Raw genomic sequence first — 144,179 nt, forward strand, 5'->3', positions numbered from 1 at the left:
AAGTCCACAAATAATTAATAAATCAAGCCAACTTCAAATAGAATTGTTAAATAATAGTCTGTTTCACCAGGACTTAATTCTAGATAAGAAAAGCCACAGACAAACACCTATGTAGCCAACGCAACGAATATTGCAGTATAAGAAAAAAACAGTGATGTTAAAGACCAAGGAGGTCTCAAAAGGTCACCATAGGCCTCAAATGTGCAAACAGAAGGACTGGTGTAATACTCACTTGCAGCACATTGTCCCTTTTAAATCAGTTTTACCCAAACATGTTTAGCCACAAAGCAGTCACAGAAACATGGAGAACTCTGACATATTGAAACTTGTGCACAAATCTCACTGGCTTGAATTAAAATCACCCCAAAACTTGTAACCCTGAACCCCATGGGGTCCAGGGAAATACGCCATGTTGCCTCGTTCATGTTTAGATCAAAAGAAAATGGCAAAACGCTGCTATTTGGTAATTGACTTACACACATTCTCGCTTGCATTAAGTCACACAAATGCCTTAAAAACGTATTCATGTTTTGTTTTGTTTTTTACCTCGGGAAATGCTCAGACTTGCCAAAAAAATCGTGTAAATGAACTGGCAAAAGTCCATATCGGCCCGCGTGGCTCGTCGGAACAAACAACGTCACCTTCAGAGGAACTGATTTTATCAGCTGCCACTGCTGCAGGTGCGCGTGCAATCATAGACGGATCCCTCAACTTCCGTTAGCAAATATGAACAAATTATAAAAATGAAACCTGTTGTATGGAACACTTGATGCAATTGAATGTATTATTTCATTATTCAACCCGTTTATTTTAATTATATATTTATTTGTGTGTATATTTATTTATTAACATAGGCCTACGTCATTTCCAGGTTTCCTAAACACGCGTCTGTTTGGAAATGTGAATTAATTCATTTTCATTCATGTTATTTTATCAAGACGGCCTAGATCTGGTCAGGTTTGAGTGATGCTCATCACACACCTCAGATGTAGTTATTGTTGTCTTAGAAAGTTTATGATTTAGCGGGCGCGAACGCAGACCACAGTGTGTTTCATTTTACAGAGCGCGAGCTACAGAACGACGCTGCTGCCAAAGGGAGAGCAGACAGCAACATGTGTGCCTCTCCTCTTTACTGGTTTACCTCACTTACTGATGTTACATCCACTTTGATAGGTTGTGCGCTTTTACGCACGGAACAAATCGCAGTAAAAAAACAACCAAAGCGTTGTAGTTCTTTCTTTGGATGGTAAGTGTGCAGATTGACTTGAATGAATGAGCAACTGATCACGTGAAATGTCTGACGTCATAATGTCCACTTAATTCTGCTGTCATCTATCATAGATTATTGGTGTTTTCTGAAATATTTCGAGCTTTATTTAAACGTAGTTTCATGTTGCAACAATAAAGAACGTTCAGAGAACAAGACAAATTTAGTGCTAATGGCCTTTTTTGATTCCTTTCACACATCATACAAAAAGAATCAAAGCTTTGTAGTTGGCCATCAGCTCTTTCTTCTTTTTTTCTTTTGAGGTCAAGTGTGCAGTTTGAGTTATTAATGAGCAACCATTAACTGGCGTGAATGTCCCTTTCATGCTGTCAATTATCATGGCAGATTTTAGACCCTGTTGTTGTCTTAAATTGTTGATTTATACAACTCAACTTAATATATATATATATATATATATATATATATATATATATATATATATATATATATATATATATATATATATACACATAACGCGTTGTCATTAGCTCCATGAACATATTACGTTTTCCATGATTTATATCAAATTAAAAGTAAAAACTGCACATGGACTTGCGCAATGACCTCGTAGGTTATAGTACGTTTCTGTGTACCCATCAAAAAGACAAGATGGCAAAAATATGTGACAGTTATTGCCCTTAATTGGGTCCAATAGTTTAATTTCCTTCGCTCTGTCCCAACAGGGCCCCAACAGGTCAAGCCCCGCGCAACACAGAGTGATTTATGATTAACTGCGGTGTTACTTCCTCATTAATCACAGCGCAGTTGTGCAACTCTTAATCTCCTTAACTTATATTATTGTCATGGCTTCTTATCAAAGGGATCTTTAATATACAACACAACGAGAATCAGAGTGGTGCGCGTTTACAGTTATCACACCTCTGCTACTACAAAGCAAAGAAGTGGTTTCGATACCAAACGACCTTGTCACATTTAAGTCTTTGAGCGCACCCGTGGATCACACACACCCTTCGACCATGTGTGACTTGACAGATCTCTTCAAAGGACGTCAGGAGAGAGGGGTGTGACTATAAAGCCGAGTCGCAGCATCTCACCTGGAGCATTTGGATTCAACCTGAGGAAGGGACAACACCACACTTTGGAACAATGAAGCGACCAGCGGTGGATTTCTCTTTTGCACTCCTTCTTCTGGTGGATTTGGTTCTGGGTCTCGCCGCGATACACCCGGTCGCACTGCTCCGTGGGATGAGCGTCGGCTCCAGACGCACAGTGCGCAGGCAGCAGCAATCTAGCGGGCTGCCCCTCTACATGATGCAGCTCTACCGGACCATGCTGAACGAGGACCGGGATAGGACTCCGGCTGCCAGCGTGAGCCACATCAGGGCGGAGGACGACCCCGGTCTGCACGCCTCCGACTCTGTGGTCAGCCTTGTCGCAAAGAGTGAGTATTAAAACATAAATATTAAAGATGGAGGTTGCAATGTGTTGTTCTAAGGAGCACTTTGTGGTTTCCTTTGACACATACCACAAATATGTGTGTTGATTTATTTTACTCAACTTAATGTAATCATTTGTCTAATCAAACTTGATGATTGGGAATAAAAGCTGTGAAGTAATCACGTTATGAGAATGTGGTTTTGCTGATAAATATTATGCAAGACCAGAGCTAAATGTCGTGTCCTTTTCTTGTAAAAGTCATAACTAATAACCAATATTCTCTACTCTTATTTCTTTCAGGCTGCCGTCAGATTGGCGAGAGGTGGTCCGTCACCTTGGACATGTCCTCCATGTCTGCAAGTGACAACATCCAACTGGCTGAAGTTCGCATCCGCCTGCCCGCCTTCACCGAGTCTCCCAGAGCCTCGGTGGACATCTACCACTCCCACAGGGACCGATGCCCCGGCACGCACTGCCCAGAGAACAGGCAGTTCCTGGGCCACCTGGTGGTCCATCCCGGTTCCATGGTCTCCCCCTCCTCCTGGAAGGTGCTCAACATGACGGAAATGCTCCATCTCTGGCTGCAGCGGGGGCAATCCACGCACAGGGCGGAGGAGGATGAGGCTGAGGTGAGGGAAGAGCAGGGGGGAGTCGGACACCCTACGGCCGACCGAGTCATGATGGTGGTCTTCTCAAGGCAGCACTCGAACAGCCAGCGAATGCCGACGCTCATCCGCACAGCAGAGCAATCCAAGTACGTCAGCCTGGACCGCCAGAGTGGCTCTGGGTCCAGGCAGAGGAGCCGCAGGTCCAAGAGGCACCCCGACACCCAGCAGCAGCGCCAGAGAGTGGCCGGAGCAGCTCCTGCCAGCAGGCCCTCGGAGGAGAAGAAGGGTCCTCTCTGCAGGAAGGTGGACATGTTGGTGGACTTTGCCAAGCTCGGCTGGAGCGAGTGGATCGTCTATCCCAAACAGTACAACGCCTATCGCTGTGAAGGGAGCTGTCCCACACCAGTAGATGAGACCGTCACCCCAACCAACCATGCATACATGCAGGTAAGGCTGGATTTGAGACAGACACCGTTACTTTATCGTAGAGTGTTCGCTGCAAGGGGACATACGTATGAATGATACATTAATACCCTTTACAAGTGTTCTAATCAATCATTATTTGTCTCTTTCTCTATCCAGAGCCTTCTGAAACTTCACCACCCGGACAAGGTGCCGTGCCTTTCCTGCGTGCCAACGCGCCTGGCGCCGCTTTCCATGTTGTACTTCGAGAACGGGGAGATGGTCATGAGGCATCACGAGAACATGGTGGTGGAGGAGTGCAGCTGCCACTGAGCAAAAAGACCTGAAAACCTTTCGGTCAAAAGGTCAGATTAGACCGAAGCCACTCACAAAGTGTGCTACTCACAGAGTGGATGGATGTACAGAGATGTCCGGTTTGACACTGGGACAGAGGCTGCTGCTGAGGTGAAGGGACATTGAAGAAGGCGACGACTGTATATCCTGGACCCAGCTTTCTACATTATGGATTTTAAAAAATCAAGGGTTCTAAATTGCTGGGGAGAAGATTAGGTGATCTTAATTGTGACTTGGATTGCAAGTGGATGAGCTGCAATTCAAGTTTATAAAGATGGATTATGGTTATGGATTGATCCAGTCAAGATGGAACAAGGCAAAGGCAAAATGGTCGCTGACTGAAGCACTCACACAAAGTGAGATAAGCAACAGGTCTTGTGTAAAAACAGTGGACTGAAGACACATGCAAATGTCAGAATGGTGTAAGCGCTTTTATTAACTTTATTGAAATGTTTGGGTCACATTGACCCATTTGAATGTGTGCTATGTACAATAATACAATAAATTATTTTTTATCTTGACAAAGTGTTTTGGGTTTTTTATTACTCTGGTTATAAAAAATAAAATGGTGAACATGATGAGACCTTTTCCACAGCAGACATTTTTTACTTGTTTTAGCAGGAAACGCACAGGTGTAATTGCTCATTGGCGAGGCTTATACCTGAACGGAGCCATTGTTAATGTCATCAGTAGCCACGACGCGAAACCTGCTACAACATGTGCACCTGAGTTGAAAAATTGTGAACCGGTCCTTTAATATTTTTCGGTTTCAGAAAGGAAATACTGGTTGGTTTCCAGCTAAATAAAAACACCAAACAGCAGAGTGACAAAGTGAGCCAGCTGGTGAACATAGTGGAGCATTTAGCAGCTAAAGAGACAGATATAGTTTGCTATCAAATTGGAGACTCAAGACTCTATGCCCCCAAGTGGCAGCCAAAACAAATCAATTATAACTGATTTATCAACATCAGATTTCCCAAAATATCGGCAGTGCTAAGACTTTACACTGAGCTCCATACTTCAAGTAATGCATTCGTACATTGAATATTTTAAAGATGTGCTTAAAAGTCCTCAAATGAGTCAAATCACATAACATATTAATGGTTTAATCACAATAACTTTGACTTGCTTGTCAAATATGTCACAGGTCGTACAAAGCCAAGTGTATTCAAAGTAAACAAATCATTTCATGCATTAGTCACAGTAGTGTTGGTTTATAAAGAGAACATTTAAACACATTAAGAAAAAAAAAAAAATGACTTCATGTTTTCAGAACGAATCTGAAATTCGGATTATGCAGCTCAATAAGACTTGGCTTCTCATTTCAACTGAGGATTTCTTTTTTTCATCTCAGTAAACAAAAAAAAAGCAATAAAAAAATGTTGGGAATCACTTCTGTCCTTGCAGCTGACTCTCCTCAGATGTCCATTTCAAACTGGGCATCTTCAAGAAAAGGAAAAGACATCGTAGTTGAGTAGAGGGAACGAGACAATTAAAGATACACATGAAGGATCGCAGCTCATCTCTCTCTCGTTCACATTTGAAATATATACGTTTTTTTTTACCTGCGTTGTCCTCGGTGATATTGCTGGGTTCAGGCTGGTTTGTGTCGTTGGAGGAGTTGGGTTTGAGCGGACTGGTGACTCCGGGGATGTCGGGCAGATTGGGAGGCGTGCGAGCCAGAGGAGACGTCCGACACTGCAGGAGGAACTTCCTGTCGTAGATGATTCTGGTGCCTGCGGGCAGCAGCGAGAGGAAACCAAAGTTACTTACTGTCAACATTTCGTCACTACAGCATAGTAAAATGTGAGGGGAGCAATATGTGCAGCAGCGGTTTTCACATTTAGTTTTGTGGAAAAGTTTATACTGATACTGAACTTTTTATTTTGGCTGGTCTACCACAGCACCTGTGTAAATGATTCAAATTAAATAAAATATAGCCGCTAATATCAACATTAAATAATTGTAACTAGTTAAAAAGGACAAAATAAAACAGAAATCAATCAAACTAAATTCAGTCACTAATATCGACATTAAACACTTGCATCTAGTGGAAAAATCAAACTAATGAAAGAAAATTTAACAGCTAACTTCAACATAAAATATGTGTAACTAGTTCAAAAGGATAAAAAAATACATATTTTGTCTGTGCTGTATACACTTACATACATTCCCATGACCACCGACCTATTTGTATGTCACCACTGACCCAATTCTGTGTGTTTATCTGTGTAAATCTGTGCCCAGGACGCAGTATCAGCTAAAATGAACATGTGCACGCTAAGTCAACTTTCTCACAAGCGCGGAGGGAAAACATGTTTTACTTCCCAGGGTGTCAAGCTTATAGATGTTTTAATAAACTACTGAACATATGGTCCAAAACTCTGATTATGAGAGTGAGACTGGCTATGAGTCATAGTTGGTTGTTGTGGGTTGCCAAGCCAATAGTTATATCAATGTATATCTCTTAATATGTATACATATAAAATTAATGGTTGGAGGGAGAAAGTCTGATCACTTTTAGCAGCTTCCATGTGTTGCATTCATAACACATAAGGTCATTATTATAGCTCATTTCCTTGTGTCATCGTGGAGCCAACACCTAGTAAACATGTTGCTGCAGCTCAACAGCAGCCTGCTGTAAAACCAAGACTATAAATAGGATCTGGCCTATATTTGACCGTACAGTCGTTGATTGTGTAAGTATTCTACAGCTACAGGCTACTCAAACTGAATTCAGTCTGCTATTCAGAACTGACTGATGCCAAACCAATGAATGTTTATTTGCATAAAAAAAAATTAGGCCCTTAAATTAGTCAGAAGGCCGTCAGACACGCAATACATTTTATTGAAATGGTAAAATGTAAATCATGTCCATACGCTGACTTCCCTCATTAGCGTAAATTATGAAATAAATCAGCATAAAGCCACTGTGGAGAAGATGAAACGAATGCATGAAATATCGATTGGCAACAGTTTTAACGATGCAATCATTCCATTTGGCCTGTTAATAAGAGACAGAGAGATTAACAGAGAGTCTGGCATAACAACAGCCTTATGTACAGTGACAGGACTGTGCAATGTGCAGACTGCATGATTTGGGTGCAGAAGACCGCTCTAATAGGATTCCTTTAAGTCCGGTAACAGGTGGTCTTTAGCCTTCAGGAAGCACCGACACTGTGAAACATTAACAGGAGGACAGACCACAGACCTGTGGACGAGACCCACAGTCTGGCTCTTTAAAGCCTTTCCTTTACAATGACATGCTTACCATAAATAAATACTTGTTTTAACTAATGTGACTCTTCACTTTGTCTCAATAGTGTCACAAAATAATAAAAAAAAAAGGTGGAATCTATAAATTGCCATGGTTTTATTCAATGGTTGGCCTCGTGCAACACAGAGATGACAAAGCTGACTAATACACTGTGTGATGGGGTGAAAATAACTGGCTCATACCTTATCTACACTCTCCAGATCATGGTAACAATTAAAGAACTTCTAAAGTCAACTCAAGTGTCCCTTTGAATCTGTTTTTTTTTACTGACTCCTTTCTTAACCGTTTGTTTTGGACTTTCTGATAAGATTCAAACTGTGTCCAATCTTTTTGACCCAGGCCCAGCACATCGTTACCTCCCGGCGTCGTGCTGAACAGAGTCCCCCCGGGCGTCGTGGAGTAGTCCTGGGGCATGTGGGCAGCGTCGTGGATGGTGACCCGTCTGACGGCCGGGATATCCCGGCCCCCGGTGGTCTGACCTCCCGCTGACATCTCTCGCAACACCGGGTCGGTTCGTGGTCTACTCGCTAAACGCCACAAGCGGAGAGAGTCGCTCGAAGTGTGAAGGGCGTTACGAAGCTACGGTCAGGAAGCAGGAAACTCTACCATGTGCCTCCACGTGGTGTGAGCACGTCCAAAACAACTCACGGACCTCCTTCGAAAACAACACGTGGAGCGGAGAGCTGTGATTGGCTGAAAACAGGGGGCGTCACAACACGTGGAGGTTGTAGTTCCCCCCCCCGTTTCTTCCTGACCTGCAGGGAGCTCTATCACACCACACATGACGCGATGATAAGAACAAGAACAAATCTGTGGTGGACAGTTATATGAAAAAAAGTGTAGTCATAGTAAATATACAATATAATGACCTAATCAAATTTTGCATATATGCACTACTAATATTAATTAAAAACAAACAAGTATTATTACAAACAAATCAGCAAAATCAGAGGGCATCTAGAATTATTATTATGAAGATGGACCCATATTACATATGTAAATGTGAATTCATATGACATTTCTTGAATACACTAATTTCAAGGAAAAGTACAGTGTTCAGGTGAGACACTTCCAATTATTTGCAGGTGTACACTTGATTGTTTAGTCAGTACAGAGCAGCTGCAATGTTGTGTCATGCAAAAATGTCAACTATCAACATATATTGGAAATAGTTCCCAATATGAAATAATTAATTTATACTTTAGCTTTATATATTTAAGATCTTTCCTGAACACTTCTTAGGAAAATATGAGGTATTTTGGACCCATAAAATAAAGCATGACTGAAAAGAGAGACCACTTCAAACTTACTCTAAATATACAATTGTCCCCCTAGGAATATTATAGCAGAAATAAAGAAAACAGGCGCACTAATTTCACTTTTTTTACAAAAACAGGACACACCATTTATGTCACATCTTTGTTTATTAATTCTTGTAAATGGTTTGAGCTGGTGTACAGGGTAAGATGAACTATACATATCTTCATGTCAGAATGACTCTGATTGAAAGGCTTGTATACATATTCACGTTTGTTTATCCTCTCTCCAGGACAATACAAAAGAAAAGAAAACAAGTGGTCATAGCTACAAAGCCTCTACATTCCCCATGATGCGGGCGTTGGCCTACTCTAGATAATGCTTAAAGAACATCCATAACAACTCTATGAGGGTGCATAGCATTCTAATTAAATATATTTTGTCATATATTTATACATATATTTTCATAAAAACATCTTTTTTTTTGTGCATGTGCGCAGTTGCATTCCTTAGGATAGAGTAATATGATATTGCGTTTACATTGTCATGTATCCATTCTAAAGGAGTATAGGTGATCTCTATTCTTTCGCGACAGTTACAATTTTACAATACTCTTCTTTTTCTTTTTTTTTTAAATACACCGTCGAAGGTTACACGTCCTCTCAAGTCACAGGTCTGGTAAAATCTCTCTTCTTCCCACTGATCTAACCAGGTTTGGAACCAAGCACCATCTCACACTCACACACACACTCACTCACTCACACACACACACACATGGTGGAGTTTAATTTATTATAGAGCACAGTCTCATTGAATTGTTTGATTCAGAAGTTATTATTAACTGTAAATCAAACAAAAGGACGATGGCTCAGAGTTATAAACCTTATGATTTGAGTCCTTGTTGATTGGGCGCCATGACGTGTATCAACCATCGGGGGCAGAAAACAGGCTGTGAGAGGCTGCAAGGGGCCATCGTTAGCATTTTAGAAATACTGAGGTCATGAGTCCTGTCCTCCCTAACAAAACTCTCTTATGCATTTTTCATAATCCACCAAAGAAAAGGTTGATCCCACATGTAATTATTGGTTTAATGTCCAATAATAATCTAATGCACAACCAAAGAAGCTCTATGCTGATTGGGTTCATTCTAAAGACTAAGGAAGGCAGTCAACACTTTCATCTGACATTTTTTTTTGGTCCTCTGACTCACGTCGAGCTCACGCTTCGTCTCTTGTGAATCCTTCTTGCCTGGGTATGCAGTTAAAATCCCATGCGGGAAAGGCGGCCTCCGCCACTAACAAAGAACCGACTGCATATACTGTAGGTCGTTCTCCATGCAAATACCTTGATGCCTAAATCCAACCTCTTTTCTTGTGCTGATACAGTACAAGATGCAGAGACTAACTAGTCGCTTTGGAGACCGAGGGAGTCACCGCCCTCCCTCCTCGATCAGATCTATCATGTTCTCTCAACTGTACAGCTTCATCTGACGATGTAGGGAATTTTGTTTTGCATAAATTCAATGAAACTGTCTTGTTTAACTTGGTTTACTTCTTTGTAGAGGGAATAATGCTTTACCAAAACCTTTCTTTTGGTTCATTTTTTCGTCATCGTCACTTTGCCTTTCACGCTCAGCAGAGAGGATGGCTCTCCACGCAAAATTTTGCTGAGTGGTTACTGAAGCACAAGCTCTACTTTGTTTCCTCTTTGGTCTTATTTGAATCAATCAACCACCACACACACACACACACACACACACAATCACACACAGACCATCCTGCTCCATACGACCCCTCCCACCCCCCCCTCCTCCCCCTCCCAAGGCCACCCGTGTATCCCCATCCGGGCCCAACAACCAAAGTCTTATTCAGAAGCACTCGCTTTGTGTCCAACACTCGTCTTTGAGAGGAGGACTCAGAACTTAAAGAAGGAAAACACTTTGATTCTGACAGAGCAGAACTGAAAACCTGAGTGGAGTAACAGTGGAAAACATGTGATATGTAATAAACATGTGCTATATCAGGGCGAGGCTCTCATGTGTGCGGACCGGGCATGGAAAACAACGTGCATTTTGTGTGATGTGCAACAAACGTGTTAATTCATCCGTTCTGTCACTCATTCAGGCTACAGTAACATTTACAGTACTTAAATATCGTGTATTTGATATCCAGGAAAATGTGTGCTACTATGATGTGACCCCCTTCGTAGTACTGCCGTCAGCTTTCTGGCTTGAAGGAAGTGCTCCAGAGATGAGGAGGATATAGTGGGTGGTTTTACAGTGATGCCGCTATCAAGTGCAACTTAAATTACACGGAAAAAGAAAGTGGAGCTCGGTGGCGTCCACCTCGGTAGCTTCCACCTCATGGCGTCAGCGGACTCCTGGTTTATGTTTTGCTACGTTAGGTGCTGAAAAACAAACAATCCCTCCACAGTCCCGCACGGCTAAAGCTGAATCCTCGGCTCTTTTATCATCTTCTCTGACTCCTTCACATCGAGGTTGACAGAACCAGTCAGATACAAGCACAGCTGCCCGACGCCAGACTCCAACAATGTTTGTCTGGACGTTTGTCTTCACGGAGGGGCTTCCATTTCCAAAATCCTTCCCGAAGACCCACAGGACCCTGGCTTCCATCTTCTGTGTTCCTGTTCGGTATTATTGCTGTTGGCAAACTCCAAAACCTAACACTCGGACCAGGCAATAACTATTTCATTGTGATGCGATATGTTTCTGTTTACGTGTTGGTATATGCGTGAGTGTGTGGGTGTGCTTTTGCTTTTGTGTCTTCACAGTTCACGAGTCTGGGGTCAGTGTTGATAAGACAATCACAGTGCTACCTGTCTGTCCTCGCTGCACAGTTCAAATCACCATCCCGTGTTACTGCACTGTAGTAGCATAATGCAATTTGCTAGTTGCTACCATTGAAGCACAATACTCCAAATCACTACATCCTCAAACAAATCAGATCCTCCATGTTGTTCCCACATCATTCACTTGGTTTCAAATCGATGGACCTACATTTTGACGGTGAGGCGAGCGTAAAGAGGGAGCACACAAAAAACAAGTGTTTAGCATTAGATGGAGGAGCTATGGGTGCTGATGAAGAAGAGGCCTGTGATGTTACTGCATATTGACTGAGGCTACTGATAAAAGACTGTGAATAGAGGCGACGCGCGCTACTGGGAGAAATGACGGAGGAAGGTAGAAAAAAGGTCACAAGGGGGAAAAGCGTCAATCTTTGTGTTGTAGAGCTGCTGCACAATACAATCAAGCGACCGAACCCCTTTCCAAAGAAAACACGAGGGGTGAAATAAATTCAGTTCCACACTGTGGTTAGACGATACCAAATACTGATAATAACAAAAACAAAAAAAACAAGGTCGACAGGCTCCGGAAAAAAAAAAGTTCATCCACAAAAGGAAAAAGACGACATCGCACGCAGACAGGAACACTCACGAGCAGGGCAACACAGCGGCTTTTCTCACTCCGGCACTGAGCGTGCCATGACATCACAGGGCCACAGAGCCAATCATTAGGCAGGGCTCGGCGCCAAGCCAGAGGCAAGAGAAACACATGCGGTAGAGAAGAATACGCGCACACATACGCACACATACGCACACATACGCACACATACGCACACTGACACATGTCCACGTAGCATAGAGTGCATATATCACATTGAGAATAATAGGGGGAAGGGGTCCAGTGAAAGAAGCATCGGTAGGCTCAGCAGAAGCTTAGATGTGTACAGAACCATCCATAGAGGGACTTTTTTTTTTTTTTCGGGCTGTAGTGTTATTGGACTCAACTTGCTGACACAAAACCACTCCGGTTGGGGGGAGATAGGTCCTTGAAATGGCCTGTGGCCAAAGCACAGGCCAGCCCCGTACCTTGTACCCCTTCAGTTTGTAGATAATGACAGTTCAAAAGGTCAAAGGTCATGCACCAGCAGTCATCATGCGATTACAGTTCACAGGAAGCACTTTTTGTTGCTTTTTTTTTTTCTTGGTTGTTTTACTGACATTTATGTTTTTTTCTTTTGTAAAAAACAAACAAAAAAGAAGAAGAATCATGCCTTACTCTAGTTGATGTTTTTCTTTACAAATGTTATAAAACTACAAGTTGAACTCCTCTTTTTTTTTTTTTTTCTGTCTCTGTTTCTTTTGTGGTGTCCCATGGTCACACGTTGAGGATGATTCTGTGTTTGTCATTTTGTAGTTTGTACTTTCTTAAGTCTGTGTCTTACTCTTCCTCTCCTCCCTTGCTCATTTTCCTCTGCGGCCTGGTTGTGTTTTTGTGTAGGATGGTTTGGCAGTGGCTTTCCGGTCCTAGAAAACAGAGACGAGGATAGTATTTACACACAAAACACAGGCGAAAATTCACTTGGCCCTCCAAAAAAAAAGAAGAAGAAGTGTACTGAATGCCAAATCTATGCTTCTAATTTTGAACATAAATGGAAAAGAACAGCATGTGAGAGATAATTAAGCTCTAACAGAGTCCAATATGTTGCCATGCAGGCTTCTATCCAAGCACTGGGATGCACAAGTGCTTGTTGTGTGTCCCGTACCTGGAGGACTGGGTAGTGTGTGTATTTCAGTGTTTAACTCTCCGCAGACTGGTGCGCTGCGCTGACTGAGCGCCCTTTCTCACATCCACCCCCACCTGGAGCAAGGAGGGAGGGAGGAGGGAAGGAAACAACACTCGGACCAGTTAACTGCTTGAACCCCTTACATGTAACCAGAGCAGAAAACTAACTTGTGTGTTCGCCAGGCTCACTGCTGTCCCCAAAATACATAGAACAAATGTGCAAGCACTTCGCCAATGAAGACAATGATGATGGTAATGTAACACTCATTTTGTACAACTATGTATTGTGTTTTTTTAATATATAGACGTCTATTTTCTATTTTTAGATTACGAATTATCATGAATTCAGAATCAAAATGGGTTTGTTGTCAAATGTGGGGACAAAATACTTTTGACCAACATTTGGCCGGTGGCTACTGTTCATTTCTCGCCCTTTGTGCCAGGCTATGTGACTGATTCACAATAATCTGCTTGGGTCGACGATGTTTATGTGTGAATGTGCCTCAGTGTAAATGCTGAAAACGCGACTGACTCACCCTTCTGGTGAGCACGCGTCCGTGTTCATCCACAAACTGCGCCTCAGCAGCATAGTCCTCTTTCTCCTCTCTCTGTAGAAAAAAAAAAACACATGTTACATATAAACAGCAATTCAACGTACTCACATTTGTGCGACAATTAAATGTTTGCTATTAGAAATGTAAAACAAAACCAAAGCTATTGGACATGGCAGATATTCCCCATGTGTTGCACCGCACAACACATCATTCCAGTCAAGTTCTGTGACTTCATCAAAATAAACAATTTGGATGACTGTTGACTTCTTAAGTGAGTGAATTTATTGATGGATGTGTGCAAAAAAAAAGAGAATTCAATCGAATTGAATCATTGTCTTCCGATCTGATAATTCAAAAAAGATAACGGGATGGACAAAGATGTTCCCCCTCCGGGCGCAGGAAGCGGCTGGGTGGTCGGCAACCTGACCTGGCCCCGCCTCTGCTCCTGTTCCCAAGCACGTTGGCCCGCCTCCTGGTGAGAGAAGGCCAGCCCCTTGTCAAAGGGCTGCGTGCCCAGCAGGAGGCGCCCACGCAGCACATGAGAGTAACCCGTGTCACACACCGGAGTCAGCAGAGCCTCCTGGGCCACGCGCAAGCCTGGCACACCGCCGTCGCGTCCTGACAACACCGAGCTCCCCCAGCCCTGCAGGGAGTCCTTGTCTGGTAAGTAGGGTTGAAATGCTCCGCCTCCCACCACGCTGGAGAGCAAAAAGAGAGAGAAAGAGAGAGAGAGAGAGAGAGAGATGTAGCCATTGTGAGAACAGATCGTGAAAAAACATCACAAAATGTAGTTTGACTACAGTCATAGCCGACGTACCGGTTATCTCCATTGTGCTCCGAAGACCGACTCAGTCCTGACATCTCATACCGCTGGGCATACACCTGCTGCCCTGCAACAACAGAAATCCCTTCCACTGAACCCAACCCTACACCTCCACCTCCACCTCCTCCTTTTTCTCCTCCTCCTCCTCCTCCTGTTGCCAGGACCTCCCCTCTCCTCGCATCCAACCTCTGACCTCCTAGCTGGCCATTTAGGTTGACCTTGGGTACAGCACCACTGGCCCTCACCCTGTCCCATTCTGCCAGTGCAGTTGCTGGCTCCTGTGGCGCATCCTCCTCCTCAACCTCCCCTTCCTCATCCTCCTCCTCCTCCTCCTCCTCCAGCTCCATGATGGAGCCACTGGCCCCGCTGGCTCCACTGCTCGGGCGACCCAAGCTGTAGGGAAGGGAGAGCGTGGCGCCCTCCGAGTCGTCAGCCCGACTGCTGCCGTCCAGAGACGAGTCCTCCACCGTGACCAACGAGGGGCTGACCCCTGCCGGCCACACCTGAACGTCCGACATCTCCATTAATGTGTCTTCCTCGGTGGTGGCGATCGGGGCACACTCGAGGCTGGACACTTCCTGCCAGTAGGGCTCTGAGCCCAGAGGGGAGGGCAAGCTGTACAGCATGGAGGCCGGGGACAGCAGCTCCTCCTGCACCAGCCCATAACCTGAGGGAAGACAGGGGCGAGACAAGAGAAAGACTAACACCACGCAGGCATAGCCAGGGGGGAGGATGGGGAGGTGGTGGATCGACTGTTTCTCCAACCTATGAGGAAACAGTGGGGCTCAGCTCTGTCCCAATATACCAACAAAGAGTCTTAAAAGTCTTAATAAAGCCACAAATTTAGGATCGAGATATCCTTCAATCCATTTCACTTAGTGTGAAAAGAGAATGGTTTGTATCGCTTTCAGTTTGAAAAGGAAGAGCACAAGAACAATACTTCAAAATCAGCTACTTTGGTTTTTCTAATGGAATAATTTGTCTAATTGATGTATTTGATTCAAGCACTTCAGGTTATTGTCATTGGGACACAGCAATTAGAGTGAGGTGAGGGTCAAAAGGGGTTTTTTGGTGTATCGCACACTCTCTGTGAGGTGAATGGTGTCGGGCTCTATCGGATGCTGCCGTGTAAGAATCTGCAGAACATAAACTTGTGTTCCTCGAGAAGCGGGAAAAAAAAAGGTGATGCTAAAGTTATACAGCATATTGATTGTGGGGTTGGCACGATATAAATGTATCATTAGTAACCTCTGAGAAAAGGGTTCCAATTGGATTTTAGGATCCTGATTGCAACTGGAGTTCATTAAGCAAACATGCTCATAAAAGCTGTTGCAGCCGCTAATGAAATTGTTAAAGGAAGTACTGCACATTTGATGTCTGACCATCAAAGATATGTGTTCAGATAATAATAAAAAAAAAAACAGTTTGAATTTTATTCTTTAGATAACTGTTAGTGTTGACCAGCAGAGCGTGAGTGCGGCACTTTTTCCAAGTATGACAAAACATATTCTAGACAGCTGATTAAATTAATTAGTTTTTCTGAAACATCCCCAACAGCTGTGATGCAAATACCACAGCTGTAATAAAACATCTCTTTTATCGTTCCAACCCTGGACAACATATTCCTGATTGGGAGTCAGCAGCAACATGCTAGTTCCGCAGATGAAAATGCAAGTCACTGTTGCTCTAGAAATTATCCCAGCCATGCATCTGCCGTATGTGTCTGCATCCCAAGCATCCAAATAAAGGTCATTGTACACACTCACACATACACACGCATACGTACACGCACATTGGACAAACCTATTATAATTAAAGAGTTTCTTTTAATAATGCCTTTGTCTACATTGCACCATGTGTTATTTTGTGTTATTCTGTGGAGCCTCGTAAGAGTCACGGATGTTATAAATGGATAAATTACATTGTTGGGCTAACAAACGTTATTCAAACCCTTTCTTATTAAATCCAGACTGACACTTGAAAATAATAAGCAATGTATGAACAAAATACTTTTAACACTGACGTTAGATTTGTGTTCTACTTTGAGTCTATTGTCAAGACGCCATTCATTGCAACAACACTAGCAAAATAGGACTTACACAAACACACATTATATTTAGTGATATTTATTATTTTCAGAGCAAAAGAAATATGTAGTATATTAAAATATAATAATATAATTCACATTTGTTTCAAACGTTTCTTGATTTACTATACATACAGTATAGCAACAGGTTTGTTATCTGAGTTTAAATATACTTTAGGTTTAGTCTTTCGTTATTTACTCTGAATATCAATACATTTTTTGACAGTTTGTATTTTTTTCTTTTGCTCACTTTTAATACTTTTGATTCCGTGGCAATTTTTTTCATTATCTATTATGTTTAACAAGTTTAACATTAAGACATGGTTAAATGTCTAACTATTAAAAAAGAATCCATATACTTTAAACAAATACTTTGAAAATACTATGCGCATAAAGCTTACAATCTATGCGTTGTGAGCTTTATGGGTTGTGAGAATTGTTGTTGAAAGACAACAATTCTCTCACAGTTTTGTACATGTGACCGGTTTGGATTGGGGGATTGCCTGATTACTCTCAGTAAAATGTTTTTGATGAATAAGATGAATGAACTGAGGTGAAATTGAACAGTAAAGGAGTACTTCACCCAAAATCAAAGTAGCGTTCTGTACTAGTAGTGTTCTGCTTCAGAGTCCTAAACCACTTTGCAAAATTCTTAGAGAATCCCCGGGGTGTGATGTCACCCTGTATATAAAGCTGACAGGTTAAAACCACAACAATCTGAAAAGAGGCTGTAGTATAATGTGTCTGAGGCGGAGCTCTCAAGGAGCAACCCAAGGTGTAACGTGACATGACGATCCTTTCAGTTTAACTTTCCAGGCAGTTTTTACAAATTGTTAACATAATTAGTATTTCTTGGCCGTATCCTAACCACGCCCCGACAGAGAAAAGGCAAGCGAAAGGAATCAATTAATTACAGCTCACGTGTCTGAGGAATTGCAATGACTAATATGTCACTTTGAGGCAGTACATTGACTACAGCTGTAGTTCACAATCCCATTCAAATATACCAAAAAACACCTTTTCTGTATTGTGGTTGTGAAAGGATATGATTTGGCTGAACAACATAATCAAAAATAATGCTCACAAAGTAAACGCTACATTTATTGCATGAAAACTATCGTAATGTTAAGCTGTGGAAACAGAAAGTAAGAGGCATTGCTACTTATATACTGTCCATGATTAACCTCACCTGTCAATGAACTGTGTCATTCAAAACTAATCAAACAAAAAAAAGTCTGTATTTCTGGGTGAAATACTTCTTTATTGTGCAAGTAATTGTCTCTCAGACTTTCTGTGCTAATGGACTAAAATGTGAGTAAGCATGTGTGTGTGTGTGTGTGTGTGTGTTTCTGGGACGGTACAGGGCCAGGATGAGGAGATGTGGTGTCAGAATGAGGTGAACAGGGGAGGAATGAGTCAGATTTAGAACGAGAGTTAGAATGAGTTAGATGATACCGGGTTAGCCTTTCCCTTCACTCCTGCCATTTAAAAACAAACACACACACACACACACACACACACAGGTGTCAAAGGCACAGGATGTAGTGAACCACAAATAAACTCCACAGAGACTGTAATGACACAAGAAAAACAAACCAAAAACAGAGACAACACACTGCACATCACGCTACTTAATTTACCACTGTATACGCACACACATACACACACACACACACACACACACAAACAATACTGCACTCCTATTAACATATAGATGAGGTCACCCACTTTTGGTTCAGGTGAGCCTCAAAATGTACAGAAATAATCAGACACACACACACAAACCAATACACAAACACACCTCACAGCAACATACCTGCCGGCAGATAACGTTCAGACAATGTTAACAGTGAGTGCGTCATCAGACTTGGGCAAAACAGTTTATTTCTGACGTCATTGGGCAAAACCTTCATAATATTCTTGAAGCATATTGCAATTCAAGTGGTCTAAGACAAAACTAGACTTCTGCTCTGTTTTCAGGCATTAGAAAAGACGGGGTCACTGGCCAATCACAGGTCATTTCAGAGAGAGTGCGTTCTAATTGGCTGCTCTACAAATGTAGATGGCAAGCACGTCCCTTTTGGTGAAAGCCTGATTCAACCGGCTCAATATCCTGCAGGAAAAGTTGCTATTCAAGCATATAATATACAGGTATGTACAAAGCCGGAACACCAGCCAAACTTACTACATCGCAAAGCAAACCCAAAACAGGAAGACAGACTTGTCAAATAATAATAATGACAATATCGGCGAGGCGTTTCAGAGATGGAGAGAAATTGCTGCTAATAGTTTAGCCTTCTTAGCAGAAGTTAGCGGAAGGCAACATTTCCTCTCTATCTCTTCAATAGTTTAGCCTTCGCTAAAGGATTTCAATCACGATGGGGATGATGTTTGAAATGAATGTCTAGTCCTAAAACTGGTTACTGGATACATTGCATGCTGGTGCGGAGAGAGGGGACGGCTGCAGAATGAGGGCTGTAATTTCAAATTCTGGTGAGTTATTTTGCCTTTTCCAGAAAACTGCCTATCCTGGGGCACCACTTTAATTACAATATGCTGAAAGTTTGTCATGGAAGTTTTGCCCAATAACACCAAAAATAAACTTCCTATTCCATCTTTAGTGTTGACATTTCTGTAAATTCTTTTTTAAAAAAAGATTGTAAAAACTAGACCATACAGAGTCCCATTTATCGAACACTGAGAATAATAAGTAAGTAATAGTAAGTTTGCCCATGAATGAAAGACATCATGTCACAGCAACATTGTACATTGAACATTATGTACTACGCAGCTGACCATACAGTGTTAGCATTAAACAACACACCATCTAATTTTCAGGTAAAGAAAAAATAACACATTTGTTGGTTAATATTACATTAAAAACAATACTGAAATACACCCAATTGAACAGAGAAAACATTTGTACACTGCGAAGGAAACTTCATACATTGAAAGCATGCCATGCACATAAAGATGTCAGCGTCAAAAACAGCAAACAGCAAACTTTATTCTGTTCAGGAGAACTCCAAACTCACAAGTCACGGTACAGACAAAAAACATCTGGAGTAGACCTGGCTGAAAATGTAGATATATTTTATGTAACTAGATAAAGTATTGAACTGAGACTACTTTCTCTTGCAAGGCAATTCAAACACTTCTTGTGTAAAAACAAGATATAATATCCATTTACATATAACTCCTTGCAAACCGAACTAAACTAAAAGTGATTTTCGAGGACTTTCTTTTAGTGCTAACAAATTCAGCTCCTAATAACTAAAGCCCAGGTCTGAAAGACACTCGCACGCACAAACAGATACTGTGACAGCAAAGCATGCGGCATGCACATGCACAAACTAGTAGTACACACACAGAGCTGGACTGAGAGAGGAGGAGAGGGTCCCCGCTCGACTGAACGAGGGAGGAGCGCGGGAAATTAAGATGACAAGAGAAGGAGGAGGCCCAGAGGTCAACATGAGGTCATATATGAGGTCAGAGGTCGGACAGGAAGAGCTGTGAGGAAGAAGAGCAGGAGAGGGGGAGGAGGAGGAGGAGGAGGAGGAAGAGGAGGAGCTGGGCGACTGGGCAACAGATATGACATGTCATAGGTGGAGAGACAGACTGAAAAGAAGGACGGAGAGAGTCCTGAGCAAAAGACACAATGTTGAGACTGCCTGAACGTTGCAGTAACAATACAGTGTCTGCTGTCAATCAAGCTTCGTCAGAAGTGAAATTCAGTTTTGTTCTCAGGGAAAGAGCAGAAATAGAGAGTGAAGGATAGAAACAAAGAATGAAGGCCCAGAGCACACTATCATCTGTGTACTAGCACCACTTTTGAGTAGTGCATCCATCCCAGACACACGTGTGTGCACACACACAAACACACGCGTGTATGTGTGTGTACACACACACACACGGACACACGTACACACATGTAATCGAAACAACTTTAACATATTTAATTGATATTCAGAAATGACCCATGTGTTAAGTGTTGGCTCATTCGGCCTTGAGTTAATGTCTCTTCTAAAATCCGGTCAGTGAGAGCAAAAGGGAGTTATCCTCGTTTCTCATCGTAAGTAGGAAGAATAAGTACCGTCATGTTCAGGGCTCAAGTATGAGGTGTGAAAAACTGAAAAATAAATGAGTTGTGCCCCAGTGAGGAAATGCACAGAGGCGGTGTTAGTGCATGCTGCAAAAGGCCGGGTTCATGGTGGGAGGATGACGCCATTGCTCAGACCTCAAAACCATCATCTGAGATTCATTATCAATCATAATCATCATCATGTACATGTCATGAGCAAACCACCATGCAGCCCGAGTTCCCTTCAACTTACCCCTTCTGAAAAACGGGGGTCTAATAACTCGTGGCTTGTGCATTAGGCGCGCTGGCCTTTTGTCCGTGACCTCTTGTGGAACAACAGAAACAAGGTAAAATGGCTGTTACCCAGACTCAAGGGAAGCAGGGGGGGGGGGGGGTTCAGAGGTGGAAAGTAAATGAGAACAAAAGCTCACACATTACTGAGCTGAAGAAGTTTGTCTCTGATTTTTAGTAGTGCTGACTATGACTAATACATTTTTGTTAACAGAAAAAGGCGATTATTTAAATAAATCCTGGAGGCATAATGGTGAATTAACGGTAGAATCACAGTGATTTTTAGTCAATATGGAGTTTAACTTATTTGTTTTTTTCAGTGAATATTCTTGTGATATTCAGTATTTGTTTTAACTCACTTTGAATTATTTAATTCCTATTCCCTATATGTATATGTATATATATACAGTATATATACAACTGCAAATATTACCAAATACTCAAAATACTGTACTTGGCAATTAAAGTAACTTAACTTTCCTTCCAAATTCCGCTTAAGCAGGAAATCTTTTTAAACTTTCCATTTCTGATCGTTACAGATCATCATGGGACAATCAAACATAAGTCTCTTCCGTGTGTATATCATCGTATAATCACCCTCAAAGCTTTATTAACAGTAAATATGATTTCTTACATTTTAAATGGGGAATAATGTCTTTTCTTAAAACAAATGGATGCATAGCTTGCGATGCAAAACGTAATAAAGTGAAATGATCTAACCTCGGTGACAGATTAGCTTTAAGGTAACGAGCTGTTGCTTACAATACAACACAAGATCTAATCACTTGATTCAGAGCGTAGCACATTTTGCAGTCTAAATGTGGTGGGGGTGATTCGCTGTCCGTCGACAAGTACACTGGTTCGAATATTGACATGTCTTGTGTGATGTTTGACGCGTTTGTGCGTCTTACCATTGAGGACACTGGGGGACAGCAGGGTGGAGTCGCGGTCACCGAGTCGACAGGCACCCTCCTCTAAAAAACCGGGCGCTGGCTGTGGAGCCTGACCCTCCACAGACGTTACAATGTCTGCACGATCAATGTTCTTCAGAGCTGTGTACAGGCTCTCCACTGAGAGGGGAACAGGGTGGGGGGGGGCAGATAACAAAGAGACCAACACAGGAGCATGTGCATGAGGACAGGAAAGTCAAGAAATATTGTAAGCCAGAGAGCATTATTCTTCTTGTATATTTACTTTAGTGCTTCATATAAAACAATCCAGCATCAATCAACATCTGTGACAGTTTGTATGTACTGATGAAGTAGCTAACATTAGCTATGAACTAACGTCTAGGAGATATGCAGTAGTGTCGGACTTACTCTTGGCCCGTTTGCCTTCTCTGCTGGCCCACAGGTTGAGCAGGGCAGAGCTTTGGTCCAGCAGGGAGTTTGGATTCTCAACGCGAATCCTATTGATGTCGTCCACACCGAGCTGAAGCTCACGCGCCAACTCTGACGAGTGGACAAGTTCAAGTAGATGGAGAGATGAGCACAGAAACAGACGGACACGGTAGATATATATATATATAAGAAGCTCCTTTGATCTTTTATATGACTAACCTGCCCAGCTCAAACCGAGCTGTTCAGATATGATGTTAATCTTGGTCTCAGTCCTCTCCATGGCGTTCACTGTGGCTAAAATGAAGAAGAAAAAAAAGAGCCACATTAGAAACTAGCTGCCATGCCAGAGTCAACAAATATTTAGGAAGATTGTATCCCTGACACTAATTGAAATGAAATAAATATAGTTTGTCAAAGTCACAATATATTTGGAAAGTCCAGCTGATATTTAAGTGATATTTTGGGACTTAGTAGACAGATAGTATCAACTTTGGACAATCCAAATGTGTAATTTATACTTTCAGACAGCTGCTAATAGATTTCTTTTCTTCCTTTTTGGTTTAAATAAATCTTCTTTGTCCTAAAAGACTTGACACTGACTTGATAGCAATACTTACCTTGACAAAGCATTGCTCTGTTGAAGGAAATAAGCAATACCCACAACATTGTTTTTTTTGCCCAAATAACCTTCAGGGTTAACACACCATATGGGCCGGGGAGGTTAGAATTAGTGGTTCATTCAGGTGCTAGTCCCACCAATCAAAGTAGCATTCAGTAACTATTACAGAGGGACTGAGGTGCAATGTAGCAGCGCTGTGTGATAGACAGAAAAGGCCTTTCCTCTTCAACCCACTGCCGACAGCGACGTTTAAACCAACCAGAGCGGCCATCTTGACTCTGTTCATTTACCACAGGCCAATCAATATGAGGGCTCCTCTGTCTAGCTCCACTGCGAGGTCCTTGCCCATTCCCAGTGCTAAGCTACAGTGCTAATGCTAGCAGTATCTGCTGCCATGCCATTGGAAATCGCAGTGGAGACACTAGCGCCATGCAAACCAATCAAAGAAGTCATTCAACTGTTGTCACAGGACACTCGACACATTTAGAAAAGGCTATTTTGCCATGTGCCAAGGTGCCATTTTGGGTCGTGTTCGGGCCGGCTGCTCATCTTTTGGTCGCACATTCAATATGAATTCCTCTAACTGCACTGCAAAGATCTCTGGGGCATACTGTAGAGCAATGCATTGCATCCAAGCCTCGGTCTTTGTGCCATGCGTGCACGCGAGACAGATGGGAGGGGGGGAAATAGAGAGGGCAGAGTGGGAAGCAAAGGGTTGTGGGTAAAGGGGGCGGTGCAACATTCAGGGCCCGTCTCCACTGTTTATAAATCTGGAGAGGGCTGAAGGTCGGGCAGAGAAGGACTCACCCACACCAGGCTCGTTCAGTGCACTGTAGCGTTCCCTCAGGGCGAGGGGGGTTAAGGTTCGCCTGCGCTCCTCGCTTCCAACAACCTTAAAAATAGATTAAAAAAACAAAATTATAATAAAATTACACTTATTGTCTCAAATGACATTAATGTAGCACTTTTTAGCCTTTTAATGCCTACTGTTTGGCGGCCTGCTGGTAAAGTGAAAAGTAACATGAATATGAGCATTTGATGGTATCAATAGTTGGACTTTTATCTTTCTGGTCATTGTGGTGATTTTCAAAAAGATAACGATAATCCAGGTTTATTTAACAGCAGTACACAAGTGAAGTCCAACAATCTAATAAATCCTTAGGAACTAAATGTAATTTAAATGACCACCTCAATAAGGGGGGGGGGGGGGGGGGGGGGGGGGTAAATGGGCTAAGCAGTGCTGCATACTGTTTTGCTATCTATTTCTCTGAGCAGAATTTGAATTGCATGCATGCCGGTACATGTTGAATGACTGGAAATTGACTTCAACAAAAAAAAAAAATCCTTTCAGTTTATTTGAAATCTGAGATGAATAAATGGTAAATGGACTTCCATTAATATAACACCTTTCTAGTCTTCTGACCACTCAAAGCACTTTACAACATTCACCCATTCACACACACACACTTATACACTGAGAACACAGCCTTCACAGACGCATGTGCTGACTGGAGGAACCGGGGCTCGAACAGCCAATCCTCCGATTTGTGGGCGACCCACTCTTGGACAAGCCACAAATGATAAGAGGAGTTTCTCCATACAGTATGGTCTGACAGTATGGAAGTAATGGCTGACTCAATCCCACCTCAGACATCACACTTTGCAAGTAAGACATAGTAACTATAATGTTATACTATATGGAAAAACTGAGTTCTTAATCGGAGAATGTCACAAAGCGACACTTGTCTCATCAAGCAGATGAACGTCTAGGGAAATTCAAAAACAAAAGTTTCTGTATGTGTGCTTCTGGGGAGGTGTTTGCAAGCAAGTCCTTACCTTGACACAGGGTGGCATGGCTATGTTTAGGTTACATAGTACGTGCTGTGTGTCCTCGTACTTGGTGCACTTCCGCAGAAAGGACAAAAACCCGACGGCATCCTTGTTACTATCTCTGACCTGAGAGAGAGAAATGGCAGACCGAGAGGCAAAGAGAAAGAAAGAGAGAAGAAGGGGGAGAAACCCAGACAGAGAAGAGAGAAGAGTGAACATAAAGAGTAAGCAAAGAGAGATGGCGCAAGAAATGGAGTGAAAGAAAGAGTAAAGATAGGAGGCAGAGCACATAGGAAAAGAAGAGAATGATAGAGAGCAAGAGAGGAGGAGGAGGAGGAGGAAGAAAAAAACAGATCAGAACGGGTATTAGAGCCCTCCACAATGTCTGGAGCATGTGGCGCAGTAACATGGGACGAGAAGCAGGGGGAAACAGGGATGGAAGCAGTCCACAGGCAGGCGAGAGGGAGAGATTTACCTGCACATTTTACCTGGACGTCTGTCAGACCAGACAGTTACAGAGTGACCGTGAGAGAGAGAAAGAGAGACAGTGAGACAGACACGTACAGACAGGCAAGGCCGCAAGAAAGGAAGGCAGGCAAAGAAAGTGAGGGAGTCACAGGACATGCAAACAGTTACCCAAGAGAGTCGACAGGTAGATAGATTGGTAAGTTGTTCGTTTGCTCGGCTGCACCATAATGATATTTATCAAAGTAGTCATCTAGCTGATACTGAACGGTGGCGTGTCGTAAAGACACCGACAGATAAATAGATGGGTTGTCAAATAAAATGAACAAACACGATAAAGTATTAGATGAATATGATAACACATATGAAGAGACAAGACATGAAAAAAGCACACACACTATGAAAACAGACAGGTTATCTGTGCAAGAGAGGCGGTTTAAACAACATCAATAAAAGGCAGAAGGTAAAAGAAAGACAACATTTCTTTTAAAAGAAGGACTACTTTTACAGCGATGCATCTGTGACCAAAGGGCCACACTTTAAAAAACAGTGTTCCAATACATAGCAGGGAGGTTTTTGTTATTACATATTCAATTATAATAGAAAAAGAACCACAAAAACCAAGGACACAATGTTCAACTTGTCATTTGTTGAGAAAGAATGCTTGAGGAATGGACTGACGGACAGACAGACACAGATCAAGAAATGTTTCAATATGTTAAAAATCATCAATAATAATAATCCTTATTGAAATATCTTCATACTGAATGTTCATATGTTATCTTAACCTTAAGATTCGACTTAACGGTTTAGTAAAATGATTCTAACTTCACCGTTTTTCAGGAGTATTGTAGTTTCTTAGTGGGGTGTTGCAGAGTGAGTGCAGAGAGTACACAGCACTGGCCTGTTATCTAAACCTTTTTGTCAGAGACTGCCTGATAGTAATGCCAGTGAAAAGCACACAATAAAACACCGTATGAACAGGTTGTTTAGGTGGGTGATCAGCAGGTGGGTGATCAGGAGGGACACTGACTAACTGGCTGGGGACGGATCCTTGACACACTGAATCCAACAGCTGAACAAACAAAACCACAGTACTGTATGAATATGTAGCGAGTGAGGTAAAAGAAAGCAGGCGTGTGAACAGTGAGGTAGAGACAGACCTTGACAGAGACAGGCAGCCGGTTGTCTCTGAAGGCCTGGAAGCTGAAGCTGCGAGGCTGCTGGGTGGCCTTCCTGATGGGCACGAGGTTCCCAGAACACTCGAGGTGCAGCGGCATGCCCTCCATCAGCTGCAGGAAAGGTTCACAAAATGTTAGGGGTCAAAAGATCAGAGGTGAAGTGATTAGTCGATTCATCGATAAGTTCGACCGACGGGAACATGATTAGCAACTATTTTGTTAATCGCTTTGGTCGTTTTTTCAAGCAGAAATACTGAATCAATTCCAATATTCTCGGATTCCAGCCTCTCAAATGAGAGGACTTCCTGCTTTTCTTTGTCATATATCATTGTAGTTTTCTCAAATCAGTAATGGAGTCTGAGAAAGAGTTGACCCCTTGTGAAACAGCCAGAATGTGGATTGACATCATAAGACACAAACTCCTACACTCCTCTGGACTGTAGAAAACTATCTACTTGCAGGATCATGCCTCCCAAGATGAGGAGGTTCAGGGAGCAATGCTAGCGATGGCGTTACCTGTCTTTCTTTTCATCATGCAAAGACAAATAACTGCTTCGTTCAAGTGGCCGTTTGTGCTGTGAAATATTGAAATATGAATATATTAGGGGTTGTGTATTAACTATGAATTAGCCATGATTAAGTTCAAATTGTATGAATGTATTGCGCTGATTGTCACGCTGCAGGAAGTATGTTTGAGGTTTGCCGTAACAGCTACTAGCGTTCTGCAACACCTTGTCGTTTCTGCACCTCGGCAACATTTTGCATTGCCACTGTGCTGACCTCTATGTCTCGACTGCGGGCCACTTCGGTGAAGTTTTCATGCAGCTCCAGTGTTTTGTCCATCTTGTCATCTGTCATGCAGTAACAACGCAAGCGTCCCTCCCGTGCTTCATTCATCTTAGCAAAAATAACAAACTTGGCCATATATGGAACGGCCATCAGCTCCCGGTACAGCAAATTGGCAAAGGTCACTGCCTCTGCCGTGCGTGGGCAGTCTGCCAGCCAGAATCTGGATAAGGTAGGAGAGGAGAAATAAGAACCGTGCAAGAGAGCAGGGAACACAACCCGACCGATGACGCATTTGCCTTGATTACGGCTGAGGCGCTCACCTTGCAGAAACATTGGTGGTGAAGTTGGCACAGCTGTGGGCGTACATTAGCTTGGTGGTTCCGGTGATGTCCTCCCACTGAGCTGGTGCTGTGCCGCCTGAGACAAAACAAGCCCACAGTGTCATTTCACGGCCCACGACAAACGAAGGCAACGGATCCCTACATGCACGCTTTCTTTGCAGAATGGAAGTGAATCCTACCGATGACGCTGCAGAGGAGGCGCAAGCTGGTGGTGTCGCCCTCCCCGGCATCCCGAGGACTCTCCCGCCACGATGGCGGCAAAGGGATGCGCAACCCGATCGGGCGGTGAAATTTGCGTCGGCGCGGCTCGATGGTGACCACTGGGCTGAAGGTCGCCTGGTTGCCGAGATGCCGAGTCAGCATTTCGTCAGGGATCGGCTGCGCCTGCGGAAGGAAACGGTGGGGGTGAAAGCTTATTAAAAAGCAGGGTGCTAAAAAAAAAAAAAGTCAAGTTTAAAGGATATGGAGTTGAAGAAGGCTGGGTGCATAAAGGAAGATAAACTCAAGCACAAACACAATATATAAAAGTTGCGGTAAGTAGAGGTGATCCAAACGGATAGGAAATAGGCAGGAAATAGAAATAAGGGGAGGATACAAAAACAAAAACATACAGAGCAAAACATGTGCAATAGACTGAAACATCAAACTCACAGCCATACTCACACATGCAACCAATTCATATTTCACACCTGACCCAACTCAGATCAGTGCATCAGCTCGGTCAGTGTGGCTCACAACTTAAATCAGGCAACTGAGGAGTGATGAATGGCTGGATAAAAGGAAAACATAAACAGAGCAGCATAAGGCAAAGCAAAACTCAAGACCCATGCAGCTTCCTTAAATAACATCAGTGCTGTGACAAATCAGTGCTGTGACAGACAATGTAAACAATGCACGCCGAAGTGACCGAAAGAACTGAAATGTAGAACCCATAATCCGCCATAATCTCTCAGTCACGAAGAACAAAACCAAGCGGAGGTGTTGGGTGAAAAGAGACAGTCAGCGTGAGTTTTTGCCAAGTTCCCATGTGTGTGTCTGTGAAGGTCTGGAGATGAGTGACAGTCCGCCACACATTTGCCAAAAAAGCTCCTGTTTGGCAGGAAAGACACCACATGTTGCAAATGCTAATTTAGAAACGGTGCAGTATGATATGATTAGTTCTGGGCAGATGTATTATATCGTAGAACTTCACGTCATTGTAGTGCTTTAAAGGCCCTGGAAACCTATTTTTTTCAATCACTGTGAAATTATTAAAAAATTCAAACCTAGATATAACCTGGACTTAACAGGTAGAGGTTAATGTTTCTCAACATAAAGGACCATACCAGTGTTTTTGAATATTTTAGCCATTTACTACAACCGTGCATATATTCCAGTACCGCTAAAGTAAAGGCATGTCATAGTGCTTTGGATTTTTTACATTTTCCTCATATCTTCATGAGGTAGCTGTTGGTTTAAGTTCAGCTTCAGCAAGAGCAAATTTGGTGTTCTCCATGATGAATTAACTCAAGCAAATACATACTGTCATTAAATCAACAGAAACTAATGACTTTACCAAATTACAAAAAAAAGAAACAATCAAAAATGGACTTGCTGCTTGTCATAGATGCAACAACTGATACGACCGTTCCCTTCCTTCAAACATCAAGATTCTGCAATCTCAATGACTGCTACTACTCATATCTATGCTTCGTCATTTGTTTAACACACAGAACGTCGACTTCAGGATATAAAGTGTATGAAATCTCAACTCCGAGAGACTGAATGCAGCACAAACTGAAATGTCGCAGTTGGCATAGACGATTGAGTCACAGACTGAGAGTCATCTGTTTCGTAATTCAAACATCTGTCCTCAGTAATTTCTGAAAAAAAGCACCAGATTTTCTCTGTTGAACAAGCAAAAAGTGATAACGAAGGATGTAAAGGATCTGTCATGTCGTGTCTGCAACTCCCTCTCCTCTTCATCATTCCTGCTCAGACACAACGCTCTCTGTTTCCTCTTCTTACCTGCAGCCCCAGTCTCACTCTCTTGGTGACGGCCGTCTCAGGGAAGATGGCCTCGACGCGGGGCACCAGCTTACTGGTCAACTGGCCGCCCTCGGGACCGATCAGATCGCTCTCCTGCTGAACACGGGAGACCACAGCGAAGTAGAGGGGGAAGTCGGTGGAGATGATCCGACGGATTCTCTTCTTGTCCAGCTCGTCGTGACTCTCCAAGTCTGAATGCGGGAAGGAGAGCGGAGGAAGACGGGGAAGAAAAAAGGTCAGAAATAGCAGAAATAGATACAGAGGGAACAATAAAGAGAGGAGGGTCAATATTAGAATGCAAGTTAAACATGTCGAAGTGAGAAAAAGTGCACATTCCAATAAAAAAGCATCCCCTCCCGCAATCCTTGTTCCAGTGTCATACATCACGATTCAGACTGACTTATCTGCAACTGTGTCTTAAGGGAAGCCATTCATTCCCATCACACTGACCTTCATCCATGCCGTTCAGAATGGTTTCCAGCACTTCGTCACCGTAGCGATTGCGATGTTCCTTCCAGACTGAGCCATTTTCGCTGCGGAGGACCACAAGCTCTCGGTCCCCTCGTCCAAGTGAGGCAAAGTGAGGGATTTCTACTATCACCGGCCTGTGAAAGAAAAAACAGCATAATGTCTGGTTTTGATTCAGGTTTCAACAAACAAAAAATTACAAAATTAGGTTTGTGATCAAAGAATTCAATATATTTTGTAACCTTATTCCATAATATCCATATTTTGTTCTGTTTCAATATAGTTTCTATAGGATTATACCATCATTTACAGCATTGCCCTGAGATATACAGACCTATTGATGTCCAATAGGTGGCAACATAATCATCAGCTTGTAATTTATTTTCAAACGAGTAAATATAAGAAGTACAAAGTTGACTCACCCAAGGAACTGCATACTTGATGGCCCTAGGGAGATGATTCGGCTAGCGAGCCCCTCCCCCTCCACCAGCGGAGGAGGTGTGGTCAGCTTCTGAGGTTTGACCAGGCGGCAGGTGATGCGTGTTGGTGCAGTGCAGGTTCGAGGAGGAATGATGACTCGCAGGCCGTGGTGTCTGCTGCCTCGCATGGAGCCGCCTCGGGCATCCACCATGAAACTCACCAGGAAGCTGAGAGCCAAACAGTGAAACGATAATTAAATGAAAAGGGTTCAGATGATCAATTAATCGCCTTTAAACTTTATGTTATAATGAAGATGTATTTCACATTAAATAATATAAAATGTAGCAATCAATACTGGTCTTTCCTAAGGGACAGTCTTGCACAGAATGAGACGGAAGGATTATTCATTTGTGGTTTGGAATTGATCCGGTCTCTGTCTTCCATAAAGGAAACACCAATCCACTATGTGGGTGCCCTTTTCATTTGACTGTCTTAAGACAGGCCATCTGGAGTGGCCACTAAGTGCAGCAAGAATGATATAAAGAGACTTTAAAAGAGCCCTATACTGTTCCATCTTGCAGCAGACAGGCAGCTTCATACAGAAGTGTGTGTGCGTACGTGTGCGTACGTGTGTGAGTGTGTGTGTGTGTGGCAGGGTGACTTTCATCTCAGGAGTTCATCTTTTCTTACTCCCTTTAACTAACTTTATATTCTGCTTTTTATAATGCTGACTCATTGTGCTGTGCATGAATTATGACTAAGCATACTTAATAAATATTGTTAAGAATTTGTTGGACATTCCTTGTGTTTTGTGAGATAACGATATAAACAACGTGCAAACACAGTGTCAGTTGAAACAGTTTATGGTCATTTACGTATTATCCAGTTTACAGTACAAATTCTAGCCTCAATTTGGTAGAAAACAGCACGATATCTGTAACGTTGTTGGCATTTGCTAGCACTGTGGGAGGTGGGGTGGTGGGTGGAGAATCCGTGGTTCAGACTTGGCATTCATTGATGTTTTGATATCACCGATGTCACGACATCAGCAGTGAGCGGTGTTCATAGCAGACGAAGGATGATTCTGCAAAGTGCAGCACTCTCAGTTGTGAGTTTGTGAATATGCTTCCTCCCTTTAGAAATCTGTGGCTTGTCTCTCATAACAAAGCGATTATTATTTAATCTAATGCAATGATTTATTTTAGTGTTATATAATATGAGGATTAACATGCAGCAAACTGTTTTATTAGCTGACCCAGTGTGAATCGGGCTGGCCACGGGGCTGACGTTGTCCGAAGTCTCTGTAGCCGGGCTGCTCGGGATAAGAGAGTCTTCATCATACTCCTTTGGCAGGGGGATGGGGGTGTGCTGAGGTCAGAGAGAGGGGGGGAGACAGGCGGTTAAAAATTGAGAGGCTGTTAAATAACCATGACTGAAAAGATTAAGTCAGAGAAAAGCTGGAGGGAACGACGGAGAAAAGATAGGCAGAGAAAAAGGAGAGAGAGGAGAAAGTGCTAAAAAAAAATGACTGCACAATGAGCTGAGTGAGGAAAAAGAGAGGAAACCAGAAGAAGAGGAGACTAAAAGTAGAGCTAAACTAAAAGTAGAGCTAAAAATAAACGTCAGAATACTTTTTAACTTTCACAAATATCCGTCTTCAGTGGGATAAAGAAACACACGCTGACAAAATGCAATGCATCCTGGGAACATAAAGGGCTAAGCCTACCTGATCCAGCAGTACAGTCTCTGGGGACACGCAAGGGATCCTGGGAATAGCAGGAGAATACGGCCTGTAGGAGAGGAGGTGAGGATTATGTAAGGCAAGAAACAGCTGACTATTATCCTACAATAAAGATAATTTGGTCTCATTCTTCTCATAATTTAGAACAGAGATGCTGTAATTGAACTATGCCAGCCACTCAATGACTCACTCAATCCCATTTGACAACATTTGTTACATTAAATAGGCAACACAAATGCAGAAAAGTGAGTACACAATGACTTACGTGGTACCCATGCCACCCTCAAATTCTCTAAGGGTTTTCTTTGGAGAGAGGAAGTCATCGTCCTGGTCCTTGAAGTCATCAAGCTTCAAATAGCGTCCTCCATCCATCCCGAGCAACTCGTCTCCTGTGGGCAAAATACAGAGGTAAGAAAGGTGGAAGAGGATCAAAGAGGAAACAGCAAAAAAAAATGGCAAAGAACAGGTTGCACATCAAGAATTAAGAGAGAAAAGGACGAGACCGGGGAAATACAGGGCAAAATGATGCTGATCTCAGCTCTCAAGTTCTTCCACTCAGTTATACAATTTCTTAAATCAAGCAAGAAATCTGCCAATGGAATTCCCCATTTTGATTTCATTTGAATGAGTGACAGTTTCTTGAACTGTGGTTGGCCTCTCTGAATCAAAATAATGTCACTTGACTCAATTCTCAATCGACGTAAGTAGTCGTCGTGGTAGTAGTAGTTAACCACCGCCATCCTTCGCATCCCTTCACCTTCATGAGAACCACAGAAGAAGAAAAAAGTTCCACAAAGCAATCTCAAATATTTTAGTCTGAGCAATGGAGTCAAACCAACAACAACAACCAGAGCAAATGGAAACTAAAGGAGTGAAAGAAGAGGACTGGAAAGACAGTGAATTTGAACACAGTTTAAGACACTGCACGGACGGCAAACTGCAAGGCACCCGGTGACAGCGTTTTTAGTGAGCATGCCCATTAAAGATGAAATCACATGTGGTGATGGTTGTTTCTGTGTAGGAGAAAATACCTCAATTATTAAGGAGGAATGATATTGAAATAATAACCATAACCACAATATTAAACGATAAACCACTTCACGAGACAGAGTTGTTCACGAGACAGAGTTGTTCACGAGACAGAGTTGTTCACAGACATTTAAACGTTCATTAGTACAAGCTGTACAGGTAAACACAAAAATGTTAAAGAAGAAAAAGCAATACGATTAAACGACAAGTTTGTGTGAACAAATGCTTCAAAATGTGACGACTGCATGAGCAGCAACTGTGCGTGTGCAGCGTCACAGCTTGGGGACAGCATGTGTGTAATTTAGCTTGTTGATCAATTAGCCTGTAAAAGGTAGGAGCACTCATTTTCATAATGGCTCGATTGGAAGGGAGCCGCTCGTCTTTTAAATGCAGAGGGTACTGGAGTTCCGGCAATAATGAGTCCACGAACAGATGTGCATTGAACGCTGGTAAAAAAAAGGAAAATGTCGTGACTACATGCTGATGAAAAACTGACACATTTTTCAAAAATAAATCTCTGAGCAAGAGGGAGAGGGATAAAGATAGAGAAGATAAAGATAGAGAAGAGCAAACAGGGCTGGAGTTGAGAGGAGAGTCAGAGAAACCGATTAAAAAGACAATTAGTGACGCACAGAGAAAATGAGAATTGCAATGAAGGCACAAGTTCACTAGTCACTGGACCGGACAAGCCAGAGATACAGACACAATCCTACCTAAAGTGAGCTGGGCAACCCCTACAAAACAAACGGAAAAGGGCGTTATAAACAGTCACAAACATATTTAAATTCATGGTGGTGCTTTGATGTGTCAGTGTAGCTCCCATACAGCCTTCTTCTACCAAAAAAAAAAGCAAATCAGGGCTGAACATTAAGTATCAAAGCTGTACAGTTGATAACATAATTAAATGGGATAGCCTACCTTCATCCTCCGAAACATCCAAAATCTCATCTACTGTCTCAGGGAAACTCATCCGATGCTTCTCTGTAGTGATCTGTGTAGAGCAGGAGGAGGATGGACGAGAGAGATATGACAGAGACAGAGGAGGGAGAATGCAAAGGAGAGCGATAAGAATAAATGGAAAAATGCAGAATTATTTTGCAAGCTGGTGAGGGAGCTGAACCCGATCAAGACAGGACAATTGTTCGATTGAACATCTGAGTCATGGTGTGTCAAGGCTACTTCTTTGAGTTCTGGTGTAACCATGTGAACCATGCGTGATGTGTTGCTCACCGCGGAGACAGACTCCTCGGTAACCAGTTTGAGCACATCAATGACAGAGATGTAACCCAGACGCTTAGCAATACCCAGGGGAGACGTCCCATTCTGTACGGGGAAAGGTGAGAAACAGAAAGCACAGTATTTCCATCATTCTTTCTATGGAAAGTCTTAAAAAACTACATTTTCACAACATCTGTTATTTCGCGCAAATTAATGTAATAATATGATAAATCTCTTAGATGTAGGTATGGTGTACATAATTAGTTTATTTAGAGTTTATTAACATTCCTTTAGAAGAAATACTGAACTGATGTCTGCACATAAGGTGATTGCCATCCTACAGATTGCAAAAAACTACAAATCTATTACCTTATTAATTATGTGGGTCATATAAGATCCATCACAAAAATCCAAATCCCCAAAACATGTTATAATTATTGTTATTACAGCTTTGGCAAGGTGACTGCTTTCAATGTGGAATTAGAAATATGAAAGTCAAAAAATGTGTAATATCAACGGGGGAAAATAATACAAATTGCAAAAATATAAAACACTATCATCTGCATAAAGGGACGATCAATGGTGACACTCATATGCATCCCATTATAGAATCTCCCTGAGCGGTTCATACCATTTACAAATCTTAATCTTAAAACTAAAACTAAAACTAAATCCTATTGGCCCCACCATAGGTGATGCACTTGAAGGCAGCATTACAGTAGAGGGATATTTCAGTACAGTATATTGACTTTCTCCCTTACGAATATGATGTGGTCAACATTGTCTTATTGGTTTTTACTAAATTATGTCTGTCAAGCCATTTGAATCATGTTGCGCATCAGGTGTAAGGCATGCCTTCAAAAGAGTCATTTACTTATTTGTTTTTCACGCTCTCTATAGGAAGCATGTTTGCCCAGAGACATCAGTGTGCAGGCAAGAGGGAGTGACCAGTGTTGAGAGGAAGACTATAACAGGAGAAGGTAATTCCTAAAGGTGTCTCACCGTGGTAATCTCATTGGGCGGGGCTCCGTGTTTCAACAACAGGGTGACAATATCAGTATGGCCCTGCTGAGCGGCCTGGTGCAGAGGGGTGTAACCCAACTGGAGAATTAAAGAGGAACGACGGTCAGACAAAAATATAATAATAAACACACTTGTACTATCATACAAGTGAGACAGAAATCCTTTACCCTCGTCTTGCTATTCACATGAGCCTGCTGCTGCAGAAGGAACTTCACCATCTTGATGTTGCCATAGTGACAGGCCACATGAAGGGGTGTGTAGCCCATCTGAGACGAGGAGAGAGAGAGAGAGAAAGAGACTATTAGCTGCTGTTCAGTAGCTTCGTTTTTTAATGTCTATAAAGGGGCCTTATGCAAACACTCGTACAAAGTAAAGTGAGTGTGCAGAACTGAAGGCTCATCACCTACTAAGTCCATTTTGATGTTGTCTTCAAGATAACTGATAGATTTTATATACATTTGTAATGTCTTGAACACTAATGAGCTAGTGTGACAAACCCACACGCTGTAAATTAAATATTCATAGATCATATTTTATTTATTTAATGAAAACATTAGTTATATCAAACTGCTATCCACTTCTTCATTCCCGGATAGACAGAGAATTGTCGAGCTAGCCACATGGCAAACCATCTAACTCTGAAAAATAAATGAAAATTGTAAAATAACAGAAAAGCCCGATGACTATGACACCATACTGTAGGTGCGGCCCATTCAGGCTCATTTTTTTATGTCCTGAAGTCAGAGACTACATCATGACACTGCTTCCGTCTGTGCACCAGAGGAGACTGTGAAACGCACCCGTGAAGCAGAGTAAACGGAAGCTCCTTGTTTGACCAACGTGTCAGCGATTCCCACGTGACCTTCCTGAGCCACAAGATGCAGAGGGGTCAACCCACTCTAAAAGACAGAAGGGACGGCAAAGGAAAGGATCATTTTTGATGTTGAAAAGCTACATAAATGAGCTTTCACTCTCTGGGATTGACACGTTCTGATCCATTCTAATACCACACCTTGTTTCCCAGATTAACGTTGGCCTGTTTGGAGATGAGCAGGGCCACCATGTCCGGCCGCCCCTCCTGTGAAGCCAGGTGTAGGGGCGTGATGCCCTGGAGGGACTCTACATTGGGTGTTGCCCCATTCTGCAGCAGACAACTGGCCACCTCCATCTGGTTCTGCTTGGCCGCTATGTGCAGGGAAGTGTAGCCATTCTGTAAGGAGAAACAAACAAGGGCATACAGTAACACACAGGAGTGGGCATCGCTTTTATTAGCACTGTTCAGATCTAATTTTAGATTCAAACTCGAATGCTGTCGTGATGATAGAGTGCTTCGGAGTACAAAGGTTGTCATGTAAGTTACTGTATGTTTAGGTATCGCACACGCATTTGAGCTCGTTCAGTATGTGTGTCAGCGATGGGTTGGCATGCTGTGTTGGCCTGCCTGTGTGAGTACGTGCACACACATATGTGAGCATCTTACTCGGGCAGTGCTGTGTGCAGATCCTCCCTTGCTGACCAGGAGTCTAACAACATCCAGGTTGTTGTGATGGACGGCCACATGAAGGGGTGTCAGACCGTTCTGTTAAACACACACACACACATGTACACATATATAAAGCCACAAACATACACACACACACACACAAAAACATGTATATATGAAACACATACAGTAAAGCTGATATCCCCAAATCATCTCTATGGCGTCAACCTTTCAGGCTCAATTGCTCTTCACAGCGAGCTGAATTACAGAAAGCACAGATTGCCTCACCTTCCCAGCTGCGTTAGGGTTGGCCCCTCTCTCCAGAAGGAGCTCGGCCACGTCCACCTTCCCATATTTAGAGGCCACGTGGAGGGGAGTGAAGCCTTTCTGCTCAAAAGAAAATGCTTGTCATTATTGTGTGTCATGCTCACTGTCGCTGGACGGAAAACACAGACGGGGTTAGTTTTCTCTTTAATTCTCATGTTTCGCATTTATATTAATACCCAACTTTATTAAAACTCTTCAAGCTCAATACAAAACATGTTTGCCTTGACTCGAGCAGTGCCTAATTTCAGTTGAGGCTGGAATCGTCTTGCCGTAATAGAGCATTAATGCCTACGAAACTATTTTTTCTCTACCTTTGTCATCTTGGTCTGCTGTGCCCCAGCGTCCAACAAGATTCGGATAGTGTGGATATGTCCTTCACGTGCAGAGATGTGTAAGGGTGTGTGGCCTGCAGTGGTAGCCGAGTCGGGGCTGGCCTTGTGCTCAAGAAGCAACTTGACGAGCTCCTTGTGGCCCATGCGGGCCGCACAGTGTAGAGGTGTCTGGTCGTCCTGGGCACAAAGAGAAAGAAGTCCATTTAAGTTTTGAACAGGGAAATGGATATCATTAAGCAGTGGGGTAATGATTAACAATACTACCCGGCTTTATTAAACTTTTTATGCCGTTTTGTTGGGATGACAAAATCAAGACTACACGACTCGTACCTTAGCCTTAGCGTCCGCTTGTGCCGTGTTCTGCAGCAGGAACTGAGCAACTTCACAGTGTCCTGCTCTGGAGGCCATGTGGAGGGGAGTCTCCACTTTCTGGTGAAGATGAATAAAGGTCAACCAGGTCATTTAAATTACATAATCGTAACACCACTTGCATGTATGTATGTAACTGAGATTTTCAAGCCATTAGTCAACTACATATTGCTGAACAGCGACAGGTTCAGTTTGTAAACCAAGTAATAGAGTAGTAAAGTCAAAATGTGTTCAGTGTCGGGTTGGAAAAAGGGGTTCTCACCACATTGGAAGCATTAGGTGAAGCCCCTCTCTGGAGCAGGTTCTTTACTATGTTCAGATGGCCCATGAATGCTGCTACATGAAGAGGAGTGAGACCAGACTACACACACACACACAAAAAAACAACACAGACAGAGAAGGTCACCAAGGCTCATGAATGCCACTCGGGTGAAAACTTTCCTGCACTTCAAAGGAGTGGTTAACTGTTCATTTTCAGAGCCGGTCCCTGGTGGTCACATGGTCTCACCTCTGTGACAGCTTCTAGGGAAGCAGAGTGCTTAAGCAGCAGGTCCATGGACCGCATGTGGTTCTTCTTGCAGGCAATATGGAGAGGTGTGAAGCCATTCTGGAAACACAGAGGAAACAGTTCAAGTACTGAAGCCACAATCACTTTATACCTATTGAACCATAGATTGTTCAGATTTCTGTTTTCTTTACAGCATTACTTTAATATAGACTAGTTATAGTCTGCATTAAAGATTGCCTTTCCTTTTAAGTTTTTATCATGATAGATGAATACATTATACCTATCAAATCAAGAAATGAATCATTGCATTTATTTCCCCTCAACATGAAGATCACAATAGAGACACGACAATCACTACGACCATCTTGATTGATGGACAACTTCTTATATTACAAAGTCATCTAAATAAAACCTACCAGAGCTCGTGCATTGGCTTTGGCCCCCTTGTCCAGTAGGACTTTGGCCATCCGATGGTGACCACAGTGGGCTGCTACATGAAGAGGAGTTAAATGGTCCAGCGTGATATCATCGATCTCAGCGTTGTACTGCAGTAGCTGCCTGACACAGTCCATGTGATCCCCCTGAGCTGACATGTGGATGGGGGACAGACCGTTCTGTAGGAACGGAAAGAATGGGACACAGGCAGGTTTCTAGGAAGTTGGCTTAATATGCCGATTTTCTGTTGGCCGTGGGAACATTATTCGTCATAAAATATGGAATCTCACTCAGTAATGAGATAGCGATTCACAAAAAATCAGTATTGAACAGTACACCCTGATGATCATTGCTGATTATACAGCCTCTACCTTGGTTTTAGCCTGGATGGGAGCACCGTGTTCCAGCAGGAGCTCAATGATGCGAGCATGGCCATTCCTGGCTGCACAGTGGAGAGGAGTCAGCTCATCCTACAAAAGAGAGAGACCGAGGAGAGAAATTGGAAATGTGGTAAAAGACAAAAGAGACAGCAGGGAGGAAGACAGATGGAGGAAATAGATATTTGGAAGGCGTTGGTCATGCATAAGTGATAAAATGCCAGAGCAGAGTGGAGCTGAACAGTACGCTACCTTAGTTACGGCATCAATCTGTGCTCCTCTGTCCAGCAGTAGTCTGACCATCATCGTGTTGCCCCTCCTGCAGGCTATATGAAGGGGCGTGATGCCATTCTAGAGAAGTAGCAAGAAATAAGTTAGTCGTATTAATCAACGCATGTTTTTTTCAGAGGTCACTTTTGGTGCGACAGCGGAGAGAAACTGACCTTGGGGGTGAAGTTCACATTGGCTCCTCTGTTCAGCAGCAGCTGGGCTACGCTCATGTTCTCATAATGGGCTGCAATATGGAGGGGTGTGAAACCAGTCTGCAGAGAAAGAGAGACATAATGGGAAAGTGTGAGGTTGAAGTATAAATAAGAATAATTACAAGCTATTTATATCACTTTAGAAAAAACAAGTTTACATCAACGCGCATGACACAGATTAAAGTAAGAATAAAGTTAGATTAAATTTAGAGAGAACAGTCAGACAATTGCCCAAAGGATTGTATAACTGTCGGTTTTGAAGATTCTTTTCCATAATAAATGGTGTTTTTCTTTTGAACAGGGATTTGCAATAAAAAAGCTGTGGCACCTACCTGCCTCACTTTAGTATTCGCTTGGAGAGTTTTCTTTTCATTTATGGAAAATACATTGTGTAATGTATTTTCATTTTTCTTATCTTTTTAGCTGATATCTATAAACATATATCTGCATATAAATGCAGAATCTTTAGGCAACGGGACAAGATTTTTTGGGGATGAAAGCATTTTGGTTTCTATTTGTAGTTAAAATACTATTGACCAATCATGTTAGAGCGAGCTTTGGCAAATGAGGCAGAAAGCATTGGCCGAAACACAATCTCTGAACCCACCGACAATCTAGCTTCTACTCAGCTCTTTTAAGAAAAGTTGTCTTCGCTCATATGCAGATATCTGTTTATAGAGACTAGCCGTAGACGTCGTCTCTCAGCTGCAACTCCATACTCGCAACTCAAGTTGCCAATCGGACAGTAAACAATGACCGGCACACGGAAGAGGAAGTCTTGGGCAACTCAGCAACCCCCAAAATATTGTCCTTTGCCCCCAAGAACGATAGGTTTGGAGATTGCATTTTGGCTGATTGTATTATCACTGTACACTTAGTAAACCTTCCACGGTAGTACACACAATCTCAGCGGGCGTATACCTTGCTAAGAACATCAGCATTCGGATCATTCTGGAGGAGCACCGCGGCGGTGCGCGTGTCGTCGTTTCGTGCGGCGATGTGCAATGCAGGGAGGCGCACCTTGCCCTTGGTGCCATAGTTGATGAGCAGCGCCACAACATTTTCGTGGCCCTGCTGGAGGGCTACCGCCAGAGGGGTGAAGCCGTCCTGAGAGAGGGGACAGCGGGTGAGAGAGAGGAGAGATGACCGAAAAAGTAGGGAGGGTCAGGAAGGGGCAAGGAAGAGAAAAAGAATGGGGAAGAGGGAGGATGAATGAAGAGGGTGAATTGAACACCACGTGATATTCTATTCTATGAGCAGATAAAGTGAAAGATAAAATATCCAGTAGCCTGAAATACACACACACACACACACACACACACACACACACACACACACACACACACACATATCTCTTTTTCCATGACGTACCTCGGTTGGGAGACTCTGATTGGCACCGTTCTCGAGCAGGAACTTTACCACCTCTAAGTGATTCTCCTGTGCTGCCATGTAGAGAGGACTGAACCCTTTCTGTAAGGGCATGAATAGATTATGCATAGTTTCGTCTACACAAACGCACAATCATATGGGCCCATATTACAAGATGCAATATCAGAACAAGTTAAACAAAGAAAAACACACACATATAACCTCATGCATACATAAAGGGATGTATGTCTCAGTTGACCTGAGCAATAAAAAATTAATAAGTGTTTATCTTTACAAGAACACACTGTGCTTGTATGTAAATATACTCTTTCGCAGGTGTGTCACATATGCGAGCGCGGAAATACACACACACACTGTTCAGCGCAGGAATACAGATGCATACACACAGACTTGGCACACTCTTCTCTTGCTCAAAGCTCGCGGTGACTCACGTGCGACTGGGCATTAACGTTGGCACCATAGTTGACGAGCTCAGCCACCACTCTCTCCTGCCCTGCCAGCGCTGCGATATGGAGAGCCGTGTTCCCTTTCTGGAGGTCACACACACGCATCGACACACACACACACACACACACACACAAAACCACACCGAAAGAGAGAGAGAGAGAGAGGAAAATTAGAGTGAACCAGAAGAGAATGATTGCAACAGAATGGCCTAGATCTCTACACTCAGAACTCAACACTGAAATACATCTCGTGTTTTGTAATCGTCCGGTATATAACAAAAAAGATGTGACGATGAAAGAGGCAAACCCCAACCTTTTCTGTTCCTTATGACAAAGAAAACCAAACTATTATTAGTTATTAAATTCAGATGTTACAGTTCAGGTGGAAAAAAACATGATCTTAACACCTGGTCATTGCAGATAACCTATAGTTTATTTGCCTATATTGCATTTATTTTGTACAAATACATAGCTGTTCTTTGACACAGTTTATTTATGGATGTTTGCTATAGTTGCAGTGCAGCTGAATTAGCTCAGAGCTTAGTTTAAATTAAGAAAAGTGTCGGGAAGGTGTGACAGTGAAAGTGCTTTATTCATTTCAGTTGAGCTGCTTTAGATGAGTAAGCGCACAGAGGGAACACGGTACCTTGGTGGTGGCTTCCAGCTCAATGCCAGAGTGTAGTAGATTCAGGACCATTTTGACGTGACCTTCTTTAGAGGCCAGGTGTAACCCGTTGAGACCATTCTTAGGGAGAAGACAAAGAGATTTAGTCACATTAGACCTATAAGAAACATATTACGCAATATTCTCTGAAAAGGTTACAGTTTGATAGTCCCGTTCATAATCAGGATTATTATAATCCCAGTCCACAATTAATTGAAAAGTGATACCACATCTCTCAGGGCAAAGTAATGAGTTGCAGTAAGTTGTGTTCTTACTCAACACACATTCTACCTTCTACAGTGAAACGATCTCTCAGAAATCTCCACACATCCTTGCCCTTCTTTGGCCTTGTCTCCTTGGACTTGTCGTCTCCTTGGCCTCGTCGTCTCCTTGGCCTTTAATGATCACTGAGGTCTTAGCCCCAACCACTCACATAACGTATCTCAAGACCTTTCACAATTGCCAAACATGTTTAATTTGTGCGACTCAACATCTTCAAACTCCCAAGTTCACATTCAACCTGTGTTCAATGAAACCTCCCTATGGAGGGAAATTGAGGAGCAGAAAAAGAAACACTGCATTTCTTCGGTCTCACGCCCCTGTGAGCACTGCAACATATGCTCATCTTCTCCAGCTGTGCGGAACGTCGCTCGTCTTTCTCTGAACTTTACTGATAAACACACGACAGCAGGAGGACTCAGTCCTGGCGACATGAAAACCTGATGAGGCTGATGAGTAGGGAGAAGGCAGGGCAGCGATAGCAGACACCTGTTTTATCTCAACATTGTCCTTCTGTCTGTCTGATTGTCTCTCTGGATGGCTGGCTCCACATTGTACTGGTAGAGTCGAAAGCTGCGACCTGCCTGCTGTAACCAATCTGGCCACCAGGAGTCTCAGTTATCCACACTGCTCTCAGGCTTCCCGTCACACTGCGGTGTCACTAAATTCAGACGGGCACCAAAGTCTCTCTGCGAGCATGCGCACAGTGACGGGAAACACAGTGTGTGTCAGTGGCAGTTACACACACCGTTAAATGCAAAGTGCCTGAACATCTGCTGACTAAAAAGAAGACACTGTGGCATTCAGTTTGCTTTTTAACACAAAACAAACATCACTTTCAATGTCCAATAACAGCCGCACCACAGACATCTACATGTGAATGACGTGCATTTATGTACGCCACAGACACAGACAGTAGCACAACAAGGGTCGGTATTTAGACACCTCAATGACTACAGGTAAAGACGGGGGGAGAGAGAGAGGGAGGGAGAGAGAGAGAACCAACAAGAGCCGGCAGTAGGTATAGCAAGGACAGGTTGTTGGTGCAGAAACACATAAATCACTCATAAACAATCTCAAGCTCTCTGTATATCTCGATATAAAACAAAAAGAAAACATCAAAAGAAAGGCAAATAGGGTAGTGGGATATGGAGGGAAATATTTCCTTTAGAGGATCAAATTAAGGGTCTTTAGAAATATAATTGATCACATGGTTGGGGGCATGAAATTAAATTATTGTAGATCATATCAATATTAATTATCTGGTTGATTACATTCTCAATAGACGTATGTCAAGGACCCTTGAATGTCGCGCAAAACGTTTCCGTTTCCGTCAATAGTCGTCTTATCTTCTGCGTATCTCGTCTTCCGTGTCTCTCGTGCCGGTGCGTGAATGCACGCATCACACAGCACGCCACAGATTGCTGCGTTCAGTCTTGATGCCCAGACTTCCATCTCGCTGACAGCGTTTTGTCTGCGTATAAAAGCACTTGTCTCTTCATTTACCAAACATCACTCCCACTCCCCAGCCATCCCTAACACAACAACTTACTGGCAAGCTGGTGTGTGTGTGTGTGTGTGTGTCCAAAGCACACGTATTCACTTTCACACACATGTCTCATGATATCCAGTCGCCTGCAGTTGGAGTGTTTTATGGTCGTGATGCAACAAGGTGTAAGCGTGCAGACAGTAGGGCAGAAGATTGAGGGGACTATAATCTAATATACTTAATTATTCATGCACACCGCTTTACACAAAAGACAGAGAATCAGGAGGTCTAAGGAGCCGTGAATTTTAAAATTTTCTTTTTGAGTCTTATATTTTACATCCTGCAGAATGGCGTTCAATTGAGAGAACGGTGAGATTATGCGTCGCATTCAAATCCCAAGTTCCTTTGAAGACTAAAACAAATGATGTGCGGTGTGCTGTATCTCACTGAGGAGTAAAATGAAGTTCCTAAGTAACATTCTCATTTCATAATCATGACCTTGTTACTTCAGGGAAAGGCCTTTTACTTTCCCACAGTGGGGTGACAAAGACCTACACAGTCCCAGACATTAGAGCAAGAGGCAAAAAACAGTCTCTGCATTTTATCAAAGTAGAATTTGAACTGATGTCAAACTTTTACAGCACATATTCTACATTCATATGTTGAGAACAGAGTGTGGCAGGGTTATTTGTTTCTTGAAAATGTGTTATCAGTATATCTAGTATATCTTTGGCAGGAATATGAGACTTTTGGCTTATTGTGGCCCGAGCAAAAGGTGCGTCTTACTGGTCTGACAACAGGTGACCCCCACAGATATTATGATGCAATATTTTATGCTCAGAACAAAAAGGCAGCCAAAAGGCACTGAGCAATTTTTCCAATCGGCTGCCCTGGGCATGAATTAATAAACTTGCGGTTTGGTTTCAAGGAAAAGAGCTTATAAAGTGGCATTAACATCCCTGCTGTAGTATATCACAAAAAAAAAACACATCATCCAGACCTGCAACATTGGACATTTCTCCTGAGGAACATTAACAACTGCAAGCAATAAAGTCATCTTGCCTTGGTCTGCTGATAATGTGGCTCAGTAGTACTCTTTCATCCTAGACTGGCATGGAGGTTACTAGACTGCAGTAGCTTTGTTTTTCAGAATGGATTTCGACTCCCCAAGACGACATGCATGGAGCATCCAGCTCCTGGCTTTTTATGTGAATTAATCCACAAATGCATAAATACCGTAGCAATGTACCCGCAAAGATCCAAAGAAAAACAACAAAAAAAGTAATTTTTGGATTGAGTGCGATTCCTACAGCAGGTACTCTTGTGTAGGCTGCCATTTTTGTTAAACACTGTGAGCACTAAATGTTGAAATTGATTTTGATACCAGTCATCATTTCTTCAATTCAAATCGGTGGCTGGCTTTCTTTTCTACTCCCACTGACACAACACATGCGCGAAAACAGCTTTCTTGGATCGCCGTGCTGATGGGTTGAACGGAATGATCTTACTTGATTAGCTATGTTGATGTTGAGTCCATTCTTCAAGTGATCGTGAGCCTTGTCCAGGTTCCCCGAACGAGCTGCACGCAGGAAGCTGGTGGATGCGTCGGCCTGCAATGGAGAGGGAGAGAACTGTTCAAAACAAAACGGAGAGGAGAGCATGCACGTGAATACAGATCCAACACCATTTTACACAAAAAAAACGCAACACGTTGTACACAAATCCATTCCTCCCACACCAACAGCACACACATTGCACATCTATGCCAACATCAACAGGTCTGGAAATGTACACAAACACATCCACGGTTCCTCCAAGGTATACCGCAAGTCCTGGATATCAGGATGTGGTTTCACTAAAAGCCCCAGTCAGGTTACGTTTCTCAATCCATTACAATGATATAACAATCACTTTATGGCAAGGCTATATGCAGGAAATGTGATACTACGTTCCCGGGCTCCCCTGTCCTCCGTTAGAGGCTAAAAAGGCTTCGCCCACACTGTGAGTTTGGCAGGCGTTCATAGCCGAGCACAGTCCGCCACGAGCTCCGCTGTCTGCCTGTCTGATCTCAGAGGAAAGCTCCTGTGGTTTGTGTTTCTCGGTGTGTGTCGGTATTTGTACGCCCACCTCTGAATTCATTCATCAGCCGATAGCGTATTACGGCTGACCTGCACAATGAGATGTTTCCGATTCCCCGAGGAAGGAAATACAGCGCGCCGGCCCGTTCTCTTGACCCCCTGTCCTCCCCTGTCAACGGCAACAATATGTATCCGTTTGAGATGTTATTCTCAAGTGGTTAATTACACTGAATGGCTGAGAGATACGCCTGCCCTTTTCAAATGACTGTTTTTTTTCCCCTTCTTTTGTGCAGATGCATAAGGAGCCGAATGTTCTTTGTTTTTGTGCACCAATGCATTGCGTTAGGTTTATTCTAACAAGCAAATTATTATTTGGTCTTTCGACCGCCTCCTCCCCATCAACTTCCCTTTTCCTCAATCAACAGCCTGCTTCTCCTTCCAATTTGTTCCCATTATTTTCTGTTCACCTCTTTTCTCAAAACGTCTCAGTCGAACTCCTTTACATTCAAATTAATTAGTTTGTAATATTAATAAATAGTTCCTCTGACTTTTCATTTGACCACACTTTTTCTGTCTGACTGTCTTTATATGTATACATATATATATATATTTTTTAAAAAAAAGGTGGATAAATCTTTTAATATCCTCTTGGCTAACTCTGGCACATTTATAGGAATGTTGTATTAATGTGCACTGTCCCTAACCAAATAAACCAGTAAAGAAAATTCAAAAATACTTTGAATAAACATAAAAGCAACCCATACAAATTACTTCAATTTTATTAGAAAACAATTCTGTGAATTTTAAATAAAAGTAAATAAATACAATTTGGTCCACTAGTATCCTTTTATGTGTTTCCTTCCCTGCGTGCCTCTATTTTCTTCTCTTCCTGCAGCCCATAAATGTCTGAGAAGTGTATATTCACTATCTCATCTCTTTGCTTTGAACACGAGCGCTAGACATTACTCAGCCCGAGAGCGCTGAGAGGCAGCACTTCAAACAGTCAGTGACAGGAGCCTCTCCAACCTAACAACCCCTGGTGTTGGTACTGTGTGCTTTAGGTGTCTGTCACATTATGCAGAGATCCTTAGGAATATTCTATAATTAAAGAAACTGGTTTGTGAGAAGAAAACGTCTTCTGTACAACGTCTCGTTTGCTTCAATATACGTAGACATTTACATGATGCGTTTATTTGTTTTTCTGACTGTCAGTACCCTCACATGGCTTGTGTTAAAGCCAGTGTGACGTGTCATCCTCTTGAGTGTTCAGTTGTATATATTTCACAGTCGACTCCTTTTATATTTCTCTTCATCTGCGCTCATGATATGTGCTGTATTACTGATCACAGCCTCCACCTGCATCCCCATCACTCCTCCCCCACTGCTTCATGAACCAGTTCTCTATGTTCATTTATCATCATGAGTTTGTTAATGAGGGCTGGTCAATTTGAGTATGTGTGCCGGTGTATGTGTGTGTGTGTGTGTGTGTGTATGAGCTGGCCACCGTTTGCAGGAAAGTGAAAAATCTTGCAGCATCTTCCAGAAACTCATTCTTCACCAGCTCGTGTTCATGTTGCTGTCGGGCTGGAATCCATTCTGCTCCCTGCTCCACTACCGTCTCTGCAGTTCCATTTCCCCCTTCTTCTTTTTTTCTTCTCTTTTACCGTTCCCTCCATCCTTCCTTTCATTCTCCCCGCTGCAGAGATTAAAGCTGTGCATCCCATCCTGGACAGCTCACTGGATTTGTAATCATCGTGCCAGTTACACCAAATAATCAGATTACTGAAACACTTCATCCCGTACTTTGCCTGACCCTGAATCAGATTTTGCCTCTCCCATTCTGTCTCTGATTCACACAATCTACTTTAAATCCCCGTATTTATTAATACCATCACCCTTTTTGTTTGTAATATATAGATCAAATAACCCTGGGAAGAAAAATTAGGCAGGAGTGTTAAAATGAATCATTGCCAAGGTACATATCACTCTAATTTAGGGACGGTATACTTTCCAAATATACTTGAGGCTGGGGTAGGTCGTTTTTTTGGCAAAATTGGGCAAAAATTCCATAATAACCTTTCAGGACATTGTAATTCAAGTGGTAGCCATAGCCGTGAGCTAGCCGCAGCCGGCTACAGTTAGCAGAAGGCTTAACTATTGGCAACGTTCTCTCTCTATCTCTGAAATATTGGCTTGTATTGTCAGACTCCCTTTTTGATTAGATAAGAGTCAGGCTTTCACTGATGGGACGTGTCCGCGCATCTGCATTTGTAAAAACAGCCAATAGGAACACCCTCTCTCTGAAATGAACTGTGATTGGCCAAAGCCTCCAATCATGAGCTAGATTTCGTAAAGCCTGACTACAGAGCAGCGAGGAGGTTCAGACGTCTAGCTTTCTCTCAGAACACTGAACGTAAAATATGCTGAAATGTTATTCTGACATTTTTTGGGTGTATTTGTGACCTCAACGTGGAAATGTATGTATGTATGTCCCATTATATCCCATAGTCTTCTGCCTCGGGTGATTAAGATTTATTAATTAAGAGTTGTATAATGTGTGTAGGAGACACACTGATTGATTCTCAGCCGCTGAGCCAATATGTCTTGTCTTAGTGGACAATGTTTACCTCAGAAAACCTGTCTTTACATATATTTGAATCTCTTCACACTTCATATAATTACTCAAGAGGACCAGATGTTTTAAGTTTGATAATGTAGGGAAGTGTAAAACTAATAATGATTAGGTTTCAATTTTAAATAATAATAAAAAAAAGCTCATAAATTGTGAAAATAAGAGGCAGCAATGTGGGGACTATTGCCCTTTTATAAGCCATTATCCAATATGAAAAATAATCAAGGTCAGTATACAGGTTGTATTAAAAGTAAAGCAGAATTTGCCCTATCAAGAATAAGACATGGTCTCACAGATATCGACATTGAGTGAAATGGAAAGAAAACAGACATACATACCGTCAGAGTGAACACATGGCTAATCCAGGCAATCATACATATTAAATGTTAATGGTCTGAATTGTAAATCAGCGCACAGCACACTCTACAAGTCAAAACTACAATACACAGAGGGGAGGAGACACAACACCACTGGGGAAGCACAATTGAGCGGAACTAACTTGCCGGCAAGGTCACAACAACGTAGCAGTTTTCCTGAACACAACAACCACAAGGACACGAAAAGAAGCAACAGCAACACACGACTATCACCACAGTCAATCCAAGAAAAAATGTTATTGTGTACCAAGTATTTAAATCAGACTTTTATCAAGAACGAAAATCTGCCAGTGGGGTCAGTTACTCTAATTTACCAAATGTAAACTGAAATATTCAAGTATTCTACTGATTCTTGTCTCGAGGTAAATGTCCGTCTTCTAATATCAGGAGAAGTATTCATTGGTCGTGTAAATACAAGACTTGGAAAAGCTGACATTTTTTTGAAACCCCACTGCAGCTGATGACGAGACACAAACAAAGTGTTGAGGAAATAAGCAAAGTATACACAAGGATGTAAACAAACATCATATTTACTCTGTTATTAAAGAGCCACATTCCTCAGGCTTCCGCCTCTCAGAACCCACAATACTGACCTGATGGACAAGTCTGCGCTGAACCATATGAGCCTAGAAGACAACACACACCAGCCAAGACAACACCAAGACAAGACCAGACCGTTAATGGCAGACATATGAACTGAAAAGATCAACATGTGAACTGGTTGAAATAAGACAAAAGGTTATTTAGCATCACCCAGATATTGCTCTGTATCGGTGTTATATGTGTGTAGCTGAACCTTCAAGACTTGTGAGAATGAAATGATATCTTATAGACACATAGCCTATGTGACCCTTGGTTAATAAGTGATTAATGGTTTACATGATTCAATATACACATTCAATATACACACTGATCTAATGTTAATTGAAACCTTTTAGGCTAGTCAGTGATATCATTTTTTAACATGCACATAATACAATATCAGCATATATTCCATATATTCCATTTCATGACAGTAGAACTTCATCTTTCAATCTGCATGTGGTATAGATATCAAATCTGTAAGCTCACATGGAGGGAATATAGATATCATACTTTTTTAATCCCCACTTTGTCGAAGAGAATCACAATGAAATGCATACAGTCTATACTTGTCTTTGTGTTACGACCCTGTTCACCTTGTGCCTGGAGTGTGGCTAACCGACACAGATGTGAACATCCTCACAAAGAAACACACTCATAAGCTTTATGCTGAGCCAAAGATAATCACGTAGACATGAAAAAAACGCCAGAAGAGGGGAGATACTTCAGATGCTAATACCGAGGCAGGGAATATCGAGGCCAAACTACATCCCCATACACGTGTGGGAATTGAAAGGGAAAAAGGTTGAAGCCATCGATTTCAGGTTTGCTGTTTCATAAGTGGTATCCGTGCCCTGCGATATTCCGCATCCACATTTTGCACTCAAGCATACAGACGCACACAGTGTGAAACAGACCCATTTGTGCACACACACTTATGATGAAACACACACTAAATGGTCTGGCACAAAAGGACAGAAACACAGGTTGACCGAAAACAATTTCACACGATGACTAACGCCTCATTCCGTCTAAAGAAAAACATATGGCACAGAGGCGCACAGAACATTGGGTGATTATATCAAAATATAAGCTGTTAAATAAGCTGTTGTTGCTGTAAAAAAAAAAAATGACATTCGTTTGACTGATTTAATGATGTGAGCATGTGGAATAAGTGTTCATCAACATTAGAGTATTGAAGGACTCTTTTTATTGGCTAGTTGCACTGTACACTATACTGTCTTCTATGATAAGCAGTCGGGGAGACATTCAATCTCTGAGCATCACAAGCTCTCTGTCATTAAAGCGTTTTGGTTCTCTGTACTGTGGGTCTTCTCTGACCGACGTCATTTGCAGAACATTGGATACGTGTACTTATTGTAGCGACAGCTCCCGTCACCTCTGATTGTGAGATGAGTCCTTGTGTCCCTTCAAGTTGAGACTTCTTCTTCCGTTCGACATGCATCTCATCTCCTTCGCACTGTAACTTCGAAGGTGCTTGTAGAAATACATACTACTGCTACTACTACACTGTATTACTACTGTTGGCACAAACAGAGGATATGTTTAAGTCTATGTTTACTACGCGAGACCTTTAATTATTCATTTGAGCTAGTATCAAATTTGCAGAAAGAGAAGAGGCTCAGTATGTTTAAAAATATAGACAAGCGTTACACTATTTTATGCTTTCTGCTGACTTAGTGATATCGGTTTGTACCATTTTATCATAATAGCAGAAATAACTATCTTTTGTGAAAGTCTCTCGTTAATTTCTTCATAATTCTCATTGTTTATGTCAAGAACGGTTGAGGTTAGTAAGATGCAGAAGCGTTTTGACACATCTTCATCACAGCATCACTCTCATCCGCATTGTTGGAGTATTTGTAAAATGCACCCAAGACAATAGTCAATCCTCATATCTAACCAACAAATGATGAGGAATGATTTGCATGCCACACAAATGCAAATAAATGCATGTATTTACATCGTAATATTTGAGTACTTTAACTTAGCTAAGGGACCTTTGAATTACTATAAACAATAAATGTATAACTACTAAAGCCTATTCCTAAGTGTGTCTATGTCTGCCGTCTGTAGTGCTGAAAACACAACACATCGGTTTGTAAATGTGAGTGTGTGTAGGAAGTTCAACACTGATGTTTTCACAGTCTAACATCGTTAATTAGAAGGCAGAAAAGAGGAGCGAGATGCAGACAGGAGGGGAGAGGAAGAAAACCCCCAAAGAAACGATAGAGAGAAGTAAAAATATCTTTATTATCCTTAAAAACATCTTCCGATCCATCTCTACAGAGAGATCTAGCTGGTAGAGTAGGTATAGTCTGCATGGTGCACGAACTGACACATATTTTGGGTGTATCGTGACGCATCCTGGTGGACAGTCAAGTGTAGATGAAAAAAAAAATGGTGGTTGTTTCTCATTGTGAGCATTAACACAAAATCCATTCATATAATGCTAAATATGCACATGAAGAAAATCACCTTACAAACACACACGCGCGCACACCGAAACCAAAAATAGCTGCATGGACGCCACAGTATGTTCATGTTGGCACTAATAGGGACGGAGATGGATCACAATAATGAACCCTCATGGGTTTATACACTTCTACCACAAAGAGGGAGATTCTCCAGCGACCTCACACAAACACACATACGATGCAGAGTCCCACAGTAGAGGGTGGATTTACGCACAAAGCACAATGATTTGTAGGCTCTGACAGCAGGAAGCGGCGTAGCAGAAGCCTTGCAGGCCCCTGCTGTCAAGTCTATCACAAACAGAAAGCAAAAACAGATGCGTTTGTATTAACACACACCCATAACTCATCTAGCAAGCCATTTTGGGATTCTTCAGTACCTGCAGTGCTCATGTTTTTATCATAGGATGTTCTAGCGGGACATCAACCTCAAAGACTGGAAGTGTTAATGACATCATCCACCACAGATGCACAGAGAAAGGGACCTCGAAACCTGCTGAAACCCGCGCAGTGCAGCACAGGAACACAGAAACTATCACTTCTGATATCACTGGTACCGTCTCTTGTTTCCCACTTGGTTCCGCATCTCTTCAAGCCGTTCCCCAATTCCCTGTTAGGCCTCTAACTATAAATCATTGCCGTGGCAGGAAGGCCGGGAGTTAATGAAAAAAGGGCGTTCAGTATAATCACGATGAAACATCGGATCTGGACCATCGGTGATGCTCACCGTAGCTATTTTTCACACACGAAGTGGAAGGATGTCAACCTCCAGAAATAAATCCCACTACAGTCAGAAATAAATCATCTCATTCTGACCTGTGAACTTTATAACTTTCATCAGACACTGATCAGCGGCGGCAGAGAAACGACACAGAAAAAACTAAACAATAAGCATTGAACTTCCTGAGTTACTGTTGCCATTTTTACAAACGTAGTGTCATTCAAATCTGATAATTGGTATTTAACATAATACTTGTGACAAACATCGAACATCAAAGACTGCTTTGTTGAGTTCTTTGATCTGCCAGACATACAGTGATTGGTAATATATATGTCAATCTGAGGGATTTTAGAACGATGTCAAGTATGTAAACCATTTGTGCAAAAGATACTTAATTATGTTAAAGAGATGCAACATGGTAAATGATAGTATCCTCAATCCACAAATGAGGTAGTCGTGATTTCATATCACAGCCCAGGAAAGTGGAGATAATTTCAACAGTGAGTCTATGCCTGGCGAGATGAAGTTATAGCCCCGAGAATGAAAAATCAATCGAGTCCAGAAAGCTCCACAGAGTGGGAGTCGACCCAGTATTGATGGACGGATGGCAAGAGTGTACGAGCTGATGGTGCTCCACGAACACACAGGTAGGAGCACACCGCCAAGACAAATTACAAATTAAAAGAATGCATTTGATCGTCACGACCATTATTCTATCTTATTGTCGTGCAAATCTAAGCGTCAGACTCCCTTAAAAATAATTGGCTTGTTCAGAGAGGCATATTAAAGCAGTGTGGCTTTTCGAGGCTCTTCACATTGTTCAAAGAAAGATTTAATTTTTGTCTATCGAACAGTTAGACGTCACAGACGAGCTTCCATGCAAGTTAACCAACTGCACCAGATCTTTCTAATAGGAGAGGTTCATTAAGATGTGTGATGTCGTCTAGTGTGGTTGGATCCAAAAACTATCACACGTTTCCCACAGAGCCGCACAGCATAGACTGCACAATCATGTACTCATGTCAATACAAAACCACAATCACAAGCCAGATCAAATCAAGACTCCAGGTGATAATAACTAATAGCTGATGCTCAAATATTGGGAGTAGAGTTGACTGAGAGTGAAACTAACACCGGCCAGTAGACCAGTCTAACATATCATGGTCCATGTCCACCATGGGCTGCTCATCTAAAGCTTATATAGCTGCCCTTTAGCTTAAAAATAAAGACAAGCATTGAGGACTGAATAGATAATTAAATGATTTGATGAGATACATATATTTCGCAGCGCACCAGAACCCCTCTTCCCTCGTGAGACAATGATGAGACACATCAAAACGAGGATCTTCCTGTTGTCTTCTCTATCCCGGTGCTAAAACAGAACATCTGAAATATTTATAGCCTCTGTCAGGCCACTGCTTCTGCAACCCATTACAATCAAAGCCTGCTTTTCTATATATGGTTGGATGTTCCTTTTATATATATATATATAAAAGGAACATCCAACACACACACACACACACATGCTGATAATTGGGCAATTATATGATGTGCAGGTTTAGATTCCATTAAGTCTAGGACACAAATATAATGCAATACAATGCTAGCAACACACACACACAAATGTCTACACACTTACAATACTCCTGCTTTCTTCTTGATGACGGCATTCAGGGATAGAAATGTGACACACAATGCAGATTTATGGTCTCAATAATGGCTTTACGACGATAGGAGAGCAACTTGAAATGATTGCATGTGTCAGAAAGCTTACAAAGATGACTGGAATAATCACTATGGAAACAGAAGCAGGCATTGAAACTTCCAACAACCATCACCTCTTTCAGTGTCAAGCAGCCCATAAGAAACACTGTTACATCCTCCTCTAAAATACATAATTTATCGTTCTAGTCCAAACCCTAAATTCATAATCCACTATCTCTTGAGAATAATCCACCAGACTGCAGATGTTCTGTGTTTTTACCAAGAGATTCCTTTGAAGATTTGACCAGGTGACATGGGCATGGACACCCCCCCCCCCCACCCTCCATGATTTCAAGGTCCAGTTTTAGCCAACGACACATAAAAAAAAGGGAGACACGAGAGAGAGAGAGAGAGAGAGAGAGGGAGAGAGAGAGAGGGAGAGAGAGAGAGAGAGAGAGGGAGAGAGAGAGAGAGAGAGGGAGAGAGAGAGAGGGAGAGAGAGAGAGAGAGAGAGGAGAGAGAGAGAGGGAGAGAGAGAGAGAGAGAGGGAGAGAGAGAGAGAGGCACAATAAAGGAATGTGACACAGGGTGAGGCAGCCCTGAACTTCTCAATTCCCGAGAACGTCTTCATTTGCTCAGCTGCACATCACATCCACTCATTTCTCGTCATTACTCCTTCGACCTCTCTCTCACTCCTTCACCCTCGCGCACCTCTCGCAGCTTGGTGCAACCCCCCCTCTCTCTCTTTCTCTCCCTCTCTCCCTCAACCTGCCTCCTCTCTCTCCTTTCATAACCTTTCAATATGTATGAGCACTGCAGGAATACTACTGGCAAAGCATGCTGGGTAGAGCTGTCCCTCAGAGCCTGTTGCTGACGTCATCAGTCCGTGCTGACATTCTGGGCTCCCCGACCCCTCTCGGTATCCAAACTAAAAGTCCAGTGCCCTGCCAACTAATATCTGAATATGCATTTGAATAACACAGAGGAAGTGTTGTATCTCCAAATGTGACATAATGGCAACATTGCAGAGAAAATACATGAAGAGCTTTAGTTACTGTTTGTCAAAGTGTTCCATAATTCTTAAGGATTCACAATAATATTATCAAAAAAGCTAAGACAATAGACCCCGCTCGTGTCCGGTGCCAAACTAAAAGTAAACATTGACATATTGTCACGTCAGTCGTAAGTCATGTGACTCCTGTGAGTTTCTAGCCATGACACGTTAGTGAGTCAAGTTAACTTAAGCCGTCTCTGACATGACCAAAGCTGACGCTAGGTACCTAGAGCGTCATAGTTTGAAGCTTGGGGCCACTGACCAGGAGCGGGTATTTGACCAGTAGGGAGTGAGAATGTGTGGTTCTTAGTGATCCAGCAAGCACAACACCAGAGCCTGCAATTGGAACACCTAATTGGAATATATTCGTTGAGAATGTTGACTACACCGTAGCTTTTTCTGCTGTGACATTGGAAAATATCTGCTAGGAAAAATGTCTATAATCCTAATGAAGGAACATTCTATCATTAGAAAAATTGGCCATCAAACAAATGCCTTCATGCCTGGAGATAACACTATGACCTTTTTTTTTTGTAAAAACACTCACTCAGCACTGCTGCATCATCTTTTTGTTGAAGAAGCACATTTACATGAACCACAGCATGTAATCTGGAACATTTTTAGGCGAGGAATATATTTCCTCGGCGCTTGTGCGGCCCTCCTTATTTCCATTTCAAGCGATAAGAGGCTTGGGGCTGATTGGCTGAAGCCACATTAACTTTCCTTGGAGTGGAGCTGTCCTGTGATTGCCCAATCAATGCTAAGAGGTAAGCGCCATAAATTCAGCACCACAGTGTCTGATCATCCAGGACCTGATGTGACTGACCTCAAATGTGTGCTGGCACAGGGAAGGTGCAGTGCCTCTCACTTTTAATAGTTTTTAAGGTGCAAGATTAGGAGCATTTCCATTGCCTTTCAGCGGCTCTCAACATGTCGACTGCGTGCCAGCGGGTCGCTAACGGTGCTCAGAACGCTACCAGTGCAAACAATGGCAAAAATACTGACAGAGCTAACAGTGTTTACCTGAGGGTGAACCGAAGGATGGGTGTGACGCTTCCACGACAACGCTGTTGGTCAAGACGGGACGGGGACTCCTCTGGTTGCAGAAAGAAGTCAGATTGTATAGAAGTCTATGAGAAAATGACCCTTCTTCTCACTTAATTTATCACCTCAGTGAACACGGCACACATGAGCTTACGCTCTCAATCGCTAGTTTTAAGTCTTCTTCACCACAGCATGATGTTCATTTCATAAACTATGAGTCAAATAGACCATAAAGCGGAGTATGCTTAAGGACAGCTAAAAATATGGTCTCTTCCGTTCACTGGTTGCAAAAAGCCAAGATGGCGACGGACGAAATTCAAGATGGCGACGGCCAAATCGCCAAACTCAAGGCTTCAAAATGGCAGTCCACAAACACAATGGATGACATCACGATGACTACCTCCCCTTCTTATGTACAGTTTATGGTAGAGAGAGCAAGAAGTTAGCGGACTGCTGAGTGTTTGAATGCTCTCTCTCTGCTTCGCAAAATCCCCATGTGTGTGCAAAGCCCCGCTATCAGTGAAACACAGAGATCAAAGGAGAGGTGACAGTAAATGACACGGTAAAGACTCTCTCACTGAGCTTAAATGAAACGTTGCTTCTTTCTTACAGGAGGGGCGGTGGGTTCCCCCAAGGCAATGGTAGAGAAAAAACTGTGTAGCCTCAGTTGAAGTATTTTTAAGTTTTTTTGCCCAGTCAATGTGTTCATTTTAAAAATAATTATATTTTGCGTCTGCATAGCATCTGCCAATGGGCCATCACAAAAACGGAAGGCATAATAATATGTAAATTCCGTTCCAGGAGAGACCAGATTGAGGCTTCTCTGCAATTAGTTGGGAAAAAAAAAAGTGTGTTTTTCGGTATCAGCACCAGCCTAAATGAGTTGGGAAATATCTGCATAACAGATATCGGCACAAATCCAATAACCTGCATCCTTACAAACCGTGCACTTAAAAGAATACAATTAATATGTTCAGTTCAATGTGAGTAAAGTGGCATTTTTAATGGGTTAAAGTCGTTCATGAAAGGAGAAGATGGAAGCAAACTGGTAACTCATAAATGGTGCATTAAGACACTCAAATATTGCAAAGAAGGAAGAAGGGGATAGACACGGAAGCAGGGAGCCACTATGTCTGAAAGTCATGTGTGCATAACTAATGCAAAGCACTCAGCTGCACTTGGTCAATGAACGCTGCACTATCTCCCATATGGCCGATATGCAATCACTATGACAGGGGGAAGCAGTCAGCGGAGGGAGGAGCAAGCGTGATGGACAGAAAAGGAGAAGACAGACAGGAAGGGCATACAGGAGAGAGGGGGCGTCTGATAGCGTTCAACCAAATAAAGGAAGGTGTAGAGGACATAGAGGGTAATGATACAATGAATGAGTAAGAGGGAATAAAAGACAGAGGGGGTAGGGAGGAGTGTGGAGGAGCTACGAGGAGAAAAAGGAAATGGGAAGAACAGGCGAAAAGGACTGACTGTCTTTATATTGAAGCCGATCATTTTGAAAATGGAGTTTATTAGGTTGTTTTTGCAAGTCAAACCTGAAAACATAGCAGACACCTGAGATCACATAAGAATACCATGGCATGTGAGATCATAGCCCCAGACTATTTTCCAACTTCTCAGCTTCAGGAGTGTTCACAAAAGGTTACATTGTTAAAAATGCCGGCTTTAGTGTGGTTGAAAAGCAATAGCAGGACTAAATACGCTAGTGTGGACATGACTTTTACAGTGAAATAGAGAAGTGGAGGTCAGCTGTAAGTGAGAAGGATGGAGAGAGGAGGGGTGAAAGCCAACCGCGAGAGAAGGCATGTGTTAAAGCAACCTATCTGTGTATGTGTGTGTGTGATGGGAGAGATAGGTGTCTTAGAGCAAAGAATCTCCAACTGGGAGATTTTCTTTTTACTTGTAATTCCTCCACAGGAGGAGGTCAGTGGTCACGGTCGGTTACAGAGCAGCACCTCTGGGGCCTGTGGAGATGAGATGTCTTGAAGGAAGGTCAGTGATTCCTGATAAGAGGGGACGAAGGGAGGTTTGCGTAGTCACTGCACCTCTCTGCTACCCCAGATTAAACTCAACGAGCCAGCACGTTCCCCCCCTGATAAAATCTGTCAAAGCAATGATTCAGCCTTTTAATATGCATGGCCTGTGTATCAATCTATATGTCCACCCCATTGACCAAATGTAAATCGGTATATGCAGTACAGTCTATGGCAGTGTTTCCCAAACTCTTTCTCTGGATAACACTTGCTCCTACCATCTCAACATCACCTTATTATAATATTACCTTGAATAGGTTAATCAGCCATTTCAAAGAGCTATACCTTTGATACCTCACAGCTTTGCTGTATGCATGCGTTATAGAAAATAAATACACATGTTAAACACTTTACAAATGCAGTTAACAGGCTAATTATTTCTATTTCTGCGAGACAAATGTACGCTGACCTTTCATATTAGAATAAATGATGGCAAGAATTATCAGAACAATACGAACATTCAGGCTCCCTCATGTGGCTCGAAAATGAACCGCAGATTTAAATGTTAAATGAAAGACAATTGAAGAAATTCTTCAAATTTATCTCCTGCGACCCACCTGTGGGTCACGAACCAGTCTTTGGGAACAACTATGGTCCATTCATCCGTCTATCAGTCGGTGTGTTCGAGTATTGGCTGTTTGTATGGGGATTTAGGAACCATGCCATCAATAATGGAATTCCCATCATACGAGCTGATTCTTTCTTTTTTTGACAAAGACACTGAATAAACAGACACACAATTTACGTGCAAATAAATTCTCTTTTTGTCTCTCTCACACACACACACAGAGTTAAAATCACTCTCACCCTCTGCACTGCTGTCTCAGTAGACAACGGTTGTAACACTTGTTACTGCCTGTTTCAGCACCGTCAGTTTATCACTTCACCCTCCCCCATCCATCTGTCATCTGTTCATTTGGAGGTGATCTCGGTCTAAGACCGAGGTCATTGCCATTACCTTTGGCCTTCGTTGCATCCAGTCTGAGGATATTTCACTGTTGGCAAAATCTTACATTTTCTATTTGGTGGTTTTATTACAGTTATTAAAATAGACCTTGTAGTTACAGAAGTACAGTCTTTTTAGTATGGGTATGCAACTTTCGAGCAGAGGCCTAAAAATAGGGCTAGGGTTTAAAAAGGTTAAAAGCCTACATGTGTGCACAACATTTTATTGACCAACTAGTGGCAATATACAAAAAAAATGTATTGCACAATAACAGAGATATATGGTATACTAGGATCACTTTTAAAAAGCTCAGTGGGCAAGGAGTTTATTTTTCTTATACAGTGATCATTATTTATGTTCCTCTATTACTGTATGAACTGACACTAAATGTAATAAATATCGTGCCTGTGAAGGGTTTAGTTAAAACATACATCTGTAAACTTTATGTAAAACCCTTGAGACCTAAAAAAGTATGATGCACACTGATCATAGATATATCTCCAGATATATCTCTGAACGTCTGGCAAATAAAAGAGATCAAGCCATGTTTTGTAAATAACTACAGTAGTATTCATCCTTTTTAGCCTTATATGCTAATCACCACTGGGTCACAATTCATTTGTTTTCAAGCAATAAAATAGAACATTTGATATAGAAAAATGCCTAATTGTGCAGGGGCAACTAAACTAGATACCAACAAGTAAGTTGACCACAAAACTCAACAGTCACAGTAAGATCACTGCAGTATGACTCAGTAGTTGAAGGCACAGTTGGACGTTGGATGGCAGAGTATCTGTGATCGTGGCATGGGAAGAGGAGATAGATGGGCCGGCGGGTGTCAGTGTGTGTGTGTGTGTGTGTGTGTGTGTGTGTGTGTGTGTGGGGGGGGGGGTTCAGGAGCTGCTGCCCTATCGTGACGTTGACTGACTGACTATCAAATCACCCGTGTCATGAATCAGGACTGTAGAGGGCTCTGGATCTGACACACACTAACTCACAAGAGCACGCTGACAGGCGCCAGACACATCGAAGCGCACACTCTCGACCTGCATGTGAATGCTGGTGCACCCAAAAAAAAAAGAAAAAAAGCCAGATTTTAAAGATGTACATATTTTTAAAAAAAACACAAACACTCCATTCATGTGCAGGCGTGTCGGCGTGGACACGCACCGTGACTTCATGCTAAGCCGTGCTCCAAAACAGGCGGTCGCGGAGGCCGACATATGCTCCTCACGGCAGGATGTAAAGACTCCAGCAAACGCGAGGAGGCACGAGTCAGCTGACAATCAAGTCACAGGGCCTCCACACGAACGGTGGTCGTGACCTCGCTCCTACCCACACAGTTTGTTCAAAGTGGCGTTCGTGAGTTCATGTTTTTCCTTCCCCGTATCGCTCGCTCTCTTTCTCAGCAACGATCCGGGAGGACGGATCGACACGATGACGGAAGACTGCTGAACATCAAACCAGAGCTGTTTTCTCTCTTCTGTCTTTTGTGACGGTGACGGAGTGTAAATCACATATGCTGTGAAAAATAGATGTGCATGTCACACACACACCACACACCCAGAAAGGTGCAGTCCTTTGTTTGATCATTTACCCATTTGTGTTCTCATCACATGCAGTTTAACACGTTCAGAGGTACAAACACAAATATGAACTTTCACTGGAAACATATGCAAATAACGTGCGCCTAATTGCTTTGATATTTTTCAGAGTTGAACAATCTTGACTGGGGTTAACATATCGTATGTCAGAGAGGAAGAAGCTGAGGAAACAGAGGGGTAATTTCTGCTTTTCGAGCAACCAGTGTGAGAAGTGTTAATATACGCAATATGAATTAGCCGTGTTTACTGTATATCCATGTGTTTGCATATCTGTGCAGCTGCATGTTGTAGACGCCCCGCTGTGCATGTCTGTGTCAGTGACAGCGGGTCATCTCTAATCACCCAGTGGGTGCAGAGTCATAGCAGCAAGCCTCGTGCTGAGAGAGGGAGGGGTGCTCCATCAGCACGGTGGAGGAAAAGTCACAAAGGACGAATGCGAGATGAACTAGAAGACAAGATCGCAGGAGGGCCATGGCTACCTCCTGTTGTTATTGTGATCTCACAAACTACCGCTATGACTACTGCTTCTAAAAAATATCAATGACTCAGCAATAGCATTAGGAAAAGTAGTGTGAATTCCTTACAGCACTGGGGACCAAAAATGCCCCGTTCTCTGTTTTAAAACAAGCTGTCAAATCTGGTACTTTGGTATCTGGTATTTTTAAAAAGGTCATGACATGAAGTGAAGATGACATGCAATTAAAGTACATATGTTGTTAAGAAACATAATCACATCACAAGCAGAACCACATGAATGGCAAATCATCTCAACCTGCCACCGTAGGAGATCATGGTATACAAATTGATATGGCTGGTGTGATAGATTTCACGGGGTGTGGTGACCACTCCCCGAGGTCGGTCGATAGAGCCAACTCCTTATGATTCAGCACTCTGTGCAGGTACACAAGGGACGTTTTAAGCCCACGAGGAGCTATTCATCAATGGGACAAACTCCTGATAGCAGGGTCAGGCCTTGAAGGTCCAGCAGGGGTTAACGCATAGCCTGTCCATTTAAAGCCGCAGCGAGTGGCTTGTACCCAGAGGCCAGCCAACTACAATTTTCCATATAGTCTAGATTAGAGAAGCGAGTCACAGAGAGAGAGAGAGAGAGAAGATGAGTGAAGCCGGATCTAAACTCGTTAACATTAAAAAAAAAAAGGGCCTGTGGGCCAAACCAGACACTAAAACCATCACAGTGACACTGACACACACACAATTTGAGACTATTAAATCAACAAGAGTGCCTGGAATAATCCATCTCTCACAATAAGCCAACAAGACAGCAAAATATACAAAGAGTAAAAATAAATGATCTCCAAAACACCAGCTTTTTATTTTCACCGATGCATGAATCCTAATAAACCCGAAAGGGAACACACTGTTCCCCTCAGCGTAAGGAGCAATACATTCACTAAAATGCATCATCAGGCTTTGTCGGCCACACAAGCCGGTGAACGAGGATGAAAAGTGGGTAGCAGCATGTCTAGAACACATGATGTCACAAAGAGAAGGCACTGAGCTCCTTCCGAAGCTCATGCTATAATAAACCCTATGCACCAGGGAGAGCTAAAAATATGGGCTAGACAAGCTGACACACTGCATTTGCAGAAAGCCGCACTCCGTTTGGAGCGCCATCAATCATCTTCATCAGCCGTGACAGCGTGAGGTTGGTATTGTTTTCACCTTGCGAGTCTGTGTGTCATCAAGGCAAAACGGGGTCCTGGAGACACCTACTGAGGCGGGAACCACCACGGGATGCTATACGTTGCCAGGTGTTTGTTGATCTGATTGTCTTTGGACACGTTTGGACACGTTTGAAGATGGGCGTGGTCCAAGGAAGGGCGCCAGAAGTAGCGGGTTAGAATGTTAGGCCCTCTCTCTTTACCCCCCTGCCTGATTTGGCGTGATCCCATTGCAAGCTCTATTCATTATTGTGTTCATTGTTTCTCTGCTGCAAGACTATCATGGCTTCGACAGATAGGGCTTTATAGCGTTGGAGCAAACACATACCACACAATTACCTCGCTTCAAGGACAATCTATGTATTAAGCATCCTCTTTCTAATTAATATTTCATGTCAGAGTGAAAAGGCCCCTAAAACCATGTTATAAACATGAGATGTGAGACACTCTGGGGAAATACCGCCGCAGCATCATGTATCAATTCCGGCAGATATTTCTTGAAATCTAGTCGTTTTGAAACAAAGATACAATAAAAATATCTACAATAACCAGAGGCAATATCTGCTGTTTCTACAGAATGTTTAGCAGTGAAGAAAATACTTTCAACCCTTTGTTACTGGGTCATTACAATGCCTGTCCTTGACCGCATTTATTATTTCATATGTTCAACTTGCATGGGGGAGATTATAGTACTTTTACGGCAGAATGTGTGCACTTAGTACCAGATGCAAATATACAACAACTACAGACAGATTTGTAAACTGAGATAAAGATAACATGCTGTGTTGTTACCAAAAAAAGTAGTTTTCTCTCTTTTTCCTGTGGGGGGATGAAAATTATCGTGTAATCAATCACTTTAGACGCTTTGCATGGTTCAGTGAGCTTGGTGACTTGAATTCTGATGAAGGAGAAGAAACCTCAATTTGCTAAGCCATAGGATTAAGGGGCTGTTTTTAGTATGTATGCTATGTGCATGATTGACAGTGGGTGTTTTGTCCTCTCACCTTGGCCTTCCCCATGGGGCCACTGGTGCAGAGCCAGCAACACACCCTGTCACCCCATCAGTCGCTCATCCCGCCCGAAAAAAACAGCCGAGTCAGACTCTCTTCGTCATTACAATCTGGCCACGATCCACAAATATTTTAGCCTGTGTGTGTTTGTATGAGTCATAGATGTGAGCTCAACGGTGTAAAAACTCAAGTGTGTGTATGAGGGAGAGAGGATGTAAGAATTCGAGACACACATGCAACGAATCAATCAAGTCAGGCGTTGCAGTGATCCACTTGTGTCCTTCTAGCACAGAGAAACACAAAGTGTGATACACAGTGATGCTGTAAGCCACTGCCTATTTTTGGCCATGATTATGTTTTTTTTGTTGTGTCGTGAGAGCACTGAATGAGACAGTTTTGGTTAAATTAACTTCCATGAACTAAACACACTGTGAAAGGGTTAAAGTTCAATGACAAACATGAGGACGACGCCCACGGTAGCAACCTGTCAATCACAAGGTAGCCACGCCCTAAAACATAACCTGCTTTATTGTCTAGTATATTCTAAATGGGACCATAATTTACTAATTGAACATCATGCTGTATTCAAGAAGACTCGATTGAGATCTTAAACTCATGTTTACAATGTTTACTTAAGTAAGAAATCAAGTGAGAAGTAGCGTCATTTTCTCATAGACTTCTATACAATCAGACTACATTTACCAACCAGAAGAGTCTCCCCCTGCTGGCCATTAGAAAGAATGCAGGTTTAAGGCCCCTCTGCATCGGCTTCACTATTCAGAACCAGAGGTTGCCGCCTCCCACTAACCCTGCATCGCTATGCTACTGTTCCACAGAACCATGTGAGAAGCTGTCATGATTGGATGAACCATCTGTCAATCAAATTCTTACTGAAGCCAGTCTGGAGAAGAGCACGAACATATAATTTTTTCATCCAGAAATGCCTTAAGTGCCTTTCTTTGCTTTTCATTCAATGAAGAAATATTCTTGAGTTCTGATACAACTGATGCTTTGATCTCGTGATATAGATGCTGATGTGAAGTAAACAGTGGATCATGCAGTAACAGCAGTGCATGATGAGAGAATCTCTCACTCGTCACTGGCTCTGCGCCATGCTGACTTTTGTAACAGAAGCCAACAAGTAGTAAATAGAGGAGACGAGGCCAAGCCGAAGATTATTCTCCAGGGAAAACACAAAACTCTGTATTATTCCTTTCACTTGTATGTCATTAAGCCCCTCATCGGCTCAGCAATTCTTTAAAAAAGAAGGTAGAGCAGTGTAACATTTCCATCTGTTCCTGTGTTCCTGCTAACTGGATATCATCAAAATGCCAGAAAACATTTTACGACTCACAGGCTGATTTGGCAAAACAGTGTTAACATTTTTTTTACAACACTCATCCTCTAACTCTGTGTCTAGACGGCTAATGGATGGTTGTCCTATGGATGATTTGTGCTACCTGATTGTTTGCTGGATTTGCCACACTACACAGAAGAACACATTGCATTGCTTGCGCATGACTAACTGCTGATAGATCGCTGAAAAACCGGGGAAAAGGAAATTGAGCAGAAAGAGAAACTCGCTATGATCTGCTTTGCTGTGTTGCGGAATGTTTTCATCCCCTGCCTGCTATCCCACACTCTTAGATTGTCAAATAACAGGCATCAATGTTGGATCAATTAGCTGCGGTCAATAGCATCATGGCATTAGGGAAGCGAGAGGGGGTAGAGGACAGCCTCTATCCCCAAAGGGAAAAGGGCTTTCCAGTGAGACAAATCTCCATGTCAGTTAATGAGGCTCAATCTGCACACCAAGCAGTACATTACCATCTGGTATGGTGTGGTGGACGGAGCAACACGTCCTTACCAGTCAATAACAGCCCAACGGTAAATCACTCTCAGCCTCATGTTGCCGACGCACACTGGTAAAGGAAAACTGATTTGTTTTAGGGTTAGGGATATTTTTGGGGGGTATTTTAGACTCATTCATACACATTTTCAGCCTTATGCATCGCGTGAATTGCTTGACTGCTCGACAATGCGTGACATTAATAATAGACTATTAGAAGCTAGAATGAGGGCAAATGCCCATGTGTATTAATTTCCTGGCTTTGGATTTCGCAGCGGCCCGGGCTGACAAAGTAGTTAGCGGCCGACTCTGACACAGCAAACTACGGTGCCTGAATGCTGTCGGCAGTGGTACCGACATGTAAAGTGAGTCGGGGATTCCAAAGAGGAAGCCTTTAAATCGTTTTTGAATCCTGGGCATACAGACTTTTGACAAGACTGTTGAGAGGAGGGCTACAGAATGTGTATAGACTTCTACATAGGGTTCTTGCATAGTACTCTAGCTTATGTAACGAATGAAATACTTGGAGACATTGTTTACTGACTTTTCTGGGCTTCTTAGAATCTCCACTGGTCGTACAGAGGTGGTCAGGTTGGCTCGCCATCAACAGCTGCATACAAAACACCTTAACCAAGTACTATGATAGCCTAAACGAAATCATAAAAGTGTAAGCATGCCTTCGCTGCTGCAAGCGTGTGTATTGTCAGAGCAGTTATTGTAGGAAAACAAATAACAGACAAAGAAAATCTAATTTTACCGATGCGTTCAATAACAACATATTGCACCTTGCCAGGAATGTTAATTAACTACGTTTCCTCATTATGTTGATTTGTAAACGTAATCCGGGCGACATTATGTTTCATTCAAAATGTGCAGTATGCTGTTGCTTATTAATAGTATAAAAACTAAATTTCACATATGAAATGTATACAATAAGCCTTTTCAATAAATAATATAACTCCTTCCCTCCTCCTACCATTAAAAATCAGTAGGACTAAATGTGATAAACGCAAGAGGCACGGACAACAGTTAATGAGACGGGATAAATGAGGGAGGTAAAAAAGAGAGAGCGAGAGAGGTGGGGGAGAAGGAAAAAAAGACAGGAGGGAAAGATGGCGGGAGTCAGAGAGATAAACACTGCGAAGAGCAGGAATAAGCAAAGAGACAGAACGATAGCTGGCGGAGGTAACGTGCTGAGGGCGTTGATGAGAGAACAAACTTCACTTTCCCCTCCGACCATCTAGGGTTTAAAATTGAATTAGCGATGAAGTATTTATATACAAGTGCAATGTGCATTTTCCAACTCGATGGCTCTGTACAGTAGACAGCAGAGGAGGAGAGTGCAGGGAGACACACAGCACTGTTGATTGGCTTTCTCTCTCTTTTTCAACATGTCATGGGCATAATGACTAATTCACAACCAGCAACAGATCAACAAGTAGCAGAGGGACTTTTAGACTCGACTGAAACACCCAGTTCGGGTTCCCTGCTAGCCGTCTCCCCCTTGCTGCCTTTGTGTTCCCCATCAGTGAGTGCTGATGCGAGCTCTCTCGGATCAGAGAGTGTGAAGTGATACCAGTGAATGAATGGCAGCTGGTTTTGGCACAGAGGACTGGAAAACTCTGATGTTGGATTGTGGCATTTTCAGAAGTTACACAACTTGAAAACCAATGCTGTTCACGGTGCGTATTCCTCTTTGACCCGATAACTTTTCATTTTAACTGGATGTGTGTGTGTGTGTGTGTGTGTGCATAGATTGGTTACTGAGTGATGAGCCTGAAGAGAGAGGAGCCATTACATCTGCCATCAAGTAGCAATCCCAGTGACGCATGACACCCTTCTCATGGTGCAGATTTGCACACACACAAAACCAATTAAACCACCTACACACGTGCATGCCTCAATGGGTGAAATAAAGGTGACACTACTTGTCAAAGAGCACTTACTTCCATTGCATCAATTAATTAGTATTTTTTTCAATCATAGCTTTTTAAGCCCCGAACGTCATATTAACTGCAACATGGGGGACGTCTCAAATCCGTGAATGTAACAGTCATATTTAAAATTGACACGGCATGACTTGTTTTGAGCATCCCTCCACAGATTTCTGACTTGCGTCCTTGCTAAGTTCTCACTGCCTTTGTAAAGAAAAAAAAGCTAATAATCCTTAACATGCAGCCACCAACAAAAGAATGTGTGCTAAATGAAAAAAAAGTCGCTGGAGACGAGTTGCTTGGAAAACAAATACAGGAAGTGAATTGAATCCACACCTCTGACACAGTCCCAAAACAAGCTGAACGACACGATGTTCAAAGAGATATGGTTTCTTACAGGGCAATATATGAAATTATACATTATTGTGAGGGTGTGTCCATCCACATTTTACTATTAGACTTACTATTAGACTTAGTATTTAGTAACTCCAAATTTGTTCGCTGCCCAGGATCAATCTCAAGTCAGTTTGGAATATGTGACAAATACATAGTTCCACTACATTTTCAAACATTTAAAAAATGCTAATGCTAATCTCCTATTTTGATACTTGGCTGCCGATTATTAATATATTGTGATCCAATGTTATGATTTATTATTTTTTACCTTGTTCTTAATTCTAGACCATGGGGAAAAGTTGAATCATACACTTCTAGAGACTTTTACTTTGGAAATAACTAAATTGATAGAGCAAAAATATTTGACTTTCAGCATGTCTGTAGTCACAGATGTCCTGAAGTAAATTGTCAGGGACTACGGAAACTGATATCTTGTCACAAAATTCAACAGTAAAAGCAGTAACATCCTTCCACCTCCGCATAAACTCAAATGAGGCAATTTCATTTGAATTCCATCAATTTAGGCATTAAAACAAATCAATGTTTCTTTTTAAATTGCAATACTTCAGTAAATACATTTTCGATCCTTAGTATCCTGTATATGAATGCATTATGTCTATTTGCCAGCACAAATAATGCAAAATGTGTTTAGGCCGGCAGAGGAAAGTGATGGAGTCAGGGTGTGCCTGAGAGCGGCTGCTTCAGTGCATTAGTGGATTCCTGCAGAACACATGATCCATGTAGACCTTGAGGAGCACTAATTCCATTACATAATGCCCAGCTCCTGCTCTAAGTGTGTGTGTGTGCGGGGGGGGGGGGGGGGGGGGTGTATGTGTGCTCTTTGTGTTGCATATCAGTGTGTGTGGCATTGTGTGCCAGTCCATATCACTTTCACTCTTCCTCTAATGATTCTTAGGAATTAACGGCCCTCAGATACTGATTTTGCTAATGACCTGTGAAAAGTCAACTCAGTACTAGGTATATACTGTATGTAGGTCAATTGTAGGGCTGTAAAAGTTTGTGTATTTGTGCTGAACTGTCACGGTAAAGGGGGGGTCCAGGTCCAGTGCATGCAGCAGAATGCACGGTATGTAGATTTACGCACATAATGCGGAACCAAAGCTCACAAGCCGCCGTGGGAACATTGAGCCGTACGGCGTTAGCAACATATGCTGAGGTTAGCACAACAGGCTGATTGGCGTGACTGACTTTCACATGTGACTGATGTGTTTGTTCAGGCGTTACATTTTACTCCTTAATAATACATACATGTTTGGGTGCTTTGAATGTTAAAATATAGCCATGGTGAAACTGATCGAAACACATCTCCTACTGTAATGCACAAGTTGTAATTTTAACATAAAAGATGCTTTTTGAGTATACTCAGTACCCAGCAAGAGGGTTTTGTCTTTGAGACTTCTACTATCGTCTGTTCACAATAAATTAAAAGAAATGTATCCTTTTGCATTTGGGTATTTCCCCTCTCTGTACTGATCCCGAACCGTGACCCTATTAAATTATGTAAATAAGATGTGTTTTATAAGTGTGCTATATTTTAGATGTCCCTTTTCGATGTGAATTTCGAGCAGCTTGGGATAAAAGAATACCACTAATTGTGCAATCCTTGTATAATGACAATAGTACATCCTTCAACCTCTAAGACAAATCTCTGTCAAATGCTGTCTGACTCCTGCACTGTGAGTTGAAAAGAAACTCAGCATTCACATAAATCTGTTCACAGCAGTTTGAGACGGTGGCTGAAACGACAAGCATTTTTTTTCTCACTTCAGCATTTCCTGTCGATCTGTGCAGGAAGTTCGCTGCCTCATCGCCGACCGAGGCATTCTTCATCATCCCACCACGGTAACATCAGTCACTTCAGATCGCCTGCTTGCTGACCCCAGGGTCACAATAAACGTTGTCAAAAGATTTACAGCTGTTTACATTGGTTGGCCTTGCTAACAATGGTGATGGATTCTCTGATTAACAGGTACAGGCTGGTAGATGAGCTGTGGCACTTGAGGAACTCAATGACTGCACGTCGATCCAATGGGCCATCGGCACAGTGACTCTCCGACTACGTCGACGAACAAAAAAATTATGATTTTAGCCTCGCATCTGAATCATGGCAGCTTATGGCCCAAGCTTGGAAACATCTAAAACATAACACAAAGATACAGTGCAGGATACGGTTGGTCTCTCTTAATGCCACAATAAACTGTAAAACCTAAATTCTCTGAAGATCCAATTCAATAGAAATATTCAAACTTCATTCAATTATTTATAAAACATGTAAAAACACTGTAAGCTTGGGGAATTGGGGCTTTGGGAATTGGGAACTTTGCTTTAATTGGTACAAATGTTTTCATTTATTGTAGTTAGGATTACAAATTAGATTAGATTAGACAAGGATTTTATGCCAGATTTTCTTTTGTCCATACACTAAGAACACAAATGTACCAGGAATGCAGGAACAGAGCCAGAAAGGGTACCAAAGTTTTACATAAACGTAGCAAAATGACTTTCCTTATATCTATCAAAGGAGTCAGACAAGGCATGCGTATCTAAAATCACTTTGATCTCCAGATCAAAAATGTGTGTCACAGTCGAGCCCTAGATAAGCCCTCAGAGAGGTCTGATAAATATCGGCCATCATGCTGCTATTCTGGAATCTTCCTGTGTTGTCTGAGCAGGTACGGATCCGGGGCAACATCAGATACAGTATCAGAGCAGGTGCTCAGCACGCACACAGTAGCGGTGTGCAGATGGATGGGCAGCTCCTACATGCACCGTAATCCTATGGCTGGCAGGTCAATATAGCCTGTGGCTGCTTCGGGCTGGGCTGAGTGCTGCTTTGCTCTGCTTGACCTTGGGCTCATCCGGTTCCTCCCTTTCCTCAAAGACGATGAAAAAATGCATCGGCCCAAACTATTACGCTACCCTTTGCTGCCGCCCGCCCCCCAAAAAAACATGCGTTATCGTGTCTTTCATCACGATGTTTTTGAGAATTGATCCAATGTAAAAGCTTTCACCACCTGACATTGTATTCAGTAAAACTCAACATGTAATGTTTAGCTGTACAATTGAATGTTACTGCTCTCGTCAACCCTGTATGCAGACATTTTCAGAAAACAAGCTCCGATAAACTACCTGTCCAGCACCAAATGACAGAAAGATTAAAAAATAGCAGCTATCTGGTGAACAAAAGACTAAAAAAGATTTCTCAGGAGTTGGTGGCGACCAAAACAGAGCTAAAAGGCCAGTGGATATTTTAACATATCTAGTATGCGATTGTCACCTTCTTGCAATCATTTTACCTATTCAATGTAATAGGCCTACACATCACTCATAACCAAGTTAAGTTAACTTATAAAGGACCTTCCTCCTGGCAAAATCGCACTAGTTAAAAAAAGAAAGAATGAATGAGTACATACAAACAGGCTCATGCACATCTATATACACAAATTCACAGGTGAACCGAAATAAAATGCACAAAGACGGACAAATGTGATACATTAGTCCCTTGGATTCTAGGACACGTCCTTAAGAGCCCCGCTCTCGTGGGACCAAATAAACATACTTCATTTCCTCCCCCTCACCACTCAAATACACAGTGAATCATAGTATTCTTTTCATACCACTTCTTTCTTCGAATCTGGGACAGCACACAATACTGTATTTAAGCACAGTAGACTTGCAACCGACTGCAATATTTAGATACTTAGTTTAAAAAGAAAAAGGAGCTCAAACTGTCAAAGAGAGCAGCTGAGTAGAAAGTGATACAAGTCTTTTATCAGTGCGGCCCTGTGTACCCTAAAAAGCTGTCACATAGAAAATATATTAAGATTTCTAATGTGACTGAGGAGGACAATACTCTACGCTCTAATGTAAATGTTCACGCAGTTCACAGAGTAATGTTTCAGTCAGATTCTGTAATAACACAAACTATCTAAATGACCTGTCACTTTGCTTCCAAAGCTCTAATAACAGAAGATTATTTTCCCCTTGTCTAAAACATAATTGGAATGATATATTCATGCTGATACCACTTTTAATTACCAAAGTTAGGCATTAATAAAACAAAGCCTGTCGTTGTACAATGTGTTGTTTTGTGTGAGGACAAAAGTGGGCAGAGAAGCAAAGTAAGAGAAAGACAGAAGAGGGTTTTGGCTAATTGGGGTTGGGTATCCATAAGGTTACATAAAAGTGGAATGAAATACCCTGAAGCCCTGCTGGTGCACTCACACAAACTGCATGCACACACGACAACGCGTATTGAGAACGCGAGCAAGCACGTATACACGTGTGCACAAAAAGCGCACACTATCCATTAGCAGATCTTTGGATCCATTGTAATAAGTGCAGGCCTGGAGGAAACGGACATGTACGGGCCAAAGGAGCCTCACGCTGAGGCACGACAATAAAAGGTTCCATGTCCCAGATTAGTCTATCCCATTGGTGACAGAGAACAGGAAGTAAACCCAAACAATCACTAGTGCAATTTGAAGATGAGCAAGCATGTTCATGTACTTCTACATTCACATTAGACCATATTACATATTATCACAATCTATATTGCATCACAGCCGTGTTACTATTTGCCTGTAAAAAGCATTGACTATCGGTATGCAATTCAAATGTACATGCCTGTTGCTGCAATTCATAAGACTACATCTTCACACGCATTAACAGTCAACTTTAAATGAAGTTGTATTCATAGCAGATGTGTCAAACATTTAAGATATCACTTTTTATCGTGAGTTGGCCATCGCTTCCGACCGTTTAAAATGATGAACGTTGCCTGCGGCAGATCAGCTGCTACTAATTAATGAGTTACTTGATAACAGGCAAAATTACATCTGTCTGTGGTCTGGTTAAAGTGCTCTTTGCAAGCTGGTGTCCGTGTTCAGCCAAAGATCGTTTGTGAGGAAAGAAGCTTCTCTTCGTTCCACCGATGCGCAACGGTGAATGCTTCTGCAGTCGCGACAACTCCAAGAGAGTGATGCTTCTCCTCTCTAGCTGACTGCGTCGCGTCAATTTCAGAAGCTGCATTCTGCAGTGACTTCATATCGTGTGAATCATTTGAGCTGATCAATTCAACAGTTTTGAACCAGGACTTCCAGAATGAATAAGCTTGTGAAAAATAAGGTGTGCGTTAGCAGTCTACAGCTGTTATTTCAATGTGTCAGATACATATTTTCATCAACATTTAGGTAAATGTAACAGATGCATCACATCACACTCGGTACCAGCAGCTACCCAACGCTCAGGACTCAGATCAGGATCAGGGCCAATAAAACTCGATCGGGACATTCTTAACTCATAGCAACATAAATCAGTGCCAGTCATTGGACTGTTGCGACCCGTGACTAGTAAACATACACCAATGATCAATAACTTATAGGCAGAAAGGGACCCATAGTGGTCGGGCTACAGCCAGTGAGGCAAAAATACTTACCGTCAATGCAACCAAGCATTGATCTGCGTTACATATGGCCTTGATTCTGTGATGAGCAACAAATATTGCTCTTTCATTTTGTTCTGAGAAGGAAATATCAATGTAGATACACAATGTGTTTGCACACAAGTGTATCCAGCGTTAGAAAGATAGGGAGAAACAGAAGTCGATGACAAAAGGTTGTTGATCTACTCCAAACCTACGACTCTGCAGTTGCATGGCACGCACCTCAACCGGCAGAGCTAGCAGATTGCCCCCTGCGCTTTCTTTTTGGATTCCCTAACTGCATTACAGTCCGGTCTATCCAGAGTTATGATGGGATCTCTGTTGGCACTTTAGTGGATGACCTTTGTGCAAAGGGAGGAGTAGGGAAGACAGATACCATGCTGCCGAGTTTGATTTACATCCAATGGAGCTAATTAACATCCCCAGAACATTAAGACCCGCCTGGGCCTCATCTTTTCCCTCTCCGGCTCTTTGACTCGCTCCCTCACACTTTCTGGGTGCACAGCGACAATCAACTTCCGGAAGAAAGATAGATTCAGAGAGGGATACACAGAGAACAGAGGCACAAAGTGGCAAGGTTGATGATTGAGGTGAGAGTGAGGGAGAAAGGCCATTGAGACAGAAGCAGTGAAGCAGAGATGGATTTAGTTTTTCCAACAAACTCTCTCTTATTGCTGCATCAAAGGTGCCTTAAGCTGTGGACACTGAACACTGTGAGTCTACGTAATAACAATGCTACAAATAGAAATAGAGGTTTTGCTGATTTATACTTGAAAATCAAATGAGAACTGTACAGTACTGGATACAGCAGGAGCTAATTCGTTTTGGCCACTTAAATGGCCTTAAAGGGCACAAGGGAAACTGTTAAACACTTTTAATTCTTTATATTATTTCATGAACTGAGTAATTGTGCTTGGGTTTGCATATTTGGCACTTATGTGAAGCCAAAGGAAAATAAGCCATTTGAGGTGGAGAGTTGTTATGGCCGTTAATGAAATCTTAAATATAACAGCTTGATTGATTTTTGGACGGAAAAATAAATGTAGGTAAGGAACATTAGCAGCGTGGAGATCAGTGAATGGCGGGCTGAGTGCAGTAACGAACTGAAGGGTAAAATAGCATAAATATTCTTGATTCCATTCGGCTTGGAGTGTCTGTCAGCTCAGTAGCCTAATCTTTCTTTTTGATCAGTAACAGTGTTGGAAATCACCACATATCATATCACGTAATCAGGTCAAGTTTAGTTATTTACACTGTCTTCATTTATTTTATCATAAGCAGGAAAAGTCTAAACCTAGAAAACTAATCAGGAATGAAGTGCTTGTGTCTGGCTACTCAGGTAAATTAAATCCATGACAAACATCAATACAAAAAAATACATATATTGCCATCACAGTCTTGCTCACTATTGCCTGGCTGCCTTAACTTAAATCTTGCACGGTGTCCTGTATCCTGGTCGGTGTGCACCAACCACCACCATAGTCTGTCTGAGACGGATATAAATCTCTCAGGTGTTCCAAAACTCAACATTACCTTTCGCAAAGTTGTTATTACTGCCTAATCATATTTACAATTCAAACTCAATCCTTAATCTAGTTGCCAAAAGCAAACTCTTATTTAACCTTGGTACACAACAAACGGGGTAATGACAATATCAATCCATGCTTTGTCCGTACCCTTACAGTGACACCAATACTAGTAGAGTACTTCATATAATACCTTTTTTCCAACTTCAGTCGATAGCAATTATGTGAATAGAAGCATTCAGTAGAACAAAGAGCCACCGCCATATTGACTTTTATAAGACGCCACAGGCATGTAGCACAGCCAGTGCTTTCTTTTTCTAAATCTGGGGAAAAGAGAGATGGAACGCAGGTCTCCTTTGTCTGGAGAAGTTTTTATACTACTCAGTACTCGGTTGTTCTAGTCGAGTACCAATACCCAGCCATAAATATAATCCTATGTCTGATGGAGTTATGTAATCCTCAATCTTCATTTGTGTCCCATTTGAAGCAGTTGTTGTAAATGCTCTTCTATGAAACAAAGTTGTTTTATAAAAAAATCCCACTATTACACAACAAGGATTTGCTAATTATATCAGATTCTACATATTGTTCTATATGAAAAATTATATTCAAAGTGTATGATTTTACCAAGGATATTAGATTTTAAAAGAATATCTGAGGCTAGTGCATGAGGGACATTAAAGGGGGTCTATTTAGCTGACAAAATGCAGGAATCACAAGTGATTCTGTGTAAAAGTGTAAACCAGTAATACTGCCAAAAGCATTCTGCAAAGCCTTCGCAAACCACATCACTGTGGTGATGACAAATAATCTGTTTTATGTGGAAAGAATATTAAATACAGATGAGAGATTACACTCCATGAGCACCCTCTGCAGATTCCATTTAAAAAAAAATTCTCTTCTTTCCTTTGTGTTGTTTGTGTTTCTGTAATTTCAGACAAATACTTGCATTCTCTTAATTTCACACACACACAAACACATTTTGTTTTAATCCATTCAACAAGTGCCTTACACAATAGGACATGTATCATTTCAGTGTCGCCAAGCATGAGCGCAAGGCGGCACAACCCCAATAAAACCTACACCCAAAGGCACAGCCAGAGTGCGAGAGTGCAGGGGAGAAGTGAGACAGAAGCGTGGATGAGAGAGAGAGAGAGGGAGAGGGATGTCACGCCTACAGGATGATTTTCTGCGTGTCTAGTTTGTGACAACACATTCAAATGTTAATCCACCGCACAACAAATATCACTCGCAACAAATATATCATTAGCACGGGATTCTTAATGGAACAATACATGGAGCGAAAACGTGCTTCCCCCCCAAAAAAGAAAAAAAAGATGGGTTGAAATTGTATCTATTATTAGAGTGTACCTCCATCTTCCCCCTCCATTTTACATCTTCCCCAATGAAAAAAACCCTGTAATGTGGGAGAAGACACCAAATCTAAGACAAAAACACAGCTTCGTGGAGAAGAACAGAGCACGCAGAGCACGTTAACGGTGATGGCATTGTATGCATACAAATGCACTGTAAGTGCAGTGCACTGAACTTTGCATTGCATTAATATGAATGAGCTGCACCCATGTAAGGCTGGATCCCCCAAAATGCTCGTGAGAGGACACTGACATTGACAGTACCCGTTATTTAACCAACAGCCTATACTGGTCCCGATCATCATCAGCCTTCCCCAGAAGCTCAATATCTGACCAAGCAAGCACAACCTGTACCAGAGGATATGTGCTTGACTGGTTAGCCTACACACACACACATACACACACACACACACACCAGCTGAGGCCGCAACACCAACTGTGTAATTATACATGTGTAATTGCCCCCTCACCAATCTTGCACAATAGATGCACAGAGAGAGAGAGAGAGAGAGAGGGAGAGGGAGAGATAGAGAAAGGCAGGTAGAGAGGGAAAGATGGATGTAAGAAACACCGTCACCTCCCCTGTCTCTTGAGACAGCCTGCCATACCTTGCGCTTGCGATCCCTGGACCGATTCCTCTTTTTGATCTTCTCCTCCTCCTTCTCCCTCTGCTCCTGGGCGGCGGCCTCTGCGAGGTCCTTGGTCTTACGGAGCTGCTTGGCGGCTTGCGCCATGGTGCCGCTGCTACTGTTGCTGCTGCTGCTGCTGCTGCTGGTGCTCTAGTCGGCGTCGCTCCAGCCCTCCTCACGTTCTCACACAGCCACCAGTGATTCCTTTTCCCGTGTCCCTCAGTTCCCCCGAGCCCCGTCACTTACTACCTCCTCTCTGGTGGCCACCACGACATGTGTGTGTACAAGGCAGGCGGGGGAGACGTCTGTGTCCAGATGTTTCTGCGGGTGTGTGTGTGTGTGTGTGTGGGGATGATGCTGATGTTACGGCAGCCACAAGACAAGCCTCCGGCAGCCACAAAGAACGATGCTACGGCTAGTGGTGCCCGACGCTGCTGCCTGTGCCGACGCTGCTACTCATCCAGTCTGCTTGCACTGCGCCTGAATTGCCTCCCCTCCCCCTTCCTTCTCTCCTACCTTTCTCCCTTCTCTCCTCTCTCCTCCCTCTGCCTTCACAGACCAGTCACGCAGTCCTGTGTTCAGCACGGTGGGGATCCTGCTGCAGAGCTCCCCCTTTTTATCTGTCAAATGTCCTCCTCTTTGCCCGCCGCTCTCTGCCTCCTTCCTCCGGATTTCTTCTCTGGCTCAAGGCTTTTTCTTTCACAATAGCTGCTGTTGCGTCTTGCAAAAAGACGAGGGAGCCGAAGCTGAGGAATGCTGTTCAAATTAATATTTTCGGCACATCGTCCCTCTCTCTGGCCATGGCTTTTCCATGGCACCTCCCACCTGAAAACAGATGGAGAGAAAGAACAGCAGTGAGAGAGATGGAAGCTTGTAAAATAGAAATGTATATCATGTTTTATCTAATATACATTGCCTGTAGGTGCTGCATGATTCTCTGCACAGCTTGGTCACTTTCTGACTACCGACGGCTGATGTTGAGGTGGAAAGGCAACACGGTGCCATACATTAGCCTACTTCCCTCTTATTTTAGTGTCAGGAGCAGACAGAGGGGAAACCATCAACAACATGTATGCTTCATAAAAACTGCATGTCCTCTCCCTCCCCTTTTCATTCTACCACTCTCCCTCTTTCCATCCCATCTGGAGGTCATGCATGGCCGTTTGATGTCGCAATCCAGTGGCAGATGAGTAAACAACAGCATGAACAGACAAAATGATTTTAAGGTATGAACATTGGGATTAGTCCATTGTTTTGATGTCCTTAAGACCAATTTCTGTAAAATCTATAACTTTTAATAACAACGGCAATTAATCCTTGAAATGATTTGCTGTGTCAACACTGCGAAACTACATCTATCGCTAAATGAAATTATTAATCTCTGCCAGGCGTAATCCTGGGGAGAAGTTGCTGCGTGCTGCTGTGTACGTCACTGACCGAGTGAGTGCGCATCACTGTTTTGGTCCACAGCATTCTAATCTCGCATTCTGCTGCAGCAAACTGCGTAGTATTTTTTTAGTTGGCCAGTTATGGCTGCACGCTCGAGGACCTCTCGTGGTTGCGGGGACCCACACTTTCTCAGAACACCTTTTATTGCCTGATTTATGCTGCCACTGGCTGCCTTCTTACTCCTCACTCGCCGCTCTTAAATCGGCACCGCGGCCGCTAGTGGTGACACGGCTGAGTGCATCTACCGAGCCGCGACTCTGCCACCAGATACACAGTGTGGGGTACACAGTTTGCACACTGTTATTGTTTTAGATGACGTGTTTGGCCAACAGCTAACAGCTAACGGAACTATAGCAGTACACCTACTGCTGAGTACCTTTCTGACGCTGCTATGTGGCACCGCCACCAGAGGACGCTGTTGCACAGAAGAAGTTATCGGCTTTTCTCTATTTTAGACACAATAAAAGCAAACTCAACTTTGTCTACTTTCAATTTTGTTTTGCAATTTTTCATCATATTCTGAATGAAACATATTGCTTTGTAGTGTGTGTAAATGTGTCTTTCTATATTAAAATACACTTGCCACTTTTATAATATACTTGCTTTAACGTACTGTTATCTGTTTGTTTGTTTACCATATTTTATTGTACATTAAGATTTTTCTATTTTTAAATTATGTCTCGATTATCGCACTGTGTTCATTGTTTATTGTTATGCACCCAGTCAAATTCCTTGTATGTGTAACGTACTTGGCAATAAACGGTTCTGGTTCTGGTTCTGATGCTGCTTGCCTGTATCCGCTTGGTGGGGCACAGCAGAACTGGCCCTACTGCACTTATAGCTCAGGACCGACAAACCATATGCGCGCGTTCAACCTGAAAGTTCAGATTGTGAGTTGGACTGACCAAACCAGGTATGTTCTAGGAAGATCTTCATTGTGTGATTTTAGATGGCATTATTCGGCTGGAATTTTGTCTTCACTGCTGTTGGCTTTGTATGTACATCACAGCAATCGCAGTGTCTCCCCTCTCTAACGCGCACCATGGTTGTGAGCGTATGGTTCAATGTGATGTATGGTATGTTTGGATTGCATCAGGTTTACTTGTATGAATATGGTGTGGACCAAAGAAATTCTAAGATCTGCACTATACTGAGTGCACCTTTCTAGTTGAACTAACTTTATGTCTTTTTTGCATGGTTATTACTCTTCTAAAGACTATATCACGGTGTCCTGATAGTTTCAGTTTCAGCTTATTAACTTAAAATTGGAATTATGTTTCAATGTGAGCAAAACCGTATCTGAAAATTGAATCACACCCATCAGGCGGAAAGTGCATGACTCATCTCTTTGTTGTCATCTCAACAGACACATTTTTATTCCGGTCATATGATGTATTTACTCTCTGTAGCCCACTTTTCCGCATCAGAGAGAAGATGCACTGACAACTCTGTCTCTCTCTCTCTCTCTCTCTCTCCATCTCATTTATTCCCCCCCTCTCGCCCCTGCAACATAATCTTTCTGCAGAATGATGTTGCAATGTAACGTGCAGCAAAGCCTTCAACAAGATTGGGACAACACTAGGAAATGCATACATTTTATATTCATAGGTGCATATCTGCCATCAGATTAACACCAGGGCCATTCCATCATGCCAAGTCAAAAGCCATGACATGCAAATCAATACTGTGGTGACATGTGAATACAAAAAAAAATGATATTCTCTCAACAATGAAAGCATTTCTTAGGACCAAATAGTATAACCCATAACTCTCAGTGTTCGTGGGCCTCCGTACAACTGTGTGTTTGTGTGTGGGTTTAATAATTCAGGGTGTATTCATTTGAGTGACAGCTTTGTATTTTCTAGTGCTTGATGTTAATGGATCTATTAAGATGGAGGTATGTGTAACAAAAACGATGCCATAGACTCGGCTACACTCTGGATTTCCCTCAGCTGAAGAGGTCTGATGGAAGAGCTGTCAATGTACCCAGACTGATTCTCAGAATTCCACATAGAAATTACCGTCTAGGTGACGCATGTGCACATTCAAGGTTATGTGCACATCATAAAGATTAAATAGGGAAAAGGGTTTCCATCCACAAGATTTACTCTCCCATAATGGTTTATTCAGTAATGCGTCAGCTGGTCTTTGGCGGGCCACATTTTTCTATATGGCCAGTCACTTAGACAATTGAGTGAATAAACCATAATGAAAGGATCGGTTCAGTGAGTCATTGACTGACTGATTGCAAGAAGAAAGGGCATGTATCCCTGGTGTTTGCGTCATGCTGTATAATTGTTATGAAAATGCGTATTGGTAGCCTAGTATGGTAGCCTTTTCAGGAGTGAGTTCTGCATTTATTTGAACCCACATTCTATAATATTAGGTTAACACAGGGGTCGGCAACCTTTACTATCCAAAGAGACATTTTGCCCTATTTTCCACCAAATAAAATTTGTCTGGAGCCGCAAAAGCTATTTGATATCACAGCTTATAAAGTTTTATATATAGTTATATTACATATAGAAAAACTATAATTTGTTGTAATTATGAAAATATAGAACAAGAATAAGAATAAAGACAATTCTTGACATTTTATTGCTATTTTACCTGTAATAACAATATCAAACTGTTATGAAGAGGAGAAAAAAACTTGCTCAGTTTGCTGCAGCAGTTTCATCTCCAGCGTGATACCTTTCAGCAAATGCTGTGTGCTTGTTCTGGAAGTGACATTCAACATTACAGTTTTTGCACATATCAAGCATACAGGTAAGCCAGCATCGTTGGCAGTGAAGGCAAATTAATACGTCCACGCAGAATTAAACTCTCTATTTTCCTCCGTGACTTATCTTTTTTTGGATTTATCCATTGATAGTTTACCGAGGGCGGGGGTCTGAAAATCATGATTAGCCACCTGCAGGGAAAGGCTCTTGACGGGTGTAATAGGATGTGACGCACATCTTAGTTGACAAAATATTAAAACATTTGTATTTAAGGTCAGGCATTACTGACCTTGTTGTCTTTACTAGCAGCTGTTGCCCAGTTAAAGTCTGCATTTCTGTGGAGGAAGCAGCTGTTATTGGAGCGATTAGCGAGCAGCTTGTCACGTTAGCGGCTTTGAGCAACCAATCTACTTCCTGTTTACACCGGTACCCACCCGCATGCCCAGTGTACGTGAATAGTCACGTGATATTCGATTTCAGGCGTTTAAGTCTGGACGGAGATAATTTAGAAAACGACGCTGAAACGCCTTGTGGACGGAGATAGTTTAAAAGGAAAACGTGTGTGTGGATGTAGACTCAGGAAGCCGCATGCGGCTTCGGAGCCTCAGGTTGCCAACCCCTGGGTTAACAGCTAATGCTAGCCTCTTGTGTTTTTGTTTTTTTTACCATTAAAGATAACTTGATAATGTCCCACTCATACATGAGAGGCGCTAAATGTTAGCCATAAAATAATGCAGCCCTTAAACACTTTGTAGCTACCTGGTGACGTTCGCTAGCTTGTTAACTAAAAATGCAGAAGATAACACAAGCCAACGTTTTTGAGCTAACGTTTTGATAACTAGCTAACCACGTTTACAATGGATGGGCAATGAAAAAAAAAAAACACCAATAACCTTCTAACCATAATATCCGTCCATACTTGTGAACTTGTGATTGTAGGTTATATTGAGTCAAAATTATCTGTGTTCACCAGAAACCAATGCAGAGAACACTATTTGGTCTCAGCCTGTCCTCAACTATGAGAAAATGACGGTCATGATGCCTCTGCACTCCATAACAGACCAGTATGTTAGCTATCATTATGCGTGGACATGCATATAATTGGCTGGCAAACGGATAATTCTAAGACATAAATCTACACTATCAATATGCAAACAGTAGTGAGGATTTGAGTGGTGATCGACACATACAGTATAAAAGCATAAATAAATAAATATATATGTATACATATGAATAAATGATGACTTGGAGCAGATGGTGCTGGGATCTATCATTGATGAAAACGTGATACTGGTTCTGGGTCGGGGATTGATTCCACCAGCCAAACTGTGACCTGATTAATATGGAAAATGATGAAGCAAATTTGTTAATTGTCTGTTACCTGAAGCAGAACCATTTGAATGGGCTGAGTAGTGACATAAGAAATTCCATGTGTTGTTGTTTTTTTTTCGTTTTTTTTTGTTTGAAAAATCTGTAGGACTTCAGCTTGAGTAGACTCACATTGGAAATGGAATATGTATATTATCAATATAACCACATCAGTACTTTACTCCATAACAATCACCAAACAATAAGGAAATACAGAGCAATACATTGACTGCTGGGAACTGGAAGATTTGTCAAAAGGATATCTTTTTTTTATTATTCTGCTGTGTCAGCCGCTCTAATATCTTTGGGCATGGTTTTACATATTTTACAAGCAAAATAGAGGCACTTCCAATTTGCTTCTGGGAATATTCCGCTTGCTGTAGTGGATGTCCAAGGATGTTGCATGGCCATGACTAAACAATTGTAGCACTAGTACAAAATACAATCTAAACCGCAACTGGGAAGTAATGCAGTGGCTGCTGGAGTTAATTATATGTAGTGTCTTTTTATTTTGTTGTTGCCACAGTAAAGTCTTGGTTCATTACCGATATATGGTGTAGCATGAGAGTGTAATATTTATTGCCAGCATGTCACGCTCTACATTCCTGAGTAGATTAAACTCTCTGGATGGTGATTCATGATTCTACAGTGCTCAGATTTACAAGTACCCCACTGCTATTTAAAGCCTCAGACTGCGCCGCAACACCTTTGACTCATGTCCGCTGTGTTATACTACCATCAAGTGGTAGCTGGCTGTTAGTACTACTGATGGACTTTCTTTTTTTTTTTCTCTCTGTATCTCCTTTATTGCAACTTTAAGTCTTTACAAATGTGGGAGACAAATAGACTACAATTTGATGTCACAGTAAATTCATTCACATGCTTTTTATGAGATGATAAAAAAAAAAATCAGGCCTATGTGCGGGCATATATGATAGTGTTCATGGCATATTTAAGATGATGATGATTTGTTTTACAATATTATTTGTCAATTAAAATGTTCTGCATCAACAAATGTTTTTGGTGTGATTGTATCTGAACATAAAATGTGAGATGTGTGTCTGGATGAAGTGCTGATTTCATTCTGTGATTTCAACATATTTGTGGTTAGATTTTGCTCATTGTATATGCACACATATTAATATAAGTTAGGCATAGTTATGTCCTCTAAATGTCCCTGAAATGCCCTGTAGCGTTTTGCAGTGTCTTTCCAGTTGTGTTAAATGCCATCTGGCCCAACTCCAAAGCAGACTCGGTATCCACTGGTCTTTGCCCTTGATGATGACTTGCACTTCCCTCAGCAAAAAAAAATGAAAATATTCTGGGACTCAGCCAGTATACTGCTGTGTCCAACATAAAGCATATAGTCATCTCTGAAATAAGAAGAGGGGTTGTGAGTGCCGTAACAAAGGACAGGTCTTTCTCTTCACCTTGATGTGATGTTTATCCTACATGTCGTCCTCGTTATAGGCTGCATCAGCTACATGTTCCAGCTCATTGATTTACTCATTAATTAGGTGTTCTTCTGTGTGTAGTGTAAGTGTAGAGTGGTGGATATATTTTAGTCAACTTTTGGGACCTAGATCAAAAAAAAAAATGTTTTAAAGTATACAAGAAATATAAGATTTCATTTGCAACTCTAACATGTTCTTTACTACTTCTACAATTACCAAAGCAGCTAATGCCTCTACTACAATCACCATCACTTCCGTAGTACCAGAACCGATACACAACGTAATGCACTTACACTCTTGAAACTGTGGGTGTCAGCAAAGTTTCAACATATGAATCTAGCACCCTGGCCATTGTGGAGAAAGCCTTAAGTTGATATAGGAGCACACACTTCTGAAATATCTCCTACAAAACTGCTGCCGGGACCAAAAATGCAAGGAAGAATACCTCTGCTTTTGTTTTCCACATTTTCTTTTTCTTTCTGGTCCTTGTTTTATGTGCTCCGGGGTGTGTTTTTAATTGTGTCACTCACTTAAAACAGCAATGTACATAGCTACGCAGAAATGGTGTAGCGTTTGTGTAGCATAACATCTAATTAAGCAACCTCAGCATAACAATGAGCCATTGTATGAACCTTTTAAAGAACTGTACCGCCAGCTCTGCAGGGTAGAAGTAATACATTGTTATGTAAGGACACCAATGCAGATAAACCATGAAACAAAAAAGGCAATGAGTTTGCTCAGCACTTCAGCTCCTGCACCAGTGGACAGTGGGAAGGTGGAAGCTTCTTCTATATAATTACTACCGTGGTTAATCGAGGCAAAGGGAAAGAACGGGCATGTGCAAAAACAAAAGAATAAAAAAGTTCTTAAAAGATGTTGTGACGTGATGCTGAAAGGGAGGGTTGATGTGAACCCATTCTGTTAATGCTATCAGCAGTCTTCTTGAAACGTCTGCTGCATTTCAAGTACTTGTACAGTAGCAGTGACCAATTCTTTTGGAATGAATGAATGGAAAGTACTTTTGAAGATGAGTTCAGCGTGCTTATATGTGCTTCTCCTCTTTATGATAAGCTAAACATCTCCTGGCTATATAGCTTCATGTTAAAAGTGAGAGGGACATTCTCATAAGGTCATTTCCAAAATATCAAAAGATTCCTTTTTAAGACAAAAGTACTTGCTAAACTTAAAAAAAACATTTCAACGTATTCTTGGGATGACTGCACGTTTGTATGGATTATAACAATTAGACTGGGGCAATGGATTTAAGCCGCCACAGAGCAAAAGGCACAGAATCTCTGTATCCTTTTTTTGAATCTCATGCTGTGCGTGACCGCTCCTCCATTAGCAACCATTGATCCTTGGAGCTGGGCATGCTAGACCCACTCTGTGAGTGCTTGGGGGTGAAACGCTCTTGGCAGATGCCCAGAAATTATCTCAGAGTCACCCCTGTGGAAGCCAAGACGCCACAATACTGCCGACCTGCTTCCTGTCAAGGAGAAGAGTAATGCAAACTTTCTCTGTTTCCATCTGAAATGCTGATGAGGAGACTAGCGCGCACGGCAATTCGGCGTTGCTTATAACACGGTCTCCTTTTTCATTGTCGAAGCCCCTTTCCGGAAGCAGCTGATGAGGGTGCAGCTTGCATATTTACCTCTTTTTAAACACAGTTACTGGATTTCTCTTAACATCTCCCATGCAGCATCCACGTTTCTGTTAGTATGTGGAAGAAAGAAAAAAAACGAAGCGCATTGAAAGGTGTTGATTAACTTTTAAACATCACTGTTGAATCCAGCGTTAGGTTACCTTGTCTCTTTCCACTCTGGAGCTGCAGCCTGGCTTCCCTCATCCTGCCAGGAAATTCTGCAACCTCTGAGGATTGGATTACCTGGCAGGGCCTGAGAGAGCAGCTCAAGAGCACTTGAGGACAAGACCCATGCTGCTCCAGATCAATACTCATCGACTGCGCCCTTTCTACAAGAGTAACATTACAGTAAATGTGTTTGCTTTGCAGTGGTTCTGCAAACTGCAACGGCAAACACCTTGTTCCATAGATTAGGAGGTGCAGCTGAGAATGTAGAAGCCTGATCATTCTTAAATTGGCTGCCCAGACCATGACAAAGCAAGTGCCTTCGTTTATTGCAGCTGTAATCAGCGGTTGACGTCATGCTGCGGAGTGATGCGACGGGCCATAGTGCGATGGGGACGGGACAGGGCGCGATGGAATGTGAGGAGACAGGACACGCGGTATGTCATGATCTAACAGGAGGTCACATGACACTACCCCATCACCATACCCATTAAACTGCAGAAGCAATAGGGCCTCTAACTCTAGCAGAGCTGGTGAAGCATGTTCAGTGCGGTTTAATTGATAGCAAAGCAAAACCCCTGACATGGGACAGTTATACCTTGTGTTATATGACTACTGACGTTGGTTTGTTACCACTATATACGTATATATATATATATATATATATATATATATATATATATATATATATATATTCATCACGCATGTGCTTTGTTTTGGCATGTACATGTGACTCCTTGAGGATGTAAGGGAACGCTATATTGTAAAAATGATCCAACAAAAAAATAAAATAAATAAAGGCCAGCGTTGCCAAATCTTTTTCAAGGAAAGTAGCTAGCAGCACTAGCTCCTAAAGTCGCTGAATCTAGCGAGAAAGTCAGCAAGTCGGCCTCCCTCCAAAGCCACTCCCCTAAATTATCACTGCGAACATAAACAAGGAACACGGCTGTTACTCACAGCCGTCAAGCTAGCGGCCTGTGGAAGACTCATATGACGGGCAGGCAGGTAGGTGGGCAGGCAGCACCAAAAGTGAGTCGTTCCATCATTTTTACCTGACTCGGAGGTCACAGGTCCTCATCACCGATAACTCGATCACTGACTCGCCCCTTCTACCTGCTACTACTGCTGCTGCTGTGAGAAAAAAGCAATCACGTTGGAGCTCGTTTTACCCGAGTATAGCCTACTCGCTCTCCCTGCTCGGGCAGCAGGAATCACTTACCCACCCACAAGTTTCTTGCCACAGTCATTAAAAGTCCAGGAATGTCCTCGGCCGCTACTTCTCGATTGACTGGTTTAATTAGGGTTATTTACTTTATCGCAGAGTTGGTTTAAGTTGCTTAATGCTGCAGTGTGTGTCTCGTTTGTTACTGCTGGAGTCCGCTGCTGTGCTCTGCTGACTGACTTGGTGACTCAAGTGACTTGAAAACCCGACTCTCTTTAGCGAGTGACTCGTACAAAATCGAGGACGGATGAAAGAATCAAGACTCCCATCTCTAGTAGCCATACATGTTTCTAAATATACACTAACCCCCCTAAAACAAAACTTAAATCAAAAAATAAAACAAAATAATAACACCCCTTAGAAACTCAATAGGGCCTTCGCTGGCCCGACGTTGTCGATTGCTCGGGCCCTAAAAAGAAATCTTATGGCCTTCAATCAGTGGATTATGACTCATTTTCCTCTTCGTTCTACCATCAGCCAAATGTGCAAAGCAAAAAGTAATGGAATCTGGGGTATCCTCTATGAGTCCGAGATTAAGGCCTCCTGTATTTTGAAGGAATATCTCTTCCTTTATTAAATCCAGTCTTAATAAATCAAATCTGCTAAACTATTCCTCACTCTTTGCGATGGCCTCATCCATCTCAGAAGATGCAATCTAAACCTCGTGTCTCCTCACTTTTCACTTGGTCCCAAAGGCCCAGCACTGCCTTGCACAACACTGTTTTTACCACACCGACACTTCTTCAGGAATAACAGCACTCAATGCATGCACTTTAATTGTGTGTCATTAAAGTTATTAAAGTCATTTAAAGTCTCACAGAAAAACTAATCAAACTCATTTAAGATGATCTGCATGAGTCTGTTTGGGGGTCATTAGGTTTTCTCCTGACAGCGGAGTGGGAGGGAGGCAGTGGTAATATAGATGTGTGTCTGCTGCAGTGTTTCTTTAAAAAAAAAAAAAAGTACACTGCTTGTCTTTTTCTCATCTTGTGTTTCATATGAATTTTACAAACTAATAAATACCAGTCACAGCAGAGGGTGAGTCAGCAGGAGTCCTACGACATATTAATGACTGAACATTTAACTGGAGGTATGCACTGTTTCTTTTCTGTTTTCAGGGCACTTCTGAGCTGGCGAGGGACACTTGAAAACTCACTTCACCGTCCCGTTCCCCTCTCGGTCTCACTGCAGAGAGACAGAGGTAAACGGGGTAGCGAGACACAGAGAGGCAAGGGTGTTCGGAAACGGGAGGGGGAGGGGGAGGGTGCAGAGTTTTTTGGAAACGGGGAAGTGAGCTGCACTGCAGTAACTGGGCGTTGGCTCAGCCCAGGGCAGGAGGCAGAGGAGAGAGGGAAACAGAATAAGAGGTCCAGGGGAAGTCTACTAAATGTGTTGTGAGGAGAATTAGACACAAATGAACACACATCTTTTTTTATAGAGAAAATGTACTTCAACAAGTTGACAGAATGATTTGAGTGAATTCCGGTTGAGGGCTGGCACTGTTATTAGTCCAATGGAAAGTAATGAAGTATGTATGTGTTTCTTAGTTTGGGTTCTACATCCATATAATTAGTAAGTGCTTCATTAATGGTCAAACATCTAAAACATACTTTTATACTTTGGTGTGAAAATTGAAATAGTAATTTAGTCGGACTTGAATTCACGCACTGCTGTGTCATTGTTTCCCATTTTCACCTGTTGCAGCATCTCACCTGTATGTGCTGTATTTATGTGTTCAATAAATCACCAGACTGCAAATGTAAATTGTGTCCGACGATGTAAGGTACTGATCATCACCACTGCTTCCTGAATCTCCTTTCCTATTACACGCTGTGCATACGAGTGTATTTGCTCAGTCAAATGAGGACACACACACGGCAGGTCATCTCAGTTCGGCTGTCCCGTTGTAATAGTGTCAATAGAGCTATAATGTGCATGCAGCTCCCTCATCATCCAACCCGCCTTTAAAACGGCAATATAATATTTATTACCGTAAGCACTTTTTTTTTTTAACCCCCTCCATATAGCTGCCTTCTAGGCTCTCAATCTTTCTTGATCCATTCCTCCTCTTTCCTTTCTCGCTCCCTCTCTTCCTCTCTCTAGGCCAGGGAAATGTGCTGTGTCTGCAGAGAGGTTATTTGGTGCAGGAGACGGCGGGTTATTGATAACGGCGCGGCCTGTTTGCCATCAGGAGAGCTGTGTTTGCTTTGCAAAGAAACGAGAAAGAGACAGAAACACGGGGGACTGACAGTGAGAGAGATAAAGAGGTGGCAAACAGAGAAATGCAATGACAAGGGAAGACATAAGAGTTGCTTCTTTTTGTGTTCATATTTACTGTTATGACCAGGCTACGTTGCTTACGTGAAGTCAGTAGGTTATTTGAGGGGGGGATGAGAGGGGACGCTATCTAATCACTAATTAATTACACCAGATGGTGTTCATCCCCTGACTACTTAGTTTGGACTTGAACACCAACTCGGGCATTAATACAAAATGTAATGATTATTTGAGCAGTTTAATGAAATGCGTCAAAAATAAGTACACTTTTGCAAATGCACTAAGTATAAACTTCCATGCCGATGATTGGCTTTGTTTTGCGGACCTAATTTGCAAGTCCTTGGAATGCAAAGTGCCACTAACTCAAAGTAAAACTATTGGTCAGTGCTTGATTAAATGAAACCTTGATAACAACATGATTACAAAAACAAAATGTGTTGTTTAGTACCGTCCTCTCTTTGCAGGACCGGAACAACGCAGACATCACACAGCAGTGATGCCACACATTGGAAATCTGATATATGGCATATGACACTACATGTTAAACAAGGTAAAGCAAATTGTTTCACTTGTATATCTCGTCTGTTATTTAAAAAACAACTTGCCTCAGAAAAAAGGTAAAGGTCTATTTTTCAGTTTGCAACCTTCAGCTGCAAGGAAAATATGATGCTGGAACAAAAAAGATTCAATTCATATTTTCCGTGTGAGCTGTTGCTGATGCAGTCGATTACAATTCAGGGTTTCCAGCGCTGGTGCCCGACTGCGTCAGACCTGCTTCACCTCTGAATGTGCTTCTTAAATATCGATGAGGTGTCTCGAGCTGAACCCGGGGGGACTGTGGCCTCAGGTTAGAACTGAAAATATAAGACCCATGAAGGTATACAGTATAGGTAACTCATATTGAATAGCACAGCAGGTATACTGTACTGTAGATGCATAAGCACACACACTTAGTGCACAAACGTATACATTATATTAGCATTGTTTTCCTGGAGGCTCAAATATACTTAGTCATGACTGGAAATGTTCATATTTCTACATTTTTTGTTTTTGTTTTATTTTAGTTCAAACTTCTCTTTGACTTTGAAGAACTCATTCTGTAAAAAGAACAACATGATGTTGCGGGGACAAAAATAACAAAGCTGCAGCAAAGGAGAAAGAGTTTTGAGACTCCACGCTTTGCCACACCCAAAATGCAAAACACTAGCACCCTCTCATCTCCTACTCCCTCTTCAGAGAAAAATTTGAAATGCTGATGAAGCTGGCAGGACTCTAGTGGCTGAAGAAGAATCATGTTTGGTGCTTCTGAGGCATCAGAGTGAGTCAGGCAACCCGAGGGGGGAAGCCTGTGATATTCCATCTCTGTCAGTCTTTGGTGTTTAAACTGCGCTTGCTTCGCTCTTTCTCATAGAGTATATTCTCAAAAACGTGTGCTGTGTCTCTGTTAGGTTCGTCCAACTCTTGTGCCTCCGATACTGCATCCCACTGTTTTCTCCAAGAGTTTGTTGAGCCAATGTTGAGTTATTTTTGTGTTTGTTAGAACTTCTTGGAATGCTGTTTCTGAAGTGTTCATAATTGAATAAGTATAGGTGTAGTGAGCAAACCTTCTGAATTCTTTGCAAACAATCTGCAAAACATGTTAAATAATAAAAAAGACGGCAATAAATGGATGGGGGGAAATAAATATCTAAATGAATCAAAAGTAGATTAAACAACTTGTAAGTATGATGTACAATAAAAATCTTCCTGGACTGAATTCTCTTGTATTAAATATTTGATTTATTTGGTCAGTAATGAAGTTTCTAACAAGCAATATTGCACGGAATCTTTACTGAAAGTTTGAATTTTTTTATTCTGTTAAAACATTTTGTCTTCCCCAGGTAGTTCCAGTTGTCTCGTAAACAGGATGGAGGACCGTATACAAGTGTTACACTCTTGCTTTACACCCTATTTTCTTCCCCCCCCCCCCGGTGTGCATCAGTTTCATGAAATATGCAGAGTCAAGCTCAGTCACTGCCATTCACCAGTTGGGGCTTGCGCGACTTTGAGCTTCGTGACCTAAACCAAAGAGACGGCTTACTCAACCGTGACACTACTCTACCTCTTTTCAGCCTGACTGCCTTGCAGCACCGTTTGTAGTATGAAGAGGGAGGTTAGTGGATTATAGAGAGGAAAAAAAACAGTCATGCTTTGAATTTCTGTGTGACACCAATAGGACCTTGTTTCTTCATGGGTCCCTACTGTTATATGCCAAACGATGCCCATTAACCTAGTGTACATGAACTTGTGGTTAGGGTTTCATTATGTACCATACCTTGGTCTGCCATGGATCTAATGTATTGAATGTAATAATAAAGTACAAACTCTAAAAGTCTTACTTTGGGAAAACATGTGACAACAAGGTGAGATTAGAGGAAACAAACTTATTTCCATTATCTCTCTCATATAAAGGGATTCTTATCGGCCCTGTTTCAAATTTACAGTTATTATTAATTTGGGTGCAGTGTCTATAATTATATTTTAGACTTTGTTGTCCCTGAAGGGAAATCTTGCTAACAACAAAGCAGCGAGCAGTTTGAATTATCATAAAAAATGTAGTTTGTATCAGCTATTTCAATATATAAATCACAATGGAAAGAGGACTGCTTGTGTGATTGGGCAAAGGCGGGGGGGGGGGGGGGGGGGGGGGGGCGACTGCAGGAGTCTGCTTAAATTCTTAATACAAAATGGGAAGCACTAACTTCAAGGATTTCAATGTTAGAGCAGAGCTGAGGCAACAACGCTGATGTAAGGTTCCAACAACCATGACTCATCTCCATTAGGAAAGCACCCTCCATCCCTCCCTTCCTTCTTCTATCCATCCACCATTCCTCCTCTCCTTTAATGTGTCTCCACACCGTATCTCATGATAGCTTTTCTTAGATTGAGAGTAGCTATAGTTAGTTCTGCATTACCGAGCACAAAAATATTCATCTATAATGCAGTGTCACATATAGCTTCAAGAGCAGACCTCAGGACGTTGCTCAGTGGGGCTGCGGGTATGAAGAATAAGAAGAAGAAAAATGTGTATGCCATATAAGAAACTTTAAGAAAAGATTGTATTTGATGAGCATTCCTCTGAAGCAAGCGTATTCATTTGCCAAACCCTGTATATTTAAATCAAAATATTTAATAGCCAAAGTCTGAGTTTGTAATTTTCTGAGCCGCCATTAGTAGTACAAATACAGAAAAAAAAGACTGTAATAATCTATAAGCAAATATGCCGATATTAAAATGACAAGAAGGAAAGCGGGGAAAAGTAAAACAGAGACAAAGAGCACAGAAAGAATTTAAGAAATAGCGACAAAGGAAAACTCGGAGGAACTTTTCTACTTCAACCTTCATCTCATGCTTTTAGCGCAGTCACCATGCTGTCAGTCACTGGCATAACATTTTGAAAACACAACACCCACACAGACCTTTGTGCATGCATACTTGTCAGGACGCTCAGTGTTTTAACACATTCCCTTTCCTCAACCTTAACCATTAACTATAACCCCAAAGCCAAATCTTTTCGCTCCAACACTTATTTGAAGAGGTCGAAAAGCATCCTAAATGTCCTTAACATAAACAAATATTTAAAGGCAGAGAAAGGTATGATGTTATGGCACTAGTGGTATTGTCCAATATGGTATTTGACAATATATCACAGTATTTGTCTCATATGCAACAGGAGAGCTGACACACAAGTGCACACAAGCATATCTTTCTGGAGGCAGACACTGACTTGAGGGATTACATACTGTCTCAGAATACAAAATAGTACTTAGCAGGATTGGCTACAGGCTACCCACAATGATGCCGTGTTAGTGAACCCATTACTGTCTGTAAATAAATGTACCCTCATTCACCTCCAGCCATTCTCTCAATCACAATTTAATGACAACTTTAATACCACTGAAATCCTCTTGATGGTTTCGAGGTGCAGAGAAGCACTGACAAAGTACACACTCCAATGTAAAACAAGTAAACTATGAAAAAAATAGTATGCCTCAAGTTATTTAGCTCTTATTTGTACAGACAGAAATTCCAGTTCTTTCTTTTCAGGATTTGCACGAGAAATAGAAGATTTATTCTCCCATGTTGATTTAACTCGTTCATGCGACTCTACCGAGCTTTTGAGCGTCTTTGATTTGGGTTTTGTGGCCAGCAAACGTACTGGTTCACTCTCAAGTCTCTCATTAGCGTTGTTTTCAGACACACACAGTTAGCAACTAGCTGGTGAACGTGTCGGAGCATTTAGCAGCTAAAGAATCTGATATGTTTTGGTTGGTGGAGACCAAAACAGAGCGTGAAGGATAGTGAGTATACTGGACTTAGAGTCATCAGGTGGCCCTGACACCATGATACAGCAGTTTCTCAGGTTGTAGGCGATACCTGACCAATAGTTTTAGTTGCTTAAATTTAACCAGACATACAGTGTGCATTGGTAGCCCAATGGTTACAGTAAATACCAAGTAAACAGAACACCTAGGGTTTGATTCAAGCCGTGAGACCTTTGTTTATGTCATAGCCCTCTATCTCCCCCCCTCCCCTTCCAGTCCGCTTTACACTGTCTTCTGTCGAACAAAGTGACGGGCTATGAGTCATCCAGGAAGTTGCGACAAATTGTGCAGTTTAGATTTTTGTGGACTTGTCGAGAGCAACAGTTTGACAGAGACCATCCCCTTCACTGCAACAAGGTTTTATTGATAATGCAGCAACAGATACAGTTACGTAATGAGTTTCGAATGAATAGTTAGCATCCCCACAGCACACACACACACACACACACTAACCAACACTCACCTTACTTAACCTCAGAGCCTCTGTTCTCACTCCCTTTCTCCTTCTCTCTCTCTCTCACCCCCATCGTTGTCTCTCTTTTTCATTGCTCTCCCCTCCCCTCGCCTCTCTCCCTCCCTAATTCAGCTGTATCATGGTTCTGCAGCTCAACCTCTGCAGCATGACTCCACTTTCCTCTCTGCGCCTCAGTCTGCCTCTCTAGCAGCTCGCTGACAGGTCCAGGAGAAATACTGGACTGGCTTAAAATAACTGGAGGCAGACCTACAGTATAGTACATACCATGGTGTGTTTTATCTCACACACAAAACACACCGCACTTTTACATTAAGTGGTATGTCTAGTAGCGCAGACAGTTGAATTGTTCCTTGCTGCAGCCATTAGATCTGTGAGATGCCCTTGTATAAATCAGACGGATATAGCATACTCAATATACATCTGTTGAGACCAGTTCATGTCCCACAGCACCATATAAACAACATTTTTACGCAGTCTCCATAAAATTGTTACCTCCCTCTGTTTTTGCGCTTCATATCGGAGCAGCCTGTCACGACTCAAAGGAAAAGGAAGGAAGAAAAAACACTGATATGGAGCCTGCAGGCACAAAAGAGTTCATGAAAGTTGTTTTTAATAACGACACCAAGGCAATGATTTCCCTGACTACCAACGACCACAACCCTGAGATTTCGTTTAACATCTTGAATGGAATTGTCTACGCTTCACTGATAGTTTTGAACACTGTCCAGATACAGCACCCCCCCCATGAATTATAAGCAACAAATCAAGCCCATTCTTTATTCCTCGAGCCAGGTTTCTTCAAGGACACTTCGTGATTTGATATCATATTCTCTCATCTTGGGGTCCAAATGTTCTTTTCTGTCTTTGGCCCACTCTTAATTTCAAAGGTTTAAAAGAAGCCACACCTTACTGTAATATCAGCATTACATTGGGCCCTATTAGAAGAAAACAAGACTAGAGACAACAGCCATGCATAGCAGCTCTGTAAGGCTGTACTTAGGCACGGCTGTGCTTTAAGCTAAATGCTAATGTCAGCATGTAAGGCTGTACTTAGGCACGGCTGTGCTTTAAGCTAAATGCTAATGTCAGCATGCTAACATGCTCACATTGAGAATTTGAACACGGTGATGTTTAGCAGGCATACTTTTAACCATATCCACTATCTTGGTTTAGCTTGTTAGCATGCTAACATTTGCTACTTAGCACTAAACACGAAGAACTGCTGAGGCTGATGTGAATGCCATTAGCTCTGCAGGTAGAAAAAAACTGAAGGGATGATAAAAAGATGATGAGAAGTCAGGGGACAACTGAAGCCATCCTGGGGAGAACATGAATGTCCGAACAACATTTCATGGCAATCCATCTAATAGTTGTCAGGAAATGTTCCCGGAAACCGCAAATGTCAACCTCATGGCGGAGCTGGACGAAATGCCAGGGGGTCGCAGCGTCATTAGCTTTAATGGTCTGGGAACGATAAATGTTTGCAACAAAGTGCTAGATGAAAAGCCAGGTGTCAACTCACTCAACAACTCACTCATCATGGGGACCAACAAAGTTTCATGGCGTTGAATTTAATAGTATTTCAGTCCGGAGTCCAAAGTGGTCCAAAACGACCAAAGTGATGGACTGACCAGTTGACATTGCCATCCCTTGAGTTGTGCCGCTAGCATCTAGTCTGAGTTCATAGCACCACATCGAGTCACAAACAATCTCCTTCTCACAAGAAATGCTGATGAATCTTTGATACTTTACCTTTATCAGCATCACCTAAAACACTACAGGTTTTTTTAGTGTTATGCACATAGAGGAACAAACAGGTATTGTACAACTGCTGACTCATATCAGTAGGATTCAGATGAGTCATCCAAGTCCACCTGAGCAGTTTGAACAGTTTATTTTACTACCTCGCAATGATATCAACCCAATAATATTGTGTTTACCCTCAAAGGGGTTCATTTAACTAGTTGCTGACAGTGTTCTACAAAACAATACAATTAGTTTACTACAATAAGCGATGTAAAATGTGATTCAACAAGCACTTTCAAAAACATGATTCAGCATATCACAAGTGTTGAATGCAGCAGATTGTTAATGCGTCCCTCTGTTTTGTGTCTACATTCTTCCAAGTCATTTGGATTCGCACACAGTCAGACAGACGATGATGACAAATGTCATTTCAGTTTCTTTTAATTTTTTTTTCTGGTTCCTCCGCACTTTGTCTTGCACATCAGAAAATACGCATTGAGGTAATTTCATGAAAAGACGCTTCACGGAGCGTTAAAATGTCAAAATATATGATAGAGGATGGAGACATAAAACGAGAGACAGTGAATGTGCGTCTGTGTAGGTGGAGACAGCAGAGGAGGGAGGAGGGTTGCAGAGGAGGATGATGAGACACGCTGCAGATTAAAAACATGATGTCAGACCACTGAAGATGGCCCAGGATATTGAAGATAGATAGATAAAAAGTCTGGAAATAAACGGTTACATTGGTAACTAAAATGCACAATGTGATTATGAAATTAAACTTTCTAAAACAATTGTGCCGCTCGCGCATGTGCGCTACTTGTACCTGCGACAATAACTCATTAAATAGCAAGGTTTTAGAGAAGATGCACGTGTTTGGGAAGTACTGAGGATGTGATCGGATAAATGAGACTTCGATTAATCTGCTTGAGCTGTATGAGAGTTTGTAAACGGATATTTTGATATAGATTTACTGTTGTTATAGATTTTCTATTTGTTTGCCGTGGAGGCTTGCCAGAAAAACAATAATTATTTAAGAATTCAAGGTAACATGGAGTAATTGATATACAAATGGTGATTTTGTACAGCAAAGTATTCATTTAAAGCTGACCCACCTGATGACTGGATTGTTTCTCTCTTTCTATCAAAAAAACTGTCTGGTCATGGAAAAAAACATGATGATTTTGTGAACAGAGAGGAAAAAATGAAAAAACAGACACTGATGAAATAACGAAATACTCTCAGTGCTCACCCTCGGAGGGATAATACAGTTTGATCTGTTTAGCTTCCGCTGATCGTTCACTTCCTCCCCCAGACCAGAACAGCTGCTGATTTCAGCATTAAGGCTCATCGTGAAGCAAGACCTTGTCAGCATGTGTGTGTGTGTGTGTGTGTGTGTGTGTGTGTGTGTGTGTTTGTGTGTGAGTGTGAGTGAGAGAGAGAACACACTGATTTGATGAGTACTATGTGTGTTTATGACAGCGTTTGCATGTTCAACACGCTACAAGATCCTTCCTTTTGTTCTGAGTGACCCTGAAGAACTGCATCCACAACAGGTTCCTGCAGCAGGTGGCTTTATTCGCAAAGCACAACATGTGTAAACCAATTTGTCTGGATGGCATTGGCGCGGGGACGTATTGACTTAACGATACATGCTGACACGCATGGTTCAGGGACAACAGCGGCTCACGTAGCGAGGAAGACGACGCCGCAAACATGCCAGAGGTGGCAGAAGGTGCCTTGCAAACACAGTACACAGTTCACAGTTGACATATGCTCTGAATATAGCAAAGCATTGTTGCTTATACTTAAAAGTAAACACTTAAACCGAATTACTGGTACACGCATGCATGGCATTTGACCTCTGCTGCTGCAAAGCGCCCAGGGAGCAACTTGGTGTTCAGTATCTTGCTCAAGAACACTTATACAGTACAATGCTGTCCACATGTAGGAGCCAAGGATGTAACAGTCAACCTTGCCGTTAAGGGACGACCCACTCCACCCACTCCGCAATTGATTGGACAGCTTAAAAGTGTGTCTGTGTGTGCGTGTCTGTGTGTGTGGGGGTGTGGGTCTACACACATCTACCTGGTGGCAATAAATTGCAGATTGATGACGGATGGATATCATGATATTATTGGTTGAAACTGGTAGTGCTAGCTTACGTAAGAACATTCCATATTCTGTTTCACATGGACAAAACATATGACCGGGAATGTGATCTTAAAGGGTAAAAAATTGATTTTTTTTCAATTTCATCTTGACATTTGAAAACATTTGTAATCAAGTATAAGAGAGTGTTTTGGGGCTCACAGATTAAATTCAAGGCCATGATAACTGTACTGCCAGCTGCTGTGTGATCATAGAGAACCGGAACACAGTAGAAAGCTCTCAGGGTAGCTGATGGCCATGTGGCAAGGTGAGAACAAATATTATCATAATACATACCATGAATAAGCAGTCTGATTACCAGGCTGGACTCCGGTGTGTGTGCGTTTGTTCGTGTGCTATAAATTGGTTTCGCGTTCACTCAGGGAGCTGAACAGATTTAAACCATGGTCTCCACTTGTTTTTGTCATCTATTTTGTTGCGTAACTTCATTAAAAGGTGAGATTGATGCTAATGTTGATATTTTAACAAGCGTTCGATGTCTGAGGAAGTGCGAAAGTCAAAACGTATATATTTTTCAGGTTGCCTTTCAAAACTTAAGAGAGGAGCAAAGGATTTCTATGTAGGTCTTGTGTACCAAGGTATTCCCATTACTCATTTGCGCACATTAATTATACACGAGTGTTCAAATTATTAACTCCTTACCTGCCAGGCTCCATGGAAGTCGAATCTGACAGCTTCTCTCTGTGTGTGTGTGTATGTGTGTGTGTGTGTGTAGGTGTGTGTGTGTGTGTGTGTGTGTGTGTGACCTAACTATTTCTTGGCTTTTTTGCCAGCCATACTCCCTGTGCGAGGAGAATGTGGAACAGTATCATTTCTGTGGCTACTTAGCCGTCCACATGAGAATCACCTTCGAGTGAAGACGCTGCATCTGAACCCGATATACACACACAGAGAGAAAGCTACTGATGCATTGCAGATAAACTGCAGATCCTAGTGTTACCCCTCCCTATCCCTCCTCCATTCTTGTTGCTCTTTTTTGGCCTGCCACTACTCATGACATCATCACAGCCTTCCACCCGACTCGCTAACATCACCCCATACAGTGATGCCCGTCACACCCTGCTCACTGTACCTCCCCATCTGATGCTCTTCTCCTTACAAATCTCAGGAGCCAACACAGCTTTGACCTTTGCATTACATCCTTCTGACCCAAATCTCTGTTGTTATGTATATTTGGACACATGATCTATGTTTTTTGTTTTTTTACCTAAAATGGGAATTGTTTACACTGTCTGGCTACGAAATCAATGAAACAATCTTTGAAAAAATGCTATTAAATCATTAATTGATATGAATATAATGCTCATCATGAGCAATCTGTTTTACTTTTTTTGCACAGATTCTATTTGAACCCAAGCTTGTACCATAAAGGCAGAGTCAGTGGTGGAGGAAGTTAACAGATCTTTACTTAAGTAAGAGTATCGATATCACAAAATGCACTTACAATATCAAAGGTAAAAGCGCTATTCACGCAAAACTATCTTTGTCTTTGGAAATGTTAGGTTCTCAACTAGGATTAGAATTCTAACAATGTTTGGCCACACATACGTTTGTAATGACTCACGAGCAGGTCAGTGAGGTTCAAACAAACCAGGTCCAGATTTACACTCAAGGGCAACATTTACACACACACACACACACACACACACACACACACACACACACACACACACACACACACACACTATAATCGTTAGTTTCTGCAGGTTCAGGGTTTCACTAAATATATTCCTCGACACACGAAAGACAACCCGCACATACAACATGTGCATCAGCAGAGCTGTGAAGACCTATCGGGAAAAAAAATGTTAATCAATATACAGCGGACCTGAAGTGGAAGCTGAACACGCAATAATCTAAATCCTCCACTGTCAAAGCCCTGAGGTGCACACATGTGATAAAGTAAAACCTTCCACACACATCTTAATAGAAACATATACAAAGTTATGTTAAATACAATGTCAGCTTTATGCTGTTATTCTACATCATTGTATGAGAAACTAGTATATACTGCCTGAGGTGTATTGGTGCATCAGGACACAGTAACGACCTTGGTGCCCAACATGTTTTATGTGTATCTGTTTCCTGTGAAGGACGTCTCCATGACAACTGCTTGTGATTAACTGAAGGTATGTGATGTCAGGTGTAGCAGATGGAGGCTAGCGTTGCGGAGGGCGGGAAAGCAATAATGTTATTACAGCGAACAAGAACAGAAAACCGTTATGTTGACTGGGAGCCAGACAGAGATGTATGGAGAGGCACAGAGGAGGCAGGAAGGAGACAGCGGGAGGGAGGAAGGAGACAGAGGGACGGACGAAGGAGACAGAAGGAGGGACGAAGGAGACAGCGGGAGGGAGGAAGTCAGAGGAGAGCTGGGAACCGATGGAAAGAATAGGACATGATGGCAAAAAGAGATAAGGACTTAGTAGAAAGAAAGAAATGAAATGTATAAATAAAATGAGTGAACAACCCAGAGTGAAAAGTAATCAGTGAAAGAAAAAGGGATGCAGAAAAAGAAGAGAAGAGCAGCAGTGATAAAGAGGAAGACAACCCAACAGATAACCACAGTGACAGAGATGAAGAGGGCAAGGTACACACTTCTCCAACTGGTGTCGCGAGCAGCTCGGTATTCATGGCTGCGTATGTGTCAAGTCATTCAGTCTGGCTACCTGCATTCGCCCCATAACTGTCCTCTACATCTTACTATGATGTTAGCAGCTACACACACACACACACACACACACACACACACACACACACACACACACACACACAGAGAATGGCCTTTGTAGAGAGCTAGCTCATAGAAAATATAGAGCACAAATTAGGAAATATATTAATACATACTGTATTTCTACTATTCGTATAACCACACAATCACCCCACACTCACGTAGTGGAGCATACTGTGTACACACTTAAACAAGCTGAGGATCAATTGGTGTAACTTCCTTGCTGTGAGACAAGCATGGCAAAGCCTTCACAGTCCTCAGACTCTGTGTCAGCAGTATTCAGTGTGTGGTCGTTCAAGTTCATACATTCACAGTTCACTTCAATGAGCTGTAAAAAAAAAACACACACACAAAGAAAAGCTGCTGTCATTTCATCGGGGGAAGTTTTTCAGACGAGGAAACAACTGACAGATGTTTTGCTGGTCGCTGTCCGTGGCGCTGAAATGACGGGACCAACATGTAGAGCCTGCAGCACACGTGGCAGCAAAGTCCTGGTTCATTAAGAAATGGTTTTCCCTCGTCTCCATCCAACCCTTTTGAGATGAACTGGAACAAAACGGGTGTATTCAGATCCTTAAGTCAGATAAGTTGCATTACATGTACTCAAAATGCAAATAAAAGTTCTGAGTTCAAAACTTGACTTGAGCAAATGCAACAACAAAATGTGCTTAAACTTAGTAACATCACCATGTAAGAAGAAACATTAATGAGTCAGTCTGACTTTATTTAGCGTTTCTATGTGTGCCATACTATATAGAGCATCATCACATAGTTATCACTTGTGGTCACTGGGGCTGCTGCTGAGCAAAAGTTACAAAGTCTCGCTTTAAATAGGAGGAAATGCTATTTAGGTCCAAAACTATTAAGGACACAGTCATGTATTCCATACTTTTTTTTCTGGGAACTAAGAATGTCAGTATTTCTCAACCAGAATTTGCTTAAAAATTATATGTCTAAAAGATTTGTAAAACTTTTTGTAGGTACTCATGACCTTAGTATTTCTGAAATCCAGGCTACGGCTCAGACCCTACTGACTGTTGTTGATATGTGCCTCATCTGTCATATGCATTATTATACTGCTATTAACAAACATTGCAACGCTGCCACTTCTATGTGCCACTCAGCTGAACAAAAGGTCACGCTGTCCTTGTATTCTCTGTATCAGCATATATAACAACTATCCCTGCACCCTGTCACCTATAGACGCTCCCTGACCTCATTCCAAGGGGAGTGCACTCCCGGCTGGACTGGGCTCTGAAGGTTAGAAGCTGGGACCGACTGGGATGGGATCGTCTGCTTTCTGCTGGAGTCCGTTTCTGCTGCAGTGCCATTTGAAAACACTCCAAACCCTTCTGCAGTGCGCTGGAGTCCAGAACTGATGTTGAATGACTCCCCTGTTTTTGCCCAACCCACACATCCCTCACGCCACGGTGTACATCAAATCACCGCCTCGGCCCCTCGTAGGGCATCTAAAAGCACGTCAAATTACTGAGCGAATTAACAATGCAACCAGCAGGAGGGCCTGCACAGAGAAACTCATGGAGCGGTGGTCAAGGACACTGTAACGTGCAGCATGCCAGGAAGTTGTGGGTGGGGCTGCTGGAGTATAAGCATTGACAATACATATCAGGAGGAGCAAGTCATTGTGATCGTCTCTTCCTCCCTCTCTGTCTAGCTCCCTTTCTATTTCCTCTCTCTCTCTCTCTTTCTCTCTCTCTCTGCCTTTCTGTCTCAGGAGCAATCTAAAATGGGCCATGCTTGATGCATTAGCTCTGCTTGACTAAAGCTTGCAGTGGAAAGCCAATGAGTGGGCCAAGAAAATGTAACGAGGTGATTGAAGGCCAATGCCGAATTCAGTGTTAAAAAGCACAATAAGTTCTCTACTCACATGCTACATCCATAACAAGCAGCCCTGTAAAGGTAAACTTTATTCATTTTTGTCAGGTGTTACACTTAAGAAGTGGAAGAATTGCCACTTAACCAGAAATGCAACATTTTGTGTGTTAATCCCCGTTTGCATGACTCATCTGTGGAGGAGGGATCATTTTGACAGGATTAAACATGTCATGAACCCACGGATCCTCAAAAAGCACTAATGCAGCCGTTTTTGCTGCAAGCCTTCCACCAATTGGTAATCGTTTCCTCATTGACCGGAGTGACCCGAGATTAGCACGAAGCATCAAGACTGACGGGAGATCAATAGCCTGCCGGTGAAGCTGAGCCACCAGTTGGGCAGCCCCTCAGAGGGGCGATGTCTCAGCAAATGGATGGAAAGGCCACGAATCCCATGTGGCTTTGCACTTCCGATAGTGAGGATCCCACAGAGAGCTGGAGGACAAGTGTGTGCCTGTATGGTGTACAAATGTACACTATGCAGTCAATATGCACGTAAGATAATTACATCCCCCATACAAGAGAATAGTAAATGTCCCACACCCTGCAGGTAAACGAAAATCCACATGTAGGCTGTACAAATGATTCTATTACAAGTTTTGATGAACATTTGTTCTTTTTTGTTTCACCGAGGTTCATCCAAAATGAATAAATGACTAAATTCGATTTAGTTTCAAGACATTAATGATGCAATTCATGAATCAATGAATGGATCTGAGTTCTATGAAAGAGAAATACATTCAACATTGAAGTTTTAAATTATCTCTATACTACAGGTCAGAAATTGGAATATTATTCTCCTTGCCAGCGTTACTCTTTTGTCACTTTAAATGTTAAAGCACAAATGAGTAACTATATTAATAGGTCTATCTATTAATATAACATTATGCTAACTCCTGCCACCACTTTCTCTGGATCACTTGGTGTAACCTCCTGGTTGTGAGAAATCACAGTGACAAGGCAAAGTCTCCACAGTCCTTAGACTTGATACAAAAAAATAAAACAAACAGTCATCTTGAGGTAGTTGAAGTTCATGCATTCATAGTTCACTGCATTAAGCTGTAAGAAAATACTGCTGTCATTTCGAGGGAAACAACTGGCTGATGTTTTGCTGGTCGCTGTCCGTGGTGCTGAAACGACGAGACCAATTCAGCAAAGATTGTTTTCATGAGATCAGTCGTCATTATAAACTTAATGACGCTAAATAACTATCTCGCTATCTTTTCATCTATCTATCTCAATCGGACACCCACGTAGCGCCTGCAGCCCACGTGGTTCAGACGGAGCGGGACCCCGGATCATTAGCAGGCGGGCTGGAGGGGGAGGGGGGAGGGGCGCGCGCGCACTCCCCTCCCTTCCACCAGTGGACGAAATAAAACTGCTTGGACTTGCCTTGTTGGCGACAGAGCCTCCGATATATAAGGCACAGGCAGAGGAGGTCTCATTCGCTCTGCAAGCCATACACCCCTCACCTGCACACATACACACACACACATAACACACACACTCACCACCCACACACACACCCATAAACAAAACTCGCCCCACGCCTTCGCCCCCTGCACCGTCATCCCCCCCCTCCTTCATTCCGGTGCACATCATATAGTCTGACCGGATGAGTTACCCGGTGGACACGGTAGGGAGCCCCTTCAGGAGAATTATGGATACCAGGACGACCGGCTACGGCTACAGCCGCTCCGGCGGCACCCCGTCCAGCGGCTTCCGCTCCCAGTCTTGGTCCCGGGCAAGCCCCGGCTCCACCATGACCTCCTCTTACAAGAGGAACGTCAACATGCCGGTGTCCCGAGGTTACAGCTCGGCGGTGCACAGCTCCGCCGACAGCGTTGATTACAGTCAAAACTCCATGCTGAACGGAGACTACAAGCGCTCCAATGAGAAGGAGCAACTCCAGGGGCTCAACGACCGGTTTGTGGTTTACATCGACAAGGTGCACTACCTGGAGCAGCAGAACAAGCAGATCGAGGACGAGATCCAGGCACTGCGGCAGAAGCAGGTGTCGCGCTCCCAGCTGGGCGACCACTACGACCAGGAGCTGCAGGAGCTGCGCTCCATGCTGGAGCAGATCCACCACGACAAGACGCAGATCCAGGTCGACACCGACCACATCGAGGAGGACATCCAGCGGCTCAGGGACCGCTTCGACGAGGAGGCTCGCATCCGGGAGGAGACTGAGGCCATAATCCGCCTCCTGAAGAAGGACACCAGCGACTCCGAGTTGGTGAAGTCCGAGCTGGATAAGAAAGTTCAGTCGCTGCAGGACGAGATCGCATTCATCCGCAACAACCACGAGGAAGAGGTGAGCGACCTCATCGCCCAGATCCAGGAGTCTCAGGTGACCGTGGAGAGGAGAGACCTCCAGAAGACAGACATCACCGAGGCTCTGCGGGAGATCCGCTGCGAGCTGGAGGGCCACTCCAACCAGAACCTGCAGCAGGTGGAGAGCTGGTTCATGTGCCGCTTCTCCAAGCTCACCGAGGCGGCGGAGCAGAACAAGGACGCCATCAAGTCCGCCCGTGATGAGATAACCGACTACCGCCGCCAGCTGCAGTCCAAGACGGTGGAGTTGGAGTCCATCCGCGGGACAAGAGAATCGCTGGAGAGGCAGCTGAATGACATCGAGGACCGCCACAACAGCGATCTGTCCAGCCTGCAGGTAGGAAACAGCCACAGTTCCGTGCGTAAAGAGCCGAAAACATCGTTTAAATACACTTTTAAATTGTTTATTTGATGTTTAAGTTAATATTGTTGTTTGTTTAAAAATTGTTAATCGGGGTTTGAGTTGCTATGATGGCGATGGTTAGATTATTATTAATGTACTGGATATTTCATTTTTCGTATATCTTAGTGTGACGCAGTTTTTATCCGAGGGACATAAAAACAGCAAACTGATTTAATAAAAGCAAAAGATATCATATTTGCTGTCCTAAATCACAGTTAACTTCCTGCGTTGAAACATTTTCTGCTGCGTAATGACCGCTATGAGCGCATCATTGCGCTGCCAAAGTTACGAGCGCTGACTTCCTTTACAAATCACTCTCCCTAGTGTCAGGAAATGGTTAAAGGGAGACACTGCAGCAGCAGCAGCAGACTCCCCCCCCCTCCTCTCCGTATTGCTGAGTCAGAGGCACGGGTCGATGCTGTGTCCTTACATCACACCGCTGAGATTTTGGGGTGGGGGTGGGGGTGCATTGACAAGAGTGGATGCTGTCCTTGAGAGAGAGAGAGAGAGAGAGAGAGAGAGAGAGAGAGAGAGAGAGAGAGAGAGAGAGAGAGAGAGAGAGGCCTTCGACATGAATGAATCATGTGTGTCAGATTATATTAAAGCAACAGGGTTTGGTACACATAGTCGACAGTTTATACATAATGTAAGTGTAAATATAAGAGTGACAAATCAACACAGGTCCAGTTTAATTAAAAAGGTAAATCCGTAAAAATAATGTTTTGGAATTATTTCTAAAGCTTTTGCCACAAGTCTTGGTAATCCATGAAGGTGATATTCAAAGCTGCATAAATGTATCTGCAAAAGAGGATGTGACTTTGCTCTTCATGTCATCTTGTTGTACTTCATCAACATTGTATCATGTACTGCTCTGTTTTTTTTCTCAGGAGACAATTCACCAGCTGGATAATGAGCTCAAGAGCACCAAATGGGAGATGGCTCGTCACCTGCGCGAGTACCAGGACCTGCTCAATGTCAAGATGGCCTTGGACATTGAGATCGCTGCATACAGGTAGCCTATCTGACATGCAATTGACATCTTTTTAAGTAGCAGAAATAACATTTGCAGTCATTTCATAAAAACAGTAACCTTCTCTGTACCTAAAGGGATTAATAAACACATTACATTTGCTGTCCTCAGGAAACTCCTAGAGGGTGAGGAGACCCACTTCAACACTTTCCCTTATCGTCAGGCCACCCCCACCAAAATCTCTAAGCCTAGATCAGACCCTCCCAAGCTCAAGGTGCACCACAAGTTTGTGGAGGAGATCATCGAAGAGACCAGGGTTGAGGATGAGAAGTTAGACATCGACGAGGCCCTGGCGGAAATAGCACAAGAGCTGTCTGCCACACTTGGAGGAGGGGGAGATGAGGGTGAGGAAGAGGAGGGAGAAGAGGAAGGAGAGGGGGAGGAAGCAGAGGCTGAGGGGGAAGAGGGCGAGGACGAGGAACTTGTAGCCGCCACTGAAGCCAAAGTTAGCTCTAGCGAACCTGCTAAGGAGGAAGAAGAGGATGGAAAAGGTGATGATGAGGAAGAAGAGGGGGAGGGAGAAGGGGGTGAAGAGGGAGAGAAGGAAGAAGAGGATGAGGCAGAAAAGGGGGAGGATGCAGAGGGAGGCGACGAAGGAGACGGAGAAGAGGGAGAGGAGGAAGTTGAGGAGACAGTCCTGTGCTCCAAAGCTCCAGAGTCTAAAGCCTCTCCTGACAAAGAGAAGGCTGGAGACAAAGAAGGCAGCGGAGGTGAAGAGGAAGCTGGTGCTGAAGAGGAGGAAGGCGATCAGGATGAAGATGCAGCTAGTGACAAAGCATCCAAAAGCGGGGATGAGAAAGAGGAAAAAGAGGATGGGGACAAAGACAAAGAAAGCGAAAAAGACGAGAAAAAGTTAAAAGATGAGAAAGCAGAAGAAGCTGTAGCCAAGACAGAAGCTCCAAAGACAGAAGCTGCAAAGCCAGAGGCCAAGAAAGAAGAAGCTGCCAAAACCGAGGCATCAAAACCAGATTCTCCAAAGTCTGAATCCCCAAAACCTGGATCCCCCAAGTCTGAATCCCCTAAACTTGGGTCCCCTAAGTCTGAATCCCCTAAACCTGAGTCCCCTAAGTCTGAATCCCCTAAACTTGGGTCCCCTAAGTCTGAATCCCCTAAACCTGAGTCCCCTAAGTCTGAATCCCCTAAACTTGGGTCCCCTAAGTCTGAATCCCCTAAACCTGAGTCCCCTAAGTCTGAATCCCCTAAACCTGAGTCCCCTAAGTCTGAGTCCCCTAAATCTGAATTACCTAGACCTGAGTCCCTTAAGCCTGCATCCCCCAAGTCTGAGACCCCCAAAGAAGGCTCACCGAAGGCTGGATCCCCAAAACCCAGCTCCCCAAAAGCTGAGTCCCCCAAGTCAGACTCCCCAAAACCCAGCTCCCCAAAAACTGAGTCCCCCAAGTCAGACTCCCCAAAACCCGAATCTCCAAAAGCTGAATCCCCAAAAGCTGAATCCCCAAAGACCGCCAAACCCGAGGCCCCGAAAGCTGCTGAAGAGAAATCAGAGAAAAAGAGCGACCCAACAAGCGACAAGAGCGCAGAAAAGAAAGACGCTGCCATGAATGGCGACGTAGACAAGAGCAGCCCCGAAGAGAAGGAGAAGAAGGACGAGGGAAAGGAAGACGACGTGATCTCTAACGGCGTGGACGAAAGTCCCGTCAAGGAAGACGGCAGCCAGAAAGTGGTGATCACCAAAACTGTGGAGACGATCACCACCGGAGAAGACGGCTCAAAGCACGTCACCAAATCGGTCACCGTGACCGAGACGATGAAGGAAGAGGTGGAGGAGGTGAAGGAGGAGATGCTGGTCTCCACCAAGAAGACGGAGAAGCACTCCACCCAGTCCATCAAGCAGGTGACAGAGGGCGAATGAGCGGACTCCAGGCGGGCTGATCCAGCGGAGGTGGACCGGAGGAGAGGACGCGGAGATAAGCAATCAACCCAGAACTAACATTTAAAAAAAAGAAGATGATACAGCTAGATCGATGTAATAAAGATAGCCACTCACAAATCATAGAGAGAAGCCAAAACTTAAATGCTACAAATTTCAAAAATGCATGTTGAGGGACAGCTTTAAGCGGGCTTTGCTGCGGACGCGGTGAGGAGATAGCGACTGAGACATTTTATCCTCTTTTTCTTTCTTTCTGCAGTTCACGGGTGAGCTCATGGGAGGGAGGGAGGGAGGGAGGGACGGGGGGTCTCTGCATGCTAGCTCAGGAGAGGGGAGAACTTTCCTCTCATCTGTATGTATGGTAGAAATACACTGTAAAAAGAGTACATATGTAAAAGGAATATATATATATATATATATTGTGGTTGGGAGAGAGAGAGAGAAATATTAAAGTTGAGAGGTTTTTCAGAGTTTAAGTAAAGGGGGTGGGGGATTGGGGTAGGGGGGACAAGCAGGCGGGTGGGTCCTCTACGAAGACACGTTCTCTACTGAAGAAGCCTTACTTGACATGTGAAGATATCAACTGAGCCAAAAAGAAACTAACAGCAAATGCACCACATACAGATAAGAAAGAGACGGGCAGCGATATGACACACACACACACACACACACACACACACACGACCATGTACATCCAGTTAAAGCTTAACAAACCTGAAGAAACTCCTAGCCTTAAACATGCTTTTTATCAGTGTCTGTTATGTTCACCTGAGTGCAACTGAAAAATAAACCAACTGTAAATGCGCAGATTCATGCATTCTTGTATGCATAGGATGGACTTGAATTTAAATACAGTAATAAATGAGGTGCTACTGTTTGCAATCCCATGACTTTACTCATCATGAACAATTTCCCAGCAGCATTTGCTCAATAAATGTCATAACGAAGTAAAAAAAAAACAGAGATTGTTTCTTGTCATTTATATTCATGTATTCATGTTCGCTTTGTGTATACATACATCAAACATTTCCTATTACATTAGAGTAGTCACAATTGTATAGCTTTTTATAGCTATAACATTTTATAGCTATCAACCAACAATATACATCAACCAAGAATGTAATTGATCTAATCTAATATAAAAAAGTCAGAGTGCGATAAGGTTTGTCTGACCATGTTGAAAGTGTTGAGGCTGAAGCTTCTGGAGGAATTGCAAGGCCGCTGCTGAGATTACTTCTTTCTGCGCTGGCGCATCAAAAAGTAACTCGATCCGGTCCAAATTCAAAACAGTATTTAAATAAACGATGACAACTGTAAACTGATGATGACAATTACAATCTAAAATACACTATCGATAGTATGCATCTCGAGAGCAGAGACCACGTGCAACTCCACTCACAGGTCCGACCTAGTCGGGTTCTGCAAAGCGAAGTGCCATGGCCTCCCGCACGCCCTCGCAAACATTCCTTTTATGTCCTTTGATGGTCGGAAAGTGTCCGAACTCTGTCGTAAAACACAAAGGCCGTCTTCTGGGGTCAGTGATTGGCTTCCAATCGCTCTGACCCCTCCTTCATCGATCCGCTGCTCATCTCTGTGACTGGGCTCCTTGTGACATCACCTCTGACATCACCTCTGACCTGGGGCCGCATGGTCCTACCCAGGAGTCCTCTCTGTTGTCTTACAGTAGTCTGCTTCCCCTCCCCCGTCTCCGAAAAGCCTCGCCTTGAATTCCTTAACTTTCCCTGATGGCTATTCTTTACAGTGTTTAAATCCTCCAGTGATTATGCTTTCATGATTTCAATATATTCAATGTGTCAATATACTGTAACCTATAACATCCTTCATGTAAACATATTATTCATTCTTTAGTAAATATTTTGTGACTAACATATTTTACCTTTTATTATTGTGACACCTCTATTCACCACTAAGGGTGTTATAAATTCTACTAAATAATGCTTTTAATTCTTAAATTCTCCACAAAAGGGTGGGCAAGATATATTTCTTGGCTTATGGTTATTGCTCAAAGATATTTCTTCAGATTTAAATTGAATTGATGTGCTGCTGAACTAGTTTGCCGAAAGGTTCTAAATATGCAGCTTAGTTTTATTTATTTTTTGTCAACAGCAAAATATACGACCGATGCTATTTCCAAATACCACTGCATCCGTTTTTTAAACCCACAACTGGGGCTGTTTGCACCATATGCAGAGAGCTTGCTGCTGTCGACTGTCTAAACTTAATATCTAGCCAAGGGATTAAAATGGTCGATGCCAGGTGTCAGAGGATAATGTGCATCAGTGGGTGTTTGTTTTTATCACACTCGAGAAGATTATAGACGTGCTTGTGAAATAGATTCCAAGCTTTTACTACCAGTCTTTTGTAAAAGTAGTAATGTCAGGTAATTGCAAAAACAAGCTTATGGGTAATATTGTATTCAGACATGATTAGTTTCAATGAGTGCCTATTTCGCATTTCACATGTAAATAGAGAAATAAAATAGAGCAGACTTTCACATCAGACTCATCATTATCATCATCATTTCTCTTAGTTGGTCTGCAAAAAGCATCCAATTATCGTAAATAATGGCATGCTTTTAGCTTGTGTGTGTGCCTTCAACTGGCAACCGGGTCACTTTGTCTCAGCGTAAACACATTAAAACTGGGACTATATGTAACTTTTGAAAGAAAACATTATTTATCTTATATATGAAAAGTTAAAATACACTGAAAAAAATAATTCGGCCCCCTTGTAAATGTTACATGTCTTAATCTAGTTTATTTCATAGATTTTAATGTGTAATTGAATCCTACGCATCTTTTTTAATTAATCTCAAAATGTACTGCGCTCGTTTAAAATGAGTTAATTCCATTCAGTTAAAAGTAATGAGAAAAAAATATGTACAATTTAATTTCCACACGCTTCCCTGTCTGCGCATGGGCAGACTGCTAGAAATTCAAATTCTGAAGGCAGGATTTTTTTCATTCAGGGAGATTTCCGTTAGAAGCTCCTGCACTGCCGTCAGTCCACAGGTCTCCGTTTTCGATAATTCAGCAATTTATAACCATATGTGTGTTATATTTGTTCTAAAACAGTTTTCTTTACACTTTAAAACGGTGTTTGATAGAAAAAAGCATTTAGCTGGCACTATCAATTGTGTGTTTGCTACTAACGTTACAATAGCTAACGTTAGCTTAGTTGCTACTTTAGCTCACGTTACAATAGATAGCTTAGTTGTGTAATAACATAATGCGAAGGTAATATGTATGTTAACATTAAGCTAACGTGATATTGCTCTCAAGTATAATGCTTGGTGAATTCAATTGTAGCTTTTAGACTGTTTTAGTAGCTTGTGGACTTCACAAACATACATGCAAATGTAATGGACTATTTAATGAGTTGTAGACTGGTTGCAAGTATGTTTTTAAATATTTTTAGTATGGTAGAATTAGACAACGCAAACTGTGAAATCACGTTAGTAAATGGTGTTGAAGATGCTCTCAGACAGCAAGGGGTTAATGTTACCTTGCAGCTGTTATATAAATAAACTTAATCAGAGCTTTATGTGTGTAATATAAATAACTAGCTTTGAACTTGAACTTAGTATTACACAAGCATATTAAGCTAATGAGAGACACTATGCATTAATAGCAACATGCTTTAAAACTACACATACACTCGGGCACTTAGTAGGGTGGAAAACACTGTAGAAGGTCAGAAACTGCGTCAGAGTATTCTCGCGTCTGCATGCTACAAGAAGAACAGTAACACATAACGGGAGGTGCCTGAGACACACACACACACACCCAGCGAAGAAGCAAACTGACCTTGGCGGGGCCGCGCTCTGCACAGACACTGATCAAGGCCGTAAGCCTTCTTTCAACAGTTATCTTACAATAACAAGTTATGAAAAGTCGCGAGCCCCACCTGGGAACCAGTTAACTGCACGTGCACCTCGACAACATGCTCACACACTGAAAGATGACAGCAACCAATGGGACGTGAGCCCGTGTGGGCGGATATGCCCAGTGCTCCAACCAGGCCGTCGCTCTGCTAAAATCGATCCCGCCTGCACCTTGACTTTGACCAATGGCTCCTCTAAGGAGAACCTACAAAACTTACCGCGCTGCCGTGTCCAAGCGCCTTTTCACGTTGCTCTCAATCGGAGAGGAACTGTTAGGACCGTGCACGTTTAACTGCTCGGCTAATATCTCTGTGATAAATAAAATTATTGCTTGAATCTAAGTAAACGCCTCGAACTCAATTCGTTAAGTTGTTTTTACACAACACAGCCCTGACACAGTAACATTAACGTTGTATTGCAGTAGCAAGCTGCCATAACGTTAACGTTATATTGCAGTAGCAAGCTGCCGTAACGTTGACTTTATATTGCAGCAAAGCTACCGTTCAGTCAATTCAATGACGCTGGTCACCATAGGGCCTGTATATATTCTAGACATTTTTTGTAATTATTGAAGTTTTGAGGGATATTTCACCAACTGTCATTCTTTTTATACAGGTGACAAGTGCTTTCAAACCTTAAAGGGCTGCCATCCTCTAGGCATCCAACTTGAGAAAGATGATGGGCATCTCATTCTGAAGTATATGGTAAGTCAATGTAACTGCATATGCCAGCCACATGTACTGTTTTGTATTACAGAAAATGTGTTAAGATCCTAATATCACTAATAGTTACAACAAGTCATTGCGACAGCACAACGAACTTGGTTCACACCTGTTGAATAGGTATAGAAAATGTCTGTGATTTTGAGTAACGAAAACAATGCTGATTTAACCTCATACTCGTCTGTTGTCTGTATGTAATTAAATATATAACATAAACACTTTTTTCTCATATTCTCTTTCAGTATACAGGACATCAAGGAGATGACATCCTGAGAGACTTGAAGATATCCACCATGTGCATACATGTCATCAAAAGAGGATGGAGAAGCTGGACGTTCTGATGACAGTCACATTAATAATGCTGAAGGAGTAATCATTCTGGACAATATTGGATCCGTAGCCCGAGCTCCCTTCAATGAGGCCAGGAGTCACCTATGCACTGAACACGTGAATTCATTCAGAAAGTGCTCTTGCTTTCCCTCAAAGTACTTTGACCAAAGACCAAAGTCAGTTCTGGACTGGTGGATTTCTTCAGCCGTTCATGTGAACTCTGTTAATTAAGCTGCATTATTATTTCTGGTTTGGAGGTGACGGAGAACATTTACTATAATGTGAAATGCAGCTTAAGAAGATGTTGCAAGCTGAAAAACATGTGTTGGACTGTTGTATTAACACTAGTGTGAACCCTGGACATAGGGGCTTGTTTTTGTGAGACATTGTGTATTATATTCACTCAATGCATCCTTTTGATCAACGTGTTCGCTGTCTGACAGCTATGGTACTGGTGCATTGGTTTTTTGTTTGTTAGCAATGGCACTGGTATAAGTAAATGTCCTGCATTCAAAGTCTTAAGTAAAAGTGTTGTCAGCAAGTATTCTCATCAAAATGTACTTTTACATTTACTGCACAATCAAATGTATTGTGCAGTAAATGCACAATAGAACTATACTTTCTTTTCATCTGAAATGAAACTAAAGCTTTCAGAAAAATGTTAAAATACAATATTTACCTCTGAGATGTATGGGAGGAGAAGTGGAAAGTATAGCATAACATAGAAATACTCATGTAAAGTACGTGTACCTTAAGTAATGTAAGTACAATACTTGAGTAAATGTACTTATTTACGTTGCTGGTGATGAAAATAATAAAGTTGTAAAAAGTGAGTATTTCTGTTTGCTTCATTTGTGTAATTGTTACCGGCACCAGACCTAGGGGAAATCTGGACCGGCAGCAAAGGTTACACAGGCTAGGAAGCACTGTGTAGCCAACTGATCTAACTGTGGATTAATACAGAGAGAGGACCAACGTTAGTGTCACACTCAGGCCAGAGCTAGTTTTATTCTGAGCTGCATTGCAGATCATAACATTTCACAATTTACATCAACATGGTGTGAACAAATTCAAATATATTACACATCTAGTCCTACTAACATTTAACAACTACGGTGTAACACTGAAGTTCACGGACGGAACTAGCTAGGTAGCATTACAACGTTCGTCAGAACAATTAGCTACAAAATATAGCTAACTTTTTTTGCTTACATTACAAAACATTTAACTGCATTTACATTCGATCACAACCCAAGTTACGGACAGAAACAAGTTTAGCATACCTGTGGATTAATACAGAGAGAGGACCAACGTTAGCGTCACGCTCAGGCCAGAGCTAGTTTTATTCTGAGCTGCGCATGAGCGGAGCCTGTAGCTACGTTCTCTCTAATGGATCCACAGCAGCACCAAAGCACCATCAACTGACGTGATCGTGTATTACCTCGATATAAAGTCTGAAGAGTGTTAAGAGTAGTTCAATTATTAACAAAGAAAGTGTGTGTGTGTGTGTGTGTGTGTGTGTGTGGGGCGGGGGGTCTGTTTTAATAAAACTAAACCTGTAGCATTTCCAACCTACTACACTCTCCCCTGCTTCATGTCTCCGGACATCTGAAGCCAAACTATCACAAGCAATGTTTAGGTCAAGAGTCTACAAAGTCTAACAGTCGAAGTACAGTCTCTTGTATTTTCAAAACGGAATGTCTTTTCTGTCACTGTGCACGTTGTTACAGGTTTAACACATCCATACTGGTGTAGAGTCAGAGAATGGCCAAAGGGCGGGACAATGCTCTTTCAACCCAATCTATTGAGTTACTGTCCTGAAGGGTTAGAGCTGTTTCCGGCTTTAGATGTTCCAAGTGGTACACACAAATAGTTAAAATCCCGGACGAGCCCCCAATTGTTAGCGGCACCAGACCTAGGGGAACTCTGGACCGGCAGCAAAGGTTACACAGGCTAGGAAGCACTGTGTAGCCAACTGATCTAACTGTGCATTAATACAGAGAGAGGACCAACGTTAGCGTCACACTCAGGCCAGAGCTAGTTTTATTCTGAGCTGCATTGCAGATCATAACATTTCACAATTTACATCAACATGGTGTGAACAAATTCAAATGAATTCAAATATATTACACATCTAGTCCTACTAACATTTAACAACTACGGTGTAACACTGAAGTTCACGGACAGAACTAGCTAGGTAGCATTACAACGTTTGTCAGAACAATTAGCTACAAAATATAGCTAACTTTTTTTGCTTACATTACAAAACATTTAACTGCATTTACATTCGATCACAACCCAAGTTACGGACAGAAACAAGTTTAGCATACCTGTGGATTAATACAGAGAGAGGACCAACGTTAGCGTCACGCTCAGGCCAGAGCTAGTTTTATTCTGAGCTGCGCATGAGCGGAGCCTGTAGCTACGTTCTCTCTAATGGATCCACAGCAGCACCAAAGCACCATCAACTGACGTGATCGATATAAAGTCTGAAGAGTGTTAAGAGTAGTTCAATTATTAACAAAGAAAGTGTGTGTGTATGTGTGTGTGGGGGGCGGGGGGTCTGTTTTAATAAAACTAAACCTGTAGCATTTCCAACCTACTACACTCTCCCCTGCTTCAAGAGATGTCTCCGGACATCTGAAACCAAACTATCACAAGCAATGTTTAGGTCAAGAGTCTACAAAGTCTAACAGTCGAAGTACAGTCTCTTGTATTTTCAAAACTGAATGTCTTTTCTGTCACTGTGCACGTTGTTACAGGTTTAACACATCCATACTGGTGTAGAGTCAGAGAATGGCCAAAGGGCGGGACAATGCTCTTTCAACCCAATCTATTGAGTTACTGTCCTGAAGGGTTAGAGCTGTTTCCGGCTTTAGATGTTCCAAGTGGTACACACAAATAGTTAAAATCCCGGACGAGCCCCCAATTGTTAGCGGCACCAGACCTAGGGGAACTCTGGACCGGCAGCAAAGGTTACACAGGCTAGGAAGCACTGTGTAGCCAACTGATCTAACTGTGGATTAATACAGAGAGAGGACCAACGTTAGCGTCACACTCAGGCCAGAGCTAGTTTTATTCTGAGCTGCATTGCAGATCATAACATTTCACAATTTACATCAACATGGTGTGAACAAATTCAAATGAATTCAAATATATTACACATCTAGTCCTACTAACATTTAACAACTACGGTGTAACACTGAAGTTCACGGACAGAACTAGCTAGGTAGCATTACAACGTTCGTCAGAACAATTAGCTACAAAATATAGCTAACTTTTTTTGCTTACATTACAAAACATTTAACTGCATTTACATTCGATCACAACCCAAGTTACGGACAGAAACAAGTTTAGCATACCTGTGGATTAATACAGAGAGAGGACCAACGTTAGCGTCACGCTCAGGCCAGAGCTAGTTTTATTCTGAGCTGCGCATGAGCGGAGCCTGTAGCTACGTTCTCTCTAATGGATCCACAGCAGCACCAAAGCACCATCAACTGACGTGATCGATATAAAGTCTGAAGAGTGTTAAGAGTAGTTCAATTATTAACAAAGAAAGTGTGTGTGTATGTGTGTGTGGGGGGCGGGGGGTCTGTTTTAATAAAACTAAACCTGTAGCATTTCCAACCTACTACACTCTCCCCTGCTTCAAGAGATGTCTCCGGACATCTGAAACCAAACTATCACAAGCAATGTTTAGGTCAAGAGTCTACAAAGTCTAACAGTCGAAGTACAGTCTCTTGTATTTTCAAAACTGAATGTCTTTTCTGTCACTGTGCACGTTGTTACAGGTTTAACACATCCATACTGGTGTAGAGTCAGAGAATGGCCAAAGGGCGGGACAATGCTCTTTCAACCCAATCTATTGAGTTACTGTCCTGAAGGGTTAGAGCTGTTTCCGGCTTTAGATGTTCCAAGTGGTACACACAAATAGTTAAAATCCCGGACGAGCCCCCAATTGTTAGCGGCACCAGACCTAGGGGAACTCTGGACCGGCAGCAAAGGTTACACAGGCTAGGAAGCACTGTGTAGCCAACTGATCTTACTGTGGATTAATACAGAGAGAGGACCAACGTTAGCGTCACACTCAGGCCAGAGCTAGTTTTATTCTGAGCTGCATTGCAGATCATAACATTTCACAATTTACATCAACATGGTGTGAACAAATTCAAATGAATTCAAATATATTACACTGTAAGACTGTATAAATGTAACCACTCCCTAACATATTGTTAAATAACTGTCTCTGCATTTGATTATCGTTTATTCAGGTGTAAAAATATTGTACATGCAGTTAAATAAATGTAATCTCTGTCAAATGTAGGGAAACCTGCCAAAGAGCTGCTTCTACGACTGCTGTGTTTAAGTATCTCATAACTTCGACTATGAGGATATGTTTATTATCAAGTTTGCTGGTTCTGAAATGTGGACCTACAATTGAAGCTAGCTGCACCCTATTTGGATCAGTTCCTTTTTACACAGGTTTTCAGATAGATGGAGCAGGAGAAAAAGAGAGAGAGGGTTCATTTGTGACACACTGGGGACACATATTTAAAAAGTCTCTTGCATAAAAGGTGAACTTCAGTTGCTAGGTGTTTTTTTTTTTTACAAATTCAAAGAGACAAGATCATATTACTCATATCTTATCTCTATTGATTGGTTGCTGGTCAGTTTTAGGGTTGATTGATTTTTATATTTTTCTGATGATGTTTAAAACGTAATGTAGTGGGAATTGCTGCTCCCCTACATACTAACACACTGTTGCCTCAGAGGCAGGACTCTCTGGCTGCTGCTAAATCCTGGATCGAGACCACAGTCCAGGGTCTCAGCTGTCAGGGCCTCAGTTCTGGAGCTCCCTGCTTGAAGACCTGAGGTTTGCAGAGTATTTTAAATCACTCCTCAAAACCTCTTAAATACACCTTTTATTTAAATTAACACCATGTTTTATTGGTTTCCTGCTCTATAGTGTCTTATCCATTTTGTTTGTCGAGTTCTCATTTTTGATTTAGTTTTTTTGTAGTTCTTTTAATTCCCTGAACTTATTTTAAAATATAATCATGTTTTAGTCATGATTATTGTGTAAAGCTCCTTGTACCTTTGCTTTTACCGTAGAACTGAAACACTTTTAATCAGGCCTAAAATGTTCAATGAAAAGTAAACAACACTCTATGTGTCCTTTATCTACAAATCCTGATTCACTTATAATTTATTTTTTCAAGATCATTGCTGTCAATATTATTTATTCGTATACCATATGTCTTTCACTATAATGGAGGAAAGAGCTTGAAAGTTCATTTAAAACTCAAATTTATTTTCATTGTTCAGTGTTAAATATCACATTATATACTGAATAATGTGGCCCAGCCTGAGCTCTCTAAGAAAACGAGGAAAAACTCCCCAAAATCCTGATTGCAGGAAAATGAGAAGAAACCTCGGGAAAGGCAATTCAGAGAGAGATCTCCTCTCCTCGGACGGCTGGGTGTGCTACAAGATCTGCAAAAGCAGGAGTTCCTCACGTTCTCCTTCCTGTCAAAGAGAGAGAGCAGCATTAGTATTTGAACACTTATGGATGACATTAGATACTATTAATATAATAATTCCAACTAGTAACAGGCTGTTCTTCTGTATCATAATTTTGTCCTGCAGAATGATGATGGAGTTCCTCACGTTCCCCTTCCTGTCAAAGAGGCAGAGCAGCGTTAGTATTTGTATGACACTTAAGGATGACATTAGATAATATTAATATAATAATTCCAACTACTCACAGGCTGTTCTTCTGTATCATAACTTTGTCCTGCAGAATGTCGATGAAGGAGTTCCTCACGTTCTCCTTCCTGTCAAAGAGGCAGAGCAGCATTAGTATTTGAACGACACTTATGGATGACATTAGATAATATTAATATAATAATTCCAACTACTAACAGGCTGTTCTTCTGTATCATAACTTCATCCTGCAGAATGACGATGAAGGAGTTCCTCACGTTCTCCTTCCTGTCAAAGATTCAGAGCAGCGTTAGTATTTGGAGGACAAATACTACATACTAATAGTGTGTGTCTGTGAGCAGAGTTAGCCCTCTGTGAGCCATGGGTGAACTCTGATCTGCTCCAGAGTAGGTCGCTGCTTGGGATCCAAGGTAAAACATCTTTCCAAGAAATCCCGGCAATCTGGAGAGAAAGAAGGAGAAGAAAGGTGAGGGCGACGGCTACAGTGATCCATCAGAATGTCAACTGAAATCAACAGATATGTTTCTGCTGACATGTTCGTGAGTATGTTTTTCTTACCTTTAGACAGCGTCTCGTTGATTCCCACAAGATTTCTCATGAACATCTTGGTATCGAAATCTTCATCACTGTGGAGTATTTGAAAGAGGACCGCTCCAATCTGCCACACTGTGGTGGGTCCAGCTCTGTAACTATAACATCTCCACCACTCTGGGGGGCAGTAAGCAGGGGTACCTAGAAGATACAGACATAATAAGGTGATGAGGATGAGGAGCTGTGTCTAATTGTAAAAGTCACAGATGGGTAAGTTAGTGAAGAGCAGGAGTAAAGCCAGACATCTTACCGCGGAAGATGCGATAAGAGGCTCCTCTCTTGACGAAGCAGCTCAGACCAAAGTCAATGAGGCGAACTCGCGGGACGTCCGAGCTGGTCTCAATCAAGATGTTTTCACTCTTGATGTCCCGGTGGAAAACGTTTTCCGTCTCAAGATCAATTGCTGCATCTATCAGCTGTTTCAGTATGATCTGAGAGACAAAAAGAGAGAGATGAGGGATCACAGAGGAGGATGGTTTGACATGTTTTCATGGCTGTGACTCTGAGCTGACTACAACTACAAAACACAACGTTTCTAAAACCATCTTTAAGCCATAGAAACTGAAATGCACAAGAGATTTTCAGTAGATTACGTAAAAACCACATCTGTTTATTTTTCTCCTCCAAATAACTTTAGTTGACCTGGAGCTTTGTCTACCATCTGTTTGACTGCCTCCACTACTGTTTCTTGATCCATCAGAACAATTACTTTGGCAAGTACAATGTTACCATGATCAATAGAAACAATGACCTAAAAACTAGGAAAATAAACCTTAAATTGCAAAGAAAATCCTTTAGGTAGTCTCCAAGTTCCTGTAAAAAGTTAAAGACACACACGGTTCTTCCAGCAGCTTACCTTGGCCTCCTGCTCTGATAAGAAGCCTCCTTGTCCGTCGACGTAGTCGAATAGGTCCCCGGCGGGGATCGGTCTCTCCATTACCAGGATCAGCTCCTGGTCCAGATCGTACCAGTCAAATAGAGACACAGGTGACCTCCCCACTGATCTACTTGTGTCCGTCAGTTTCAACATGATGGCAACCTCCACGGGCAGCTGCTTCCCAGTTCCATCCTGAAACATCACAACAGAGTGGAGGATGAGAGAGAACCATGATTCATCCATAATACATTCAGAAACAGTGCAGTGTTGAATACAGAAGATTTTAACAGCAGCAGGTGTTGCTCACTCACCACATCGTAGAGAACGTCCTCCTTGGGAATGTGTTTGATGGCAACCTACGAGATACAAAAAAGACTTGTGTTAGCACTCCCTGACCATATCGTGTGTGTGTGTGTGTGTGCAAGATTGTGTGTGTGTGTGCAAGATTATGTGTGTGTAACACTTACAGGTAGATTATCTGCTTTGCGATAGCCACCAAACACAGTTCCACATCCTCCTTGACCAAGCTGATCCTGCTGTTTGTATTTGGCCTCAAATTCAGCTGAACAGAACAACACATATTATGTCTTAATACAGTTGTAACACCAAATATATGCTATCTAAGCTCTAATATGAAACCCTCCTATATTATACTTAATATAGATCCTAATTTTACACTAAGATGAGGTCAAACCTTACATTTAATAATAATAATAACGTTGTTTATATAGGACCTTTAAAAAAAGAGTTTACAAAGTGCTTTGACAGACAAAGCAGCAAAAGCAAGGCAATAGTAACAACACTATACTGACCTCTTAAGGCATCTACAGACTGTGTGGTCTCCTTCAGGTCTGTCCTCTTCTTTTTTGTCTCTGGACCTTCATCATCATCATCGGTGGAGGCCTTCCTCTTACCGACACTCACATCCTCCACAGATGTATTGCAGCTTTCTACAGAGGAGAAAAACACCCAGAGGAACATCAACTGTATGGTATTGTTGTGTTAGCTTTTTGTAAAGCCTTACACTGATATGTTAACACATGTGAAGCACATGCGAACCCACAGTTACACACCCAAATATTATTTTAAGTGTGTTTATCCTGGATGTCAAAGAGCTTTCCAGAAGTTCAGAACATTGTGTTTCTAAAGTTTCTATTTTGTTTGTTTTACAGTCACTCGTCATCAGAGATTGAGGATACCAGCCAGACTCTGCAGTCAAGTCCTCTTTCAAGGTGTTCTCTCTCTTTATAGTTTTCATTCATGTGTGAGTTCATGCAGTTCAAATTAACTATAAATGTGTATACGACTTGTTATCAAGCTAGACTGTGAAGCAGTTCTATTACACTGTTCTTGATACTACTTTAATTCAATGTTACACTGTTGATGCCAATGAGTTCAGTTAAGCTGGTCATTAACGATTGTATTGGTTTATTAGTTTTCTTCTAAACATGCAGTACATTGTGAGTTTTGTGATGTAATACAAATGTCCCTTTATTATTTGAGATCAAGTAATGAACTGCAACATTTGTGTATTGAATGTCTATTGTGATTATTTTATTTGTTGGGAATTAAATGCAAAAGTAGTGGGTTGTATTACCCTTTGTAAATAAACTGTAACATTCTGGCACCGTAATATCACGGTAAAACCTAGTTATCCTACTATCACCTAACGTAATCCAGTAAATTACCGTTAATTTACTAAGATGAGGTCAAACCTTACATTTAATAATAATAATAATAATGTTATTTATATAGCACCTTTCAAAAAAGAGTTTACAAAGTGCTTTGACAGACAAAGCAGCAAAAGCAAGGCAATAGTAACAACACTATACTGACCTCTTAAGGCATCTACAGACTGTGTGGTCTCCTTCAGGTCTGTCCTCTTCTTTTTTGTCTCTGGACCTTCATCATCATCATCGGTGGCGGCCTTCCTCTTACCGACACTCACATCCTCCACAGAAGTATTGCAGCTTTCTACAGAGGAGAAAAACACCCAGAGGAACATCAACTGTATGGTATTGTTGTGTTAGCTTTTTGTAAAGACTTACACTGATATGTTAACACATGTGAAGCACATGCGAACCCACAGTTACACACCCAAATATTATTTTAAGTGTGTTTATCCTGGATGTCAAAGAGCTTTCCAGAAGTTCAGAACATTGTGTTTCTAAAGTTTCTATTTTGTTTGTTTTACAGTCACTCGTCATCAGAGATTGAGGATACCAGCCAGACTCTGCAGTCAAGTCCTCTTTCAAGGTGTTCTCTCTCTTTATAGTTTTCATTCATGTGTGAGTTCATGCAGTTCAAATTAACTATAAATGTGTATACGACTTGTTATCAAGCTAGACTGTGAAGCAGTTCTATTACACTGTTCTTGATACTACTTTAATTCAATGTTACACTGTTGATGCCAATGAGTTCAGTTAAGCTGGTCATTAACGATTGTATTGGTTTATTAGTTTTCTTCTAAACATGCAGTACATTGTGAGTTTTGTGATGTAATATATAGCACCTTTCAAAAAAGAGTTTACAAAGTGCTTTGACAGACAAAGCAGCAAAAGCAAGGCAATAGTAACAACACTATACTGACCTCTTAAGGCATCTACAGACTGTGTGGTCTTCTTCAGGTCTGTCCTCCTTTTCTTTTTGGTCTTTGGTCCTCCATCGGTGGCGGCCTTCCTCTTACCGACTCTCACATCCTCCACAGATGTATCGCAGCTTTCTACAGAGGAGAAAAACACCCAGAGGAACATCAACTGTATGGTATTGTTGTGTTAGCTTTTTGTAAAGAAATATAATTTCTGTTGATGCTAATGAGTTCAGTTAAGCTGGTCATTAACGATTTTATTGGTTTATTAGTTTTCTTCTAAACATGCAGTACATTGTGAGTTTTGTGATGTAATACAAATGTCCCTTTATTATTTGAGAACAAGTAATGAACTGCAACAATTATGTATTGAATGTCTATTGTGAATATTTTATTTGTTGGGAATTAAATGCAAAAGTAGCGGGTTGTTATCCTACTATCACCTATCGTAATCCAGTAAGTTACCGTTAATTTATGGTGAAATAATTTAGAGTGTGGACAATAGACATCCTCCATACTAAATGACAAAATGGGCAGATTCAAAAATAGTTTGCATGCCAAAACCTCGATAAAAATAAAATGTCTCACTGTCCTGTAGTGTAATCTATCCACGCAGGTAGTTTCATCTGTCCAGTTTTTGACATATCGGTCTCTAGCCCAATACAATTAAGGTGAATGCAATTTATTTTCTGGTGCTCACAGCATTGAAACATTTAACAACAACATCTATTTCCAAAAACAGGCTCCTTGTTACTCTGGATAATCTACAAGCCTCACTGTAATCAGTATCTATTGGACCAACCTTCTACCAAATAAATAGTCCAAATGAAACTATAGTGTGTTCGATAGATTATCCATCCAGGGTACGTTTTGGGAAAGCGATGTTGCTTTTGAATTTTAAAATGTCAATTGTTGATGCTGTGAGCACCAAAAATGAAAATCCTCTTTAACACCTGGGTGAAATCAAAACTCTCAGACACAGATCTTTTAAAACCTGAGGAAACCTGGGAGAAATTATCCAAACTATCTGCATAAATAGATACCATTAGAGGGAAGGGATCATTTTTTTTTACTTGTAATTTAAGTGAACTGAAGTCTATTTAGATCAATATACCAACACCCCAGTTGATGTACATTTCTGTAAGAGATCTGAGTACATCTTCCACCACTGTCTGAACCCCGTGTTTAGTAAACTGATGATTGGATACACTCCCAACAGCAGATTCACATGATCAGCTTACCTTTCTCAGAGCGCTTTGAGGAGGATGCCGATTCAAGTCTTCCCTCTTTTTCCTTCTTCTTCGTTGGTGTTCCCTCTCCATCTTCTGTGGCTTTCCTCTTCACTCCTCTCGCACTGAAGCATTCTTTGGAGGTGGTTGGGTAGTCACTTTCTGAAAGTCTTTTCCTTTTGTTGGGGGTTAAAATATCCGGACTGGTCTTTCTTTTCACCCCCCTAGTCGTGTCATCCTTTTCGTGAGCTGAACTTTTTGACGACATGCTGATATAGTTGTGAACTAATTATTTGTAGAGATATATATATACGATAACTTCAGAGCAACCAGTGTGTCGAACCAATGCTTGAATCTAACTGACTGAATTTGTCAATGTGTGTGTTCTGTATCTGTGGTGAATAGAATGTGGAACATGATGAGTTGTTCTAGCATGAGGTCATGTCTGTACCATCAAAGTCAAAGTTCTGGAATATGCAACTGTTATATGTTAATATGCAAATAAGTAAATATATGTGTTAATATGCAAATATGTTAATATGCAAATGAGTGTTTTTAATTGAATTGTGTGTATATTCTTATCCACTGAAACAATGCATACAATGCATAAAATACACAAGTGTACAATGCTTGATATTGACTCCCTCTCAGTCAACTGGATGACTTTACCTATTGAAATGCCCATAGGTTGTTTTTATGAACCATTCATATTGATCTAAAGTCAAATATTTTAAGGAATGAATGAAAAACTATTCTTTGCTTTCTAGTTGCCAATGTTGTTCTGTCTGTCAAGCCACCATTTTGGTCCAGACTGAAATATCTCAACAACTGTTGGATGGATTGAACTTTGGTCCTATCTATCCTACTGACTTTAGGTGATCACCTCATTTTTATCTAGCAATGCCAAGCGGTTGACATCTGTGGTTTTTGCATGTGAAGAAATACACTTTCCTGCCAATGTTATAACATTGTTCCACTGATCATTAGATAACAGCAATATGCCAAAACAATTATAATGCTGCACTGTGCCAGCAAAAGGCAGGGAACAACACAGCTAGCAAGTGAAAATGGATAAGCATTAACAATGCATTTAAAAAAAAAGCTTTCTTTTACAATATAAGGGACATTTTTGTCCAGAGTGAGCTCTTGTCTGTAACAATTGCCAACTAGCTGGACTTACTGTTTGCCCAAAACAACAAAGAAACATGAAATGCATCATTTCTGTGTGCCAAAAGGAAAGATTTGAAATGAACACCAAATGGAAAGTTTTCATTAAGTTGTATTCATCTTTTTTCTTTCACATGAACTCAGCAACAGAGTGCATTTAAAATAAACGTTTGTTCCCCTAGTGGGGTCTGAGGATGGTCGTGTTAGCTGGTTGGTCAGATGGTCATTTTCCTTTTTAGCAATGCTTGAGTCCATGACACTGTCTTGAAAACTAGCAGCCAGTTTCTTATGGCCTTTCATATTAAACCAAAATGTTGGCTCGTACACAGGGGGAAAAGTTGTAATGGGCCGATTGCCATGATATTTACAGAGTACATTCATGTTTTCCAGAGGATACAGTATTTTACGACACCTTTGCTTCTCCTCTGGAGCCACTCTCAATTATACTTTACATCAGGGGTGGCCAACCCGCGGCTCCCGAGCCGCATGCGGCTCTTTGCCCGGTTTCATGCGGCTCTTACGTTCATATCGAAGTTTGTATTTGTGTTTTTTTAATGTGCGTGTTCGCTTCGCTTGAGTTAAATACGGTATTTTCGTCAAACGCGCATGTGCGGCCACAGATTACGTTCCTCGTCGATCCATTTAACGCCGAGACGGACTGTTTGAAAGCCCCGCTAGTCACAGATGAGGATGCGGCTGAGTTGGAGATGATCGATCTTTGTGAGGAGGACCAACTCAAACCTGCTTTAAGGGACGGGACCATTGAGTTCTGGAAAAGTATGCCAATGAAAAAATACCCCAATGTCAAACGGGCTGCGCTTAAGATACTGTCAATGTTTGGGTCAACATACGTCTGCGAGTCTGTGTTTTCTACCCTGAAACACGTGAAATCAAAGCATCGATCTGTTCTGACTGACACCCATGTGAAAGAATTGCTTCGAGTGGTAACAACGGAATACAAGCCAGATTTGAAGAGGATTGTTCAAGGCAAGGAATGCCAGAAGTCCCACTAAGTAACATGCATAGTAAAAGAAAAACACTATTGTAAATTATTATATTTTTGTTTGTGGACTTGGTTGAACTGAGAGTTTGTCTGTGTGAGACAGTGCACACAATGTTCATTGTTGAAAATGACTGGCCTGTGGTCTTAGGAGTCAATTTCTGTCATTATCATGTTGGTGTGTGACATTTACAATAAATCTGGCTGAGCAAAGGTATGTGTGTGTGTGAGGAAGGGATAGGGTGATGTTCATGTGTGCCCATGTGTATGATGTGGCTCTTTGCGGTAACACAGTAAAAAATGTGGCTCTTGGTCTTTGACTGGTTGGCCACCCCTGCTTTACATGTTCAGCCCAACACTGGTAAGACTGAAAGACAAGCAAAATCATGTGTGCTTCAACAAGAACGATGAACACTGACTTTTGTTCTGTTCATTAATATATAAATTATCGTTGCAATAAAAACATTAAGCTATAACAAAACGGGCATTCAGATACACACACTGGGGACACATATTTAAAAAGTCTCTTTTGCATAAAAGGTGAACTTCAGTTGCTAGGTGTTTTTTTTTTACAAATTCAAAGAGACAAGATCATATTACTCATATCTTATCTCTATTGATTGGTTGCTGGTCAGTTTTAGGGTTGATTGATTTTTATATTTTTCTGATGATGTTTAAAACGTAATGTAGTGGGAATTGCTGCTCCCCTACATACTAACACACTGTTGCCTCAGAGGCAGGACTCTCTGGCTGCTCCTAAATCCTGGATCGAGACCACAGTCCAGGGTCTCAGCTGTCAGGGCCTCAGTTCTGGAGCTCCCTGCTTGAAGATCTGAGGTTTGCAGAGTATTTTAAATCACTCCTCAAAACCTCTTAAATACACCTTTTATTTAAATTAACACCATGTTTTATTGGTTTCCTGCTCTATAGTGTCTTATCCATTTTGTTTGTCGAGTTCTCATTTTTGATTTAGTTTTTTTGTAGTTCTTTTAATTCCCTGAACTTATTTTAAAATATAATCATGTTTTAGTCATGATTATTGTGTAAAGCTCCTTGTACCTTTGCTTTGACCGTAGAACTGAAACACTTTTAATCAGGCCTAAAATGTTCAATGAAAAGTAAACAACACTCTATGTGTCCTTTATCTACAAATCCTGATTCACCTATAATTTATTTTTTCAAGATCATTGCTGTCAATATTATTTATTCGTATACCATATGTCTTTCACTATAATGGAGGAAAGAGCTTGAAAGTTCATTTAAAACTCAAATTTATTTTCATTGTTCAGTGTTAAATATCACATTATATACTGAATAATGTGGCCCAGCCTGAGCTCTCTAAGAAAACGAGGAAAAACTCCCCAAAATCCTGATTGCAGGAAAATGAGAAGAAACCTCGGGAAAGGCAATTCAGAGAGAGATCTCCTCTCCTCGGACGGCTGGGTGTGCTACAAGATCTGCAAAAGCAGGAGTTCCTCACGTTCTCCTTCCTGTCAAAGAGAGAGAGCAGCATTAGTATTTGAACACTTATGGATGACATTAGATACTATTAATATAATAATTCCAACTAGTAACAGGCTGTTCTTCTGTATCATAATTGTGTCCTGCACAATGATGATGGAGTTCCTCACGTTCCCCTTCCTGTCAAAGAGGCAGAGCAGCGTTAGTATTTGTATGACACTTAAGGATGACATTAGATAATATTAATATAATAATTCCAACTACTCACAGGCTGTTCTTCTGTATCATAACTTTGTCCTGCAGAATGTCGATGAAGGAGTTCCTCACGTTCTCCTTCCTGTGAAAGAGGCAGAGCAGCATTAGTATTTGAACGACACTTATGGATGACATTAGATAATATTAATATAATAATTCCAACTACTAACAGGCTGTTCTGCTGTATCATAACTTCGTCCTGCAGAATGATGATGAAGGAGTTCCTCACGTTCTCCTTCCTGTCAAAGAGGCAGAGCAGCATTAGTATTTGAACGACACTTATGGATGACATTAGATAATATTAATATAATAATTCCAACTACTAACAGGCTGTTCTGCTGTATCATAACTTCATCCTGCAGAATGACGATGAAGGAGTTCCTCACGTTCTCCTTCCTGTCAAAGATTCAGAGCAGCGTTAGTATTTGGAGGACAAATACTACATACTAATAGTGTGTGTCTGTGAGCAGAGTTAGCCCTCTGTGAGCCATGGGTGAACTCTGATCTGCTCCAGAGTAGGTCGCTGCTTGGGATCCAAGGTAAAACATCTTTCCAAGAAATCCCGGCAATCTGGAGAGAAAGAAGGAGAAGAAAGGTGAGGGCGACGGCTACAGTGATCCATCAGAATGTCAACTGAAATCAACAGATATGTTTCTGCTGACATGTTCGTGAGTATGTTTTTCTTACCTTTAGACAGCGTCTCGTTGATTCCCACAAGATTTCTCATGAACATCTTGGTATCGAAATCTTCATCACTGTGGAGTATTTGAAAGAGGACCGCTCCAATCTGCCACACTGTGGTGGGTCCAGCTCTGTAACTATAACATCTCCACCACTCTGGGGGGCAGTAAGCAGGGGTACCTAGAAGATACAGACATAATAAGGTGATGAGGATGAGGAGCTGTGTCTAATTGTAAAAGTCACAGATGGGTAAGTTAGTGAAGAGCAGGAGTAAAGCCAGACATCTTACCGCGGAAGATGCGATAAGAGGCTCCTCTCTTGACGAAGCAGCTCAGACCAAAGTCAATGAGGCGAACTCGCGGGACGTCCGAGCTGGTCTCAATCAAGATGTTTTCACTCTTGATGTCCCGGTGGAAAACGTTTTCCGTCTCAAGATCAATTGCTGCATCTATCAGCTGTTTCAGTATGATCTGAGAGACAAAAAGAGAGAGATGAGGGATCACAGAGGAGGATGGTTTGACATGTTTTCATGGCTGTGACTCTGAGCTGACTACAACTACAAAACACAACGTTTCTAAAACCATCTTTAAGCCATAGAAACTGAAATGCACAAGAGATTTTCAGTAGATTACGTAAAAACCACATCTGTTTATTTTTCTCCTCCAAATAACTTTAGTTGACCTGGAGCTTTGTCTACCATCTGTTTGACTGCCTCCACTACTGTTTCTTGATCCATCAGAACAATTACTTTGGCAAGTACAATGTTACCATGATCAATAGAAACAATGACCTAAAAACTAGGAAAATAAACCTTAAATTGCAAAGAAAATCCTTTAGGTAGTCTCCAAGTTCCTGTAAAAAGTTAAAGACACACACGGTTCTTCCAGCAGCTTACCTTGGCCTCCTGCTCTGATAAGAAGCCTCCTTGTCCGTCGACGTAGTCGAATAGGTCCCCGGCGGGGATCGGTCTCTCCATTACCAGGATCAGCTCCTGGTCCAGATCGTACCAGTCAAATAGAGACACAGGTGACCTCCCCACTGATCTACTTGTGTCCGTCAGTTTCAACATGATGGCAACCTCCACGGGCAGCTGCTTCCCAGTTCCATCCTGAAACATCACAACAGAGTGGAGGATGAGAGAGAACCATGATTCATCCATAATACATTCAGAAACAGTGCAGTGTTGAATACAGAAGATTTTAACAGCAGCAGGTGTTGCTCACTCACCACATCGTAGAGAACGTCCTCCTTGGGAATGTGCTTGATGGCAACCTACGAGATACAAAAAAGACTTGTGTTAGCACTCCCTGACCATATCGTGTGTGTGTGTGTGTGTGCAAGATTGTGTGTGTGTGTGCAAGATTATGTGTGTGTAACACTTACAGGTAGATTATCTGCTTTGCGATAGCCACCAAACACAGTTCCACATCCTCCTTGACCAAGCTGATCCTGCTGTTTGTATTTGGCCTCAAATTCAGCTGAACAGAACAACACATATTATGTCTTAATACAGTTGTAACACCAAATATATGCTATCTAAGCTCTAATATGAAACCCTCCTATATTATACTTAATATAGATCCTAATTTTACACTAAGATGAGGTCAAACCTTACATTTAATAATAATAATAACGTTGTTTATATAGGACCTTTAAAAAAAGAGTTTACAAAGTGCTTTGACAGACAAAGCAGCAAAAGCAAGGCAATAGTAACAACACTATACTGACCTCTTAAGGCATCTACAGACTGTGTGGTCTCCTTCAGGTCTGTCCTCTTCTTTTTTGTCTCTGGACCTTCATCATCATCATCGGTGGAGGCCTTCCTCTTACCGACACTCACATCCTTCACAGATGTATTGCAGCTTTCTACAGAGGAGAAAAACACCCAGAGGAACATCAACTGTATGGTATTGTTGTGTTAGCTTTTTGTAAAGCCTTACACTGATATGTTAACACATGTGAAGCACATGCGAACCCACAGTTACACACCCAAATATTATTTTAAGTGTGTTTATCCTGGATGTCAAAGAGCTTTCCAGAAGTTCAGAACATTGTGTTTCTAAAGTTTCTATTTTGTTTGTTTTACAGTCACTCGTCATCAGAGATTGAGGATACCAGCCAGACTCTGCAGTCAAGTCCTCTTTCAAGGTGTTCTCTCTCTTTATAGTTTTCATTCATGTGTGAGTTCATGCAGTTCAAATTAACTATAAATGTGTATACGACTTGTTATCAAGCTAGACTGTGAAGCAGTTCTATTACACTGTTCTTGATACTACTTTAATTCAATGTTACACTGTTGATGCTAATGAGTTCAGTTAAGCTGGTCATTAACGATTGTATTGGTTTATTAGTTTTCTTCTAAACATGCAGTACATTGTGAGTTTTGTGATGTAATACAAATGTCCCTTTATTATTTGAGATCAAGTAATGAACTGCAACATTTGTGTATTGAATGTCTATTGTGATTATTTTATTTGTTGGGAATTAAATGCAAAAGTAGTGGGTTGTATTACCCTTTGTAAATAAACTGTAACATTCTGGCACCGTAATATCACGGTAAAACCTAGTTATCCTACTATCACCTAACGTAATCCAGTAAATTACCGTTAATTTACTAAGATGAGGTCAAACCTTACATTTAATAATAATAATAATAATGTTATTTATATAGCACCTTTCAAAAAAGAGTTTACAAAGTGCTTTGACAGACAAAGCAGCAAAAGCAAGGCAATAGTAACAACACTATACTGACCTCTTAAGGCATCTACAGACTGTGTGGTCTCCTTCAGGTCTGTCCTCTTCTTTTTTGTCTCTGGACCTTCATCATCATCATCGGTGGCGGCCTTCCTCTTACCGACACTCACATCCTCCACAGAAGTATTGCAGCTTTCTACAGAGGAGAAAAACACCCAGAGGAACATCAACTGTATGGTATTGTTGTGTTAGCTTTTTGTAAAGACTTACACTGATATGTTAACACATGTGAAGCACATGCGAACCCACAGTTACACACCCAAATATTATTTTAAGTGTGTTTATCCTGGATGTCAAAGAGCTTTCCAGAAGTTCAGAACATTGTGTTTCTAAAGTTTCTATTTTGTTTGTTTTACAGTCACTCGTCATCAGAGATTGAGGATACCAGCCAGACTCTGCAGTCAAGTCCTCTTTCAAGGTGTTCTCTCTCTTTATAGTTTTCATTCATGTGTGAGTTCATGCAGTTCAAATTAACTATAAATGTGTATACGACTTGTTATCAAGCTAGACTGTGAAGCAGTTCTATTACACTGTTCTTGATACTACTTTAATTCAATGTTACACTGTTGATGCCAATGAGTTCAGTTAAGCTGGTCATTAACGATTGTATTGGTTTATTAGTTTTCTTCTAAACATGCAGTACATTGTGAGTTTTGTGATGTAATATATAGCACCTTTCAAAAAAGAGTTTACAAAGTGCTTTGACAGACAAAGCAGCAAAAGCAAGGCAATAGTAACAACACTATACTGACCTCTTAAGGCATCTACAGACTGTGTGGTCTTCTTCAGGTCTGTCCTCCTTTTCTTTTTGGTCTTTGGTCCTCCATCGGTGGCGGCCTTCCTCTTACCGACTCTCACATCCTCCACAGATGTATCGCAGCTTTCTACAGAGGAGAAAAACACCCAGAGGAACATCAACTGTATGGTATTGTTGTGTTAGCTTTTTGTAAAGAAATATAATTTCTGTTGATGCTAATGAGTTCAGTTAAGCTGGTCATTAACGATTTTATTGGTTTATTAGTTTTCTTCTAAACATGCAGTACATTGTGAGTTTTGTGATGTAATACAAATGTCCCTTTATTATTTGAGAACAAGTAATGAACTGCAACAATTATGTATTGAATGTCTATTGTGAATATTTTATTTGTTGGGAATTAAATGCAAAAGTAGCGGGTTGTTATCCTACTATCACCTATCGTAATCCAGTAAGTTACCGTTAATTTATGGTGAAATAATTTAGAGTGTGGACAATAGACATCCTCCATACTAAATGACAAAATGGGCAGATTCAAAAATAGTTTGCATGCCAAAACCTCGATAAAAATAAAATGTCTCACTGTCCTGTAGTGTAATCTATCCACGCAGGTAGTTTCATCTGTCCAGTTTTTGACATATCGGTCTCTAGCCCAATACAATTAAGGTGAATGCAATTTATTTTCTGGTGCTCACAGCATTGAAACATTTAACAACAACATCTATTTCCAAAAACAGGCTCCTTGTTACTCTGGATAATCTACAAGCCTCACTGTAATCAGTATCTATTGGACCAACCTTCTACCAAATAAATAGTCCAAATGAAACTATAGTGTGTTCGATAGATTATCCATCCAGGGTACGTTTTGGGAAAGCGATGTTGCTTTTGAATTTTAAAATGTCAATTGTTGATGCTGTGAGCACCAAAAATGAAAATCCTCTTTAACACCTGGGTGAAATCAAAACTCTCAGACACAGATCTTTTAAAACCTGAGGAAACCTGGGAGAAATTATCCAAACTATCTGCATAAATAGATACCATTAGAGGGAAGGGATCATTTTTTTTTACTTGTAATTTAAGTGAACTGAAGTCTATTTAGATCAATATACCAACACCCCAGTTGATGTACATTTCTGTAAGAGATCTGAGTACATCTTCCACCACTGTCTGAACCCCGTGTTTAGTAAACTGATGATTGGATACACTCCCAACAGCAGATTCACATGATCAGCTTACCTTTCTCAGAGCGCTTTGAGGAGGATGCCGATTCAAGTCTTCCCTCTTTTTCCTTCTTCTTCGTTGGTGTTCCCTCTCCATCTTCTGTGGCTTTCCTCTTCACTCCTCTCGCACTGAAGCATTCTTTGGAGGTGGTTGGGTAGTCACTTTCTGAAAGTCTTTTCCTTTTGTTGGGGGTTAAAATATCCGGACTGGTCTTTCTTTTCACCCCCCTAGTCGTGTCATCCTTTTCGTGAGCTGAACTTTTTGACGACATGCTGATATAGTTGTGAACTAATTATTTGTAGAGATATATATATACGATAACTTCAGAGCAACCAGTGTGTCGAACCAATGCTTGAATCTAACTGACTGAATTTGTCAATGTGTGTGTTCTGTATCTGTGGTGAATAGAATGTGGAACATGATGAGTTGTTCTAGCATGAGGTCATGTCTGTACCATCAAAGTCAAAGTTCTGGAATATGCAACTGTTATATGTTAATATGCAAATAAGTAAATATATGTGTTAATATGCAAATATGTTAATATGCAAATGAGTGTTTTTAATTGAATTGTGTGTATATTCTTATCCACTGAAACAATGCATACAATGCATAAAATACACAAGTGTACAATGCTTGATATTGACTCCCTCTCAGTCAACTGGATGACTTTACCTATTGAAATGCCCATAGGTTGTTTTTATGAACCATTCATATTGATCTAAAGTCAAATATTTTAAGGAATAAATGAAAAACTATTCTTTGCTTTCTAGTTGCCAATGTTGTTCTGTCTGTCAAGCCACCATTTTGGTCCAGACTGAAATATCTCAACAACTGTTGGATGGATTGAACTTTGGTCCTGTCTATCCTACTGACTTTAGGTGATCACCTCATTTTTATCTAGCAATGCCAAGCGGTTGACATCTGTGGTTTTTGCATGTGAAGAAATACACTTTCCTGCCAATGTTATAACATTGTTCCACTGATCATTAGATAACAGCAATATGCCAAAACAATTATAATGCTGCACTGTGCCAGCAAAAGGCAGGGAACAACACAGCTAGCAAGTGAAAATGGATAAGCATTAACAATGCATTTAAAAAAAAAGCTTTCTTTTACAATATAAGGGACATTTTTGTCCAGAGTGAGCTCTTGTCTGTAACAATTGCCAACTAGCTGGACTTACTGTTTGCCCAAAACAACAAAGAAACATGAAATGCATCATTTCTGTGTGCCAAAAGGAAAGATTTGAAATGAACACCAAATGGAAAGTTTTCATTAAGTTGTATTCATCTTTTTTCTTTCACATGAACTCAGCAACAGAGTGCATTTAAAATAAACGTTTGTTCCCCTAGTGGGGTCTGAGGATGGTCGTGTTAGCTGGTTGGTCAGATGGTCATTTTCCTTTTTAGCAATGCTTGAGTCCATGACACTGTCTTGAAAACTAGCAGCCAGTTTCTTATGGCCTTTCATATTAAACCAAAATGTTGGCTCGTACACAGGGGGAAAAGTTGTAATGGGCCGATTGCCATGATATTTACAGAGTACATTCATGTTTTCCAGAGGATACAGTATTTTACGACACCTTTGCTTCTCCTCTGGAGCCACTCTCAATTATACTTTACATCAGGGGTGGCCAACCCGCGGCTCCCGAGCCGCATGCGGCTCTTTGCCCGGTTTCATGCGGCTCTTACGTTCATATCGAAGTTTGTATTTGTGTTTTTTTAATGTGCGTGTTCGCTTCGCTTGAGTTAAATACGGTATTTTCGTCAAACGCGCATGTGCGGCCACAGATTACGTTCCTCGTCGATCCATTTAACGCCGAGACGGACTGTTTGAAAGCCCCGCTAGTCACAGATGAGGATGCGGCTGAGTTGGAGATGATCGATCTTTGTGAGGAGGACCAACTCAAACCTGCTTTAAGGGACGGGACCATTGAGTTCTGGAAAAGTATGCCAATGAAAAAATACCCCAATGTCAAACGGGCTGCGCTTAAGATACTGTCAATGTTTGGGTCAACATACGTCTGCGAGTCTGTGTTTTCTACCCTGAAACACGTGAAATCAAAGCATCGATCTGTTCTGACTGACACCCATGTGAAAGAATTGCTTCGAGTGGTAACAACGGAATACAAGCCAGATTTGAAGAGGATTGTTCAAGGCAAGGAATGCCAGAAGTCCCACTAAGTAACATGCATAGTAAAAGAAAAACACTATTGTAAATTATTATATTTTTGTTTGTGGACTTGGTTGAACTGAGAGTTTGTCTGTGTGAGACAGTGCACACAATGTTCATTGTTGAAAATGACTGGCCTGTGGTCTTAGGAGTCAATTTCTGTCATTATCATGTTGGTGTGTGACATTTACAATAAATCTGGCTGAGCAAAGGTATGTGTGTGTGTGAGGAAGGGATAGGGTGATGTTCATGTGTGCCCATGTGTATGATGTGGCTCTTTGCGGTAACACAGTAAAAAATGTGGCTCTTGGTCTTTGACTGGTTGGCCACCCCTGCTTTACATGTTCAGCCCAACACTGGTAAGACTGAAAGACAAGCAAAATCATGTGTGCTTCAACAAGAACGATGAACACTGACTTTTGTTCTGTTCATTAATATATAAATTATCGTTGCAATAAAAACATTAAGCTATAACAAAACGGGCATTCAGATACACACACTGGGGACACATATTTAAAAAGTCTCTTTTGCATAAAAGGTGAACTTCAGTTGCTAGGTGTTTTTTTTTTACAAATTCAAAGAGACAAGATCATATTACTCATATCTTATCTCTATTGATTGGTTGCTGGTCAGTTTTAGGGTTGATTGATTTTTATATTTTTCTGATGATGTTTAAAACGTAATGTAGTGGGAATTGCTGCTCCCCTACATACTAACACACTGTTGCCTCAGAGGCAGGACTCTCTGGCTGCTCCTAAATCCTGGATCGAGACCACAGTCCAGGGTCTCAGCTGTCAGGGCCTCAGTTCTGGAGCTCCCTGCTTGAAGATCTGAGGTTTGCAGAGTATTTTAAATCACTCCTCAAAACCTCTTAAATACACCTTTTATTTAAATTAACACCATGTTTTATTGGTTTCCTGCTCTATAGTGTCTTATCCATTTTGTTTGTCGAGTTCTCATTTTTGATTTAGTTTTTTTGTAGTTCTTTTAATTCCCTGAACTTATTTTAAAATATAATCATGTTTTAGTCATGATTATTGTGTAAAGCTCCTTGTACCTTTGCTTTGACCGTAGAACTGAAACACTTTTAATCAGGCCTAAAATGTTCAATGAAAAGTAAACAACACTCTATGTGTCCTTTATCTACAAATCCTGATTCACTTATAATTTATTTTTTCAAGATCATTGCTGTCAATATTATTTATTCGTATACCATATGTCTTTCACTATAATGGAGGAAAGAGCTTGAAAGTTCATTTAAAACTCAAATTTATTTTCATTGTTCAGTGTTAAATATCACATTATATACTGAATAATGTGGCCCAGCCTGAGCTCTCTAAGAAAACGAGGAAAAACTCCCCAAAATCCTGATTGCAGGAAAATGAGAAGAAACCTCGGGAAAGGCAATTCAGAGAGAGATCTCCTCTCCTCGGACGGCTGGGTGTGCTACAAGATCTGCAAAAGCAGGAGTTCCTCACGTTCTCCTTCCTGTCAAAGAGAGAGAGCAGCATTAGTATTTGAACACTTATGGATGACATTAGATACTATTAATATAATAATTCCAACTAGTAACAGGCTGTTCTTCTGTATCATAATTGTGTCCTGCACAATGATGATGGAGTTCCTCACGTTCCCCTTCCTGTCAAAGAGGCAGAGCAGCGTTAGTATTTGTATGACACTTAAGGATGACATTAGATAATATTAATATAATAATTCCAACTACTCACAGGCTGTTCTTCTGTATCATAACTTTGTCCTGCAGAATGTCGATGAAGGAGTTCCTCACGTTCTCCTTCCTGTGAAAGAGGCAGAGCAGCATTAGTATTTGAACGACACTTATGGATGACATTAGATAATATTAATATAATAATTCCAACTACTAACAGGCTGTTCTGCTGTATCATAACTTCGTCCTGCAGAATGATGATGAAGGAGTTCCTCACGTTCTCCTTCCTGTCAAAGAGGCAGAGCAGCATTAGTATTTGAACGACACTTATGGATGACATTAGATAATATTAATATAATAATTCCAACTACTAACAGGCTGTTCTTCTGTATCATAACTTCATCCTGCAGAATGACGATGAAGGAGTTCCTCACGTTCTCCTTCCTGTCAAAGATTCAGAGCAGCGTTAGTATTTGGAGGACAAATACTACATACTAATAGTGTGTGTCTGTGAGCAGAGTTAGCCCTCTGTGAGCCATGGGTGAACTCTGATCTGCTCCAGAGTAGGTCGCTGCTTGGGATCCAAGGTAAAACATCTTTCCAAGAAATCCCGGCAATCTGGAGAGAAAGAAGGAGAAGAAAGGTGAGGGCGACGGCTACAGTGATCCATCAGAATGTCAACTGAAATCAACAGATATGTTTCTGCTGACATGTTCGTGAGTATGTTTTTCTTACCTTTAGACAGCGTCTCGTTGATTCCCACAAGATTTCTCATGAACATCTTGGTATCGAAATCTTCATCACTGTGGAGTATTTGAAAGAGGACCGCTCCAATCTGCCACACTGTGGTGGGTCCAGCTCTGTAACTATAACATCTCCACCACTCTGGGGGGCAGTAAGCAGGGGTACCTAGAAGATACAGACATAATAAGGTGATGAGGATGAGGAGCTGTGTCTAATTGTAAAAGTCACAGATGGGTAAGTTAGTGAAGAGCAGGAGTAAAGCCAGACATCTTACCGCGGAAGATGCGATAAGAGGCTCCTCTCTTGACGAAGCAGCTCAGACCAAAGTCAATGAGGCGAACTCGCGGGACGTCCGAGCTGGTCTCAATCAAGATGTTTTCACTCTTGATGTCCCGGTGGAAAACGTTTTCCGTCTCAAGATCAATTGCTGCATCTATCAGCTGTTTCAGTATGATCTGAGAGACAAAAAGAGAGAGATGAGGGATCACAGAGGAGGATGGTTTGACATGTTTTCATGGCTGTGACTCTGAGCTGACTACAACTACAAAACACAACGTTTCTAAAACCATCTTTAAGCCATAGAAACTGAAATGCACAAGAGATTTTCAGTAGATTACGTAAAAACCACATCTGTTTATTTTTCTCCTCCAAATAACTTTAGTTGACCTGGAGCTTTGTCTACCATCTGTTTGACTGCCTCCACTACTGTTTCTTGATCCATCAGAACAATTACTTTGGCAAGTACAATGTTACCATGATCAATAGAAACAATGACCTAAAAACTAGGAAAATAAACCTTAAATTGCAAAGAAAATCCTTTAGGTAGTCTCCAAGTTCCTGTAAAAAGTTAAAGACACACACGGTTCTTCCAGCAGCTTACCTTGGCCTCCTGCTCTGATAAGAAGCCTCCTTGTCCGTCGACGTAGTCGAATAGGTCCCCGGCGGGGATCGGTCTCTCCATTACCAGGATCAGCTCCTGGTCCAGATCGTACCAGTCAAATAGAGACACAGGTGACCTCCCCACTGATCTACTTGTGTCCGTCAGTTTCAACATGATGGCAACCTCCACGGGCAGCTGCTTCCCAGTTCCATCCTGAAACATCACAACAGAGTGGAGGATGAGAGAGAACCATGATTCATCCATAATACATTCAGAAACAGTGCAGTGTTGAATACAGAAGATTTTAACAGCAGCAGGTGTTGCTCACTCACCACATCGTAGAGAACGTCCTCCTTGGGAATGTGCTTGATGGCAACCTACGAGATACAAAAAAGACTTGTGTTAGCACTCCCTGACCATATCGTGTGTGTGTGTGTGTGTGCAAGATTGTGTGTGTGTGTGCAAGATTATGTGTGTGTAACACTTACAGGTAGATTATCTGCTTTGCGATAGCCACCAAACACAGTTCCACATCCTCCTTGACCAAGCTGATCCTGCTGTTTGTATTTGGCCTCAAATTCAGCTGAACAGAACAACACATATTATGTCTTAATACAGTTGTAACACCAAATATATGCTATCTAAGCTCTAATATGAAACCCTCCTATATTATACTTAATATAGATCCTAATTTTACACTAAGATGAGGTCAAACCTTACATTTAATAATAATAATAACGTTGTTTATATAGGACCTTTAAAAAAAGAGTTTACAAAGTGCTTTGACAGACAAAGCAGCAAAAGCAAGGCAATAGTAACAACACTATACTGACCTCTTAAGGCATCTACAGACTGTGTGGTCTCCTTCAGGTCTGTCCTCTTCTTTTTTGTCTCTGGACCTTCATCATCATCATCGGTGGAGGCCTTCCTCTTACCGACACTCACATCCTTCACAGATGTATTGCAGCTTTCTACAGAGGAGAAAAACACCCAGAGGAACATCAACTGTATGGTATTGTTGTGTTAGCTTTTTGTAAAGCCTTACACTGATATGTTAACACATGTGAAGCACATGCGAACCCACAGTTACACACCCAAATATTATTTTAAGTGTGTTTATCCTGGATGTCAAAGAGCTTTCCAGAAGTTCAGAACATTGTGTTTCTAAAGTTTCTATTTTGTTTGTTTTACAGTCACTCGTCATCAGAGATTGAGGATACCAGCCAGACTCTGCAGTCAAGTCCTCTTTCAAGGTGTTCTCTCTCTTTATAGTTTTCATTCATGTGTGAGTTCATGCAGTTCAAATTAACTATAAATGTGTATACGACTTGTTATCAAGCTAGACTGTGAAGCAGTTCTATTACACTGTTCTTGATACTACTTTAATTCAATGTTACACTGTTGATGCTAATGAGTTCAGTTAAGCTGGTCATTAACGATTGTATTGGTTTATTAGTTTTCTTCTAAACATGCAGTACATTGTGAGTTTTGTGATGTAATACAAATGTCCCTTTATTATTTGAGATCAAGTAATGAACTGCAACATTTGTGTATTGAATGTCTATTGTGATTATTTTATTTGTTGGGAATTAAATGCAAAAGTAGTGGGTTGTATTACCCTTTGTAAATAAACTGTAACATTCTGGCACCGTAATATCACGGTAAAACCTAGTTATCCTACTATCACCTAACGTAATCCAGTAAATTACCGTTAATTTACTAAGATGAGGTCAAACCTTACATTTAATAATAATAATAATAATGTTATTTATATAGCACCTTTCAAAAAAGAGTTTACAAAGTGCTTTGACAGACAAAGCAGCAAAAGCAAGGCAATAGTAACAACACTATACTGACCTCTTAAGGCATCTACAGACTGTGTGGTCTCCTTCAGGTCTGTCCTCTTCTTTTTTGTCTCTGGACCTTCATCATCATCATCGGTGGCGGCCTTCCTCTTACCGACACTCACATCCTCCACAGAAGTATTGCAGCTTTCTACAGAGGAGAAAAACACCCAGAGGAACATCAACTGTATGGTATTGTTGTGTTAGCTTTTTGTAAAGCCTTACACTGATATGTTAACACATGTGAAGCACATGCGAACCCACAGTTACACACCCAAATATTATTTTAAGTGTGTTTATCCTGGATGTCAAAGAGCTTTCCAGAAGTTCAGAACATTGTGTTTCTAAAGTTTCTATTTTGTTTGTTTTACAGTCACTCGTCATCAGAGATTGAGGATACCAGCCAGACTCTGCAGTCAAGTCCTCTTTCAAGGTGTTCTCTCTCTTTATAGTTTTCATTCATGTGTGAGTTCATGCAGTTCAAATTAACTATAAATGTGTATACGACTTGTTATCAAGCTAGACTGTGAAGCAGTTCTATTACACTGTTCTTGATACTACTTTAATTCAATGTTACACTGTTGATGCCAATGAGTTCAGTTAAGCTGGTCATTAACGATTGTATTGGTTTATTAGTTTTCTTCTAAACATGCAGTACATTGTGAGTTTTGTGATGTAATATATAGCACCTTTCAAAAAAGAGTTTACAAAGTGCTTTGACAGACAAAGCAGCAAAAGCAAGGCAATAGTAACAACACTATACTGACCTCTTAAGGCATCTACAGACTGTGTGGTCTTCTTCAGGTCTGTCCTCCTTTTCTTTTTGGTCTTTGGTCCTCCATCGGTGGCGGCCTTCCTCTTACCGACTCTCACATCCTCCACAGATGTATCGCAGCTTTCTACAGAGGAGAAAAACACCCAGAGGAACATCAACTGTATGGTATTGTTGTGTTAGCTTTTTGTAAAGAAATATAATTTCTGTTGATGCTAATGAGTTCAGTTAAGCTGGTCATTAACGATTTTATTGGTTTATTAGTTTTCTTCTAAACATGCAGTACATTGTGAGTTTTGTGATGTAATACAAATGTCCCTTTATTATTTGAGAACAAGTAATGAACTGCAACAATTATGTATTGAATGTCTATTGTGAATATTTTATTTGTTGGGAATTAAATGCAAAAGTAGCGGGTTGTTATCCTACTATCACCTATCGTAATCCAGTAAGTTACCGTTAATTTATGGTGAAATAATTTAGAGTGTGGACAATAGACATCCTCCATACTAAATGACAAAATGGGCAGATTCAAAAATAGTTTGCATGCCAAAACCTCGATAAAAATAAAATGTCTCACTGTCCTGTAGTGTAATCTATCCACGCAGGTAGTTTCATCTGTCCAGTTTTTGACATATCGGTCTCTAGCCCAATACAATTAAGGTGAATGCAATTTATTTTCTGGTGCTCACAGCATTGAAACATTTAACAACAACATCTATTTCCAAAAACAGGCTCCTTGTTACTCTGGATAATCTACAAGCCTCACTGTAATCAGTATCTATTGGACCAACCTTCTACCAAATAAATAGTCCAAATGAAACTATAGTGTGTTCGATAGATTATCCATCCAGGGTACGTTTTGGGAAAGCGATGTTGCTTTTGAATTTTAAAATGTCAATTGTTGATGCTGTGAGCACCAAAAATGAAAATCCTCTTTAACACCTGGGTGAAATCAAAACTCTCAGACACAGATCTTTTAAAACCTGAGGAAACCTGGGAGAAATTATCCAAACTATCTGCATAAATAGATACCATTAGAGGGAAGGGATCATTTTTTTTTACTTGTAATTTAAGTGAACTGAAGTCTATTTAGATCAATATACCAACACCCCAGTTGATGTACATTTCTGTAAGAGATCTGAGTACATCTTCCACCACTGTCTGAACCCCGTGTTTAGTAAACTGATGATTGGATACACTCCCAACAGCAGATTCACATGATCAGCTTACCTTTCTCAGAGCGCTTTGAGGAGGATGCCGATTCAAGTCTTCCCTCTTTTTCCTTCTTCTTCGTTGGTGTTCCCTCTCCATCTTCTGTGGCTTTCCTCTTCACTCCTCTCGCACTGAAGCATTCTTTGGAGGTGGTTGGGTAGTCACTTTCTGAAAGTCTTTTCCTTTTGTTGGGGGTTAAAATATCCGGACTGGTCTTTCTTTTCACCCCCCTAGTCGTGTCATCCTTTTCGTGAGCTGAACTTTTTGACGACATGCTGATATAGTTGTGAACTAATTATTTGTAGAGATATATATATACGATAACTTCAGAGCAACCAGTGTGTCGAACCAATGCTTGAATCTAACTGACTGAATTTGTCAATGTGTGTGTTCTGTATCTGTGGTGAATAGAATGTGGAACATGATGAGTTGTTCTAGCATGAGGTCATGTCTGTACCATCAAAGTCAAAGTTCTGGAATATGCAACTGTTATATGTTAATATGCAAATAAGTAAATATATGTGTTAATATGCAAATATGTTAATATGCAAATGAGTGTTTTTAATTGAATTGTGTGTATATTCTTATCCACTGAAACAATGCATACAATGCATAAAATACACAAGTGTACAATGCTTGATATTGACTCCCTCTCAGTCAACTGGATGACTTTACCTATTGAAATGCCCATAGGTTGTTTTTATGAACCATTCATATTGATCTAAAGTCAAATATTTTAAGGAATAAATGAAAAACTATTCTTTGCTTTCTAGTTGCCAATGTTGTTCTGTCTGTCAAGCCACCATTTTGGTCCAGACTGAAATATCTCAACAACTGTTGGATGGATTGAACTTTGGTCCTATCTATCCTACTGACTTTAGGTGATCACCTCATTTTTATCTAGCAATGCCAAGCGGTTGACATCTGTGGTTTTTGCATGTGAAGAAATACACTTTCCTGCCAATGTTATAACATTGTTCCACTGATCATTAGATAACAGCAATATGCCAAAACAATTATAATGCTGCACTGTGCCAGCAAAAGGCAGGGAACAACACAGCTAGCAAGTGAAAATGGATAAGCATTA

At 41.7% G+C, this 144,179-nt stretch overlaps 4 protein-coding genes across 5 annotated transcripts; 2 read left to right on the plus strand and 2 right to left on the minus strand.

Annotated features, from left to right (window-relative positions):
• Positions 1–2,374: 2,374 nt before the first annotated feature.
• ndr1 (nodal-related 1) lies at positions 2,375–4,008 on the plus strand (the record flags this gene model as incomplete). Its single annotated transcript, XM_079179539.1, has 3 exons — positions 2,375–2,669; positions 2,966–3,720; positions 3,856–4,008. The coding sequence occupies 3 exons, from the start codon at positions 2,375–2,377 to the stop codon at positions 4,006–4,008; spliced, it is 1,203 nt and encodes a 400-aa protein (XP_079035665.1).
• A 447-nt stretch (positions 4,009–4,455) lies between these two features.
• On the minus strand, positions 4,456–7,914 carry LOC306710080 (eukaryotic translation initiation factor 4E-binding protein 1-like). Its single transcript, XM_079178463.1, has 3 exons — positions 7,663–7,914; positions 5,595–5,765; positions 4,456–5,472 (listed from the first exon to the last, which is right to left on the minus strand). The coding sequence occupies exons 1-3, from the start codon at positions 7,796–7,798 to the stop codon at positions 5,447–5,449; spliced, it is 333 nt and encodes a 110-aa protein (XP_079034589.1). The 5' UTR covers positions 7,799–7,914; the 3' UTR covers positions 4,456–5,446.
• Positions 7,915–13,154: 5,240 nt separating this feature from the next.
• Positions 13,155–77,305, minus strand: ank1b (ankyrin 1, erythrocytic b; the record flags this gene model as incomplete). Its single annotated transcript, XM_079178620.1, has 43 exons — positions 13,155–13,223; positions 13,685–13,756; positions 14,130–14,400; positions 14,520–15,192; positions 20,946–21,017; positions 21,895–22,053; positions 22,303–22,434; positions 22,543–22,617; positions 23,750–23,834; positions 24,779–24,898; positions 26,401–26,529; positions 27,199–27,427; positions 27,528–27,624; positions 27,728–27,932; positions 29,556–29,767; positions 30,027–30,181; positions 30,467–30,691; positions 31,720–31,832; positions 32,191–32,254; positions 32,471–32,594; positions 33,948–33,968; positions 34,153–34,225; positions 34,465–34,557; positions 35,455–35,553; positions 35,643–35,741; positions 36,276–36,374; positions 36,488–36,685; positions 36,956–37,054; positions 37,247–37,345; positions 37,597–37,794; positions 37,948–38,046; positions 38,249–38,347; positions 38,495–38,593; positions 38,911–39,108; positions 39,301–39,399; positions 39,559–39,657; positions 39,750–39,848; positions 40,710–40,895; positions 41,160–41,258; positions 41,609–41,707; positions 42,270–42,368; positions 45,564–45,665; positions 77,180–77,305. 43 exons carry the CDS (start codon positions 77,303–77,305, stop codon positions 13,155–13,157), a joined length of 5,862 nt encoding a protein of 1,953 aa, XP_079034746.1.
• Positions 77,306–104,496: 27,191 nt separating this feature from the next.
• nefma (neurofilament medium chain a) lies at positions 104,497–108,521 on the plus strand (the record flags this gene model as incomplete). Of its 2 annotated transcripts, XM_079178703.1 has the most annotated exons (4): positions 104,497–105,555; positions 106,509–106,633; positions 106,763–107,830; positions 108,026–108,521. In XM_079178703.1, the coding sequence occupies 4 exons, from the start codon at positions 104,497–104,499 to the stop codon at positions 108,519–108,521; spliced, it is 2,748 nt and encodes a 915-aa protein (XP_079034829.1). The 2 variants fall into 2 exon arrangements, with proteins under 2 accessions (XP_079034829.1, XP_079034828.1); XM_079178702.1 differs by having other exon boundaries at positions 106,763–108,521.
• Between the last annotated feature and the right edge of the window lie 35,658 nt (positions 108,522–144,179).

The sequence above is a fragment of the Pholis gunnellus genome (genome assembly GCF_910591455.1).
Source record: "Pholis gunnellus genome assembly, chromosome: 18".
Classification (NCBI taxonomy): Eukaryota; Metazoa; Chordata; class Actinopteri; order Perciformes; family Pholidae; genus Pholis; species Pholis gunnellus.

Bases quoted from the DNA above. Each gene is read 5' to 3' on its own strand.
- LOC306710080 (XM_079178463.1), bottom strand. From the start codon at position 7,798: ATGTCAGCGGGAGGTCAGACCACCGGGGGCCGGGATATCCCGGCCGTC. The intron at 5,766-7,662 runs GTAACGATGTGC...TGCTGCCCGCAG, and splicing joins GTTCAGCACGACGCCGGGAG to GCACCAGAATCATCTACGAC. The intron at 5,473-5,594 runs GTAAAAAAAAAC...CTTTTCTTGAAG, and splicing joins TATCACCGAGGACAACGCAG to ATGCCCAGTTTGAAATGGAC.